General features: G+C 51.9%; 1 protein-coding gene across 1 annotated transcript; it reads left to right on the forward strand.

The window, feature by feature from the left end:
* The first annotated feature begins 48739 nt into the window (after positions 1-48739).
* CDH22 (cadherin 22) lies at positions 48740-120549 on the forward strand. Its single transcript, XM_081256218.1, has 11 exons — positions 48740-49077; positions 58783-59077; positions 72672-72791; positions 81916-82083; positions 86790-86983; positions 89558-89811; positions 98806-98942; positions 110423-110544; positions 110647-110764; positions 116438-116689; positions 119831-120549. Exons 1-11 carry the CDS (start codon positions 48826-48828, stop codon positions 120385-120387), a joined length of 2469 nt encoding a protein of 822 aa, XP_081112344.1. The 5' UTR covers positions 48740-48825; the 3' UTR covers positions 120388-120549.
* The last annotated feature ends 22660 nt before the right edge of the window (positions 120550-143209 follow it).

A 143209-nucleotide genomic window follows, 5' to 3' on the forward strand; every position in this document is an offset into this window, starting at 1 on the left:
GAGCTTGGACTGCATCCTGAGAGCCGTGGGGAACCACTGAGGGGTTTTCAGCAGGAGAGTGGCATGATGGGATTGCCTTGAGAAGCCTCACTTTGCTGCTGGATGGAGAACGGATTGCTGGGGAAGGTGGGGTCCTGAGCTGCCGGTGGCCAGGTCTGGGGAGGAGAGGAGGATGGTGAGGTTGGAGGAGTAGAATGGGCAGGGCTGGGAGATTTGGTAGATGTGGGGGACAGGAGGAGTCCTCGTTTCTGACTTGGGAAGCTATGTGGGTCTTCAAGAGGTGGAGACCAGCTGTGGACAGTGTGTATGTGAGCTGCTGGTGGGACATGCAGTGGAGATGCCTGATGGACAGTTGTGCAGAAAAGACTGGGCCACCCTGAGAGTTCTAGGCCAGAAATAGATCTTTGAAGCCACAAGGATGGATGAGATCCCCCAGAATAAGTCTGTAGAATGCAAAGAACCTTTCAAGGACAGGTACATCCCAGGAAGCCGCCTCTGATCCATCCAGGCACAGATGACTTCCATCTACACTGAGCCCCCTAGCAATTAGTTTAGGTTTTGTTTTGTTTTGTTTTGTTTTTCCTGTCTCCCTTGTATCATCGACTGGCTCCACAGTTCTTAACCAGGAGTGATTTTGCCCCCAGGGGACATTTGGCAATGTCTAGAGACTTTTCTGGTTGTCACAGCTGGCTAAGAAGCTGCTACTGGCATCTAGTGGGTCGAAGCCAGGGATGCTGCTGAACACCCTGTGATGCACAGGACAGGCCCCACAGCAAAGAATTATGCAGCCCCAAATGTTGATAGTACAGAGGTTGAAAAACCCGGCCATGGATGAGAAGATCCTGAAGGCAGGCTCTGGGTTTTTTCCATTTTGGTCTCCCCAGGGTCTAGCATGGCATATGACATATGGCTCACTACCCTCACTGAATCAAATTTGGGCTTGAGGAGGGGGCCTCAGTCCATGCAGCAGTGAAGCCTACAATGCTTAAGTCCCAACCCTACCCAGGGTTGCCTGGCCCATCTCCAGCATCCTGGATCAGCCCACGATACAGGATGGAGGGAAGGATGAGCCAATGGGGCAAACCTGCTGAAAAGCTGCCAAAGACCCCAGAGATTGAGGGCGTGTTGCTGTGTATATTTTGCCAGCCCATTTTTTCCTTGTCTTGTTAACTTCTGTCATTTCTTTATCTCCCAAGTGAATATATGTTATTTTTTTAACAGGCAAGTTACAGATAAACAATAGGAGAAACATGACAACCTACTGATTAAGAGCACAGGCTCTGGAGTCAGAGAAAGCCAAGTTTAAATCCTGGCTCTGCCATTTACTAACAGAGTGAGCCTCTGTTTTCTCCTCTGTAAAATGGTTTTAATGAACCTGCCTTGTAGGATTGTAGGGAAGAGTAAATGAGATAATATAGACAAAGGGTTTTGCCCAGCGCTGGGCTGGTAGGAAGTCTTCAATACAGAGTCACTACGTATGTGTATGTGTGCGTAAATTTATATGTATGTATATACATGTATGTGTCTTTTTGCATATGAAAGCATTTTTAATTAGCCATGATCCACCATTTGGCTAACATTTCAGTGCATATCCTTCTGCCATACATCGGTTTTTAAAAAATAGAAATGGCATCTCGCTTTATACATAGGCCTTTGTAACCTGCTTTTTTCACTCTATAATATATTGTGAATGTCTTGCCATTTCGATAAATACACATCCACATCATCATTTTTTAAGAGCTGCATGGTTCTCCATTGTGTGGCTGGACCGTAATTCATTCAGCCAGCCCCCACAGTTGGACGTTTGGGTTGTTTCCAGTCCTTCGCGATTACAAACAATTCTGCAATGAACATCCTTGTACAAACATCTTCACGCTCTTGTCCGATGATTTCCTCGGGGACCACTTGGACATATTTGGCAGGAGGCATGTGGCCCTGACCAGATTCCTCAAGTAGAAGCCCTTGGGCCCAGCAAGGAGGCGGCTGGGGGTCCCCGGGGAAGGGAGAGGATGCCCGATGGCAGAGAACTGTTTTGGCCCCTGGAAAGCAGGTTCTGATGTTAAGACTGGGCTTCTCTATGAGCGGAAACAGCCCCACCCTATCTCTCTGTTGTCACCGTGGTGCTTGCAGAGTGAGACACCGGGGGTGAGGAGGTGGGCTCTGTGTGTGCATGATGGGCAGAGTGACAGATACCAGGCAGGTGGGGACACAAGGTGGAGGGGCCGCGGGCAGGCTGATGGATGGGTAGCTGAGGCGGACGGATACAGGTCAGTGGGCAGACAAGATGATGGGCAGTGACAGGCTGGAAAGATTCAGGGGACCAGACACAGGACTGTGGCCTCCCAGTGGAGCCCACAGGAGCCAGAAGCTGAAATCCTGTATTCAGGGGCATGGGGGAGTTCCTGGGAGATGCAGCCAGGCCCCAAGGCCAAGAGACTCCCAGGGATTCTTCTATCATCCAAGCAGCTGTTTAGGATTAAGCTTGTCAGAGCTGGAAGGATCTTTAGTGTGCATGGGCCCGACCCTATTATGCAGATGAGGAACTGAAGCCCCGGGCGGGGGGGTGGGGGGTGGGGGGGTGGTGGTGGAGAAGGGAACTTGCCTAGGGTCCTACAGTGTCTCAGCAACAGACTTAGCCCTTTGCCTCTAATTCAGTCCATTTTCATTTCCATTTTTTTAAATGATCCTCTCACCTGGGCTTGAAAGGAAGGGGACCAGGTTGGCAGAGAGGCAGGTTATGGCCCAGCGGGGGAGGGGGCTGGGAGGTCAGAGTGAGCCTGGTCATGAATTTCTCCGTCTATCCTCCTCCCAAGGTTGTATTTCTGCTACCCTACTGTGTGCTGTTGAAAGCACAGACCCACCGTGGCTCTGCCACTTACTAGCTGAATGACCACAGATAAATTGCCCCACCCGTGCCTCAGTTTCCTTATCTGTACCTACCTCAGAGGTTTGTTGAAAGGATTACAGGAGTTAATAAAGTCCTTAGAACAATGCTGGGACCACACTAAGTGCTCCATGAGCCTTAATTACTAATATTCCACTATTTTGCCCTTATTTTTTTTCCTTTGAATTCTGTATGTGTCAGTGTGCACACTCACAGGCACCTCCACAAGCACGCTGTATCCCCTTGAAGGCAAAGAATGTGTCTTTCTCATCCTGTATCTCGTCTTCACCTCTCACCACCAGGGCCCTCTAGCCAGCTGGGCACGTACATAGTAGGTGCTCAATAAATGCGTCTTGAAGTGGCTTGTGGACTATATCTGGTTGAAGGGATTAGGAAAGGTTCATCAGAGGGTGGCGGCCGGCCGTGGAGCTGTGTGTTGGGGTCTAGGATGTCTTTGCGGCAGTAGAGGCGGCAGCGTGGGCATCCCAGGTGGGGGGACAGCATGAGCGAAGCGGGGAAGCTTCGTGAACGTCTGGTGACAGATCATTGCCTGCTGTGACCAGAGCACCGAGACCATAAAAGGGAGGAACGAGAGAGGCTGAGAAAGGGGGGATTCAGCAGAATTCAGAAGGGTGGGCCTCCAGGCCGGGGGATGCAGGCCATGGGGAGCTATTGACTAGAGCTTTAGGAAGATCATGCTGATGGCATTGTTTTAGGATCGACTTGAAGGAAAGAGAAAGGAAGCAGCAGGCAGGGGCAGCTGAAATCGTCCCGGAGACAAGTGAGGTTGGGGCTTGAATGAGGTTGTGGAGAACAGCTGCCAGAGGGAAAAGGCACCGAGGCAATAGGATCAACACGGCTGCTGGTCGTGGAAGATGAGGGAGACAGAGAAGTAAAAAATGATGGTCTCAAGCCTGGGTGTCTGGGAGAACTGGGCTGCCGTCAACCAGTTTCGGGGTCTATATGTGGGAGGTATGGGGAAAAGCTGAGATGCCAGCTAAGGTTATTCATCCATCCAGCCTCCCATATAAGCCATCCATCCACCCACCATCCAATCCATCTTCTTCCTGCCCACCCGCCTCCATTTAAACATCCATCTGCCCAGTCCACCCCTCCTTCCCCCTCCTCCACCCCTCTATCCATCCACCTGTCATCCACCACAGAAGTGCCACTGCCTTTCTTTCCATCTTCTGCTATCCATTTATCCACACTCATTCATCCATGATCCTCCAACTTATTCATCCATCCCAGTTACATTTCTTGTGAGCCTACAATGTGCCAGGCTCTGGTAAAATCTTATCACAAGACTTTAGAGATGCTTGATTGATAAGAAAGATAGTGATTAGAAAATCCAGTAGAAGGGACCAGAATTCTTTTACCTAGAAGAAAGAAATTTGAGAGGCCACTTTATGGCTCCAAAGTACGGAGGATGCCCCGAAAGAAGGTGGTCTGCAGATCAGCTGTGTTCTATTCTTGCAGCTGGAGGGACTGTGGTTAGCTTGGAGGGAGGACTGCCTTATTGATCATTACAGGTGTCTGAAGTACCTACCTGATCATGTGTTTGGCCTAAAGGGGGACACAAAATCTATAGGGGTGACTTAGAGGGGATGAGTACAGACTGGAACATTTATGGTGCAGGTAGTGGAGAAGGACTCAGGACTTGCCTTGAAGAAAGGGAAGGGGGTGCGGAGGAGCACGGTGAGGGGAGCTTCGGGGGAAGCAGACAAACCTGTGGCTGGGATGAGCCAGGACAGAATAGGGCACCTTAGGGCTTCCCTGGTGGCGCGGTGGTTGAGAGTCTGCCTGCCGATGCAGGGGACACGGGTTTGTGCCCCGGTCCGGGAAGATCCCACGTGCCGCGGAGCGGCTGGGCCCGTGAGCCATGGCCGCTGGGCCTGCGCGTCCGGAGCCTGTGCTCCGCAACGGGAGAGGCCACAACAGTGAGAGGCCCGCGGACCGCAAAAAAAAAAAGAAAAAAAAATAGGGCACCTTAATTCTCAAAGCAACCCTTAGAGGAAGGGCCCCTCCATTCTCCTCACTCAGCTTCCATCCCTTCACAAGCCAACATTTCTCTCTGAGCACCCCGCCTCTTCCACAGCCCTGACCCCTCCCAAAGCCTCTTCCCCTGCCTGGATTTAGCCCTGATCCCTTCATTGAGCCCCTGTTCTCTCTTCTGAGCCTTGTTTCCTCAAGACTCCCAGTCTCCTCACAAATCCCAGGCTCTCAGCGGAGCCCCTGGCCGGAATCCCCCACTCTCAGAGCCCTCACCTCTTCTCTGAGCCCTCGTCTCTTTGTGGAAGCCCTCTCGTCTCATGGCAGATGCCCCAGCAGAGCTCTCGCTCCCCTCTGCAAGAGCCCTAGCCCCCTGCAGAGCACACCCCCCTCCTGGAGCCGCAGATCCTCTCACAGGGCCCCATCCCCTCCTGGACACCCAGGTCCCTCGCAGAGTACCTACCACTTCACTTAGCTCCTGGCCACTTTCTGCATGTACTTCCCTTGTTCTCTAACAGAATATCTGTCCCTGTTCTGAACCCTCCTCTCCTCTCTGAGGCCCCATTCCCTCATGGAGCCCTCCTGCCCGCCCGCATCTCAGGGACCAGACCTTGCTCTCCAGCCTCTGTTGACCAGCAGGCAGTGGCTTCAACTCTACAGCCATCCCTGGGGCTCTGCATCAACCCAGTCAGCCCACAAGACCCTCCCTACAGCCTGTGCAGTACCCTGGGGGCCTTTGGGGATGGAGGGACTCATAGGTGCCCAAGTGGGCTGGACTGGGGGCAGAGACCAGCAGCTTTGGCAGCTCAGCTCGATTCATGGGCGGGGAGAAGCTGGAGACTACTGCTGCTTCTGGGTTAGGAAAACAGTCACAAATTAGAGAAAATGCTTTGGGAAATTGCTCTGCTGAGTGAGAGGAGGTCGCCTTGGGAGGGAGGGAAAGAGGCCCTAAGCCAGCAATGGTTCCCCGTGGCCTCGCCCATTGGCTCCAGACCATCTGCTTGGCGTTCGAGGCCCCAAGCATGGTCACCGGCCGAGTGCTGACACCCACCTGGTCCAGCTAAGCCCTTGCTCTAAGGTCCATTCTCACCTGCGGAACTTTGCTCACCTGGGCTGAACTCTTCCACCCATTTAGCATGAGCGCTTCCTTCCGGTCCTTCACGAACCATTGTTAGCTGTCTTGACTCTCTGACAGTCCCTCAAGGACAGGAGCCACGTCTTGTACTTCTACCAGACAGGCAGATGGATCCGGGCACCCGTTCTCATCTGATACGTATTGGCTGGGTGGCCTTGGGCAAGTCTCTTTGACTTTCTGAGCCTCCGTTTCCTCATCTGTAAAGAGGGACGAGTAAGACCTCCCTTGCTGAGTTGTTACTGGGAATGAATGAGGTAAGGAGCACACAGTGCCCTGCTCACTATAGGTATCAACTTAATGAAGATGACCCTCTGCCTCTTATGGCCAGATCAGAACAGTGGGCCATGGGAGGCTGCATTTATCTATGAACATGCACTTATCAGCAACATCCCCAGCTGCCTTCTTTGTACCTGTCTGTCCATCATTCCGCTATGGAGAAGATACAAAAAGAGGACACATGAGCTTCAGGACAAGCACTTGGGGGGTCCTGATATAAGAAGATGAGGCAATAGATGTTGAATTTTATGAGTCTTCTGGCCATCGGGCAAGACTCAAGCCAGACCATCCTCTGTCAGGAGGAATTGGGACGGTAGCCTAGATCTTGGCTTCTGGAGCCAGACTGCCTGGGTTTGAGTCTGCACCGTCCTAGCTGCCTGACCTTGAACAAATGACTTAACCACTTTCAGTTTCCCCATCTGTAAAATAAGAATGATAATCACAGTTCCTGCTTCATAGGGTGTGGTGAGGACTGAAAGAGCTAATATTTGTAAAGTGCTTAGAACGGTGTCTGATACCTGCTAAACTCTAGAAAAGGGTTTGTCAAATAAAATTGATGAAGGATTCAGGGACATAGGAGTGGACAGCAGGGAAGCTCAGGCAGGATAGGAAATGGGCTTTCAGAATTGGGTTTTTGCAGAGCTAGAGTCCAGCCAGTTGCCCGTCAAATTGGCCTCTTTCTAAATAAGGAGAGCACGGGATGTTCTCTAAGTAAAAGGGCTTTTTCTGGAGATCATTGGAGAGCTTCATTTGGAGAAGGATGGGCCCAGGCACATTGCACACAGAGGCTGCCACTGCAGAGGGCAGCAGGGAAAGGGATCCAGGGTTCTCAGTAGCACCTCTGAGCCCTGGGAGTGGAGGGTGTATCCTGGGATCCGCTGCTCACCGCAGCACTGGGAAAGTACAGTGGACCAGGCATGGTCCTTGCCCTTGAGGGAATTTGGGAGAAACAGATAATTCCCGGAGTCCCTCTTCTCCTTGGGCCTCAGTTTCCTCATTTGTTCTCTTCCTTTTTACAGAGCGGCCCCTCCACCTGCCCCTCTCTTTTTATCCTCCTCCCAAGGCTCCTCCCCAAGCAGAGGATGGGAGGGACCCCCAGGGAGGAGAGAGAGTTTGTACAAACTGGGGGCATGACTGGAACTTCTGATTGGCTGGTCGGGGCCATTCTTTTCCCTGGTTGCCATAGCAGCCATTTCCTGGGGTTGTCAGTGATGAAACTCATAACACTGTTTTCAAATAATCCGTGTAATTGAAATAACAATTGAGCTGTTAACTCGTCTCTCACACTCGGGCTGGGACAGAGCCTCCTTTCCTTACACCCTCCTGCCCACCCCAGGAACCTTACACCCTCCTGCCCACCCCAGGAAGCTCTGGTCCCTCTCCATCTCCTCTCTGAGGCTCCAGCCCCTTCCTTGGGTTGGAGGAAAAAAGAGGTAAATTTATTATAAAATCCTAGAAACTCAGGCCCCCAGAGTTGAACCAGAACTTAGAAACCAGAATCCACCCCGCCATCTTTTGCAACCAGAGGCACAGAAGAGGAAGGGGCTTAACCAGGGTCACACAGGAAGGAAACAGCTGAACTAAGAGATGCATGTCTGTTCGTCAGTGGAGGTTGGAGTTGATGTGTTGCATTGAGGGGTTGATAGAAGTCCACAGAACTGCCCTCTCTAGGGACTTGAGCTGGTATGAATCCTTACCTACTCCTACCCCCATTTTACAGGTGAATAACTGAGGACCTGAGAAGTTAAGCTTAATACACGTGTTTTTTATAACTTTTCAGAAGATACCTATTGAATGGGTGGATCTCGAAGAGCACAGACCACTTCTCTGTCTCTTCACTCCCCTCCCCACCAACAAGGAGCTAGGAGCTGGCTTCTTCAGTCAGAGGACTTCTTGGAAAAGGGGGTTGAGAGCGATGTGGGGACGTGTGGCTTAGAGGAAGAGGAGGATGGATTCCTGGAGGAGATAATAGGAGGAGGGAATTCCGCAGTACCGAACCGCGCCCCCGCCCACCATCCACCCCTAGTCAGAGGCTGCATATTCAGAAGCATAAACATGAGCAATGCAGATCCTTGCCCAATCCTCAGCCTGGGATGGATTGAAAAATGGAAGAAGCAAGGCCTCTTCTATTAGTAAATGTCTCCATGCACATGTGGGATTGCAGGTCTGCACAGACAGCTCCCTATTTTGGCAGCTTCACTGAGGATAAAAGCATTTAAAAAAAAAAAAAGGTCGGGGGGAGTGTCTGGTATCTGTCCAAGGTATTTGCTGGGTCCGCAGACTGTGGATGGCTGGGGCAGCAGGCACTTGCTGGGACTGGGGGTGGGGACAGTTCTCTGAATGTGAGACCGGGTAACAGCAAGAGGCTGGCTTCCTTCCCTGGATTCTAGAGTGCTGGAACCGCTAAGGGTCTTGGCAACCGTCTACTCCCTCCGTTCATTCATTCTTACTTATTCAACATTTATTGAGCACCTACTCTGTGCCAGGCACTGTGTGGGCCATGAGGATGTGAGAACTAGGGACACCCAGTCTCCGTCTTCAAGGGCTCTTTCAGTCTTTTGGGGAAGACACACACACACACACACACCCTTTGTGGGGGAAGTGACTTGGGCTCAGTGTTGAAGGATGAATAGGAGTTCTCCAGGTGGATAATGGAGCAACTAGCATTTCAAAGGGGCAGCATAAGAAAAGAAAGGGAAGTATTCATAGTTTAGAGAGCATTGAGAAGTTCTGTGTGGCTCAAGTTTTGGCTCAAATATTGGTTCTGGAGAAGGACAGTGACTTGTCCAAAGTGCCACCTTGAGTTGGGGCACAGCTAGGGCTAAAACATGATACCTTACTTTGTCAGAGAACCAGAACTTCAGAGCTAGTTGGGTCTTTGAAAGACTCTAGTCCAAACTGCCCATTTTTCAGATGGGAAAATAGAGGATCAGGGATGTTCAGTATTGTGCTTGGGATCGCACAGTAAGGATGTAGCAGAGCTGGGATTTGAAATCTGGTCTGTTTGGTATTAAAGCCTGAACTGTGTTCAGAGAACAGAAGCTGGGAGCAGGGTGAGTGCCACCTCAGCTCAGCTGGAGAGGGCTTGGGCAAGGTCAGGCTGCCCCAGCGGGACCTTTCCCTGGGGTGGGATGGGCAGCCTGGGCCAGCTCCTGTCCCATTGTTGGCACTCAACACTTGCACAGGAAGAGCACGACTCCAGCAGGAAAGCTCAGCAGCAAGCCTTCCTCTTGGCTGGAGTGAGCCTGGTCCTACTTGCAGTCCTGCCCCGACTCTCTGAGTGACCCTGGGCAAGACATTACCTCTCTCCAGGTCTTACTTTCCACAATCATCTATATCATAGGAGTATCCTCCTGGCCTTCTCTCCGGGGCAGTTGTTCTTAATGGCGAGGAAGGGGGCATGATTTGGACCCCTAGCGGACATTTGGCCGTGTCTGGAAACAGTTTGGTTGACGGGGTGCTACTGGCATCTAGTGGGTAGAGGCCAGGGATGCTGCTGAACAGCCTACCGTGTGCAGGACAGCCCCCTGCCACAGAGAATTATCCAGTCCAGGATGTCAACTGTGCCAAGGTGGAGAGGCCCTGCAGTCCGAGCCTTGTCTGCGAAGATCAAATGAGGCCACGAGGGTGGGCACCGAGGGCTGTGCAGAGGTGCATCCCAAGCTGTAACGTAGAGAAGCAGAAGTGACCTTGATGTTGGGCAGACCTGGCTGTGTTGAGAAGTCCTTAACCTCTCTGCGCCTTCGTTGCTTCATCAGTGAAACAGAGGCAGTAATAATAGCACGTATCTCAGGAGACCATTGAGAGGGTGTGATGAGATCACGTATGCAGATGGCAGAGGAAAATGGCAGCACGGGAAGTTGAGGGGGCCCCCACCCTGAACCCCTCTACTGCAGACGCAAATGTTGAGCCTTTAAGCTCAAACTGCAGAGCCAGCTCTGCCATGCAGAGCTAAGGGATCTTGGGCAACTTAACCACTCTATGCCTCAATTTCTCATCTGTAAAATGGGGAAGACAATAGTACTTACCATATAGGTTTGGTGGGAAGGTTAAAAATGAGTTAACAGACGTAAAGCACTTAGAATGGCACACAGTAAGTGCTATGCAAATGTTAGCTACTGTTGTTGTTATGTTGTTGTTGTCGTTGTTATTATTATTATTATATGGATTCTATCTGGAACAAGGCACTCACACAAGTTGCAGAAGGTGCCTCAGACATTAGCTTCTCCAGATGCCATCTCTCTACAACTTTCTGCCTGTCCCTCCCCCGCTACCCAAGCCTCCCATGGACCCAGCTTAGGGCCTCTGCAACCCTGCCAAGGCTGCTGGTCTCCCCCTCAACAGCTCCCACCCTGCTTGTCTATAGCTTCATGAATCCCATCTCCACCCTTACTCTCCTCCTTTCCTGTTGAGTCCACCAGAGCCAGAGATGGCTGTGAGAAGCTGAATCCATGGGGAGGGAGACATGGGCACCTGTGCCTCACTCTATAACTCAGTCCCCATTACACCAGCTCTCAGCCCTGAACACTCATGTCCTGACCGCTCTGGCCCACCTGGACTAGCCCCTGACTAACCCTTCAGAGAATGGATAAATTCTTTAGCACAGGGTTTCGCAACCTCAGCACTACTGACGTTTGGGGCTGGATAATTCTTTGTTGAGGAGGGCTTCTCTGTGCATCGTAGGATGTTTAAAGCATCCCTGGTCTCTACTAAGTAGAAACCAATAGCTCCCCTTCTCCAGATGCAACAACCAAAAATGAGCCCAGAGATTGCCAAATGTCCCCTGGGTGGCAAAATCATCTTCGGTGGAGAATCACTGTTCTAGAACTTTGTTATAAAATGTGAGTTTCTGTCTTATAGTATCCTGGCAGAGATGCTTTTAAAACCTAATGAATGTCCTCAGATTGGGCCCCTGATGCCACCCTCAACTTTATCCCATTTTACAACCAAAATTCTAATCCTTTGACCCACTGTCAAAACCAATTGGCCACAAGCATCAGGCCCAACTCCCAAACTCTAGGTCCTAACCCAAAACCCTGAATCTTAATCTTAAATTCAAAACTTCAACCTATTACCCAAATCCCACACCTTAATTCAAATTCTAATCCTAAACCCTCGACCTGTTCTAAAACTTCAGATTTCTTAACCTCAAACAGAATTCGAAATCCACAGGTTAAATGCATATATGTATATGTATAATATATATAAAACTGAATCACTTTGCTGTACACCAGAAACTAACACAACATTGTAAATCAACTATACTTTGATTTAAAAAGAAAGAGAAATCAATCCATCAATCTATCCACAGTTTAGCCCCAATAGGAAACCTACATCTCCAGATCCTTCCAGCACCAGCTCCTAATCCCGGTCCCTGTCCCTTCTGGCCTCTGGAGATTCTCTGTTCGAGCTTCTAGCCTCCTCCCCTCCAAGGTAGCCCCAGGTCCCCAGGGAGAGACAGGAAGGGCCAGAGTAAGAAGCTCCAGAAGGCAACTCTGTCTCATAACCCCTCCCTCACACTACCCCAGGCATCCCATCTGGAAGTTCTATTATTTATTCATTTGCTTATTCAAACATTTAATGAGCACCCACTCTCCAGGCTTTGTGTTGGATACTAGAAAAACAGCAGAGAATTGGATCCATTGCTGCCTACTCTCTACTGAGGAAGAGAAAGAAATAGACAAACAAGTAGACAGAGAGTTCAAAACAATGATTCCAGAGTCATTCGAGAAATGACCACCAAGCGCCTATTATATGCCAAGCACCATTCTAAGTGCTGGTGCTACAGCCCTGAGCACAAAAGACAAAGCTCCTACACAAGCTTCCATTAAAGGGCAAGGAGGCAGATAATAAATCAGTAAATGTATGCTATATCAGACAGTGCTGAGTTCTATGGGGGCAGGGCAGGGAGAAAGCAGGACAAGGGGATAGGGGGGTCCTGAGGATGGAGGAGCTGTTCTATCTCAGGGAAAGTCTCACATTTAAGCCGACATCCAAAGGAAGGGAAAGAGTAAACCATGCAAATATCAGGGGGCAAGGGTGTTCCAGGCCAGAGGAGCAGCAAGTGCAAAGGCCCTGAGGTGGGAATATGCCTGTTACATTCAGAGAACAGCTAGAAGGTCAGTGTGGCTGGAATGGGGAGGGAGTGGGGATGGTAAGAGGAGGTTGGGAAGTGACAAGCGGCCAGATCATGCTGGGTCTTACGAACCATTTTATCCAGAGTGAGAAGAGAAACCCAAGGAATTTGGAGAGGAGGAATGTTATGATCTGATTTATGTTTTGACACCATCACTGAGAACAGTCTGTAGGGGGCAAAGGCAGAAGCAGGGGGACCAGCGAGGAGGCAGTGACCCAGGTGAGAGATGGGGGTGGCTTGGACCGGGCTGTGAACAAAGAAGGTGGTGAGAATAGTCGGGTTCTGGATCTATTTTGAGGTAGCGCTGGCGGGATTTGCCGATGGATTAGATGGAGGGTGTGAGATAGAGTGAAGTCAACAAGGACTCCAAGGCTTTCGGTGGAAGCAGCTGGGATCACAGAGTTGCCAGTTACTGAAATGGGAAAGCTGGAAGAGGAGCAGCTTTAAATTGATTTTCTTTTACTATTATTTGGTGAGGGGTGGGGATAGAAGTCAGGAGTTCCGCTTTAGACACGATGAGTTTGAAGTGCATTTTAGACATCCAAGTGGAGATGTTGAACAGGCAAGTGGATTTCGGAGTTGGGGTTATGGGAGAAATCTGAGTTGGATGCAGACACTTGGGCATCATCAATATATCGATGGGGTTTCAAGTTGTGGGATTGCATGTGGTGACCTAGGGAGTAGGTGTAGACAGAAAAGACGAGCAGCCCAAGGACGAAGCTCTGGGCCCCACCAGCATACGGGGGAGATGAGGTAGAAACAGCAAAAGGGACGGTGAAATGGACAAGGTAGTGAGGTACAGGGTGCTGGGAGGGGCGTGTGATGCTGTCTTTGCTCCCGGTCCCTTTCTTTTGCAGTTGTTATCCTACCTTTTAATGAAGTCGTGAGTTAACACAGAGAAGTCGCTAACAGAGAAGGGAGTTGATACTGGGCAAAGGGAAAAGAGAAGAGAGACACCAAATCTAGAGCGGTCGGGGAAAGCTTCATGTATCGGAAGTCACACTGGAGCCTGGCTTTGAGCCATTAATAAAAAATCCCCCATCAGACAAGATTGGGGGAAAAGCATTGCAGGGAGAAGGAACAGCACATGCAAAGGTTCAGAGGCCTATGACCAACGGGATACACAAACCGAGCTCATGGTTCCTGACCCTCCAAACCTCTATGACTCACTCCGCCTCTGTTCCCCACATCACCACTGGGTCCTCCTTGGAATCCTCCCCGACAGGTCCCTCTCCCTTACCTCCCCGGAGCACTCCTGCTGTGTCCTGAGGATTCTGCCTCCTGCAGATCTCTAGAAACAGCTCTCTCCTCTCCACTCTCCCTTCCCCCACCTGGGACCGGCTCAGCGTTATCAATCCCGTGGACAACAGCTGCTTCTTCCATCTCCCCGTTGCTTTCTCAGCCACCCCGTGAGGGTCCCCGCAGGGTAAGGGGCGCCCATCTGCTTTACATGCATAGCAGCCTGGGTGTTTAAAAATGGGATAAGGTTGATGGCTATCCTCTGCTTCACGAGCTTTCAACAGCTTTCCATCACTATCAGGACAAAATTTAAAATTTAACAAGGCCCGCGAGGCCCTTCGTGGTGTGGCCCTCTGCCTGCTTTTCTAGCCTCGTTTCAGCCCTCCTTCCCCATCACTCCTGATGCACCAACCTCCTGCTGCCTTTCAGGTTTCTCAGCTCCGCAGTCCATCCAGCCTCAGGGCCTTTACGGGTGCTGTTCCCTCCCCCACCCCACCACTTCAGTTAACACCCTCTCATCCCTCCAGTCTGAGAAAATCGGACATCCTCAGGGAACCCTTCCCAGAGCCCCAGACTGGACCAGCTCCCCTGTTGGATGCTCTGCTTGCTCCCCCATAACTTTATTTAGTCATCATCATCGTTTTTGTTTTGTTTTTTTTGGACGCGACCAGGGATCAAACCTGTGCCCCCTGAAGTGGAAGCGCAGAGTCTCAACCACTGGACCACCAGGGAAGTCCCATCATCATTTGTTTTAATGCAGTCCTGAGTTAATAATGATAGTGCTAGCTAACAATTATTGAGTACTTCGTGCTCAATAATAAATGATAGTAGATTACATGTTTTCCCATATTTTTAGTCATTTAATTGCTCAAACAACCCAGTGAGGTAGCTACTATTCTTTTTTTTTTTTTTTTTGAGGTAGCTACTATTCTTATTCCCATTCTACAGACGAAGAAACTGAGGCCCAGAAGGGGTTATTTGGGCTGTAAGATCACACAGATATCTTTAAAAAAAGTGGATATATGTACATGTATAACTGATTCACTTTGCTGTACAGCAGAAACTAACACAACATTGTAAAGCAACTAGACTCCAGTAAAAATTAAAAAAAAAAAATCACACAGATAGTGAAGAGCCAACTGGCACATGGACCCAGGCAGCCTGGCTCCAGAGCCCGCAAACGTCTGTCTTTTCTGCTTGATGTTAAACCCCATGAGATGGGGGACCATGTCTATCTCGCTCACAGCTTTGTCCCCCGCATCCTTCAGAGGGTGCCGTAAATGTTGAATGAATGAATGAATGGAGTTTAAGCAGTACAAGGTTCGTGGTGTGGGAATGCCAGCAAGGAGGCTGGAGCGATGGACAGGACGAGACATGAAAGGCCCTGTATGGCAGCCAAAGGAGTCCAGACTTGGCTCTGGTTCATGGGAACCATGGAGCTTTCTTGAGCAGAGGAGGGTGGAGCTCAGATAAGTATGTTCGAGAGAGCCCGCTGCTGGCAGTTGTTTGAGGAGAGCCAGAGGTGGGGTCCTTTCCTGCCCAGTAGCCAGGCGAGACTGGCACCTGCCCCCTCCCACTTGGCCCTATTAGCATTCCGCGTGTGGCTTGGGCTCCACAATTAACACAAAGGTACAGTCATTCGTTCTGACTGGCGGAGGTACAGTCATTCATTCTGACTGGCAGACTCCGGGGATCAGCCAATCGGGGGCTGGCTGCACGGTGCTTCTGCTGGGAAGGCATGTCACAGCACAGCGGCCACCGAAATGAAAAGCTATTAATAATGATCCTGGAACTTCACTCCCATCAGCTGTTTGTTTAAAGGTGTTCCGTACTTGGAACTGCCTGATTTATGTGGGCAATAATGCGCCCTGGTCAGTCTGCACTTTTTAAAGAAGCGCTAATGGGGTGAGACCGAGACCCCGGCGTGGGGGGGGATGCTGGGGAATAAGGCTTGAAGGCCAGGCCTGGTCAGCCTCAAACCTCAACTCCCTGCCCAGCACCATCTTAAAAGGCCCTGGAGATTACAAAAAGGGAAGAGCTGAAAGAGCCAGGAGAGCTGGCTTCAAATCCCAGCCGCTACACTTGACCGACTTAAGCTGTCTCTTCCCAACGCAACCCCCTGCCCCAGCCTCAGCTTCCTCATCTGCACTTTGAGTAAAAGAACACCCAAATGGCAGAGTTGTTAGGAGCATCCGTGAGAAGCATACAATAAGGGCTCAATGACGTCTTCGTTTTCTCCCCCATCTCTTTTTTTCAATGGAAAACTTCCCCATCACCTGCCCAGTCCTCTCCAGGAAGGAGAAGCAGTCAATCCACTTCAATGTTTATCAAGGACCTACGGTTGCAATTTGATTTGAATTTCTGAAGGCCTCACAACAACAAGGAGAGACAGTATCATGCCCATTTTAGAGATGGGAAAGCTGAGGCTCAGAGGAGGAAGAGACAAGACTAAGGTGACCCAGCTCAGAGTCCACTACAGTGTGAGTTCCAAATGGGCAGAGATTGGATCTATTTTGTCCACTACTGAGTACCCAGCACTTTGCACAATGGCTGGCACAGAATAGAAGTACAATGATTGTTGAGTTGCAAACAAAAAGTGTCAGAACCCTGAATCTTTGACTTGGAGGCCTACTGCCCTTTCCATGTTGAATCCCAGGGATAGACACAGTCAGAAGAGCTGGGTGCTACCCCCGACCTCCTGGGTAAGTTACGTAATGGGGACATCGCATCAAATGACTCTAGGGAGGGGGTTCTCAGCTTTGGCACTATTGACACCTTGGGTTGGATAATCTCTGTTGTGTGTGTCGGGGGGACTGTCCTGTGCACTACAGGATGTTTCACAGTGTCCCTGGCCTTCCACCCACTAGACGCCAGTAGCACCCCTCCAGCTGTGACAAGCAAAAGTGTCTCCAGACATTGCAAATGTCCCTGGGGGTCAAAATCACCCCTGGTTGGGAACCACTGTTCTAAGAGCTTTCTCCAAACATCACACAACCTCTGCACAACAGAGGGTTATGTCGTGGAGGTCTGGTGGGGAGACGAGACTTGAACTCATGACCCAGTCATGACCCGAGAGGACATATCATACTGATATTTTCACAGAGTCACATTTTCCCACTTGGCCTGTTAGAGGGCAATTCTTCTGTTTGTCAGAGCCAATCGCCTGGCAGTTTCTGCTGATGATGCTAACCTGGTCCACACACAGAAGGTCACTTCCTTTTGTGTAAGGTGAATTTCCCAGAATGCATTGCAGCTAACACCGGGGACTGCTAGGTCCCTATTAGGGTCAGAGGTGAAGAAGAGATCTGAGGCCGTTGGGGATGAAGCCTAGGAATGACGTGGGCTGGTCTCCAGGGAGGCTCTGGAGGATCTGGAGACAAGAGAAAGCCATAGGCAGGTCAGGGGGCAGGTACAGCTTCAGCAAAGATGAGGAGGCAGGAGTGAGCAGTGGTAGGGAGTGAGGGAAAAAGTGGCCTGTACCCATTCCAGAAGGATAGACACGTGGACATCCTTCCTTCTCCAACGGGCCCCGCCCCTCACTTTCCCACCTGAGGAAGCCACCCCTTTTCCCCTGGGTACACAGTTCCTCCTAGCTCTAAGTCATTCCCTCCAAGCCTCCTTCCCACTGGGACTCATTACACAGAGGTGGCCTGGAGGGGCAGGAAAGGAGGATGCTTTGATGTGGGACACCGAGGGTTTCAAGCACAGATTGGAACTTACAGCCCTGTGGCCTTGGCCCAGCCATATGACGGAGGACGACTGACAGTCAAAATATTTAACAACTGGCACAGCACAGGCACTGACCAGTCAGAGCAGATGACACCTGGAAAAAAAAACCAAAACAAAACAGTAGTGCTGGCTGAATACCATCAGGCCTGCCTCTGCACCTCAACTCCACCTCCACAGAATGGTGACACGTCTGCGCTGTGGGGCTATGGGATGAAATAGAGGAAAAGTGCCCAGCACAGCAACTTGCATACAGCAGGCAATCAATAAATATGCCTTAGCTTCCCCAGAGGATCCAGAAAGTGCTGAGGTCCCTGCAGCGGACCCTGGATGCCAGCAAGACTTCTCTCTTTCCAGATGTTGAGGAAGCTTTCTAATGATTCAGCCCCGCCTCCCCCGCTGCCCCAACCCTCCAGGGCTCAGGAGCACAGAGGCTGGAAAGATGCATAGGGTCCAAATACATCAACTACAACCAGCGCGCTGAGGCTATGGGCCCTGGACCCTTACCCCCAGGGGTCTCCATCCTGCCCAGGGGCCCTGGAACACCAACTGTCACCTGTCCCAGGAGGACCCGGATCTGTCACTCCATCCTGGCCCAGCCAGCCCCCCTCTCGGTGTGTTTAGGCAGCTGGTCATCATGAAATCCATTTTCTTTTTCCTTACCGTATCTATTTTTCTAATTCTTACTTAACGAGCTCCCCTGAAAATAAGAAAATCGTTGGAACAATTTCCTTAAGTGTGAAAGATTAGTCTGAAATCGGCATTAAGGGGACTAATTACCTTCATTCTCCCACCTTTCCGACAGCCGTTTGTTAGTGGCAAGGTCTCATTCATCTGCTGCTCAGGGAAGGCCGTCAACATGTGGCTGCGATGGGATTCTCCGCTCCTGCTTTTACTCACAGGGTGCGTGCGTGTGTGTGTGCGTGTGTGTGTGAAAGAGAGAGAGAGACAAATGGGAAGTGGGCACAGACAAGAGCAGAATGTCCCATGGGGGTGGGGGGAGAGTGGGGTCCTGTTCAGGTTCAGGGGTGGGCGGGTACCTGGGGGCGGTGAAGACAGGATCCTGACACCCAAGCTCCTCCCCAGGGACCTCGATTCCCCACCGCTGACTCACTGGATGGCTTTGGGAAGTCGCTTTGTGTCTTTGGGCCCATCTTCTCATCGGTAAAACGAGAGTAGGGAATTCCCTAGCAGTCCCTTGGTTAGGACTCCGAGCTTTCACAGCGGAGGGCCGGGTTCGATCCCTGCACGGGGAATTAAGATCCCACAGGCTGCATGGTGTGGCCAAAAAAGAAAAAAAAAAAAGTAAAATGAGGGTGATTTCCCATAGCTACAGTAACAGCATTGTCGGGCTTTCATGGAGACCAGGCACTGCACAGGGGACCCGGTTAATCCTGGCTATAGCCTCAAGGGCATCCATTGTCATTAGCTCATTGTACAGAGGAGAGAGTGGATGACGATCAGAGACATTAGGGAACATGCCCCAGGTCACGCAGACAGCGAGTTCAGAGCTGCAGGTGGAACCTGGGTCTGTCTGATTCGGGAGCTCAGGCCCTGTCCACTACCTGGACTCCAGACCTCCATCTGCTCCCAGAATAGCACTCCCAGAGAACACAGAGTCTGAAGACCTGGGCTCCAACCCCAAATGGAGCTTATACCAATGGTGTGACCAGAAACACCTCCAGGCATCTCTCTGAGCCTCAGTTTTCTCCTCTGTGAAATGGGGATGGTTGTCATGCTTCCCACCATAGAAGGATGGGGCGAGGCCCACATGTTGGAACTGAAACGTGAGGTGGCCGAGTGAAGGATGGCAGCGGCGAAGCTCATTTGAGGGCGGAGGACTCAGGGAGGGGCAAAGACTGGCACAAAGGCATCCTCGGAGTCGGTGGAAGCTGGGGACGAGAGCCCAGGTGTCTGCACTCCCAGCTCCCCTACACCTGCTCAGCTGCTGCCTCTCCTGTCCCCAGTGTTGAGGGGCCTCGTTTTGGAACAAGGCTGTGACCAGCAGGAAGGCAGACTGACAAATGGCGACGCCCAGAGCGAGGCAGGGATTATGGGCTCAGCGTCCAGCCTGGTACCTGGTATGGGGGAGGGGTCATCACCCACCCCCTCTTCCGGGGAAAACTCATTGGGGGAGGCGGATAAGCTCTGAGATGATGGGAACATCTTCCATTTTCCATTTAACCACCTGATATTGAATTATAAATAATTCATACACCTGCCAAACATTTGATTAAAAGAACCCAATTCGCACTGCATTTGTCAAGGGGTAAGAATTGCATTTGGTGTTTTTATTTTAATCTGTCCTTTAACTCTTTTACGAATATTTATTTATACTTGGCTGTCAGGTTTTATTCTATTTGCCCTGATTTTATTCTGGCTGTAGCTGGCATTTTTTCCTTTCCCTTTTTATTTTGTCACCTCTGCCTAGTAGTCATGCCTTTGAGAGCCCAGAAGTAATAAATAAGGAAGCGGGACTCTGTCTCTGCTCTCTCCCTGCACTCCTGCCCCACCCCTGTCTACACCCACTGTTTATGGACCCCTCTCTCCCCCGATCTTCTCCCCACCCACCCAGGCTAACCTACTGTGGGTCTCACCTGCCAAGTCCAGGGTGTCTGGTCATGTCACACACATACACACACACCTCTGTCTCCGGACCTCAGCCCATGCCATTCCCTGCCATCCGCCTTCTTTGCTACCAAGCACAGAGGAAGCCCTCTAATAATTATTTTTTTGAATGAATAAATGAAGCAACATCATTAGCAGTGTCTTTGGAGACAAAAAGGAAAGTATTGGTAGTCATCAAGTCTGGTGATGAGGATAAGCTGTCACTGTGGACTAGACAAGCTCACAACCCCAGCCCTGCCACTTACCCTCTGTGTGAATGGGGGTAAAATACTTCAGTTCCCTAGGTCTGCACTCCCCCATCTGTAAAAGGCATACATTAAAATAGCACCCATGTCAGAGATTGATACAAGAATTAGTGCACGCTCCCAGCACATAGTAAGCATTCAAAAACTGGCAGCTACTATTTTTATTATAAACTTCAGTCTCTCTCTCTCTCTCTCTCTCTCTCTCAACGCTGCCCATATTCCTACCTGCCCTTCCTGTTTGTCCCTTGAGGCTGAGTTTCGGGCGTTTGTAATATTATCCTGAATGCCGGGTGTAGGTCAACAGATGTGTTTGTGACAAACAAGAAAAAGAAAAGCGGGCCCTTCCTTTTTTGCTGGCTACCTGCTTCCGCAATAATGTTCTGTGTTTGTCGGAGGGCTTACACCAGTCGGTTTGTGAGTTGACATAAAAACTTGTTTCTGCCAAGTGATTCACGTGAGCTGGGAATTTACTTGAGACCTTGTGGATGCTCTCTGAATACAAAGGGCCTGGGAGGCTGTATGCCCAAGAAAGCCTGTGATTTTGACAACAGAGCATTAGGGTGGGGATATGCAATTTTTTAAAAAGTTTATGAAACATATTCTCATATACATCATGTGTTTCATCTCTATCTCCTATAAAATTCTAGCATCTTTCAAAATCCATCCAGCCACCCAACGCTCCCCTGGCTTTCCCCAGTCCGCCAGGTATCTCACAGAATTAGATGGGACCTCGGGGCCCTATCTGTCACCTGAACTGTTCAGAGCCTCATCACGGGTCTCCCTGCCTCCGGGCTTGTCCCTTCCAAAGCCATACCCCACACTGAGCGTTCTTTCTGAGACCTAGCCAACCCCATCACTCTCTTGATTAAATCTTCAGTGCTTCCCGCTGCCCTCAAAGTAGAGTTGAAGTTGGCCCTTGATTGTGAGTGGGGTCTGCCACCCCAGTTAGATGGTGGAGACTTCTTCTTTTGTCATCAATAATTTAATCCTATGAGAAGCCAAGCCACAGCTTCCCTGCGTGCCTACTTTATGTCATGTACTGTGCCTGGCACAGGGTTCAGGGGTGAGTCAGGCCCCTGCTTAGTGTCAGGAAAGCGGTGGGAAAAGGGAAAAAGCAGGAACCAACATTCACGGAGCACTTCCTATGTACATTTTGCCCACTGCAACCTGCAAACTAGGTAACATCTTGCAGGGCAAGGAAGTGGCTTGTTCAAGATTGCAGGCTGGTAAGTGACAGACCTGGGATTCAAATCCAGGTCTCTCTGAGTCTGATATTCAAGGTCTATGTTAACACTACCTCCCAGAAACTAGTGGGTGAGGGTCTCAAGATAGAGGGCAGCCCCCATGTGGCCGAGGTCTTTGGGGCCAGCTCAGGTGGGGCTGTGGCACTTCTGGGCAGAGACTGCAGGTCCTCTTGAGAGGGGGCTCAGAGTCAGGACGCTGCCTCCACCATGATTATCCTAAGACACCAGTGGCCCGGAGACAGTTCAAAAGGCATTTTCACCCTAGAGCCTGAAGAAGTAGAAAGAGGGGCCCGTGACTTTCCTGGCAGTCCTGTGGTTAGACTCGGCGTTTCCACTGCAGGGAGCACGGTTTCCATCCCTGGTCAGGGAACTAAGATCCCACGTGCTGTGCGGCCTGGCCGGAAAAAAAAAAACCAAAAAACTGGGCCCAGGCTATGGAGCCAGACAGCCGCAGTCTGGAATCCCAGTTTTGTCCCCACATGACACACATGTGACCTGGGAAAAATCACTTCACCTCTCCGTGCCCTGGTTTCCCCCTCACTAGAACACAAATTATAATCCATCCCTCAAAGTCTCATTGAGAGGATGGAGTAAGGTCACATGGGTAAAAACATGCTCTCTCAGCTAGAAAATAAATTATACATTTTCTGTGCACATATAATTTTTTTTTTTTTTTTTTTGCGGTACGCGGGCCTCTCACTGTTGTGGCCTCTCCTGCTGCGGAGCACAGGCTCCGGACGCGCAGGCTCAGCGGCCATGGCTCACGGGCCCAGCCGCTCCGCGGCATGTGGGATCCTCCCAGATCGGGGCACGAACCCGCGTCCCCTGCATCGGCAGGCGGATTCGCAACCACTGCGCCACCAGAGAAGCCCTGTGCACATATAATTTGGTCCTCCAGACAATTTTGTGAAATAAGCAGGGCAGGAATTTTTTTAAGTTAATTTCTTTTAAAAACAATTTTATAAGAAATACATGAATCATTCTCTTAAAAACCAGGACACTGTTGATGAAACTAAAGTCCCCTTTATCGCCACTTCCAATCTGGTCTCTTCCCCACTTCCTTAGAAACCACTCCTGTGATGAGTTTGATTTGTATCACTGCATACCATTTTTATACTTGAGCATACATGACATGTACCTACAGAAAATAAGTAGCATTATTTTGTATTATTTTAATGTTAATGGATTCCTACTAGATATATCATCGCTCCGCGACTTGCTTTTTTCTCTCCTACGATGTGTTTGAAAGCTATCAATGTTGATAGATCTGGTTCATTCCATTTAAGTGGCTGTGTTCCGTGGTATGAAAATAGCCTATTTTATGTGTCCCCTCTTTTACCAAGAGACATGTAGAATGTTTTCTCTTTTTCCCTTATCACCATCAGTGCTTCTGTAACTATGTACGCGTCTCCTGGAGCATATGCTGGTGTTTCTCTAGCACAGATGTTGTAATAGATCATGGCGGGGCTTATTAATAATGATGATCGTTGTCCTATACTGAGCTTTTGCTGTGTTCTAGAAGTGTCACATGCATCATCTCATTTAACCCTCACCTAAAACCTCGAGTGAACGAAGATCTTGTCCAGTTTTCAGCTGAGAAGACTGAGGCCCAGAGACATGCAGAATTTATTCATAGCCACACAGCTGGGTTGGGGCAGAGTCTCCACCAGGCCCTGGTTTTCCTCAGCCCAGCACACACCCTGCCCCAGCAGTGGTGTCCCCCTCTGCTCATGGGGGTTAAGGGCAAGAATGTTTGGAAAAACCAACTGGGCTAGTCTGCACCCAGAACCCAGAATCCACAAGATTCCAAGTGGCAGGTGTCCTCTGGTGATAAGAAAGGTGTCCAGGCCATTTCTGGGACAGGAGGCTCAACTTGTCAGCTGGGAGGACCACCCTCCCCACTCCTGAGTTTTCCTTAACGGGGACATCAGAGGCTGAGGCAGCAGAGGCAGGGACTGGCAGGGACATTGAACCGTGAAGTTGTAGGATCCTGGAGCTGGGCCTTTGCGGAGAAACTGAGGCCCAGGGCAGGGGTAGGGAGGACTTGCTGACGGCCACACAGGCAGCCAGGGGTCGAGCAGGATCGGGAGGCTGCCGTGCCCCGTCCAATGGACCAAGCACCTGAGTCAAGGGGCCTGGAAGCCTGGGCCTGGATTAGCGGTACTTGAGATGCAAAGCCATGACTGTCCCCAGAAGGCCACAACCACGTGGGAAAGAGCAGGAGAGGTGGCCCCAGGGAGCAGAGGCCCCGCCCCTGCTCCCAGCTCCGCCCTTTCCCCTCCGGTTCCGGTTCCGTCGGAGGAGCCAGTCTCTCTCTTCCTGCGCTCCAGGCCCCGCTCTCCTGCTTCTGCCCTCCGTCTTCAGCGTGTCCGCCGCACGGGCCCTATCAGCACGAGCACACTCAGCTCTCTCTTAAAAGCCCCTCCCTCGCCCGCCACGTTCCTCTGCAGTTACTGCCCGCTCCCTCCTTCCCTTCCCAGCCCCACTGATCAAGTTGCCTCCGTTTCACTCCCTCCCACTCCTCAAGCCACTCCAATCTGGCGTCGGCCCCCCTCCCCGGTAAACTCTCCCAGGATCCCCATGGCCTCCTATACTGCGATGCTTCGGTTCCTCACCTCCGATCCCTGCGCCATCACCATCATCACCTTGGTCCTTTATCGACATTGGATGCCTGTGGCCACGGCATGCTCCGAAATCTCCCTCCTCTCACCTCCGAGACCCCTCTCTCTGCTGGTTTCTAACTGCCTCTCTGAGAGCTGCTTCTCCATCACCTTTGCCACCTCCTCTTCCCCCTGCTCCTCCATTTGTTTAAAAATACAAAAAAGTATACAGAGAAAAATGAACCAAAATGACTTGAAATCTCACCAGTTATTCCTCGTTGATGTTTTTTGAAATAGACGTGGCCTGTGAAGCACGTGTCCAGGAATATGCTGTGTCCAGAGGGCCCCTCCCCTGCCCTCCAGCCGCTCTCCAGAGGCAAACCCTGATCACCCTGTCTCATAATTCCTTCTAGAAAAATGTTTTGTTCATACTCCAGCACATACGTCTTTATATTATTTTTATTTACCCCAAAGGGATCATCCTAACACCCCATTCTGTGCTTCGGCTACCCTTTAAATCTTGGAGCTGACCTGGGCCTTTTCTCACTTCCTTTGCTCGAGCCAGGGTGGTGTCTTGGGGGGTGTGATGCCCAAATCACTTGTTGCCGGCTTTCATTTCTTCTCTGGCTTCCAGACCCACACATTCAACTGTACAGTTGGCATCTCCACTTGCGTGACACCTCACACTTTTTGTGGGTTTGGCATCTTCCTCCCCCACCCCCAGCCCTGCCACCCCCGTCTCCCCGAATGGCTCTACCACTCATCCAAGCCAGCAGCCTGGGGTCACCCCTGAAAGCCTAACGTCACCTCTGGTCTGTGTCTGAATCCTGGATGCACCACTTCGGTTGTGGAAACACCGTGTGTTTCAGGTTCCTGGTGTGTCCCGTGGATTAAGAGATAGGACCTGCCAGGTGCTCAGAGGCTTCCCTGGCACACAGTACCTGCCCAAGAAATGCTGGTTGTGGTTATGGATATTATCCATGTTCCCTCCCTTTTCCGATCACCCACATCCAATCCATCACCCGTGATTGTCCATTCTCCCAGCCAGACTGGCTTAAAGGCCCTTGTCTAGCTGCCCCGCAATCATCGTGGGCCCCTCCAATCTGCTCTGCTCTTAAGTGACCCCTCTGTAACCCTGATTACAGCCACTCCCCTATTTAAACCCTTCAGTGATCACCAACACGTGTAAACTCCACGGTCTCTCCCGTGGCTTAGGGCACAGCAGAGATTCAGCCGGCAGGTCCCAGCTGTGTATGACCAGTGTCTTTTCTGATTGGTTGGTGCCCTGCTGAACTGACCGTTACATATTTCCATGTGCCCCAGGTCCTGTGCGGTCCAGCCCCTGCCAACCTTGCCAACCCCCTCTCTCCCGCCACTCCCCTTTCAGTTCAGGTTTCAACTGGAATAAACATCTTATGTGTCTCCAAACAGGACACACTTCGTCTCTGACCTCTGGGCCTTCTCACATGCTGTTCCCTGGGCCTGAAACCCTCTTCCCTCCTCCCCACATGGCCAATTCCTACTTACCCAACGGGTCACTCTCCAGGAAGCCGCTCCCTCATCCTGCTCCCGTAACAGCCTTTTGTAAAGTTTATCACACTCGGGTGGTTTCTTGGTGATGGGACTCGGGGTTGCCTTCCATTACTGGTTTAAAATTTGTTTTTGCCTGTGGTCTCTCTACCACTGAAACGCAAGCCATTTAGGGGTGAGAGATTTTTTTACCCATTCACTGCTGTATGCTCAGCTCCTGACACAGAGAGGGCGTTTAGAAAATGTTTGTTGAATCACTTATTAATTCTTCCACTTAACAAATATTTGTTGAACTCCTTTTTGTGTCAGGTATTTTTCTATGGCCTAAGGGTACATCAGGGAGTCAAACCGACAGGAATTCCTATCCCAGCAAAGCAGATATGCTGGGGATGAGAGAGAAACAAGCAATAAGCATAATAAATAAGTAAATCATATATGAAAAGGTGATAAACACTCTGAAAAATCAGGAGGAGGAAAAGGGGGTTGGAGAGGGGCTGTAATTTCAGATGGAGTGATTGGGTTGCTTTCCACTGAAAAGATGATATTTGAGCAAAGATATTAAAATTGATAAGGGAGGGAGCCCTGCCGATATTTAGGGGAAGACTATTACAGGCAGAGGGAACAGCCAGTGCAAATGCTGTCAGGTGGGAACACGTCTGCGTGTTCAAGGAAAACCCAGAAGCCCAGCGGGCCTGGAGCAGAGGGAGGGAGGGACAGGGTGGGAGGGAGGATGAAATCAAAGAGGCCGTGGTCACAGACCAGGCAGGGCCTTGTAGAAGCTCTGACTTTTACGCTGAGAGAAATGAGAGCCTTTTTTTTTTTTTGACAGCTTTATTGAGGTATAATTTACATAGTATAATATTCATTCATTGTCAGCATACAATTTGATAATTTTTAGTAAATTACAGACTTGGGCAACCACTGTCACTATCAAGTTTTAGAACATTTGTTTTATCCCAGAAAGATCCTGCACTCAATCCCCATTCTCACCACCAGCCTCAGGCAACCACTAATCTGTTTTCTGTCTCTGTAGATTTGCCTTTTCTGGACATTTCACATCATCAAAACCAAACAGTATGTGTTTTTTGTTTTTTTGGGGTCCGGCCTCTTTGAGTGAGCGTGATATTTTTGAGATGCGTTCCACATGATAGTACATATCAGCGGTGTGTTCCTTTTTATTGCTTAATAGTATACCTTTGTGCTGCTGTACCATACTTTGTTTCTCCATTCACCAGTTGATAGATTTTGTGTTTGTTTGTTTGTTTGTTTTGGCCACACTGCACTGCATGTGGAATCTTAGTTCCCCCACCAGGCGTCAACCCCCCCCTCGCCCCCGCCGCAGTGAAAGCGTGGAGTCTGGACCACCAGGGAAGTCCCTTGATAGACTTTTGTATTGTTTCCACTTTTTGGCTATTTTGAATCATGCTGCTCTGAGCATTTGCTTACGATCTTCATGTGGACCTATGTTTTCACTGCTCTTGGGTAGATACCTAAGAGTGGAATTGCTGGATCATATGGTAAATGTATGTTTAACTTTTTTTTTTTTTTTTTTGTGGCTGTGTTGGGTCTTCGTTTCTGTGCGAGGGCTTTCTCTAGTTGCGGCGAGAGGGGGCCACTCTTCATCGTGGTGCGCGGGCCTCTCGCTATCGCAGTGTGTGTTGCAGAGCACAGGCTCCAGACGCGCAGGCTCAGTAGTTGTGGCTCACGGGCCCAGCTGCTCCGCGGCATGTGGGATCCTCCCAGACCAGGGCTCGAACCCACGTCCCCCGCACCGGCAGGCAGATTCTCAACCACTGTGCCACCAGGGAAGCCCTATGTTTAACTTTTTAAGACACTCCCAAACTGTTTCCCAAATGGGCTGCTATGTGGAGAATAGTCTACAGTGGATCAAGGGTGGAAGCTGAGAGACCAGTTGTTTAATGAACATAATTAATTAAATAAACCCACTGGATCTGAGGAGAAAGGAATTAGGACAGTCATCAGATTGGCACCAGAGACCCTCATGGAGGACCCAGGCCAGGAGACCCCGGGCTGCAAACCCAGCCTTCCCAGCTCCAGAAGGGTACAGGGAGGCCTGTCTCACACCCACCCCTTCCTCCACAGTACCCAATCCCCAGACAACTTCCATGCAGCCAAAGCGTGAAAATCCCCAGTATGGAAAAGAATCAGCATCAGGCATGACTGTTCAAAGCTATGGAGCCCTCTCCCCCCAGGGAGATGACATTTTCTTTGCAATTAAAATTCCTTTGAAACTGAGACCAAGGAAAATTCAGAGGAGAAAGCTTTTTAAACTAGGGGAAATACTCTTCTTAGCAATTACCATGTGTGCATTTCAACAAAAGCTGTTTCTCCTCCCTCCTCCTGCTGGCTGCAGGGAACTGTCTCTGCTGGCACTCTGGTTCCATATTCACATTGGGCCCAGAAGTCTCCCTTGGCCTTCAAAACTTTTCCCTGGCTGGTCCTTGCTTCTCTATCCACTGCCCACTCTTAGCTCCTGGATCCCTCGCACATTCCAGACTTCACTCCAGGATTTACTTACAGTGTCACTTCCTGTGAGTCCTCCTTCCCCAACCCAGTGGCTCATCTGCCAAGATGAACTTCCATCTTTGTGCTCCTTCTGGCTCTATCCTCAACCCACTGCTATTGTCCCTCCGCATCCCACAGGGATCTTCCTCGCTCTGAGCTCACAGCTCTACCTTTCTGCACAGCTCACTGCTCTGACCACAGCCCTCTGTTAGTATCTTGGCCTGGGAGTGTGATGTCCAACACATTAGAAAGAATGAGATGTTGGAGACCTGGGTTCACTGCATCCATTCAGTCAACACATATTCATTGAGTCATTACAACGTGCCGTGCATGTTGCCAAGCTCTAGGGATTAGCAATTTCTGTGTTTAGAAACAGGAGGCTAGGTTTTTTGGAACAACCCTTCAGCTGAAAAGAGCTAAGAATACTGGATAAAATAGGAAAGGCATCTTATTAAAGCATCAAAGAGCTGACAAGTAAGCTCTTTGTAAGGAATTACCAGGAATTATTAGGTCAAAACTGAAGGGAAAAGAGAAACCCAGAGAAGTTTGAGAGCACAGAATCTGTACTTGTCCTGAGGGCGTTTGCTGATCTCGGAAATTTTGAATTTGTTTTTGATGATCTCCCAACATAAAGGGAATTGAAATCAAAGTCCATGGCCCATACAAAGTGGGTAATCAAGTAGGAGACCCTCACCGAAATAAGCTGGGACTCTGGAGGGCTTCACCCTTGCAGTAAGGGTGAACCAAATGGAACCCAGCTTTGAATCATGGATTGGCAGCCTCATCCACACTATTTGGGCATTCCAGGGAACGTCATACCTTGAATTTTGTTTAAAGCAATCCCAGTATGGTAGCACCACAGCCAAATGCAAATCCTTTTTAGAAGCAAATACCTTTATTCTAGGCATGAAATTCTTCCTAAAAAAACAATAAAAGTCCAAGTATTAGGCTGGCCAAAAATTTCGTTCGGGTTTTCTGTCCCATCATACCAAAACCCGAACGAACTTTTTGGCCAAACAAAAAGTTGGTTGGCCATTGTATTTTGGCCAACCAAAATACAATGGCCAACACAGAGTCAAAAATAACCAGACATGCCAGTAAGCAATGCTAATGAGCTAAGTAAGCAGTAGCGGTACAGTGTGAGCAAACAAATGACACCCCTTGCCTCATAGGGCTTACAGTCCAGCAAGGAAGACAGATATCAACACTCTTATCAAGGCCACTAACAACCTCTGCATTGCCTAGTGGAGTCACTTCTTCATCCTCAGTTTACTTTGCCTCTCAGCAGCTTTCAACACGCTGACCTCTAGTTAATGCTCTTGGTTTCCATGACACCACAGTCTCTTGGATGGCCTCCAACCTCACTGGAAGCTTCTTCTCAGTCTTTCTGTTTCCTTCTCCTCCTCTGTTTCATCTCTGATGTTGGAGTGCCTCAGGGATCACTTCTGGGTCTGCTCTCTGTCTCTCCCCAAGTGATCTCATTCATTTCCTCAGCATTAGATACCACCTACATGCTCATGAATCTCAGATTTATATCCCTTCTCCTTGGAGTCCAGACTGTTCCACCCAACTGCCTGCTACTTATCTCCTCTTGCAGATCTCATCAATGTTTCAAACATAAGATACCTAAATAGGAACTCTTGCTTCCTCTCCCAACCCTTCCTTCCCTCATTTGCTCCATCACGGTAAGTGTCACACCATACAGTGTTAAGCCAGGAATCTAAGAATCATCTTGAATCCCCGGTTTGAATTAGGGTGGTAATAAAGATGATGCAAAGTGGTCAACTTAGAGAGTTATTTAGGAAGTAAAGTGAACCAGACTTAATAATTGCCCATGGGGGCTGCAGGGATGAGAGTTGTCAAGCATGACTTCCAGCCTTCTGGCTTGGACCACTTGACGTATAAGGATGCCATTCACTGAGATGGGGCACCCAGGAGAAGGACCAGCACGGAAGAAGAAGAATGTATGTTTGCTTTTTCACATGTTAGGTTTGAGGTCTCTCAGAGGCATCTAAGTGGAAGCATTGAGAAGCAATTGTATTTTTTATCTCTGGACTTCAGAAGGGAGGTTGAGACTAAGCTTGGGGGTCATCATAGTGTTGATGGTAATTGGAGCCATTGGCCTGGCTGAGATTGCCCAGGAAGAGATTGAGGAGTTTGAACATGGGATAGAGGCAGATATGCCTGCAAAGGAGATGCAGAAAGCATTGTTAGAGAGGTGGGAAGGAACCCAGTTGTTTAGTTTCATGTTTCAAATGCTGCTGAGAGGTCAAGTAAAATGAAGAGTGGAGAACATCCATTGGATTTAGCAAGATGGAGGTCATTGGTGACCTCTGTGAGCCGTCTTGATGTAGCGCTGGGGATGAAAGCCAGATGGCAGTGGGTTGAGAAGAGAGTGGGAGGTGAGTAAAGGAGTTCGTGAGAACACCCAGTTTGCAGAGAACTTCTGCTGTTAAGGGAAGGGGCTGAGAGGTGTCAAGAGGTGTGTGCCTATTTTTGTTTGCTTTAAGATGGAATCTTCCTGAGCACCTGTAAATGCCAGGAGCCCATCAGAGACAGGTGAAGATAAGGCAGGAGGAGGGAGAATTTGTAATGTAAGGTTTCTCAGATGCCAGGAAGGTGTGAGTGGGCTTCCAAACCCAGATGAGGGGCCGGTCGTCAGACAAGAGACATTTTCTCTGTTGAAAAGAGGAAGAGAGAGGAGAGAGGAGATGTGTTCTCTCATCTATAAATTGGGGATAATAATGGTGCCCACCTCTGGGACGGGTGGGGTGGGGATTCCACGAATAGATGCTTATAATGGGCTCAGCCTGGGGTAGTAATGCGGGTGGTTAAAGCTCTACAGATAGCAGCCACTATTATTATCTTTCACTCTCAAAGCTCTGATCCACTCTCGCTTGTGGTTAATAATCATCAAACCTCAGCTGGTTATAGCACTTAACTCTTTCCAGAGGATTACTTTGATATTCATCTATGTGAGCCTCACAACAAACCTGGGAGGATTTATTTCCCCTGTTCTACAGAAGAGAATGCTGAGGCTCAGAGAGGGGAAGTGACTTGCCTGACTGAGGTCCCACAGCTGGCAGTAGCAGAGTTGGGAGTCCAGTCCAGGTCCAACTCCCAAGCCTACTGCCCCCACGCCAGTTCCTGCCTTCTCCACAAAGAAAAACTCGTATTTAGGGTCTCGCCACTCCCCACATGCAGCCCCTACAGTATAGCCCTAAGTGTGAGCTCTGTTTTCTTCAACAGTTGCAGTGTCAGTGTCCCCTGGAGGAAGGGCTGGGGAATCCATGACTCAAATCTATAGCTTTAAACTCAGGAAGGAGAGGATTAAGGTTTGAAAAAGGTGCCGAGCTCGGCTTGCTTTCTTATTCCAGCCTGAGACAGGAGATTAGGGAAGAAAATACCCTATCTGCCAGCTCCATCGCTTGTCAGGAGAGAGAGGAAAGCGAAGCCTCCTTCAGGCCTGGCATCGGCGCTGCCTATCTGTCACCCCAGATGAGGCCCTGCTCAGAGTCTGGGGAGTGATTTGGCCAAACTGGCTTGCAGCTTTCAGCTCCAGCAGTCCCAGCACGGGTATGTAGGACCCGTGAGAAATATTCTCTCCCCGTTCCCTTCTCCCATCTGTTCCAGGCAAAGCTAGGTCATAATGAGTATTTCCACCTCTAAGTTAAGACCCAGCCCCTTGCCAAGGTGCTCAGCCTGGCCACACCTTACCTTTCTACCCTCTTCCCCACCTCCCAGTCCCACCCCCGCCCCGCACTCTGGATATTCCTTCCTCCAAGACATCACCCAAGTAGTTCCCTCTGCCTGGTTATCCCTTTCCTCTTTGTTCTACATGGTGGACTGCTACTTAACCTTCAAGGAGCAATTCAAATGTCACCTGCTACAGGGAGCCCCATGTGACTTCCTTAGAGAAGGAAAACGAGCCTTTATTGAGCACCTACTATGTTCTAGTCCCTGCGTTAGGCTCAGAGATGCGTCAGATCCTGGCCTAGCCTCCAGGGGTCCAGGATTGCAGTCCAGTAGGAAGAAGTGGCAAGGCTGGAAGTCCCTGGGGATTTGGTCGGGAAGCTGCCGAGAAGGTGGGAAGTGACATCCCCAAATGGGCAGACCCGGGGCTGGGGGAGTGCTGGCCCCAGGCCCGGTAATGCAAGTGACAGGTCAGTTTCCCTGACAAAGCAGCCACCTGTCCTTCTCCTTGGTATGTTGGCTCCTCTTGGCATCTTCTGTCTGCTCAACTGTTCACAAAAAAGCCAGGCGGAGGGCAGCAGTGGGAGCACCTGGTGAGGAGCTTGGCTCTGATGTCAGACCACCTGTGCGACCTTGGGGAAGTCACCTGACCTCTCTGTGCCTCATCCCATCCACAAAATGGCAATAGACATAGGGCCTCCCTCGTAGGGTTGTTCGAGAATTAAGTGGATTACACATGGGTGCTTAGGATGGTGGTATCAAGCACTCAGTGGATGTGAGCTATTTTATTACTATTTATTATTTTCACTGGCAGAAGATTTGGGCCCATTATCAGCTCCCCCTGTGCACTAGGGAAATCATCCTCTCTCTGAGCCTCTCTCCAACAGGAAAATGAGGAAAGTAGTGGATTTCCAGCTCTGATATTCCGGGATAGGAATGAAGGCGGGGTAGTCATTGTGAGGGGTTGGGAGAATAGAAAGACCCAGGGACAGAGCTGGGCCCTAAGCAGGGCGGAGACCAACACCCCCCCACCCACCCCCCCCACCGCAGGAAGCCTACTGTGTTGGTGAGCCACAAAAGGTAAGTTTCCAGAAGGGAGCTGCCACCTGGATCACAGAGAACCTTAAATGCCAAAACAATGCTTCTGAGTGGTGACAGGGCTTGATCAATGATTTGGAGACCGTGTCTAATCATTAGACATGGGTCCTTCAGAGAGGCAGGCATCTCCCCATCCCCAGAGGAATGCGAGCAGGGGCTGAGATCTAAGAGACGTCAGATGTCATATGGGCGGGTCAAGGTCTAAGAGGGCCTGAAACCCTCTAGGAGACTACAGCCCTCCAGGAACAGTGGTTGGGGGAAGAGGCGGTGGCCATAGTATTAAGTGCCACAGCCCTGCTGCTTTGGTTTGTGACCTTGGCAAGTTGACCCCATGCTCCCTGGCCCCAGTTTGCCCATCTCTAAAATGGGGGTGACGGTAGTGTCTTGCATCATGGTTAGTGTGAGGATTAGATGGAATAGCATCAATGTGCTCCTTTATTGCTGGGGTTACTGTTGTTTCTCCGCCTTGGCCTCTCATCTCTCCCATTCTAGGAGGAAGTGGCCACACTGGAGATTGGGGCTGACGAGTCTCCAGCCTGAGGCCTCCCTAAGGAGCTTGCCATGGCTACAAGCTGCCTGCAAGGAGAGGCCATAAATCCTGAGCCTGGGGTGGTAGGAGGGAAGGAAGCCATGTGCGGGGTGGGAACGGGGAGCAGCTAAGCGGAATTGAATCTTGTTTAAGGAGGAGGCCCACACCTCCCCGGGCCTGTAATTTACTGCGAGGTTGACAAGATGAAAGCGGAATTTTCAGTGGCATAATCACTGGGACCTCGGGAAGCCACGGGAGACGAGCCGTGAGGCAGGTGGTGGCAGCCAGGGTCTAAGCGAGATCTGGGGCGCTGATCCCGCTGTGATCACAGCGGGCAGCAGACTGGGGGCACAGGGCTCCAAGCGGGGCCGGCCCAGCTGGCTAAGCCCAGGGCTCAGGCCACGTCTTGTCTTCTGTCATCTCCAGAGCCAAGGTCAGGCCCCGAGTTTTCAGCCAATTTTATGTAGTGCAACGTACCGCCCAAGACAGCTGTGACAGTGGCTGCTGACAGCCCTCAGCTGAGCCCCTTCACCAGGATTGCCCTCAGCCAAAGGGAGGTGTCTAGCTCAAGGTCACACCCCCTGGAGAGGTGGACAACTCACGTCCAATATTTGGTAGATGCATGGATTCAAAGGCCGGGCCCCTTGCCTCAACTTGGAGCATCCCAGCTCCAGAGCGCCCCATGGAAGCAGCTGGGGCCTCTGTTGTGACACCCTCACAGTTCAAGTTCTCCCTCTGCACAGCCTTGCCCCTCTCACCCCGGCCACACTGTTCCCTTCCACTCTCCTCAATAAACCTCCCAGAAGCAAATCTCTACCCTGGAGCCTGTTTCCAGGGAAGCCGACCTAAGGCTTTCCATCACCAGGAGGCTTGTTGTAAAACAGCTTTTGTGTACAGTGTTGTAAGAGGATCACAGAGCCTTCTTTTCCAGATGGGGAGACTGAGGCCCAGAGAAGCAAGAAACTTACCCAAGAACCCTTGGTGTTAGGGGCAAAAACTGGGATGCCGGACTCCCAGCCCATTAGCCCAACTCCTCCATTTTACAGATGGGCAGACTGAGGACCAGAGAGTTGGGGGATGCAATTCAGCATCTATTACAAGGAACAGGGGAGAGTGGGGTCATGGAGGCAGTATGCTAGGGTGAAAGCTCACAGCCTTGGAGCTGGATCCTAGCCACATGGTGTCTTGAGCAAGCCACCTCTTCTTAAGTACTTCTATTTTTCATCAGTAATCGGAGAGACTAAAGCCCATCTCAGGAGGAGAGGATGAGGCTCGCTTAAAATAATAAGAGCTCGCACTGGTTGTTTATTGGATGAGCCCTTCACACACATCTTGATGAATCACTGTGAAAACATGTTGCTCATAGTAGGTACATGATGGTTGATCTTTGTTACACAACTTTCTGACCACCTGGTCCAGGGGCTCCCGGGTCAGCATCAGAACCTGCTAGGGAGCTGTCCCAGACCTAGGACAGGCTCTGGGGCCAGACTTTCCTAGTTCAAGTCCTGGATCCCCACTTCCTGGCTATGACTTTGGGCAAGTTACTTCACCTCTCTGTGCCCCAATGTCTTCATCTGTAAGATAATAATAATAAAACAGACTGTGGCACAGATTAAACAAGGGAATTCATGTAAAGTGCTTAACACAGCGGTTAACAAGCACAGCTTCTTATTTTTATTTCATGAGATACACAAGTCCTGGCACGTAGAAAGGACCCTATAAATGTTGCCTATTAATATTATTATCACTATTACTGAATCAGATGCCCCGGGGACCTGGGGATATGTGGGGTTTTTTTTTTTTTTTTTTTTTTTTTGCGGTACGCAGGCCTCTCACTGTTGTGGCCTCTCCCGTTGCGGAGCACAGGCTCCGGATGCGCAGGCTCAGCAGCCATGGCTCACAGGCCCAGCCGCTCTGTGGCATGTGGGATCTTCCCGGACCGGGGCACGAACCCGTGTCCCCTGAATCGGCAGGCGGACTCTCAACCACTGCGCCACCAGGGAAGCCCGGGGATGTGTGTTTTAAGAGTCACTCTTGTTATGCTTCCAACATGACCCTGCTCCCAGCAGGTCCTCTGATGAGCCCTGGGAACCACAGTTTGACCTTCCATTGTACAGAAGCCCAGAGAGGGCGGGGACTTGCCCAGGGTCACCCAGCATGATGGGATCACAGCCAAGCTCCCACCTAGTCTGCTTGCCTTCCAGCCTGGAGAGCTTCCTTCTGTGCTGCAAAGGGACAGATCCCTTAATGTCATCTGCTTGGGTTGCAATAAAAATTAACTACCCTGAATATGTGCATCATCAACGCAGCTCCAAGACAGATAAGGGACGGAAATGAGATGTGTCACACATGCTCCTGGGGTATCCAAGCAGTCTCTTCAATGACTCCCTGGAGGGCCCTCCACTCTATGAGGACCCCCACAAGCCAGCTGGTCTCCTCTGCTATGCCCTGGGTGAGACCCATTGCTAGGTCTGGGATGGGTGCCCCAAGGGGCCTTGAGTGAGCAGAGCTGAGGATGGGGCTTCACCTTTGGCCGGCCTGGTTCCAGTCCCCCCTCCCAACTCATCTGTGCATCTTACAGGTGCATCCTGATCGGGACCACCTCGGTTCTCACCCCAGCCCAGATGGTAGTGTTTTCCTGTCTGAGTGAGGGTGATGGGTGAGGACTTCTCCCCTACGGATGCTAGAATAGAAGTTGATGCACAGGGGCAAAGGACCCTGCTGTGGACTCCCAGTCTCTGTCCCTAGCGATCCTCTGCTACAGATAAACTTTAATAGACTCAGGTCTGGAGAAACCTCCCTGTGGCTGGAGCCACGTATTCCAGGAACTGGGTGGGGGAGGGAGAGACCCAGAGGGAACATCCAGGCCCCTGCTAGGATGGAGGAGCTGGGATCAGGTATGTGTGTGTGTGATATGAACAGATATAGCAGACAAAACAATGGGAGACAGACAAACAAGGAGGCAATACGGGGGAAGAAGAAGATAGAAGGGAAGGAAGAGACAGACTAGAAAGAAGAGCAGGAGAAAGGATGAAAGCAGAGGAAAAAGGAGAATGACTAGAATGGAGATATAAATCATGGTATACTCATGCGATGGAGTACTATACAGCAGTGAAAAGGGAACACGAAAGAACAAAGATGAATCTCAAAAACACAATGCAAACAAGATGCAAAAGAGTGTATACAGCATGATTCCATCTATCTCAAGTTTAAAAACAAACTAAACTAAGACTTTAGGAAGGCATAATTAGATGATAAAGCATATAAAAAGGCAACGGGCTGGTTATCGTAAAAGCCAGGGGGAAGGGAAGAAGTAGGTTAGGGTCAAAAAAGGGACACAGTTGGGGGGCTTCTGAAGGGGGTCAATTTTCAGTGTTTTGATCAAAGGGTGATCCATGGGTTCATTTTATAATTATTTGTTAAACTCTGCATTTATGTTTTGTGCACTTTTAGGTATGAATGTCGAATTTCACAATTTTAACTGATTACAAAAGTCGAGAAAGAGGAGGAGGAGAGAGAGGAGGGAGCAGCTCAGGCGTGAGAGGGAGAAGGACCTCCCGGGGCTCTGCTTGGCTGGCACCACAGCAGGGCCCTGCCCCCCATCCAGCTGCATTTGTAAAATGGAATAAATATTGACACGGCCAGGATGGTATTCAATTTGTCCTGATCACTGGGCTGCAGTGAGTTCTGACAGGGCGAGGTGTAAAACAGCAGCTTGGATGTAATTTCTACTGTCAACATGATGTACAGCAGGCTCTGCCTGCGGCACCAGCAGGCGGGCAGGGCGGGGGCAGGGCGGGGAGACAGGTGCAGGCCCCGGGCACCTGGGGTGGAGGGTCCAGGTGGCCACCCCAGGGCAGGTGAGCAGTGGCAGCTAAGGTGTGTGTGTGTGCATGTGTGTGTAGTTGTGAACGTGCATACACGTGTGTGTTCATAACTTTCATATAGGAGGTCATGCTTTAAGTAGACAGTCAGGCCTCAGGTAAGCAGTGTCAAGAGGTGTTTGGGGGGAGGGACATAGTCCATGCTTAGAGCCAGATGCAGGCCTTTCCTTCCTTCACAGCAGCCACTAAACACCTCTTTGCCCATCCTCATGCCCCTCCCTCTGCCACAACCCATTTGAATTCCACATCTACCAACTAGCTAGCTGTGTGATCTTGGGCAAGTCCCTCAACCTCTCTGAGCCACTGTCCTTTCTTCTGTAGTAGAAATTTTAAAGAGAGCTGTTGCAAGACTTCAATCAGATCCTTGATATAAAGTGTCCTGCATGGAATTTAGTGTTACCTCTTATTATTAGCTAATTGGATGGCACTGTGCCCGGCACACAGTAAAAGCTCTAAAAATGTTATCTATCATCATCCTCACTGACTCAGAATCAGCTCAGTATATGCAACCTGCCTCCCTTTCTTCCTTCTCTATTCCTTTGACCTGCCAAGGCTGTTCCCCCAAAGGAACAAAGCTTGGGACAAACCCCACTGGGTCCCATCAGCCCCTGCATTCTTATCAGAGTGAAATGAGACTGTGACGGGGGCTATTGTGAGGAATAAGCAAGGTGATACCCATAAAGTGCCAGAACAGTGCCTGGGTTTTAGTAGGTGATCAATAAATGTCACTTAAAACAAAAACCAGGGGTCATGCCCGACGTCGCTCTCCCTCATCCCCTACGTCAGACCCATCAGCAAGACTGGTCCACTTCCTAAGTATTTCATATCCGTCACCTTCTCTCCGTCCCACAACGGCCTCCCCGGTCTGAGCCACCACCAGCGTCTCTCCCCCAGGCACCGCCACCATCTCCTCTTGGGGCCCCTGCTTCTGGTCCTGCACATGCGCAGTTTGTCCTTTAAGCCTCAAACCCGTGATCTCCTTCAAAACACAAGTTTGCTCACATCTCCTCTGCTAAAAACCCTTCAATGCCCTCCCATTGCTCTGAGCTAAAAATCCAAACTTCTTAAGCCCATTTGTATGTTGCCTCTCCCCGGCCCCACCCATCCCTAATGAGCACATGCCGTGCTCTGGCCCCTGAATTTTCAGGCCCTCAAATGTGGCTTTGCACATTCTGTCACCTGGGCCCCAGTATGTCTCTCTCATCCTTTACGTTTCAGCTCAAAAAACCCCTTTCTCAAGGAACTGCCCCTCCCCACCCCACCCATCTCTAATGGGGTTGTACCCCTGTTAAATGTGGGAGTCCCCTGTACTTTCCCTCTGTGGAACCTGACCCCGTTGGTAATTGCACATTTACTTGTGAGATGATTGGATTGATGAATATCTCCTCCTTACACACACACACACACACACACACACACACACACACACACACGGAACAGAAGGCCATGGGGGCAGGGACTTTGATTTGTCCACTGCTACATCCTCAGCCTCCAGCACAGTGTCCGGCATAGAGTAGGTGCTCAATAAATATTTAATGAATCAATGAATGGAACAAACAGAAGGAAACGATGCCGTAGAAGGGCAGTCTCAGGGGAGATGGTGTGGCCGTAACCAGGCAACCCCACCACCTGGCCTTCCATCCATCCATCCATCCATCCGTGCATCCATCCAGCCATGCATTCTTTCAGCTGTTCATTCACACGTTCAGTAGCACCCACTCTGAGCATGGCACAGAGGTGTGAGCTGAAGGGCGGAGAGCAGTGAGGGAGGTGCCCACGGCCAGCTGGCAGGATGCCGAGACCGAGACGAGAGAGAGTGTGGTTCTGAGCCACCACTCAGACAAGTGAGCTCACTGGGGTCGGGGGTGGGTGAATTGGGGGAGGCAGAGAGGCTGCCTGGAGAAGAGGGCGTGGGCCCCGAGAGGTGGGTCAGTGTTGGGTGTGGGGCCACATGAGAGAAGGGTATTCCTGGCAGAGGGAACAGCAGGAGCAAAGGCCTAGAGGCACAAAAATAGCAAACAGTGGTTGTTGCCACCTGCCCAGAGAGATGAATACCTGAAAAGATGCAGTGACAGTAACGTAGAGGGGGGCGTCCAGATCTCACAGGGCCTTGAGTGGCTATGTGGGCAGGCTTTGGAGCCAACAGCCCAGAGTTCAGATCCCACCTCCACATCCTCCCGGTTGTATCTTGGGCAAGTTTCATGAACTCTTTGTGCCTCAGTGTCCTCATCTAAAAAATGAGGGCAAATAACAGTCCCCACCTCAAAGGACTCTGTGTGGAGTCACTGAAGAGGAAAAACTCTTTGTTACTCTGCATGGTAACTAACGAATGCCAGGCCCAAGTCTGGACTTTATCTTGAAGGTGAAAGGGAGCTGGGGAAATTTTTGAAAAGAACCTTCCAGACTGAGCTGGGCTTCATGAAGGTGCGTCTGGCAGCATGCCCAGCATAGACTGGGGGCGAGACTGGGGGCCCTTGGACCAGCCTTTGCAGATGGGGTGACCCTGTATATGGGGTACATATGGCCCCAGCTCTGCTCATCCCTCTCCCCTGACCTCCCACCTTTGCCACCCTGGATAATGGTCCAGCTACCAAGCCCAGAAGCTTTGGCATATCCTGACCTCCCACAAAAACACCCAGAGAGGCAGTCGCTACCCCACCAAGCAAAATAACGCTGAGATTATAGGACACGTGCATCACCCCCAAGACCCCAGGGACAGCCCACGGACTCGGCCCACACAGAACAGGCCCCCATCCAGTCACTCGCTCCACACTTACTGAGCGCCTACCACATGCAGGAAGTTGCTCTAGGTGCTGGGATACAGTGCACACGCATGCTTCCCCTGCACACATCATTACTGATGCAAACGCACACACGTGCTCAGGCGCACACATGCTCATGGATGTCAAGGCAGGCCAAGGCCGTAACTGGTCTGCTCTCTTGTTTATGGTTTCACCGTGCCTTCCTTGGAGCAGGGGGCGGGGGAGCAATGAGAGGTGAGCAGAGACAGGTGACCCTGCCCAGCATCCCTCCACACCTCAACAGCTCCTGCATTACTCTGGGATGCATTCTGGCCTGGAGGGAGAGTACTGAGCTGGTAGAGATAATTTCCCCCCAGGGAGAAGGCAGCAGCCAAGCACAGAGAGATCTGGGCTCAGGATCCAGCCGGCATGGTGCCCTTGGGACTCGGGCAGGGCAGGCAGGAGCCAGGCTGCCAGACACAGTTCCCACTGGCAGACCGGGGAGCCAGGTGGGCACGGAGAAAGGACATACACATGCCACACCAGTGTGCAGAATGGAGGGAGGGAATGAATGAATGAGCAAATGAATGAGCTGCCCCTTCCTGCATCCCCCAGGCACCAGCCTAGCCCTGGAGCCAGAGGAACTACCCTGACCCGGTACAAGTCTTCACTCTTCTTGGAACAAGGTGCACTCGTGGGCTCATAGCAGTTGTTAAATATTTATTTATTTGTTTATTTTTTGGCCACACCGTGTGGCACGTGGGATCTTAGGTCCCTGACCAGGGATCAAACCCGAGCTCCCTGTATTGGAAGCGCGGAATCTTAACCACTGGACCACCAGGGAGATCCACAGTTGTTACATAAATGCATGAGTGAATAAATGAATGGCTGAGTGGGCAGATAATTATGAACCCCTTTTACCTGGTCAGGATACTTTGTACATAATAGGGGTCCAGTAGTATTTTTCAAGTGACCAGAAATAATAATAGTAACTAGCCATCATCGGTACACTAGCTAACATGTATTGCTGAGCACCGTGGATCCCTTCACATGCATCATCTCATTTATTCCTCACACTAGGTCTAGAAGGTAAGCACTGTTATCCCCATTTTTCCGATAAGAAAACTGAGACTCAGAGAAATGGAGAAAATTCCCAAGATCATACGTAAAGTAAAACAATGGAATTGGGACTCAAACCCTGGTCTGACTTTGGACCTCATGGCTTTAGGTCCCCTGAGTGTTAAATTCTGCCCCAGAGATAGAGGCTAGGAAGATTATCAGGAATCTGGGGGAGGAGGCAGGGGGGAGGAGCCCCAGGCTGAATGAAGTCTCCCCTGCTTTGTCCTGCCTGTGGGGTCACTGAGCCCAGCCCCTCCTCTTGGTCTTGGCAGAGTGAAGGTCTGGGAAAGAAATGTGGGATGGGTAGGATAAGAATTCCTTCCTCTGTCCCCAGGGAGACAGCCAGATGACAGAGGAAGGCCTGGCGCCACTGAGCTTGCAGTGATACAGCCTTGGCAGCGATGGTACTAGGGCACTGAGAAATCAAGAAAGGACATGCTGGTCACCCAGCCCAGATTCTGAAAGTGTACAATGTAGGCAGTGGCAGTGATGCCCACAGCAAATCAGCAAGTCTAGCAACTCCTCAGTGAGAAGGAAAGGCATGTTGCCCAAGCAGCTCCCCAAATCTATCTGAGGCAAAATTCTCCTTAGTCCCTCCCAGACCCGCGCTCCCTGTTTGGCTCTGCCAGGTGTGTGTGGGAAGGAGCAGGGAGGGATGGAAGAAGGAATAGGCATGATCGCTGTCCTCCAGAAGCTTGCCGTCACTGCTGACACCAAACCCCAGAGGAAGACCCAGCCATAGAGGTCTGAGGGGGTTCAGGCGAGAGAGAGAATGAGAGTCTGGAGGAAGTGGGGCTGGAACTGGATCATCCAAGCCCAGGATGGATAACTTCGGTGGTTCAACAATATCATCAACGACACAGATTGTTCCATCATTTCTTAGTAGGTCCCTTTGGCCTCTTGGAGTAGCTCCCCTCATTGTCCCCAAATGGCTGCTATTGTTCTGGCCATCACCTTCTCACACATGCAGAAAATAAAAAATTTCTCCTCAAGGCATCTCTTTTTAAAGAGTAAAAAATAGGGCTTCCCTGGTGGCGCAGTGGTTGAGAGTCCGCCTGCCGATGCAAGGGACACGGGTTCGTGCCCCGGTCTGGGAAGATCCCACATGCCGCGGAGCGGCTGGGCCCATGAGCCATGGCTGCTGAGCCTGCGTCTGGAGCCTGTGCTCCGCAACGGGAGAGGCCACAGCAGTGAGAGGCCCGCGTACCGCAAAAAAAAAAAAAAAAAAAAAGAGTAAAAGATATATATCCAGACGCTCTTCAGGAGTTATATTTCACTGGCCAGAATTATGTCACATGATACTTTCTAGACCAATCACTGGTGGGGATGGGGGAATGGCTCTTATTGGCTTAGACTAATCACTGTTCAGAGGGGAGGGGCTGTACACATGGCCAAGCTGTGGGAAAGTGGCTATCAAAAGAAAATTGAAACAAGAAAGAAGGATGGGGGAATGAATTAGCCTTTAGCAGCCAGCCCATCTTTTATATTTCCCATCGCTCTCTTTACACACCATAAAACCCAGCCAGACTGCTGAGGTAGGGGCCGGAGCTGGGGGAGCTGGCAAAACGAACCTTCAAAAATCCCTAGAGGGCCTGTGGCCCACTCACACATGTGTCTCCACCTATTCTCTTCCCAGTCTCTCCTGAATCCACTCCAGTCATGCCTGCACACCCACCACTCAACCAAAATAGCTTTTATCGGGGCCACTAATGACCTCCGTGTTGCTAAATCCAGTGGTCAATTCGAAGTCCGCATCTGACTTGACCTATCGGTAGGATGACCATATAATTTATCATCCAATCTGAGTGTAAAAGAGGGTATGACACTATTCATAGTTATGCCAGGGCAACAGATGTAAAGTGGAACTGACACAGGCAAAGGTGGACAGACAGTCACCAGTTAATGCCTCCTTCTTCCTTTCTTCTATGGGCTTCCAAGGTGCCTCCTCTCTCCTCCCCTCCCCTCCCCCTCTCTCCCCTCTTTCTCAGCCTCCTTCGCTATTTTCTCCTCATCTCCCCGACCTCTGTGTGCTGAGGTGTAGGACCTCTTCCCTATCTACGCTCACTCCTTCGTAAGCTCACTCAGTCTCAGCTCTAAATATCATCCAAATCCCCTCATCTGTATCTGCAGCCAGGACCTCGCCCCTGAGCTTCTGACTGTAAGTACAGTTGCCTGCTCAACGTCTCTGCTGGATGTCTAATAGGCATTGGATGTAGCACGTCCAAGACTTGATTGTAATATGTCCAAATGAGTCCCTGATTGTCTTCCAAATCTGCTCTGCCCATGCTTGTCTGCAGCTCCGTGAAAGGACACCCCATCATTTCCGTCGCCTAGGCTCCAGATGTGGTCATGCTCGGTTCCTCTCTTTCCCTCACACCCCATTTCTGACCCATCAACATATCTTGTGATACAGCCTTATTCTCAGCACCCCCACCGCTCCCACTTGGTCCAAGCCACCTTTACTCCTCATCTGGATTACTGAAATAGATCCCTTGCCCCCTCCCAGCCCCAGCTTCTATTTTGAATACAGTAGCCAAACAACCAGAGTGATCTTTTAAAACATAAATCAGATCATGTCATTCCTCTGCTCAAACCCTCCTACTGGGTCCCATCTCACTCAGAAAAACCCAAAGGAGACCCTGCAGAGTCTGATGCCCCGCTCCACATCTCTCTGGCTTCATCTCCTGCTGCCCCCCGCGCCCCCGCACTCACTCCATTTCAGCAACACTGGGCTCCTTGCTTTTCTCCTGCACACCAAATATGCACTGACCTCAGGACCTTTGCACTTGCTGTTCCCTCAGCCTGGAATGCTCTTCTTCCAACTGTGTGCACAGCTCTCTCCTTCCCTCACTTCAGATCTCTGTTCAAATGTCATTTTCACTGCTGGGCCTTCCCTGACCACCTTGTATAAATTATCATTTATAATACATGATTGAGAGAGAAAGAGGGAGAAAGAAAATCCCCATCCAGCCCTTCCTGTGCCCCTTACCCTGCTTTGTTTTTCTCCATAGCACTTACCATCATCTGACATGCTATTTGTTTATCGTCTGAACCCACTAGACGTGCAAGGGCAAGGACTCTGTTTCTTTTCATTGTGCTGAGAACAGAACAGAGTGGAAACTCACAAATATCTGTGGAATGAAGGAATGGGCACCAGATACACACATGCGCTGGCATCCACGATTGCAGACCTGTGCCCGCACGCACGTAGGAACCACACACACTTACGTGGGCCCGAGGGCACATGGGTTATAGGAGGTGAGGCTGAAGAGTAGACAGGGCAAAGCCAACATTTATTGAGCAAGGTTGGGCCTCGGCTTTTCATCCCATTTGGGATTAAACAACTGTGCAGTAGGCTGAGACGTGTGGCCCAGAGAAGGCCACCAACATGCCCAAGATCTCACAGGGAGGCCCAGCAGAGCCAGATGCAGCTCCAAGGTGCCACAGCTTCTCCCCTGAAGGACTTGGAATGCCAAGACAGGGTCCTGTAGTTGACACCCACTTGGGAAAAGCAGCTGGAGCAGGAGAGAAAGGAAGGGAGGGAGGGATGGGGCTGTGAGGGCCTCGTCCCTCAAATGACAGCACAGGATGTGCCCTGTACAAGGGGGTAGGTGGGGACTGAGATGTAGCCACCCTTGTCTTGCCAAGCGTGCCTCCTGGCACTGGGCTGCATCCACTCAGAGGGGCGTCTTTTCCCATCCCCTCAAAGGTGCCCTCCCCCAAGGGGAATCCAAGTCCTGGGTTTGAGGCCCTGCTCCATCACCAAGTATCCTATGCAACTTTGGACAACACTCTTGGACTCTGCCCCGTTCTAAAGTGGGATTTGACCTCAGACCTTTGTAGCCCTTCCACAGAGCACTCCCCCTCCTCCCCAACACCCCAAATTCCACATATCCAAATCCCTCCTGTGCTTTAACTCCAAGTGCCACCTCCTCTGTGATGCTGTCCTTACTCTGCAACCCACTATGCCTAGCCCTCCAAAGTTGAAGGACTCACATTATGAAATTCGTGATGACAGCCATGTGCCATTTCAGTCTCCCACGGTTTTTATTGTATAACGTCCCTCCTAAGATTTCTCTGCACGCTCAGAATAAAATGGACACTGCCTCCCTTCCTCCAGCCTGCCCTGTACCCGCCCTCTCCTGATGCACCTTCGACCACCCCCTTGCTCTGTACCAGCTACAGTGGCCTCCTTACTGTTCCTCAGCTTGTTCCAGCCTCTGGACCTTGGTACATGCTGTTCCCTCTGCATCGAACCTTGCTGTACCCTGCTCCTTCTCATTCTTCCAGATCGGCCAAATGTCCCTTCCTCTGAGAGATCCTCCCTGATACCCTGTCTCTAATAACACACACCCCAGTCCTTCCATCATCCTCTTCCTCCCTCTTTCCTGCTTTATATTCCTTCTTATCAATCCCCGAAACTATATTGTAGGTTTCATTCCTCTGTTACCAGAAGGTCAGCTCCATGAGAGCCGGGACTTTTTTATTGCTTTGTCTCCAGTGCACAGGGGCTGGCATCAGGGAGGCACGGGTAAATATTTGCAGAAAGAGTAAATGAATAACCAGAAGAAATGCATCTCTCTCCTGCTGTATAGCTGAGCAGCTGATAGCATCTTGCTGTCTTACACAGAGAAACTGTTTTTCAAGTGTGTTGAATGAATAAATGAAATGCATCTCTGTCTCCCTGGTTACAGTAGATGCTAATGTATGATGAACGAATGAATGATTGAACCTTAGTATGTCCCCCTCTTGTAAAAGGTGTTATAAAGAAAGAAATCAAGGGAAGGAGGGAGAGAGGGAGGGAGAAAGAGCCACAACACGGTGCCTGCAAACATTGGGGGATCTCCCCTTGTTCCCACTTCCTGCGCCAGGCCTCCCCAGAGATGGCCCCAGCCTCCCCCAAACCCTCCCTCCCACCAGCCCCTCCCCTCTGTGTCTCTGCAAGGTTGTGATGGGCCCTGAAACTGCCTGATGGAGCCTGGGGACCAGTTCCTGCAGTGCGCATGGAAGTCATAAGCTCCAGGAAATGAAGGCTTCGGAGCGGTGCCTCCTTCTCACCCATGACTCCAGCCTCGTTACAACCAGCCCAGGCCATAACGTGGGGAATCAACACTGGACCCCCAGAGGCGGCAGCACAGCTCAGGGATTGCGGAGAGGGGGCCACTTGGGAGGGGGAAGGTCCACCAACATCCCTAGGCGGTGCCTTCATCCCATGGAGTGGGCAAGGAGGGGGTGGGACAGGGGAGCTGCGGATGCTCACAGCAGGGTCGTGGGCCTTCTTGATGTCCATTAATTCAGGGTGGGTCCTACAGGGAAAGAGGGCTGGCTCAGGACTCCTCCCCTCTGCTCTTCCCCTATGGACCGTTGATATTTTCTTATTCTCATTGCCCTGAAATGCAGTTATAACGCCCTCACCGTCACCCGCACCTCCCAACAGATGACTCCCTACCCTGGAACCCCTTCCATAAAGAAATTCTGGAGCTGACAGTGGAAAGAGCACTGGGGAGTTGAGCATCTGCAAAATGGGTATAAGACACCAACGTTCACAGTTGTTGTGACTCATGTGAGTTACTGAGTCAAAGGTAGAATTACCTGCTGTGGTCCTGGCTCACAGGAAGTAATCAACATGTCTTCTGCCCCAAAGAGTCCAGCCACTTCCTTTGTCCACAGGAGGACCTGGCTGGGGCCAGGTCAGACCCTCACAGATTCTCTGCTTAGCCACACACCTCATGTTTCCAACCTGGTTCTCCAAACTAGCCAGATCACCCTTAGCCTGGCTGCATACTCCTCTGTCAAAATGCCCATCCCTTTCTTCCCACCGATCAGATGCCCCCTCCTCCAAGAAAAGCAGCCCTGATGCCCTCCCACCCACCTGCCACTTCCAGACAGCTGTGCCCACTCCCTTCCCTGAGGCCCACAGGTGTCAGGTTGCACATCCTTTTACAGCTCTGATCACAAACAACCTGGCATTTAGGTCCTGCGTTACTGGGGGTCTTGTCTCTCACCCCACTAAACTGTGAGCTTATTTAATCTTTATCTTAGCATCCAGCCCAAACCTGGCACAGAGTCGAAGCTCAGCGGAATGGAGTTGTTGAACTGAACTGAGCTTGGGGAGAGGAAAAGTGGGGACTGAGCCCCTCACCTCCGCTAATGCTTCTCAGTGCCTGAAACTCCTCCATGAAAGCAGCATTGCTGTCCCCTGTAAACACCCACATTAAGCCATTATTCATCATTATGGCTTGAGTAGGAGTTAGCCCCTCAGATCCTTTCTTGCTGAAAGCAGAATCTGATGGAGGGAGGGAATGAGAGATGGACTGATCTGGGGAGGCAGTGCTGGTCCAGGAAGGGGAAGTGTCTTTCAGACTTTGGGAAAGGAAGGTTTTTCTGGGGAGTGTGGAGACCCCAAAGGCGAGCTCAGAGGGGATGTGACCCTGCCCAAAGCCACACAGGGAGCCTCCAAGCAAGGCCCTCTGGGACTCAGGTGCCCCACCCGTGAAAGGGAGTGTGGAAGGACTCACATGAGGTCAGCGGGCCTTCTCTGGGCCCCTGGTTTGGATGGAATGACCTCACTGTGCTGCTGTGGGGAGGCAGGAGTGGTGGGTGGTGGGCTGCGTGCTGGACTCTGTGACCCCAGGAGGCCTGGGTCCTGGGAGCTCTTTTTTTTTTTTTTTTAATTAGTTTCTGCTTTATAACAAAGTGAATCAGTTATACGTATACATCTGTTCCCATATCCCTTCCCTCTTGCGTCTCCCTCCCTCCCACCCTGGGAGCTCTTGAAGACCCCTTCTGGAAGGGGCAGCTTCCTCTCTAGGATGGGGGTTTTCTATCGGGTGGGCTGGGCTGGAGAGATTGTCAGCCAGGGGGCAGAGAAAGCAGCTCATAAGGTCCCTGCCCCTGTGGGCACCCGGGCTGGCCCAGAACCACCAAGAAAGGGCTGGATGCGGGGGCTGTGAGGAAAGGGGGCGTGCTGGGAGAGCGGGGGAGAGGAGAGGTGTGCGATGGGAGTGGAAAGGAAGCATCCAGGGCTGGGGGAGGGGGAGGGGGAGGGGCAGGGCTACTAAGCCGTGGGCCAAGAAGGCAGGAACCACTGTCTTGTTTGCCCCACGCTGCACAGTGCCAGGCACATGGTAGGTGTTTAATTAGTACCTAAAGGACAAAAAGGTAGACCCAACCTGCCCTGTCCCCGCAGAGAGCCTCCTCTGATGTTTTCCTGTTTTTCTCGCAGGCTCCTGGCCCGGACGGCCTCTCGTCCCCGAAGGACCCCTGCGCTCAGGGACCATGGCGCACCCCAGACTCCGGAGCTGCCAAGGCGCTGCCTGGTGATCCGGCCGCGGCGGCGCCAGGGGGGCGCGGGCGGGGATCCCGGGGGGCCGTCCATGCCCCGGATGCGGCCGCGCCCCCTCCCCCTCCAGCCGGGCGCCTCCACGGCTGGGCGGCGTTCAGGGCCGCAGGCCTGTCCGGGTGCCCCGTCGGGGGCGGCGCCCCGGCGGCCGCGCCAAGGCCACCATGTGACGCGGCGCCGCTCCGTCCTGCCACCAAGCGGCGACGCCCTGGTACCTCCCGTCCATGCTCCTGGGCCCGGGCCCCTCGCAGGCCAAGCATGAGACCGCGGCCCGACGGTCGGGGCCTCCGGGTGGGAGCGGCGCTGTCGCCCGCGATGCTGCTGCTGCTGCTGCTGATGCCGCCGCCGCCGCCGGGACCCCTGTGGGCGGCGGGCACGCCTGCGCCCTCTGCGTCCGGGGCTGCGCAGAACGGCGCGCCGGGCGCGGGCCGCGTCAAGCGCGGCTGGGTCTGGAACCAGTTCTTCGTGGTGGAAGAGTACACGGGCACCGAGCCACTGTACGTGGGCAAGGTAAAGTGGGACCCCGCACCCGCTGTCCCGCGCCCGGGACCCCGGAGACGCCCGCTGGTAGACGCAAGGGACCCCAGTTCCCCTCCCCCCCTAAATCCCAGTCCCTGCCGCCTCCTCCCAGCTGCGCCTGGTCAGGAGCAGACAATAGGGTCATCACTCTGCTCCCATGCCTACTCCGCATCCTTCTCTAGTCCCTCTTCCTTTTGCATCTTAGAGCAGAGAGTACTAGTAGGGAGGGAAACCCAGTCCATCTTGTAGCCAGATGCATCTAGAATGGAGAAACGAGTTTGCAAATCTGATCATGTCACACACAAACTGTCCCCACTGTGTTTAAAATTCTTCAGTAGCTTCCCATGCACTTGAGGTCAAATCCAGATTCCCTCCCGCTGCTTTGCCAAGATCCGACTCCTCCTCCAGCCTCATCTGCTGCCACGCTCGCTCTGAGTTTTCGACCACAACACCCTTCTGATGCCCTTCTGATGGCCCCTCCGATGCTCCCACAGGCTCCTGCCAGCCCCGTCCCCCCTTATCTAAATTGTTTGCCTCCCTCAACTGCTCGGTCGTGCTTCGTTCTACTACTTCTGCTGCTTACTTTATCTCACACTCAGGCTTCTGCTCAAATGCCACTTCCTCAAAGAAGCTGCCCCTGACCACACTAGGCTGGGACAGACCCCTTTGCATGTGGCCATCCCTCCCTGTTATGCGCCCTCCTAGGTCCTGGTATCTTTCCTTCATAACACTTAACTATGTGTGTGTTTGTTTGATTATGCAATTAATGCATGTCTTTCCTATTAGATAGTGTGTTTTGCTCACCATAAAATCCCTAGTGCCTAGCACAGACATTGCTCACAAACTGTTCGTTGAATGAATGAATGAATGAATGAATGAAAGCTGCTTTCTCAAACTCTCTGAGTAAATGTTGCTTAACGTGGCGGAAGATCTGTGCCCTAAGCGTATAAGGAGCTGAGAAGGACTTTTGTTCATCCATTTAATCCCTGAGCCCCTCATGGGTGCAATGCTGGAGAGGCAGAGACAAGTGAGATCCAGCCTTTGCCATTTGGGGGCTCCCCAGAGTGGCAAAGACACCCTGGTACATAAAAAGCTTCACAGGTCAGCACCTGGCACTGAGTAGGCATTTAATAAGTGGTTATGTGTTGGCTGGCTTCATGGAAGTGTTTTCTAAATGCCTGAGCTGGGTTTTGATGTATGAGTAGGAGTTTGGGCTGATGGGGAAGAGGGCATAGCCTATCAAAAGACATGGAAGCCTGACGGAACCTGGCTTTTTCAGAGACTTGTCCGCAGTTGAGATGTTGAGGTGGAGGGTGTTTATAGGGCAGGAAAAGCAGCGCAGTGCCCAGGGACAGTTCTCTGGCTTCTGCCGAGGCCAGTCAGCTTTCCAGGAAGTTTTGGTCAGCAGAGGTGAGGGGGGACCAACTGCGGAATTTCCTGTGTGCTTAAATGAGTCTGAGAATTGGGAGGCTGACCAAGCTGCTCAGTTCAAGGCTCATGGCTCAGGACCCTCGACAAGGAGGAGAGGAGAGTTTGATGTAAACCTTGTGGGTTTATCTTGCAGGAAGCCCAGATTCTCACTGGTCTAGATACAGTCACCCCTGGTCCTTAGCTATTCTCCCCTCCATACATGTGGCTGATGTTGATCCCCACAACAGAGCAAAGTGCAGATTTGACAGAGCACAGAGAGGTTCATGTCTCTGCTCAAGGTCACCCAGCAAACTAGTGGCAGAGCCTAGGACTCCTGACTCCCAGTCAGGGCGGTGAGATGGTGAGGCTAGTAGAATGGGGTGAGGGGAGGGGGAAGGAGGAACCAGTGCCAGCTGGGCAATAGCTAATGGTGAGGTAGCTAGGGATGCAGACTTTGGAGCCAGACACGCCTGAGCTCGAGGCCCGGTTCTGCCAACGAACCCATGAACCGTGTTACCTGAAACAAGTTACTTCACCTCTCTGGACCTCAGTCTCTTTGTCTGTAAAAGTGGGGCTAGGGGAGCCCACTTCCAAGGGTTGTTGAAAGGATTACAGAAGAAAACTGAGCGCAGAAAGTGTTTGGCCTGTGGCCTGGTTGTTTGTTTATTGTTGTTTTCTCATTATTCCCACGTGAAGCACTTAACCCTTAAACTGCAAGGTAGAAATCGTTCCCTTTTGTGGGCAAGGAACTCGAGGCGCAGAGAGGGCAGGCAGACAGTGGGCAAGTGGCTTAGCCAGGATTGGAAGCTGTGTTCTGATTCTCCAAACATCTCCAAGACCTCCAGGCCTGGGAGAGAGATTTTGGTCCAGGAAACCCCAGAAAGTCAGGGAAGGACTCTGACACATCTCCCTGAATGTCAGCTGTGGTGGTCTCAGGCACCTCAGCCCGCTTGTCTACCCGGAAGCTGGGGCTCTGAGAAGGCTTCCTCAGCCGCTCACCTCCTGAAAAGATGAGAGAAACCAGCCGCTGATTCACCACTTCCAACCTGCATCCACCTAGCCATTATCATCATGAGTCAAACGCCACCCCTATTGCCTTGAACCACAGTCTGTCGGCAATGGGGGGACCCTAGTAAGTCCCTGCCTTAGAAGATGGGGAAGCTGAGGCTAGAGGCAGAGAACATCATGCCAAGGCCAGTTAGCTTTCCAGAGAGTTTTGATTAACAGAGATGGGGTGAGACCAGCACAGTGGTAGAACCAACCCCAAGGGACAAGGCTCTCCTGACACCGGGTCTGGGCCCAGTGCAATTTTTTTTTAAAATTTTTATTGGAGTATAGTTGATTTACAATGTTGTACAGCTATACAGCAAAGTGAGTCAGTTATACATATACATATATCTACTCTTTTTTAGATTCTTTTCCCATATAGATCATTACAGATTATTGAGTAGAGTTTCCTGTGCTGTACAGTACCATCCTATATTAAGCATCTTCTATGAGCCAAGCACTGTGCCCAGCCCTGGGGGTCTTCTCCTCACAGCGGCCTCGCGCAGCATCCCCACTGCTGTCATGACTACGTTATCTTCCCCCTCCATCATCTTCACCCAGAGCCCCTCCTTGCTTGCTCTCAAGGCCACCTCCAGAAAAGCACTCCATGCAGGAAGGAGAGAGAAGTTTCCATCTCTTTGCAAACATGTGCCCAAAGCACCCTTTCTTGTGAAAGATGGTATGGTGTGTGGTTCAGGGGGGCCAACCGGAGCCAGACTGCCAGGGCTCAAATCCCAGCTCTGCTGCTGATTCCCTCTCTGACCTTGGCACATTATTTAACCTCTCTGTGCCTTAGTTTCTTTATCTGCTGAGTGAGGCTATACCTGACACCTCCTCAAAGAGTTGCAGTGAGGATTCAATGGGTTAGCATATGTCAGGAACCTGGAGAGCACCTGGTATGGGCTCAGTAAGTATTAGCTTTTATTATGATGGGTCTCACCTGTTATTTCCACCACCTAGAGTATGCATAGATATTATGAACCCCTGCCCCCAATTCCGAAAGCCTTCTGGGCAACCTGATGTCCTAGTTTCTCACCACAAAGTAGGGGGACGTGGTTGCCAGCCCACCCCTCGCTCTAGGAACATGAGCTCGGCCTTTTAAAAAACCACCTGTCCCCTTTCCAGCCAAGTCCCACATTTGTTCAAGTGGTCGTGTGCATGCATGCACACACACACTCATACCATGCTCTCTCTCGCTCTTCAGGGAAAAAGGACTTCTCCACGGTTTCAGTTAATTCACTGCTTCCCGGTCCCCCGCCCCAGGGAGCCATAGGGAGCATCTGTCCTTGCCCAATTCCAAAGGTAGCTTAGCAACAGCACCATCAGCCGAGTGAACCCCGGGCACCCAACGGTAACCTATTTTACATCTGCCTCCTCCATCACTCACCGCCAGGCTCCTGTCGGCACCTGCAGGAACCACTGGCCCCCGTGGTTGTCACCAGGGCCGCACACCAACAGCTCCCTCTGCTGTCCTGCCCCCCCCCTACTCCCCACCCCCGGCAGCCTGGCTCACCTCTTCCCCTCACCTTCTTACAACACCCACCCTCAAAGCAACCTACCAACATTTCCATACAATCTGGGTACTTGGACTAATCCCTTTTCCGAACTGTAATTTCCCCTGAGGCTTCTGTCAGCTGGATGTGGATTTTGTAGGATTTTTAATTTCTTTTTTTTTTTTTTAAAGAGAGAATTATGGGGTCAGCACTTATGACCAACTCCTGTGGGCGGTGAGATCTATTTTAGATATACGGCAGGATTAAGGTGAGGAGGAGAGCAGATTTAATTAAGTTGCTAATATTTAAAGGAAATTGATGAACTCCTGGTTTAGGAGTAGCACAGGCGTGAACAAACCCCTCGTTCCAGGGGAGGCTTTTTATTTCACTTGCTTTCCGTTTAAATCCTGGACTCGTTTTATTTGTGTAGCCGCACTGTCCGTTTAATTGTCTTTAATAAGGAAAAGGTACCTCTGCTCGCCTTTAATTTTGATTTAATTAGGAGGAAGTAATTAATGGCCTCGTAAATCCCATTTTCAGCCCCCCAGGATGAGAAGCCATCACTCTGATGTTTTTCATGTTGTTTATGATCCAGGGCTGGGGCTTAGGGAGGGGGAATTCCCTCAGGGGCTGTCTACACTCGATGCAGATAAAAGAACCCAAGATGTGGAGCCAGACAGGCCTCCGGCTGCCTCTTGTTAGCTGTGTGGCTTTAAGTATGATATGGGCCCTCTCTGAGCCTCAGCTTGCCAATCTGTACAATAGGGAGAGGATAATCTCTGAGTCACAAGATCATTATGAGCTATCAAGGAGGTAACAGTAGGGGGTCTAGAAGTGTGCCCAGTGACAGACCTTCCTAGTCTAGCTCATGTGCACCTGGGATTTAACAGAGTGACTGGATCCTCAGAAATCCCAGCAGACAGTTGGAGAATTCTAATGACAGTTGTATATTTCATTATTCACGTATTCAATGTTTGGTGCTCTGGCCTATCCTGGGGACCAGGGAGCAATGAACAGCCATATGCTTGATCCTCAGGGAGCTCACCGTCTCTCACACACACACACACACACACACACACACACACACACTCTCTCTCACACTCATCTGTCCCACTCCCCCTGTATTTTCTCTGCATGCATTGTCAGGACAGCTAGGGTGTGCCAGGCGTGGGGAGTTCAGACAAAGACAAATCAAAGTTAGTCCCTGCCCCTGAGCCCCATGACAACTGAGGAGACAGATTGCAACACGAGGGTGTTACAGGGGAGTGTGGAGCGGAGGAGAGTGTGCATGGGACAGGGGTACAGAGCAGCGGGAGGGCAAATGGGAAGGCCTCTGGGAGGGCTGCCTGAAGGAGGAAACAAGTTGAGTTTAAAGGACAAGAAGATATTGCATGATGGCCCCTGTGTCTCCAGTGGGTCAGGATTTGAGCCTATGGTTCTTGTGTCAGAAGATGGGGGAATGAACTAGGTGACCCTCAATCTCTTCTGAGACCAGGTGCCAGGAAAGGAGAGAAAACTCATCTTCACTGAGCACTTACTATGTGCCAGGAGCTCCCACATATTATCTGATGAATCTTTGGACTCTATGGGGAAGCATTATCAGTTTCATTTATAGATGAGAAAACTGAGGCTCAGAGGAGGGTAGCCTCTTGCTCAGGGCCAGGCAACAAGTGGGTGACAAAGCTGACACTGGCACCCGGCCATTCCTGAATACAAGGCCCATCACCTCTCCTGATTTGTGTCGTGAAGGCCTTTTCCAAATGATGAAATAGAGGCTCAGATTGAAAAGGCCGCCAATAACCATGGCCTGAGGGTACAGGGTGGTACAGGCCTCTCCCCCAGCCGTGAAGCTCAGTGAATGCCCTGTAGCCTACTCCATCTTCCTTTCTCCTGCTTCTTTAGCCAGAAACGTTGTAAGTGGACTAACCAGGTTCCAAAGGCTGCAGAAGGACTAACCTGCGCTTTGGAATCAAACAAAACTAAGCCCATCTCGGTCTGCTCACCTGGAAAATGGGGAGATATTTACGTATGCCACAAAATTAAATTAGATTTCTGCAGAGGCCTGCAATCCGGCACATAGTAGGCGTTCGGTAAATAAGAGCACCGTCCTCCAGCCTCAGAGCTGAGATTCTTGAGAAATACCCTCCTGGAGTAGAACCACAGGCACTTCTTCTCCACTCCAGAGCCAGGACCCAGGCAGGTGGGGCGAGCAGCCCCAACCCAGCCCAAAGCCGCAGCTCTGAGCTCTTAGCTTCTCCGCAGGCCGACCAGCCCTGTTCGTACTCTGCAGTCCCCAGAGAGTAGCCACTGCACCCCACCGTGAGCTCTGTGTCATGCTTCACAGAAGAACATCAGTGACATGACTACTGGGTTCCACTCCCTCCTCCCCCATTCTCAATGGTAGGTGATCCCTGGCCAGGGTCTGAGATAAAATGTCAAGGGCAGCAGGGACATGATAGAGACAGAAAGGGAAGGAGACAGCCACTTACAGAGTGTGTAGGTCATTACCAACACGCTCACTTTTCATCTTCACCACACCTGTGCGAGGTAGGACTTGATCTGATTTCTCAGGTGGAAAAACAGACCCAGAGGGGTAAAATTAACAAGCCATGCAGGTTGATCACAACATTAGCGAGCCATGGGATCGGGAGATTGGCTTCCTGCACTTAGCTGGGTGACAAAGCAAATGACCTCCCCTCCCTGTGCCTCAGTTTCCTCATCTGAGAAATGGGAATAATAATAATGTTTCATAGGGCGGTGATGAAGACTAATAAAATTACAGGGGTTAAGCATTCCCCCAAATGGTATCTATTGTACCACACTCCTTGGGAATGTTTACTGATTAAATAAAAGCCCACAACAGGTCTGATTGGGAAGTGGGTGGAGGCACCCTAAAAGGGAACACGTTTGCCCTCTCCTGTCCCCAGCTCCCCTGGGCAAAGGTGGAGGAAGAGCATAAACAGCAAACAGGAGAGACAGGTCTCCTCATCCCCAGCACTGACGATGATTCAGGGCTGATGTCTTGAGATAATTTTATTGGGGGTATTAAACTGAGTTATGAGGTTTTTACAATCCAGCCACTTATGAGAAATCTATTAACAGTAACTGGACAGGAAGAAGGCTTCACAGTGGAGCCCAGGATGGGCATTAATTGGGGCAATCTATAACAGGACAGGGACCCGGAAAGATTCCACCCAACGCCTCCATTTACTCCCTGCAATTTCTGCTGAGAATCAGCAGACTCGCCAAAAAGAGAGAGATGCCCATTAATCGACTAATGAAATATGAAAATGTTTATGGGCCATTCAATCTTCCAAATGGCACTTCTATAATCCACCTTTCAGACACAAAGTTCCACCAGCAGAATTTATACTCAGCTCCTCCTGCATGGCAGGGGGTGGGCTTTCATCCCTCTTCATGGTGACTTCATTGGCACCTGTTATCCTGCTGAGTGGGCTGGGGTACATGCCGTCCTGGCCCGAAAAGAGCCTTAGGGATTTTTTTGTTCACGCCCCATCTTTGTGGAAGCTTAGAGAGGAGCAGGGACCTGCCCAAGGTCACCAGCTTCATTGGATGCATTTTCCTCTGCTCAGAGCTGCCTCAGAGATTTGGACGTTGAAGGGTAAGGACTTGGGTGTTTCTATTTGGGAGAACAGTCCTTCTGCTGGTTCCTTGCCCAGGAGATCTCAGTGCAGTGAAAACAGCCTGGGTTCTGCAGCTGAACAGTGCCTGGATTAAATCCCAGTTATATATAGCTAACATTTAGTAATAACATAATAATAACGATAGCTACCATTTATGGGACACTTATTATGTCACAGGCAGGGCTGATTTTCAGCTAGTACAAACTGGTATAGTTGTGCCGGTTGTGCCGGTTGTTAAAATAGTGAAAAAGCTCCCTACCTACCTGTGGTAAATAGTCTTGTTTCCTCTCCCTTGCCTCAGCTTCCTCAGCCCCTCTGACCTCTCTGTGATCCAGCATCCAAAGGGTTCCCATCTGAACCAGCAGGGGCCCTGCTGCAGTACCACTCCATGGGCAGTGCCTCTGCCGGGCTGGCCGTTACATATTGTGTCACCTGGTGCCAGGCAGGTGCTAAGGGGCTTTATGTGGACTTTATACTCAATTAGCCCTCCAGTACCTCTAGAAGGAGGTGCTATTATGACCCACACGTTAGAGAGGAGGCAGCTGAGGCCCAGAGAGGTACAGTGACTTGTGCAAGGACTCAGGGAGGTGATGCTGGAGCTGAGGCTGGACCAGGCTGCCTCTTCTGCCGCCCTGGGCTCCTCCCAGGAGGCTTGAGGGTGGAGTGAGAAAGCCCAGGCTGTGGACCAGGCCGGTTCCTCCAGCAGTCTGACCTTGAGCAAATCATCCTATTTCTCTAATCCTCAGTGGGAAAGTGAAAAAAAAAAAAATCTGCAAAGTGAAGATAGCAAAACCTACTCTAGTAGGGACTTTTTAAAAAATATTTATTTTATTTGTTTTTATTTATTTAATTTTTTAGTCCGCGTCGGGTCTTAGTTGCAGTATGCGGGATCTTTCGTTGCGGCACGTGGGCTCTTCGTTGCAGCGTGCGGGCTTCTCTCTAGCTGTGGCACGCGGGTTCCAGAGTGCGTGGGCTCTGTAGTTAGCGGCCCGCGGGCTCTCTCGTTGAGGCGCGCAAGCTCAGTAGTTGTGGCGCGGGCTTAACTGCCCCGCAGCATGTGGGAACCTAGTTCCCCCACCAGGGATCCAACCCTCATCCCTTGCATTGGAAGGCAGATTCTTTACCACTGGACCACCAGGGAAGTCCCCTAGTAGGGATTTTTATTTTTTTAAAGAACTCTGAACCAGATAAGTATGTAAATTGCTTAGTACACTGCCTGGCACATAGTAGGTGCTCCTCCAATTTGCATCCCCTTTCCCCCTCTGTCCCTGCACTCCCTGTCCCCAGCATGTGCCAAGCCCTGAGGCGGGCTCCCCAGGTATCAGATGAGTAAGAAAATACCTCTGGGGGCTCAGAGACTAGGGATCCTGGACCTATAACTCAGAGTGAGGTCATGGACAGCAGCTTGGAAATTTGTTAGGAATGAAAATTCTGAGGCCCCACCCCAGACCTCCTGGGTCAGAATCTGCTTTTTACCAGGATCTTCGGGTGATTTGCATGCACATTAAGATTTGAGAAGCATGGCTACAGCAATCCTACAGGCTGAACATGATAATGATGACTTGCTGTATTGCAAAGATCCTGGAGGGGAATGGTGGGGCTGGAGGTAGGGGCAGGGAGGGAATCCATAAACGCTTTTGGGAAGAGGTGGCGTCTGAACTGAGCCTCGCAGGATGAGTAGACTTTCAGTAGACAGAGAAATAAGGACAGGGCGCTCGAAGAAGCAGCAGAGAGCTGTGGAGGTGGTTCTGATTTCTTTGTAAGGGCGATAGGGAGCCATGGAAGAGTTGCAGGCGGGGGAGGATGTGTTCAGATCTGCCCCTGAGGCTGACAGCTCTGTCTGCAGAGGGGAAGGTAGATTACAGGGGCAGGGCTGGAGCAGGAAAAGCCATGGCGGGCTAGTGAAACACTCCAGACCAGACAGGGAGGCCTGGGACTGGGATGACGAGTGACTTCCCCAGCCTCAGTGTCTTCACTGAAGAATGGGTATGTCAAAGAAGAGATGTGCTTAGGCACAGGCCCCCAGTGAGACTTGGGCAGGGGGAGTGCCAAGAGGAGCTCCCACCCCAGCCTCCACCCTGCCTTCCTCCCTGCCTCCCCAGATCCACTCGGACTCAGATGAGGGTGACGGGGCCATCAAGTACACCATCTCAGGCGAGGGCGCTGGCACCATCTTCCTGATCGATGAGCTGACGGGCGACATCCACGCCATGGAGCGCCTGGACCGGGAGCAGAAAACCTTCTACACGCTGCGGGCTCAAGCTCGGGACCGTGCCACCAACCGCCTGCTGGAGCCTGAGTCGGAGTTCATCATCAAGGTGCAGGACATCAACGACAGCGAGCCCCGCTTCCTGCACGGCCCCTACATTGGCAGCGTGGCCGAGCTCTCACCCACAGGTGGGTTGCCGGCTCTGAGGGGCGCGGGGAGCCGGGGAACGGGGGAAGGAGAGCTGCCGGGTTGTGAGGAGGAGCCTGCTGCGGGGAGGGGCAGGGGAGACGGGGTATAGGTGTGAGCCCAGGTGCCCACACGGACTCAGGCACAGTCCCGGGCAGTCGCAGCTGCACTTCTGCACAGAGACACACACGTGATCTCAGGCACATACACGGGCACAGTCCGTATGTGGACATGGACCTACGTGCAGACACAGAGACGTACTTGGGCATGCTTATACACCCACTCAGAATCACACAGGCCAAGACCCACTTACAAGCTCGGCTGTCCACCTGTACACAGCCCGGCTCAGGCACGGACGGCCCCATGCATGGGCAGCATCGGGACAGTCACACACACAGGCATGGCTGTCCACCTGGACACAGCCCTTCCCCAGACTTCAACTCACCCAGACACAGCACAGCCCTTGGCCACAACTCCCACACAAATGCAGGCACAACCGAACATGGGCACACCTACAACCTAAATCAACCAGAGTGGGCATAGCTGAAACAAGACCCCACCACACAACCAGACATGCCCTCACACTAGACACAGCTACATGCAACGTCACCCAGGAAACAGCCCCTCACATGGATGCAGCTTATGCACAGACACCTACCTAGACACAGGCAAAAGCCACAGCCAGACATTTTTACCGTCCTGGGGTCGGGCTTCACCAGAGCGTAGCTGCAGACAGGCATGGGCACAGCCAGACGTGACAACCTCCAGACAGCTTCCTCCACGGCCCACAGGACGCCCCAGTACACCAAGACCCAGCCACCTGGGGACACAGGCTCACAGAGGTGGCCGAGCCCCCGGACACAGATTCAGCCGCCTCTACCCAGGTGTGGCTGCAAACACCAGGGGCACTGCACACACACAGTTGTAATAGAAAAGGCAGGACACACACCGAAACACACATCTGCAAGAAGCCTTCAGACCCAGCCATCCTCAGAAACACATCTGCACAGCAGCGGGACACTGAAAGGAAAGGTTGGACGAATCTGCCTTCTCCCACCGTAGGGCCCACAGGTAGTGGAATGACCATCAAGGCCCCACCTAGCCGAAGGCTCCTGGTAGAAGCTGGAGTCATGGTGTGAGGGGCAAGCCAGTAGCTGCCACCTTCCCCACCGCGTTAGGCTAAGTCACCTGCAAGCCAGACTGGACAGGGAGCAGTGGCCCTAGGTCCTAGACCATGTCCTGTCGCTGACATACTGTGGCCAAGGGCCTGGCACTGCCTCTCACTTGGCCTTCCAGCTCTGCAGCTACATGTCAGAGGCTGGGGGAATTTGGGTTTTTAGGGAAGAGTGCAGTCAGCCCTGGCTTCCCCAGATTGGACCAGATCTGGCAGATTGGTGGGTAGTGAGCGGGCAGCCGGTGACGGAAGAGAAGGGAGTGGACCGGAGAAAATGGTGAGCACCAAGGAATGGTGACAGAACAGGGAATGGCGAGGGTGTGAATGTGGGTGTGGGCTGGCATTCACACATGCACAGTGCACGCGTGCCTGGTGCGCATATGCATCTCACACGTGCACAGGTATGCCCCTGCACGGCCATTAAGGCCCGTGTGTGCATGTGACGGGCTATGTGTCTGTTGAACGGATTCATTCATTCATTGAACAAATACGCACAGGCACTGGGGACACAGTGAGGAGAAGGTAAACCAGCCTCCCTGCTCTCTCACAGAGGGGACATTCTGGCCGAGGAAGACAGGCAGGAAACAGGTTAACAGATCATGGGTCTGGGAAGATGACACTGAAGCAAAGACTTGAAAGAAGTGAGGGCATGGGCCCTAGGGAACAGCATTCCAGGCAGTGGGAACAGTACACGCAAAGTCCCAAGGTTGAATTCCCTCTGAGGGGAAGCAGAAAAGTGACCAGATCATGCAGCCACGTGGTCATGGTCAGGGTTTTGCCTTTTAAGCTCAGCAAGCTGGGAAGTCAGTGGAGGGGCTTGTTCAGAGGAGTGACATGATGTGACTTAATTTTAACAGGATCCTGTGGCTGTTCCATGAAGATTAGATGGGAAGGTGGGGTAAGGGCAGAAGCAGATCGCCCATTGAGAAGGATATTGCAGTTACCTAGGCAGGAAGTGATGGTGGCTTGGAACAAGGTGGTACCAGTAAGGGTAGTGAAAAGAGGTCAACTTCTGGATATATTTCAAAAGTAGAGCTGAGGGCTTCCCTGGTGGCGCAGTGGTTGAGAGTCCACCTGCCGAGGCAGAGGACACGGGTTCGTGCCCTGGTCCAGGAAGATCCCACATGCCACAGAGCGGCTGGGCCCGTGAGCCATGGCCACTGAGCCTGTGCGTCCGGAGCCTGTGCTCCACAACGGGAGAGGCCACGACAGTGAGAGGCCCGCGTACCGCAAAAAAAAAAAAAAAAAGTAGAGCTGAAAGCATTTGCTAATAGATTGGATGTGGGGTGTGAGAGAAAGAAAATTCAAGGATGACTATCGAGATTTTGACCTGGGCAATTAAATAGCTGGAATCTCCATTTACTGAGATGGGAGAAACAGTGGGAGGAACAGATTTTGGGGGGACGGAGGGCAATCAGGAGTTTGGTTTCAGACCTGTAAGTTGGAAGTATTTATTAGAAAGCCAAGGAGAGACCTTGGAAAAGGCAGTTCAGTATACAGGTTCAGCAGCAAGGTCTGAGCTAGAGAGATAAATTTGGAGGTTGTCCATGGCAAAGACCCAGGGAGTACTTAGAACTCAATTTTGCAAGTGGGGAAACTGAGGCTCAGAGCAGGAGTGATGGGTCCAAGGTCACACAGCAAGTGAGAAGTAGCTTATAAACCCCTGACTTCCCAGGTCCAGCAGCCCTCACTCCTGGACTCAAACTCTGGCCGAAGGAGACGTGGCCGTCTCTCTCTTCACCCAAAACTGAACTGCATGTTTCTGCATGGAAAAGGCCAGAAAGATGACGAGAGAGATAAGGCTGGAGAAGGAAGCTGGAATCATATGCGAAGGGCTTGAGGGAAGCACATAGCCTGGGAAAGGCTTAAGCAAAGAAGTAACGTGGGCAGACTTGCATTTTAGAAATCCCCCTCTGCTGTGGGGTGGAGAGTGGATGGGGATGAGGGGTCCAGAAGGAGGTGCAGCCCCATATGCGCCATGTCGGCTTGCCCATCACCACTTCACTCTCACTTCAACTCTGAGTGGTGGCAGGACTGATGTCAACATCCCCATTGAACAGATGGGAACACCAAGGCTCAGAGAGAGGAGAAGATGTACCCACAGTCACATAGCAAGTCAATGACTGAGCAAGTTGGGCTTGGCTCCCAGGCTGTTGGAGCAGCAAGGTTCTTGTGTCACTCGTGGGGAAAGTGAGATCGAGAAAAGGGCAAGGACTCCTTCAAGGTCACCCAGAGAGTGGGAGGCAGCGCCAGCCCCCAGCTTCATGAGCACGGCCCCAAGGAGCCCCAGCCCTGCCTTACCTTCCTCTCCGGGTCCACTGACTCTGACATTCCGCTCAGGAAAAAGTGGGGACTTAACTAGGACAAGCCAGGGGAACCCAGAAGGGGGAAAGAGGAAGCAGAAATTAAATTAGTTTGTTTCGTTTGAGTAACTTTTTGAAGGGGAAGCAAATCCAACACCGGGGTGCTTACAGAGACTCCAGGCGGCTCTGAAAATCAGTCACAATTACTGAGCCTCCTGATCTGGGCTGAGCGGGGCGGGGCCGACAAGCATCACCAGGGTCTGGGCGGCTTCGGAGATCAGAAGGAGCAGGGACACAGCCTGGAACATGAAAGGCAGCAGCGCTCACCAATTAAACCACTCACAGCTTAAAAGGGAAGGGAGGTGTGCGGGGGGCCTCCAAGGAGCCATGCTTCTGAGGAGGGGCACGCCAGCCATGCTGAGCCTAATGCGGTGAAGCGGGTCCTGCATCTGACCACCGGGAGGCCTGGCTCCCTGCGTGACCTTGGGAAAGTCCCTGGCCCTCTCTGGGCCCCAGATTCCCTTTTGAGCACGGAGGGGGCTCATTCATGCCCAGATATTTACTGAGTGCCTACTCTGTGCCAGGCACTGTTCCAGGCATTGGGGATTCTTAGAAAGCCTACATCTAGAGCAAGGGGAGAGACAGGAAAGAAATAAACAAGTCAACATATAAATGCACCCGGTGGTGTATGTGCTGTGAAGAATAAGGGAATTGGGAGTTATATTGGGGGAGTGCTATTTTAGAGGGGTCAGGGAAAGCCTTTCTTTTTTATAAGAGAACACTTAAACAAAGATCTGAAGGAACCAAGGGAATGGACAAAGGAGCTATGTGAAACAGTGGTTTTCAAAGTTTATTGTGCATCCAAGTTATTGGAGGACTTGTTAAAACACAGATGGCTCCCCTCTCCGCCCCAGGGTTTCTGATTCAGTAGGTCTGGGCTATTAGAAATGTTTGCTTTTTTTTTTTGCGGTACGCGGGCCTCTCACTGTTGTGGCCTCTCCCGTTGCGGAGCGCAGGCTCCGGACGCGCAGGCTCAGCAGCCATGGCTCACGGGCCCAGCCGCTCCGCGGCATATGGGATCTTCCCGGAGCAGGGCACGAACCGTGTCCCCTGCATCGGCAGGCGGACTCTCAACCGCTGTGCCATCAGGGAAGCCCTAGAAATGTTTGCATTTTTAACAAAGGTACTGTCAAAGGTGATGCTGATGTTACTGGTTCAGGGACCACACTTGGAGAACCACTAAGCTCGAGGAAGAATGTTCCAGGCAGAGGGAACAGCGAGTGCAAAGGTCCTGAGGAATAATGTGTTTGGTCATGTTTGAGGAATAGCAAGGAAGTCAGTGTGGCTGAAGAGAAGAGTAAATGAGGGGGAGAGGATCCAAGGAGGTCAGAAGAGCTACCGGAAGCTGGACCACATAGGACTTTGTAGCCATTGAAAGCTTTGGTTGTACTGTGAGTGAGATAGGGAGCAGAGAAGTTATATGATCCACCGTAGATTTTTAAAAGATGATTTGCTGGCTGCCATGTTGAAAATAGACTGTAGGGGTCAAGGATAGAAGAGGGAGATCAACGAGGAGACAACTGCAGTCTTGGGGGCAAGAGGTGATGGTGACTTGGATTCTGGATGTATGCTGAAGGTAGAACCAACAGGGTTTGTGAGGGATTGGATGTGGGAAGTGAGAGAGAGAGAAGACAAGGATGATGCTGAAGTTTTTGACCTGAGCACCTAGATGGATGGAGCTGCTATTGCTGAGATGGGGAATGATCCAGGAAGAGCAAGTTTGCGGCACAAAATTAAGAATTCATTACTGGACACGTTACGATTGAGATGTCTGCTAGAAATCCACATGGAGTTCTCAAGGCGACAGTTGGATCTCTGAGTCTGGAGGTCAGGAGCAAGTTCAGGACTGGAGTTACAGCTCTGGAAGTCATCAGCAGAGAGAATTTAAAGCTTGAGGCTGGGTGAAATCAACAAGGGAGTGAGTTTTGGTGGAGAAGAGTTAGACTAGATAATCTCTTGATGTTAGGGGGTTAGACCCCTTCCCTAGGCTGTCACAACCCGACCAGTGGACCACAAGAGAATTTTTTTTTTTTTTTGCTGTACGCGGGCCTCTCACTGTTGTGGCCTCTCCCGCCGCGGAGCACAGGTTCCGGACGCACAGGCTCAGCGGCCATGGCTCACGGGCCTAGCCGCTCCACAGCCTGTGGGATCTTCCTGGACCGGGGCATGAACCCGTGTCCCCTACATCGGCAGGCAGACTCTCAACCACTGCGCCACCAGGGAAGCCCCACAAGAGAATTTCACAGAGCTGCTGTGCCCGGTTCAACTCCACCTACTTATTAATGCCAACTATGTATAAGACAAAATACTTGGCCCTGTTGAGGATACAAAAATGAGAAGTTCAATCCAACACACATCTGTTAGCCACTGCTTTATTCTGGGCACTGCAGGGGATATAAAGATAAGTAATTGAACTAAATCCACAAATGTTTATTAGCACCCATTATATTACAAGGCCTCCAGTGTACTTGTCTCTGGAGGGGTTGCAAAAATGAGTCACCCAACTAAGCAAACATTTATTAGCACCTATATATATAGCCCCAAGGGGATAGAAAAATAAGCAGTTGGTTTAATTCAGTAAATACGTAATAGTTCCTACTGTGTACATGTCACTTCTTTTTTCTTTTTTTTCTGTACGTGTCACTTTGCTAGGTATGTGGGGATACAAAGATAAGCAAGATACTGCCACTGACCTCAAAGTGGTAGCAGATCAGTTTCATCTGTGGTGCCAACTCGGATCGACTGGTAGTGACTGTAGGGCTGTGTTGAGGAGTCTGAGGTCTCATTTGGGCTCAGCAGAAAAGAATGCCACAGTCGATTAGTGATGTCTGCTGGGAGCAAAGGAAGGAGAATGTGGTGAAGGAGAACGTATAGGTGGTGGCACATATACCATAGGATGGGCATTACTGGACCATGGGATTGGGGCTCAACAGACTGTCGAAATGGGCAGGGGCCCTACCACAGCTGCTTTCCCATGTATTCCAATCCCTTCTGTGAGCAGCATCTTTAATAGATGGAAAAAGACTTTCGTAGTACAGTCTGCACTTCTTGGGACATTCACTAAATAATAGCTATTGGCCAACACTGCTTTCACAAAGCTATTTCTCTTTATTCTCACAGTCCTGGGGAGTAAGCAGGGCAGGTATTTCTATCCTCATTTTACCAATGAGGAGATAAATGCAGAGAGAGATAAAGTAACTTGCCTGAGGTTCCATACTAAGAGCTGAAGCCGGAACCAGACCCAGAACCTGGAATCAGAACCTAAACTACTTGGCTCTGTGTACATGGGAGACAGTCACAACCATCGCTTTAATGTGCACAGGACTTTACAGCTTGCAAAACACTTTCACCTCCCTAATCTCATTTCATCCTCCCAGGAACTCTCTTGGGTTAAGTGTTGACACCCCCATTTTACAGCTGAGGAAACTGGGGCTCAAGAGAGGAGGGGAAATAAAAGCGGGAGGGCACACTGTCTGATTCCCAGGTCCCATGCTTGGAGGATGGTGGCAGAGAGGAAAGGAGGAAGGCAGGAGGCAGTGTGCTCCCCAGGGGTCTCATTTGGGGAGGGCAGTGGCTGGCTGGGAGCCTCCGATTGTCCCATCTGCAGCTGGAGAGCGTGTGGCTCAACAGCCCTCAGGCCCAAGCCAGGAATCAATCGCTGGCCTCTGCAGAGACAACTTCTAAAGATGTTTTTAATTAAAGTCCAGGAAGATCTATATGTGCAATATCTCCTTGCCTAGCAACGGCACTGGCTCTCACCACCCAGGATGGGGAGAAATGGGACAGGAGGTTTCTGGCGGAGAGAGGTGTCAGAGAAGAACAGAGGCCCTGGCCCTCAGGAGGCGGCCCCATATCTTTCTTTGTCTTTTCCATCAACAAATCACTTAGCAAACATGAGCACCCTCGCTATGCTAGGCCCTGTGCCCACGTGGCAGTGGGTACAAGGGTGACAAATCTACCATCCTGCCCTCAAGGGTCTAGCCCATAGTAGGTGCTCTGTAGATATTGGGTGACTGAATGGAACTGAATTATAAGCCAAAACTGTTTGCTTTCTGCAACTGGCAGAGGAATGCTACTGCAGAAACTTGGAATGTTGCTGTCCCGAACAAACAAGGTGACCGGACTCCTCCACAGAGGGTCCCGTTTAAATGTGGAGAGGATAGAAGAGCCTATGGGACTGCATTAGGGATAGTAGGGGAGTCCCTTCTCTCAGGGGGGCGGATGAGACCCACACACACACTCAAGTGTTGCCTGCCTGGGTGAGTCCGTGGCTACCTCTTTCTGTCCCATTCTATCTCTCTCTCTTTGTCTCTCTATATATCTCTGCCTCTCTTACCCTGATCTCTCTGTCTCTGTCCTAGTTTCTCCCTACGGGTCTGGGTACCTCTGTTTTTCTCACCTTCTCTCTGTCCATCTCTCTGCATCTCTGTCCCTCCGTCCCTTGTTTCTCTGTCTCTGACCCATTTTCTTGCTCCATCTCTCTATGCCTCCTTCTCTGTCACTTGTCTCTGGACCTGCCTCCTCCCCCTCTATCCTCCGACCTCCCCTTCCCGTGCAGCCACTTTCCTGAATCTCCTGTGTATCATTCATCCACATTAGGCTGCCTTGGGTGGGCGGCCGGAAGTGCGGTTGAGGCCAGTCCAGGAAGCTGGCATCGTAAGTGATGAGCAAAGAGGGAGTTGGGAGGGGCGTGGTGAGGGGGGAGTTTGAGAAGGGGCTTGTTTCCTGTGGTTTTTAATTTTTAATAGAAAGCATTCCATGCAGTTCCGGCAACAGCAGGGGGTGGGACTCATGTTTCATAAATGTTTGAGAAGCTAGATGGGAGTCAAGGGTTTCCCCAGGCCCAGCAGGGCGGCAAGGGGAGGTAGGGAAGAGGCAGGATGATAATAATTACCAACATCTTCATAATGATGACGCTTGGTCACCTCAGTTGAGGACTCTGTTCTTTTCCAGAGCGTTTCATCTCCTTCATCTTATTAAGGGGTATCCCTCACCCAGGAGACAGCAAGGGTAAAGTGTTGTCTCCATTTTACGGAAGGGGAACTGAGGCCCAGTCAGGCCGAGTAGTTTTCCCACCGCCACACACAGAGCCAAGGAGAGGGCTGGAAGGAGAACTTGTCTTCAATCCCTGACACCCACTCCACATGACACCATCTTCTCCCTGAGCAGCTGGAGGTCCTGGGGCACAATTTTGAGCTTCCGTTGGATTTCACAGACAGCAAGGGTTAAAGGGACAAGAAGGGAAAGAATTCTGGCCTGGGAACCAGAGCATGCATTCCAGTTCTGGCCCCATGAAAAACCATGTCAGAAACCAGATAAACTAGAAATGAGGAGTGGGCAAGCCCCCTGCTTCCTGATACTGGTACCCACGGGTCTCCTGTGCAAGGCCAAGGACACAGACCCAGAGATCTTCTGACCATACAGAGAGAGGAGAGAGGAATGAACTCTTATTAGCACCTACCACATGCCTGGCTTCACCAGACACTTAAATCCATCATCTCTAATTCCCATAGCACCTCTGAGAGGCAGAGTGGCCTCCTCTAAATTACCAGTGAGGAAACAGGTCAAACAGGGGGAAAGACTTGATTGAGGGCACAGAGTGGGGAAGTGACGGGATTTGAACCCAGGACTCTCTGATGCCAAAGTCCACCCAGTCTTCATGAAGTTGTGAGGGTCATCTCTTTGTAGGCGTGTCCAACATCTCATGCTGATTTGGCAGCTTGTGTCATCCTTGCTGCTTCCTTCTGGGTGCCAGTCTCAGTACAGGCACAGTGAGTCCAGGAGGGTGACATGCTGGCTACAGTGTTGTGGGTTTGAATCTTTTCCTACCATTTACTAATAACCTAATCTTGGGAAAGTCACTGAGCCTCTCTGTGACTCAGTTTGCTCACCAGTTCAATCAAAGGCTGGGTCTAGGGCTTCCCTGGTGGCGCAGTGGTTGAGAGTCTGCCTGCCGATGCAGGGGACGTGGGTTCGTGCCCCGGTCCGGGAAGATCCCACATTCCGCGGAGCAGCTAGACCCGTGAGCCATGGCCGCTGAGCCTGCGCGTCCGGAGCCTGTGCTCCGCAACAGGAGAGGCCACAACAGTGAGAGGCCCGCGTACCACAAAAAAAAAAAAAAAAGGCTGTGTCTAGGGCATCAGTTCTCAGTCTGGAATGCACTTTAGAATCACTGCAGGAGCTTTTAAAATCCCCTTGCCTCTGCTCCACCCCAAGAGAGCTCTATTAAATTGGTCTGGGATGGGGGCTCAGCATCAGTTTTACTTTAAAGGTCCTAAGAGATTCTAATGTGCAGCCAAGTTGAGAACCACTGGTTTCTGTGCTCTCCAAGGATCAGCCTTTTCATAGCCAACATTCCACATGGAGCCCTGGGCTCTGAGATACTGTTTACCCGAGAATCCTTTGGGCAACCCTTCCTATGCCAGCCTGGAATTAGGCCCTTGATCCTGCATAGCAGGACTGGGTGGCAGCACCATGGACAGCAAATGGCTCATTCTAGCTGATCCCATCCCTGCTTCTGGAAGTCTGGGCTTGAACCAGCTGCCAGAGAGCGAGAATCCTGAGCGCAGTTGCTTGCTGTTCCTCTGCTCTTCCCTCCCTCTCCTTTCTTTGACTCTTCTCTCATTTGCCTATCTACTTCTCCTACTGATCCCCTCTCCTACGACCTTATAAGGCAAGATACATGTGTGTTTTGACATCAGATTGACCTGGGTTTGAATCCTGCCTCTCCTATTTCCTTGCCAGATGAATTTAGCCAGGGGCTCTCCTTGCTGCTGAACAAGGAAATCTATTCTCACAGCGATCCTGAGAGCTTGGTAGTAATATTACCCCCATTTCACAAATGATGAAATTGAGGCAAAAGGAGTTCATTACTAAACTTCACTCAGCCTCCATTTCCTCGTCTGCAAAGTGGAAATCTTAATAGAGCTTACTTCAAGGCTGTATTATATGAATTCCATGAGATACTATACATAAAGGGTTTATTATAGTATGTAGCACAAAGAAGTTATTTAATAAACCTAATCTATCATTATCATTGAATAAGGGTATATAATAATGGGTTTCATTATTAATTTACATTGTCACCCTTCACTGTGCGTAGCAGTTTCCTCATCTGTAAAATGGAATTGATGCAGGATTGCTCTGGAGTCGGCTCATATCAGCTCATGAGAGCCAAATATTGATTTTCAGGAGTTTTATGAACCACTTGATACCACATTCATAGCTTGAAATTGGCCATGGTAAGAGTATTTACACCGTAGAAATCAGCAAACACTACAAAGCAGGGAATTCCTCCCTACCCCTCCATCCCCCAGAGCCAATGGTTAAACATTTGCCAGCATGCCACTGCATCTACATCAGAGAATTGGTGTGAGGACTGAAGGAGAGAATGGCCGTGATGGCACATTGCAAAATGCAAACTGCTGAACTTAGGGGGATGGCACAAGGTGGTCCTACAGCAGCCACAAGCCTGGCACCCTTTTGTCTGCGGATTCTGGGGAGCTGCTGACTTGTGAAGAAGGTGGGGGGGCGTGTGGGGCCTTGGGGAATCAGTGGTGAATCACTAACTCTTTGCCATCCCCACGTGTCGGCATTAACTGTAATGGCTGCAATAAAGAATCCCAGATGGGGGAAATGATTCCATCATCCCCGCGGGAGTCCCAGGGATGCAGCCAGGGATAGAGAGAGAGAGAGAGAGAGAGAGAGCGCGCTCATCCTTGTCCCTGGGGAGTCACTCAGCCCGGCACTGTGCCTTGCCCAGGGGGTGAGGGGAACATGCAGAGGACCGTGACAGGGAGACCCTCTCTCATAACTGTTACAACAGCTACTATTTATTGAGCACCCACCATGAGCCTGATGCTTTATGTATCTCTCATTTCAGTTTGTCTGTGAGGGAGGCTTGATTGTGCCACTGTATACAGGCATGCAGCATCTGCTGAGAGGACAACAACCTGTTTATTGAGTTCTTAGTATGGGATAGGCACTGTCCTCGGTGCTGAATACAGAAACCTATTTGAATTCTGAAACCAATCCCAGGAGTTTGGTGGTACTCTCACCCTCATTTCACAAATGAGGAAATTGAGGCCAAAATGGGGTGCATGACAGGCCCAAGGCCAAACTGCTAATAAGCGGCAGAGTCACTGATTGTGATTCAGTACACCAGGCCACCATCCAGAGTCACTGTGTGTGTGTGTGCTGACTCTGGCTCCCAGAGGACTTTGGCCTTAGAGAGTCCTGGGTTCAAATCCCACCACTTCCTCAGTCTGTGCCCTCAGTCGAGTCTTTTCCCCTGTTTGACCTCTTTCCTCACCTGTAATTTAGAGGGGCCCACTCTGCCTCTCAGAGATGCTATGAGAATTAGAGGTGATGGATTTAAGTGGCTGGTGAAGCTAGGCATGTAGTGAGTGCTCAGTAGGGTTTATTTCTTTCTCCTCTCTCTGTTTAAGAGGAGGCGCCTAGGATCATGCCCTTGCCCTGAATAGGAGACCCCTGAGTACCAAGCATCAGGAAGGAGGGGGCTTGCCCAAACCTCTTCCCCAGCTTCTCCAGGCAACTCTGACATGGTTGATGGGGAGCTGGAGCCGCCAAAGAGAGAGGCGCATTGCAGGGCCGGTTTAGGAGGCTGCGGGGGTGGGGTGGGGGGGACATGGAGAGGGAAATGAGAAATGCAAAAGAGTGAAAAATAAATACATGTGTCTGTCTGGAGTGATCGAGGGCTGGAGGTGGGAGAGGTGGGTGGCCGGCTGGGCTTAGCAGAATTGCTGCAGTAGCACTTCCAGAGCCTTACTCATTAGCCAGGCAGTGAACTGGTGTCACCCCTGAGCATGCCGCCCCGCTGGCCCAGAGAGCCCAACCCACCAAGAGGGCCCTACCCAGAACCTCAGGAGGCCTGGGCCCCATCGCCTCACCATCAGGGCACCCAGAAGAGGGCATCTCCTTGAGGTGAGGTCTGAGTCTCATCCCCCTTGGGTCCTATCCTGAGCCCCCAAGACTCCCTCTTGGGTCTTGCATCTCACACCCTCCTATCTGGAAAGGTTTGGATGGACCACACAGCTTTGCCCATCCTTCCATTCAACCCCTCCCCCACCCCTTCCATCACCCCCACCCTGTGCAGCCTCACATCCCAAGCCCTGCTTTTGTCAAATTGAACATGATGTCAAATTAGAGCCATCTCTGGGACAGGCCGAGAGGAGCTCCCAGTTTAATGAGGCAGTGTCGAAAATCAATAACTTAATTGCCGCTGTTTGATGGACTTTTATCCAATTTATGCTCTCCCCAGCAGCCTACGTGCAGAGCATGAGGAGAAGTGTGTGTGTCGGGGCTGGGAACTGTCTGGGCACCCGGGAGGAGGGGCGAGGAGGGCCCCAGGACCCACAGCCAGCTACTTCCAAAGGGAAAGCTGCCTGCTGCTCTTCTGCCTGGGGCCCAAGAGACACTGGCCCCTGAGCCCCAGTGAACTTGGCTGTCCTTCTGGGATGCCCACACATCCCCATGGCGGGATGGCGGCGGGGGGGATTAGGATGTGGGAGGAAGGAGGCAGAATTCCCTTGAGAAATCAGGAGGAGCTGGGATGAGTAGAAGGACCCCTGCATTGGGAGTAAAGTGCCTTGTTTCCAGTGTTAGCTCTAACTCTGTGATGACCTTAATTGGTGAAAATAACCATTTCCACCACCCACTGAGATACTGCTCTGAGTTCTGCATTGGGAGTTTAAAATGTGTTCCCTCATGAACCAAGGACTAGGACTGTCCCCATTTTGCTGGTGAGGAAACTGAGATGCAGAGAGGCTGTCTTCCCTTGCCAGAGTTTTACAGCTGGGAACCACCAAAGGGAGATTTGAATCCAGATCTGACTCCATGGTCATGCTCGTGCCACTGGGAAGGCCCCAGGTCTGGAAGCGGGTTGGGGCTTAATGTGGGGATGAGGACTGTGAGGGGATTGGCTTCAGTGACCTCCGGCCTAGGTCTCCTTTCCCAGCTTCTCTGGGAGTGGGGAGCGATGGGGGGAACAAGCACAGCGGCCCCAGCTGACCCCTGTCTCGCTTGGTCCCCCGGGCCCAGGCACGTCGGTGATGCAGGTGATGGCCTCGGATGCGGATGACCCCACGTACGGCAGCAGCGCTCGACTGGTGTACAGCGTGCTGGATGGCGAGCGCCACTTCACCGTGGACCCCAAGACCGGTGAGGGGAGGGGCGTGGCCGGGCCGAAGGGGCGGAGCCGGGGCGGAACCAGAGGCGCGGCGCAAGGGGCGGGGCCGGAGGGGGCGGGCGGAAGTCTCTCAGCGTTCCGACCAACAGTGCTGAGGTTAGGACAGAGGACACCGAGGCATCTTTCTGGCTCCAGGAGACCCCAGGGTCGCGGAGAGGGAGGGCGGCCAGGTAGGAAGAGAGAAGGACCGAGGAGCAGAAAAAAAAAATAGAGTGGGGGGCGCCTGCAAGACTGGTGCGGAAACAAAAAGGCAGGAGGCTATCACTATGGGCCCCCTGAAAGGGCTTCGGAGGTCTGAACTCAGTGGTCCCTCTTGCCATTGGAGCTAAACTGAAGCAGGCGTGTCCGCAGCCCAGACGCGGTCGGTCATGGTCATAAGTGTCGCTGGGGGCCGGGGGTAAGGGGGGACGGCCGTCGGCCCGTGAAAGGCACCATTTCGGCAGTTATGAAGGCTGTTCAGGTGGCAGTTGTTAAGGATCTGGTGGGAAGACCGAGGCTGAGACCATTAGGGAAGGATGGCTTCTTGACTTCCTTGCCCTCCCCCCCAGCACCAAGCAATGGTGCAGCGCTCCCACGCACCGTCCCCCACGTCACTCACTCTGAGGCTAGAACCTGAGTACATCTCTGAGGGGCCTCGTGAGAGTGGCAGGGAGAACAGAGGCAGGAGGCTGAGGCTCAGAGAGATGAAGTGGTTCACTCAAGGTCCCACAGCTGGGAGCGGCTGCCGATGACAAGGGCATCTCTCACTGTCCCAGGGACTGGAGAAGGCAGGGGATGAGACATCAGACACCACAGAATGTTCATCAAATGCCTTCATGGGGCTCACAGCCCAGGGGGTCAGGGGTACAGGCATCTGTGTGGGCAATTAGGATGCAAGTTTCTTGGAGGAGGGAGCAGCAATCTCTAAAGGATAAAGTGTTGGCCAGACCGAGATTCAGAGAAGGGCATTCCAGGCAGAGGGCATGGTGCAGGCAAAACTGGGAGGAGGAGAACAGCCTGAGGCATGAGGGGAATTGTAAGCAACTCAGGACTGGAGAAGAGGCTTGTTGAGAGGTAATGCAGTGAGGCTGGCAGGGGCCTGACTGCCCCGTGTAAGGCGGGCTGAAGCACTTGGATTTTATTCTAAGGGTAGTGGGGTGGGAGGGTGTTTGATGGATTTGGGTTTGGGGTTTTTGTGTGTGTTTGTTTTGTTTAGGGGGAGGGGTTGAGGATTCCAGTCTATAATTGCATTCTCTTACACATAATATCCGCATTATTTTTTTTCTCCTTGTGAAACTAATACGTTTTAGAAAACATTCAAACATTAAAGAAATGTTTTTTAAAAGAGACGAAGGAAGGAAGGAAAAAAGGGCTTCCCACCCTCATCCCCAGTAATTGCAACCCCAAAGGTAGCCACTTGGTATATATATCCTATGAGACCTTGAACTCATTCACTTGAAAAATATTGAGGTTTTTTTTTTTTTGCGGTACACGGGTCTCTCACTGCTGTGACCTCTCCTGTTGTGGAGCACAAGGCTCCGGACGTGCAGGCTCAGAGGCCGTGGCTCACGGGCCCAGCCGCTCCGCGGCACGCGGGATCCCCCCGGACCGGGGGCACGAACCCGCGTCCCCCGCATCGGCAGGTGGACTCCCAACCACTGCGCCACCAGGGGAGCCCCCGAGTTTTTTCTTTTTTTTTAATAATACATTTCAAGGTTCAAAATTCAAAAAGTCCAAATTTGTATTTAGTGGAAATTCTCCACCCCCTCTAGTCCCCCAGCCACCCAATCTGTATCCCCAAGGCAACCAATGTAATTATCTTGTGTATCTTTCCAGAGCTATTCTGTGCAGGTACAAGAAAATAGGTACATGTATTTTCTTTTTTTTACACAAATGGTAGCTATAAACACACACTATACACACTGCTTGCCTTTTTCGCTTAACGATACATCTTGCAGATTATTCCGTATCAGTACATAAAGAGCTTCATCATTCTTTTATTTAACAGCTGTTGTGGATACACTAAAATTTTTTCGCCAGTCCCCTACTGATGGACACTTACGCTGTTCCCAATCTTTTTCTACCATGAACAGTGTTACAGTGCATAACCTCATACATAGATCATTTTGTGCTTGTGTGAATGTATCTGCAGGATAATTTTCAGGAAGTGGAGAAGCTGGGTCAAAGAGCATAGTGTGTTTGGAATCTGGATAGATAATGAGGAAATGTACCAGATTACACTCCTGAAGACCCGATTAGGAGAGAGCCTGTTTTCCTTCCCCCTCACCAACACTGTGGACTCATTGATGACTTTTAAGCAGGGAAGTGACATGCTCAGGTTTTCATTTTAACAAGATCCCTCGGGCTGCCACTGTACAGCATGGCTCAGAGGCAGGAACTGAATTCGGGGAGACCCAGGAGCCTGGAGTGCCCAGCAGAGAGCCCCGAAAGACAAAAGCCAAAGCCTGCGCCCTTTCTCAGCACCCACCCAGACTCCGTAACCTGCTTCATCTAGTTAGGGAGCCAGAGGTGATACGGGATTGGTAGAGAGGGTTAGTTGAGACACTGAGGAGGGAGAGTGAGGGATGACAGTGAGATTCTGCAAAGGGCAAACCTTGGAGGCCTGGGTGAATGTACAGGACTATATTCAGGGAGGAATCTGGGGGTTCCTAACTTTGGAACCTAGGATGGGAAGGGGCACCACCTACAGAAACAGAAGGAGGAACGTGGATTAAGAAAACTGTCTAGGGACAGAGGAATTACTGAATGTGTTCCAGGATCTGATACAGAGCTAATTAATTCCATTTTAACTATATTGGCTTTAAGATGAGAGAAGAGGAGGAAAGAAACATCTAGAATGGGCCATCTGAAATATGGGCCTAAAGCTCCAAGAATGGTTGAGGCTCTTTAAGCTTTGGTTTCCCCACGTACACAACAGAGATAATAATACTCATCTCACATGATTGTTGTGAGGATCCAATGGGAGAGTTCATTCGTTCATTCAGCAACTCTTTATTGAGTCCTGTACATGCCCAACTCTGCTGTAGGCTCTAGGAAGGCAGCAGCAGGGAAACCCAACACCCTACCCTCATGGAGCTTTTATTTAAGTAGGAAATACAGAAAATAAGCACATAAACATACAGCATAATGTGGAGTAGCAATGAGTGCTAGGAAAACACATAAACAGGGTAAGAGAGTAGACTTAGATGAAGAAATCAGGACAGGCCTTTCTGGGGAGGTGATGTTGGGACTGAGTCCTGAATGAAGTGAGGGTGTGAGCCACTTCGTATCTAGGAGAGATACTGACATGCTCAGTGCAATACGTGGTACATAAACGTAAACCAGGGGGATGATGAGGATGATGATGATGGCGATGATGATGACGATGATGATGATGAAGCCTTCGTCCATTCAACCTGAGGAGGTGAGGTACTTAGAGTTGATCAGCTTTAAGGTGGGGAGGAAAAGACAGAACACAGAAATAAGGGAAGGGCCAGGACTGAGTCTGGGAGGTGACAGGGGTGGGCAGATGAAGCGTCAGACTCCGGAGTGAGGAGGATGGCCAAGTTCTCAGAAAGAACATCCCCCACTGCAGAGAGTCGGGAGGAGGGTGGCCAGCGGGAGGCCATGGAGCCTGGGAGGGCAGAAACAGTTCTCAAGAAGCCAGAAAGTGGGCACCAGGCAAGGTAAGTGAAGAAACACAAACAGGGTCCTTGTTTCTAGGGTCCTTCAACTTTCTCTGTTTGGAAGGGTCTTTGTAGACATTGCCCAGGAAGGACCCGATTTTTCCTCCCCTTTCCTTCGGCCCCATGGTAGGAGCCACCCTGGTGCCATTTCCAGCCCCAGCTTCATTTCCCCAGCCAGGAATATTCCGCTCATGCGGGTCTATATTTAGCAGCTGCTGCGAGGTACAGTCTGTTCTCGCTGTGCAGATAGCAGGGAGCAGAACCGGAACCGGGCCTGTGAGGAAGGTGTGAGGGAGGGGGAAGGCAGGGCGCCACGAGGCTCGTGCCAGAGGAAGAATTAACTTCTGTGCTTTAAAAGCCAGGCCTGCCCGTAGACCCCCAACAGGGAAAACAGGGATGGCATTTGCGGGCTCATGAGGCGTCACTTGGGCTCCAGGACCCCTTCTGCAGCATTTGGAGGGGACGGCGGGGGCGGGGAGGACAACAGCTAGAACTGGGGCGACCGGTGAGGACAAGGCTGTGGGTTGCCGGGGCCAGGTTCTCATGACCAGCCCCCGCTCACCACCACCCCAGCAAGAATAGAAAGCCTCTCTCTCTCTCTCAGAGACTTCAAGATATCTGCTGAAAATTCTCAATTGAGCCAGAGATGTTTGCTTTTCCTGGGAGGGAATGAAACTAACCTTTGTAAGTGCCAGATCCTGATCAGGATGATGTACTAGATCTGGTTTCTGCCTTCGTGGTGCTTTTGTTCCAACAGAGAAGCCAAATACACAGAGGCAACTACACCCAGGCTGCAAGAGGCGGGCAGAGGGTCTGTGGTTGTAGGTCAGTAAGTCAAAATGTTTATTGAACACCTACCATATGCCGGACCCTATAGATAAGATGATGGATGGACAAGACCAGCATGCATCTCAGCCCTTGTGGAACTGATTTATGAGGTCCTCAACCCAGGACTTGAGGAGGGGGAATCATCAAGGTATCTCCAAAATGTGGTACCTGCTGCTGGAAGCTTTGTCTCATTTAACCCTCTTAACAGCCCTTCCAGCTGGATTTCCCCATTTGACAGAATAGGAAACTGAGGCTCAGAGAGTTAAGAACTTGTCCGAGGTCAGATAACATATAAATGGTGGAACGAAGGCTTGAATCCATACCTGTCTGACTCCAAAGTCCTTCAAAATCCCAAAGTGCCTCTTATCTGACTCTGTGTAGCCCTGGCACATAGTAGGCCCTCAGTAAGGGTCTAATAAATGGGTCAGTGAATGAATTTTCAGAGCCAGATGGTTTAAGAACAACTTCATCAGCTGATTTGGGAATTTTCCCCCAGGCCCCCCAGGAGGGCACCAGCCTCCAATATGCTTCTCCCAGCGTCAGGAGTGGGAAGTGGAACAGAGTAGATAGCAAACTATGCCATCAGTTCCTGCCATCCCTGAACTGGCCTCTTAGTAAAGTGACTGTGCTGGGGAGAGGAGGGGTCTATGTCCCTGCCCTTTGAATCTGGGCCGCCTTATGACTTGCTTTGGGCCAAAGCATGTAGCAGAAGTGATGTTCTGCAAATTCCCAGATTAGGCCTTAAGAGACCTTGCAGCTTTCACTCCTCTCTCCTGGAACATGGGCCTGAGACTACCATATAAGGAAGCCAGCCCAGCTCAATGGAGGATGAGAGAGGTCTGGCCAATAGCCAGGGTCAACTGCCAGGCAGGTACATGAGGCTCTCTTGGACCTTCCAGCCAGATGACCCTGCAGTGAAACGCAGCTGTGTGAGTGACCCCCAAAGAGGGACGATTTCTCTGTTAACCTATCTACCGCTATATGACAAACTGTCCCCAAACATGGTGGCTTAAACAGCACCGATTTATTATGTGTCCCAAGTCTGTGGGTTGGATGGGCAATTCTTCTGCTGGGGTCACTCCCATGGCAACACTCAGCTGGCAGGTCAGCTAGGACAGCTGGCATGGCTGGGCCTGCCACGTGGCCTTTCATCCTGGCCTTCTTCACAGCACAGTGGTCTCAGGGTTCCAAGAAGACAAACCCCAATGCACAAGGGCTTATCAAGCCTCGGCTTTTGTCACACTTGCTAATGTCCCATTAGCCAAAGCAATTCGCTCGTATGGCCAAGGCCAGCGTCAGTGTGGGAGGGGATGACCCAAGGATGTGGATCCCAGCAGGCATAGTTCATCAGGAGCTATCACCATAGCAACCTGTCACTGGGTGTGACCCCAGGAACAGGGTCCAGAGGCAGCATGGCCTCAGGGTACCAACCTCCTAGTTGCCCAGAGATGGCATCTAATCACACACTCAATACGGCTTCATGACCTGTTTCCAGGTAAGAAGACTTCAGTGTCCCCAGTTCCCCTGGAGCTGGAAGTGACAGGGCAGCCAGGAGGCCGGCCACATAAGCATGGCTTCTCACCCACAGGGGTACACCTCAGCCAGACCCCTGCTCCGAGCCCTACTCAGAGTGAGGGTCGCTGAGCTTTTGGTCCACAGGCTCATAGATGTACAGCGGCCCCGATCCCATCACCAGCCTCCGCATCAGTGAGATCCTAGGTGTAAATGACACGCACAAAGCTTAGCACGTAGTAAGTGTCCAACTGGCCCGCACCCCTCCTGCCTTTCTGCCTGGCTCACACCGGGAGCCCTCTAGTCTCTGGCCCGGTGATCACTCCCCCCGTCAGTCCATCTGCCTGCCCTCTCCTTCCTCCCTCCCGCCCTCTTTCCCCACCCCTTGCTGTCCGTCTGCCTCTCTGGTGTCCCTGAGAAGCTCTGTTCACGCTGCCCTTGCTGTTCTTCGTCTTGCTTTCTCGCCCTCTTTCTCTCTTTGTTTCTCTCCAGGTCTCTGTCTCTCTGTGGATCTCTGTCTTACTGCCTCCTCCTGCGTGTGTGTATTTCTCTCTGGCTGTACTGCTCCCCTCTTTCTTTCTCTCCTTCTCTGTCTCTGTGGGCCTCCCTTTCCCTCTCCTCCCCTCCTTTCCCTTCCTCTTCGCCTCTGAGTGCGTGGCTCTCTGTCTCTTTCCCCTCTAACGCTCACTAGATTGCCCTCTGTCTGTCTCTTGCTTCTCTCTCTCTTCTTCCCTCTCTGCCACCTTCATCCTTCTTCCTCTCCTCTCTTTTCCCTTTCTGCTCTTCCTCTCCTTCCAGCCCCCCAGGGGAGAGGACATGACAGGCCCGCATTCCCAGTACAGCCCCTGCTGTGCAGGACTGCAAACACTCAACTAAGAGACCAGCCAAGGCCTTGGGCCCCACCCTCATCCCTAGAAGGGCAACCCTCTGACAATCCCAGTGTTGTGGTGCAGCACCAGGGGGACAGGACAAGGGGCCTGCTGCGTGATTGGAAGCATGTCTTGCCTGATGAGGACTGAGACGAGCACGGGGGCTATCTCATGAGCCGAGACAGGACCACATAAACAGCATTGCCCTGTCAGAGGCCTGGGCTCTCCCCTTGTACCTGGTGGTGGTGCGGGGGGGATACCAAGCAGGCTGGGCAGGGACCCTCCGTCCTTACAGTGGTCCAGCAGAGCAGTCCACAGCATGGATTCTGGCCCCAGAGTGCCTGCTGGAATCCTGACTGCGCTTTCTACATGTGTGCCCTTGGGCCAGTACTTAACCTCTCTGTGCCTCCATCTCCTCATCTGTAAACTGGGTATAATCACAGCACCTTCCTCCTAGGGGTGTTGAGAAGATCAAATGAGGCAGTTCACTCAGATGCACGTCAGTGTCAGGTATTGTTGTTATTGTCACATGCACTCCTCATGAGATGAAACTCTGAACCAGTGGTTCTCAACTGATTTTGTCCCCAGGGACCATTGGACAGTGTCTGGAACTAAGGTTGGGCAGGGAGGGTGCTGCTACCAGCATCTAGTGGATGGAATTATCCTGCCCAAAATGTCCATGGTACCAAGTTGGAGAATCTTGTTCTTTAGGGAGGTATTGTGATTGTCCCATTTTACAGATAAGGAAACTGAGGTTCAGAGAGCGGAAGGGATTTGCTCAAGATCACATGGTCAACAAACGGCAGATCTGGGGTTTATCCCAAGTTCATCTGCTTCCAAGTCTCCCCTGCCCTTGGAAAGACCAGTCCCGGCTGAGGAGGGGTCAAGAGGGAGCTTACTGAGGAGTCTTGAGGGCTTCTGATAGAGAGAGAGAGACACACACACACTCCAGCCTCTCCTCCCATTCCGTTGCCTTTATTGGCATCTAGAGGCTGTCTGGGGACATCAGGAGTGAGAGGCTGGGCATTATGGGGCGCATCATGGGGCTGCTGGTGCGTGACTCCACCTGGCGCTCAGGCCCTGGGCACCACCTGTCACCACCTGGTGCTCGCAGGTTGGAGCGGGTCGGGGGGTGGGGGGTGGGAGGGGGAGGCTCTGAATGGCTCATCCACTTCCCCCTCCCCCCTGGTCTCCCACTGGCAGGGAGGCAAGAAGCCCAGCCTTCCCCTGCACAGAATCAAGCTTGTGGCCACCCCGACTCCTGCCGCCCCTCCCCCTGCTTCCGTTAACAGCTTGAAGGATTGTCTGATCAGCGATTAGCTGGTGCCTGGACAGAGAATCTAGGGCCAGGCCTGAGAGGAAGGGGCTGGGGCCCCCAGGGCAGGGGGATGATTTAATCATGGAGGGGTGTGCGGGGGGGAATAAGTGTGTGCAGTAGCTATGCGTGTGCGTGTGACCTCGTGTGTTACGTATGTAGTACATAAGTGTGTGAGACATATCAGTGTTTGTGTGCACGTAAGTGTGACTCCATAGTGAGTGTGTCTGAGGGTGGGTGTGAGTCCAGTTCATTTTGTTAAACACTCACCAAGCTGCCACTCCGGGCCTGGCTCTGGGCTGAGCGCCACTGACCCAGAGACAAATCAGACATGGGCCAGGCTCATGCAGAGAATTATTGCAGGTTCCTCCTCTCATGGGGAAACCGAAGCCCCAGAAGTGGGATCGGTAGCCCAGGGGGGTCACACAGTGCCTGGTTCTAGTCCCTATGCCTCTTTTTAGTAAACCAAGTAGTCTATATTCTATTGCTTTTGTGTTGCGTGTGAGTGTGTGTTTGAGAGTGTGTGTTAGTATATGTGTATATAAATATGTGTATGTGTACGAGTATGTGGGAGGGTGTGTTTTAAAGTGTGTATGTATGAATCTGATAGTTGTGTGTACGTGTATGTGTGAAAGAGTAGTGTGTGTGTGAGTGCGTGTGTGTAGCATAGAATCTGTGTGAGTCATCTGTGAGCATATCTATAGAAGCACGTGTGTGTGTGTGCGTGTGTGTGTGTATGTGGTGGCTGCTGGGCCCCACACCTGCACAGCGGCCATATCTGTGTCTTCTGCATCAGCCGCTCCCCTCCTGAACTTGAACGAGCCCGGCCTCTGCCTGGGGAGGGGTCTCAATATCAGCTGGCAGCTGGCAGGGGGGCATCCCTGGCCTCACCCTCCCTCATCCACAGGCGTGATCCGGACGGCCGTGCCTGACCTTGATCGCGAGAGCCAGGAGCGCTACGAGGTGGTGATCCAGGCCACAGACATGGCGGGCCAGCTGGGCGGCCTCTCTGGCTCCACAACTGTCACCATCGTGGTCACCGACGTCAACGACAACCCGCCCCGGTTCCCGCAGAGTGAGTGAGGCCTTCCCAGAGGGAGGAGGCAGATCCGTGTGTCTGTCTGATCATCCCTCCAAGCCACCCATGGACCCCAAGCTGCCCTGTAGGCTTCCCGCCATAGAGGGACTCCCCCATCTGTCTGTGTCCGTCCATCCGAGTCACCCACTTACCCCCTCCCCCTCCAACCACGCTTCTTGCACGGGCCTCAAAGTTGTCTGATTTTCCATACATCGAAGTAACGCGGTTACCTTCCCACCCCTCACCTTGCTTCCTGCCAAGAGTGAGCCCCTGTGTGTCCACCCACCCCGACTGGCCCTTGCGCACACCCCTATCCTGCTTATTGTGTGTGTGATCTGCTACTGACCCAAGCTTGCAAAGGGACATTGGAGGTGGGAGGACAGATACAAGGATATCTTAGGGAAACAGACAGAGGCTGCAGCCATGCCCAAGCCGAGTGACACCTATAATTGTGCATGGAGATGCCAAGGTCTAGAGTGACAGGTCTTACCCCTTTCCTCTGAGCCTGGAGGGCAGGATTCCGTGCTCCTGAACTAGGAGGGCTTTCCACTCTCTGCCTCCCCAGGCACAACAGGGTGGAGGCGGCTTCTCTGACTCAGCCCCCTACCTCCCCATCAACCCAGCCAGCCCCTCTGTCCCAGGTTCAGGCTGAGCCGCGTGAGAAGCCACCGAAGCTGGCAGAGACTAAATGCCGTGGGGAGCTGGGCTGATTCCTATCGGGCAAGTCATTACTTGAGGTCTGCTGCTCTCACATTAGGCCCCGCCACAGGGGACTGACCCCCGAGAGATAAGGGAATCCAATCCCTTAGCTGAGAGCACATCGCAGCCTAAGCGCCTCAGTCCAGACGCACAGCGGGGTGGGCAGAGCCGGCCAGCCAGCTCCACGTCGTTGCCAGGGAGCCTGGTAGGGCAGCCGCCCCCAGCCACTCCTCCAGCACAGCCCCACTCACCGATGGGAAGCTTCAAAGCACCGTGTGGAGGGGCGGGGACCACCCAGTCTTCTGCCCAGTTGTGTGATGCTCTGTGCCAGCCCTGAGCCGGAAGGGGTGGGGCACAGCAGAGGGGCCAGGGTCCCCCAGAAGACTCCTGTTCATTCATTCATGTACTCCTTCCTTCTTTCTTTATTGTGAAATACACACACAAACAGAAGTGCGTAAAAGAGAAATGTCCAGTTCGACAAATAATGACAAAGCAAACAATCCTGTAACCACCAGCCAGGACCCCAGAAGCCCCCAAAAGCCCTCTTTTTTTTTCCCATCCAGCTATTCCTTTATTTTATTTATTTTATTTTTTTAACATCTGTGTTGGAGTATAATTGCTTTACAATGGTGTGTTAGTTTCTGCTGTATCACAAAGTGAATCAGCTATACGTATACATGTATCCCCATATCCCCTCCCTCTTGTGTTTCCCTCTCACCTTCCCTAACCCACCCCCCTAGGTGGTCGCAAAGCACCGAGCTGATCTCCCTGTGCTATGCGGCTGCTTCCCACTAGCTATTTTACATTTGGTAGTGTGTATATGTCCATGCCACTCTCAAGCCCTTTCTTGATCATAACTTCTCCCCCCAAACCCTCCTCCGGAGTTAACTTCCATCTGCTTTTGTGATCATCTCCTTGCTTTTCTTTTGTCTTTTCTTTTTTCTTGAAGTATAGTTGATGTATAATATTATATAAATCATAGGTGCACAATATGGTGATTTGCAAGTTTTAAAGGTTATACTCCATTTATAGTTATTACAAATTATTTGCTACGTTCCCTGTGTTGTACAATATATCCGTGTAGCTTATTTTAAACCTAATAATTTGTACCTCTTAATCCCCTCCTCCTATCTTGCCCCTTCCTCCTTCCCTCTCCCCCTTGGTAACCACTGGTTTGTTCTCTATATCTGTGAGTCTGCTTCTTTTTTGTTATATTCACTAGTTCGTTATATTTTTAAATTTTTTATTTATTTATTTATTTTTGGCTGTATTGGGTCTTCGTTTCTGTGCGAGGGCTTTCTCTAGTTGCAGCGAGCGGGGGCCTCTCTTCATTGCAGCGCGCGGGCCTCTCACTATCGCGGCCTCTCTTGTTGCGGAGCACAAGCTCCAGATGCGCAGGCTCAGTAGTTGTGGCTCCTGGGCCTAGTTGCTCTGCGGCATGTGGGATCTTCCCAGACCAGGGCTCGAACCCATGTCCCCTGCATTGGCAGGCAGATTCTCAACCACTGCGCCACCAGGGAAGCCCTGTTATATTTTTTTAGATTCCACATATAAGCGATATCATACAGTATTTTTCTTTTTCTGTCTGACTTATTTCACTTAGCATAATGCACTGTAAGTCCATCCATGTTGCTGCAAATGGCAAAATTTCATTCTTTTTTATGGCTGAGTAGTATTTCATTGTGTATATATATACCACATCTCCTTTATCCATTCCTTTAGGGTTGATTCACCCATGTAGGCATCACCTAACATAGTTTAATTTCATGTCTTTTAACCTTATCTAAATGGAGCCACACAATACAAATGATTTGTGTCTTGCTTTTTTGTCTCTCAAAATTATGTTTGTGAAATCACACGTTGTTGCTTGTAGCTATAATTTATTCATTTTCACTGCTGTATAGTATTCCATGATTTATCTATTCTCCTGTCAGTGGACATTTGGGTTGTTTCCAGTTTGAGGCTATTATAGAGGATCCTGCTTTGAACATTGTTGCATGTGTCCTAGTGCCATTTTGCATACATTTCTCTAGTGTACAGAGGAGCAGAATAAACTCATCTTCAGTTTTACTAAGTAAAGCCAAATTGTTTTCCCCCATGAAGAAATGCATGTGTCCATCGTACCATATCCTCACCGACAGTTGGTCCTGTCAGATTCCTTCATCTGTGTTAATCTGGTGAGTGTATACTAGTATCTATGCTGCTTTTCATTCATTCACTCACTAGTCACTCACACATTTCATTTATGTGACAGCCTGGTGTTCTGCCAGGCACCGTGAATGCCTGATGAATAAGGGATGTGGTCCCTGCCTTGCCGGAGCTCACACCCCTGAGGTAGGGAGGGGGAGAGAGAGAGAGGGAGAGAGAATAAACAGAAAATGATAGGGAAATGCAGTAATCCTTACAATGGGATGAGCTTGGGGGCCCTAGACACACAGGAACAGAGCCTGGAGGTCTGGAAGCTTCCCTGTTGGAGGTAATATTCAGTGAGATTAAAAAAGAGTAGGAACAGGGGAAGTGAAGGCAGAGAGGAGAATAAAGAGAGGGAATGTCTAGAGGTAGGACAGAGCAAGTCATCCTTAAGGAATTACAAGGACTTCAGCCAGACTGAAGCTTAAGTGAGGGTGGACGGTTGGGGGCATGAGGCTACAAAAGTCAGCAGGGGCCAGGCAGCAAGCACCTTGCAGGGCAGGCCAAGGGGCTTGTACAACTCCATCCCAAGGGCAGCGGTGAGCTATGGCAAGGATTAACGCAGGGGAGCGGCGAGGCCAGCTTGTGTTAAAGCCCCCCCAACCCCGGCTGTTTATGTGACAGTGAATCAGAGGCAGCCACTCCACACAAGGGTATCCAGACCAGAGGGGGTCCCAAGAGACACATCCCCATCTCCACAACCCCTGCTGGCCCATCATTTAGCAAATCACCCTCTCCTTCATCTCGGCTCTGGGAGGAGAGCAGGGAGCTGTTTGCGTCCCACCTGACCCTCATTCCTTCCGGTTTCCCCCTGCTTCCCCACCTTCTCTGGCCGCAATGGTCATCTTGCCATTCTTCAAACATGCCAGGCGTTGCACCCACCTCAGGGCCTTTGCACCTGCTGTTCCCTCTGTCTAGAATGCTCCTTCTGAAATATCTGCTTGACTCACTCCCTCACCTCCCTCAGACTTTTGCAGAAATGTCATGTTTTCCTCAATTGCCCTATGTAAAACTCCACACACACCTTCGTCATCACTCCCATTTCCCTTCCCAGCTTTATTTTTCTCCGAAGTACCATTTGACCTACTGTTTTACTGATGTGATTGTTTAGTGTCTTTCTCCTTCCATTAAGAGGAAAGCACTGTGAGCCCTGGGTTTTGGGTCTGTTTTGCTTGTTGCTGGAACCTCAGTGCGTAGAGCTGCATCTGGGACATCATAGATACTCAATAAATACGTGGAAATGAAGGAACCAATATCATTAACATCAACAGCAACAAAAAATCAGCATGAAGCCCCACTGTTCTAATGCAATTTGTTCCATTTATTGGGTAGCTACCAGGTGCTAGGCCCTATGCTAAGCAATTGACATGCATCATCATGTGAGTTAATGGCAGGATGAACAGTGCTGTTAGGAAGGCACTGTTGTTATTCCCATTCTACAGATGAGGAAAACCAAAGCTTGGGATTACACAGCTGGGACTGACTCTAGAGCCTTAGCCTTGATCACTGTGTTCGTCTGTCCCTTCACTGGGCAGATGGGGACACTGAGTCCCAAAGAACTGCAGGCACTTTCCCAAATCAATCAGAGAATAAAGCCAGGGTGAGAATTAAAACTCTCCTCTTTGCACTGCATCCCACATTTCTGCAGAGGACGCACCTCTCCCAGCATCAGTCCTGGCCAAGCAGGGAGCGCCTTTAAGACACTGCCCTCCAAGGAGCCCATCTGAGACACGCCCCCTCCTCTCCCCTAGCACTGGTGGGAGCTGGGGGAGGGGCTGCCACTCCATCCCTGCTCACAGCTGTATCCCCTACAGAGATGTACCAGTTCAGCATTCAGGAGTCGGCCCCCATCGGCACAGCTGTGGGACGCGTGAAGGCCGAGGACTCAGACGTGGGCGAAAACACAGACATGACTTACCACCTCAGGGAGGAGAGCGGCAGCGGCGGCCATGTGTTCAAGGTCACCACAGACAGCGACACTCAGGAGGCCATCATCGTAGTGCAGAAGGTGCGGGGCTGCCCCAGGAGGGATGGGGGAGGCAGGCCCCAGGGCAGCAGGGTCAGGGGGGCCGTTGAGTGGCCAAATATCCCCACCCCACTCCACTCCAGGGATCGAGTCTCTCCGGAAACTCTGGACCAACCTGGGAAGACGCTGATGGTGTCATTCCCATTTTACAAATGGGAAAATGAAGCACAGAGAGGTTAAGTGACTTGTCCAAGGTTGCACAGCTAGTTGTCAAGAGCCAGGATTCAATCCAGATTTGAATCTGTGCTCTTCAACACTATGCTGAGCCAGTTCAAGTTCATACCAGGCCCTTCACACTCATTGTTTCCTTTAATCCTCATGTTTCCCTCTGAAGGAAATACATTATGCCCATTTTTACAAGTGAGAAAACAGAGGCTCAGAGAGGTAAAAGGGCTTGCCCAAGAGCACACCTGTAAAGGGTAGAGTGGGATTTGAACCCAGGTCTGGTGAGCCCAAAGTGCTTTCCGTCCTGAGTCTAACAGCCTCCTCACCCACTGGCCAGCCTGGGAACCAGAAGCTAAAACAGCAAAGTCAGCAACCCCTAGGGAAAGCGGACGGAGGGCAAATAAAAAAGCAAAAATCCATCTTCTGGGACTTGGTCACGGGCTTGGCAACTCAGGGCTGCGCAGGCCTTTGAGCCTGTCCGCTCCAACCCTGCTGTCCCATGGGAGGTCTAAATCCCCTGCCCTGGCCCACAAATGGTCATAGGCCTTTGTACATGCCCGGGGATGGGATGCTCACTCCCTACCATTGCCCAGCTCTTCCCCCTCCCATTCAGCCAGAATCCGTCTCCTTAAATCTGCTCCTATCAGCCCAGGTTCTGCCCTCTGGGACCCACAGAAACATCTGCCCCCCGACGGCCCTTCATTCACTCAATAAGCAAACTCTCTACCTGGCCTTGAGGGCTTGAGGACAGAGAAAACTCCCAGTTTCTTCAACAAGGATAATAATATAATACGAATACTTATAATGAGCGTTTACAGTGTGCCAGGAGTCCTTCCACTGCTTTCCATGTAGTAACTCATTTAATCCCTACAATGACCCTCTGAAGTACTATTATTGCCCGTTTTATAGATGTGAAACTGAGGCCCTGAGAACTTCAGACATTTGCATCCAAGGTCATGCATCTTACAGAGCAGTTGTAGGGCTATGGGTCCGGGCAGTCTGGCTCCAGCATCCACCCTTTTAAGCATTAAGTGGTTTTCAGTCTTCTGACCTCCATTTGTCCTCACTGTAAGATGAGCCCATTTCACAGATGGGGAACTGGAGGCCCAGAGAAGCCCAGCATCACACAGCAACAGAATCAGGCCCCAAGCCCAGCCTGGGGACCCCAGCACAGCATTTGCTCTCATCCACAGTGCTGCCTCTATCCTGCCCCCCTCTCCTCCCTGGCTCTTGGGCCCCCCTCCCGCCTGCTCCAGCAGTGGCGCCCGAGGTGCCCCTGTGGTGTCAGTGCTGGCTCAGGGATCAGAACCCCCGCCTGATTGATGACCTGGCTCCAGAGCCCATCGCTCACTCCCAGACCAGGCCCGCGCCTGCCTCCCTGCATCCTGATTTCCCAGGCAACAGGATGGAGGAAGGAGGTAGGAGGTAGCCCTTCTTTTTTTCTTTTTTTTTTTTTTTTGCTGCTGGAGAAGGGGGCGGGGGATGGGAGGTTCTGACGGGAAAGGAGGGTCCTACACACAGGGCAGGTCCCCAGGAAGGTGGCCCTTGCTGCTCAGATAGCTCCCCCACCATGTAACGGAGGTGCCTGTGGTTCCACCAGTGCAATTTCTCTTTGCTCTAAGGCATTGCCCTTAGGAGGCCAGCACCCATACAGCCATGGAGCTTGTCCATCAGAGGGTCACCCACCAGCACTCTCTGATGAGAAGCAGGGCTCAGCATGGCTTTAGCCAGATCTCTGAGGAAAGCTCTAAGGCAGCCAGGCTTATCAGGCTCAACTCACATTAGCAGCTGCCACCGGTATATACCAGGAACGTGTCATTTAACCCTCCCACCTGAGGCCCAGAGAGGCCAAACAGATTGCCCGCAGACACAGAGCCTGTCAGCAGCAGATCCAGTGCCTTTCCTCTCACGGGCCTGGGACTTGGGAGCCGACCTTGGGCAACTTACAGAGCCTTCTGGGCCTCGATTTCCTTATGTGTAAAATGTGATGATAATAATAATACAAGCCTCTTTGGGATGTTGTAAAATAGATGAGCCACTATGTTTAGAACACTGGCACATAGTGCTTTGTAAATTAATAAATTAATGCCCCAACCTACTGTGCTCTGTAGCAGGAAGTCTGGGTATCAGTACTTGACCCTGTGTCCCTGGACAAGACTGTCCCCAGCAGGGCCTTTCTTTCTCCACTTGTAACCAGAGAGGGTTGGTCTGGGTCTTGGACAGCCGGTTCCGTGGCGCAGCCTGATACTCCGGAGGCCCTGCTGAGTCAACTGTCACCTTGGGCCAGCTCCGCCCTCGCGGGGCCCATCCCCCCTGACTTGGGCTCTGTCCGCCTGGAGGTGTAGAGCAGACCCCAACCCACTCACCGGCCGTCTGCTTCCTCCCCACCAGCGCCTGGACTTCGAGTCCCAGCCCGTGCACACCGTGGTCCTGGAGGCGCTCAACAAGTTCGTGGACCCCCGCTTCGCTGACCTGGGCACGTTCCGCGACCAGGCGATCGTGCGCGTGGCCGTGACCGACGTGGACGAGCCCCCCGAGTTCCAGCAGCCCTCCGGCCTCCTGGAGGTACAGGAGGACGCGCAGGTGGGCTCCCTGGTCGGCGTGGTGACGGCGCGGGACCCCGACGCCGCCAACCGGCCCGTCCGGTGAGACCCCCGCCCGGGGCCGACGCCTGCTGCCTGCTACCCCGCCAGCGCCCTCGGACAGACGGCGGGCAGAGGGGGAGGGGGCAGGGCGGGGAGGGGAGGGGGAAACGATGGTGTGGGGGGAGGGGAGAGAGAGAGATGGACACAGAGATGAAGAGAAACAGGCCGGGAGCCAAGGAGACAAAGGAAACAGGTTAGAGAACAGTCGCAGAGAGACAAGGGACCCAGGATAAGGAGAGAGAACCAGGTGTGACAGGCACAGCACAGTGACCTGGGCTCAACCTCAGTCCTCCACCAAAAAAAAAAAGATAATTTCATCCTTTCAGCTTTTCAGGTCAAAAACGTTGAAAACCATCCTCGAGTTCTGTCTTTCTCTCACATCTCCCTCCAGTCCATCAGCAACCCCTGTCATCTCTGCTTTAAAAACGTCAGCAGAATCGGACCGTTTCTCACCTCCTCCGCTGCCGCCACCCTGGTCCAAGCCACCTCTTTCTCCTGCCTGGATTACTACCTCCTCACTGGACTCCCTGCTGGTGTCCTCACACCTCTTCAGTCTAGAATGGGCACAGGAGCTAGACTGATCCCGTCCAAATGTAAATCAGAGCGTGGCCCTCCTCTGCTCAAAGCCCTCCAAAGGCACCTCTCGGGCCCAGGATAAAAGCTCAGACCCTCACAATGCCCCCCAGACCCTATACGGTGTGGCCTCACTGTAACCTCTCAGACATCACCTCCCACTACCCTCCTTCCCTGGTTCACTCTGCTCAGCCACACTGGCCTCCGCCCAGCTCCACAGATACACCCAGCCCGCCTCTACCCCAGGGCCTTTGCAGCTCCTGATTGCCTGGAATGTTCTCCCCCTTAATATCCCCATGGTTGGTCCTCTCACTTCCTCCAGGACTTTCCTCAAGCATCACCTTCTCAGTGCAACCTTCCCCAGCCACTCTTTCTAAAATGTCAACCCCACCCCAACCTGTCCCCCCACTTCGTATCCATTTTCCTTTGTCCTTCATCACCAGCTAACCTGCTACCCATTTTCCTGATGACTTCGTTTGTACCCCCCCTAAAAGATAAACACCAGGAGGGTAGGGATACATGTCTGTGTTCACGGCTATATCCCCAGCACCTCACCCACTGCCTAGCGCTCGGTGGACACTCCCTGACGCATGGTGAATGAATGACATGTAAAATCAGAGAAAGACTGAGAAAAGAGAGAGACTCATGGAGGGGTAGCGAGACCAACAATGAGAGGAAGTGACCAGAGAAGGAGGAGAGCCGGTGGAAAGAGGGCAGGAGTAACTAAAGGACAGAGGGACCCACCTGGCACTGTAGGAACAGAGAGAGGAGACTTGGAGAGAAAGCCAGCAAGGGGAAGAACTAGAATCAGACACAGAGGGAGAGGCACAGCAGGGAGCGGGGCAGGTGGCTGGAGGGGAGGGGATGCTGCGGCACTGTCAGTGTCCCAGGAAGGGTTTGAGAGCTGCAGCGGTTAGGGAGTCCCTGACCGTGGCCTGGGTCGGAAGAGTGTCAGATAGAAAGTGATCCAGAGGAGAAGGTCGGGGTGGGGCGGATGGCCATTGTTGGATGGATGGGAAAAAGAGCCTGGAGCTTCCTGCTTATTCCCTAAAACCCCTGTTACATAGTCAGTGAATGATCCCTCAGGCAACTGTGTGCCTAGCTCTGTGCTGAGCATTGGAGAAAGAGGGAAAGGAAGTTACTTTGAGGATCTCTGCATCACATAACTCCAGATGCGTAACATTCCCACCATCAGCCGTGTGAATGGCTCCGATTTGTACAGTGCACAGGCTGTGCAACCTTACATGGCAACCCGAGGTGAGGACACAAAGATGCCATCCTGCTTAACTACCCATGCACCTCCAGACTAGGAGCTACCCTCAGGGGTTTAGAAAGACTTCTTGGAGGAGGCAAGAATTGAACTAAGCTGGGTACCTGAGCCTGGTCAGGTATAACTATGAAGAGAAGGCCATTCCCGGGTGCAGGCGTCTGGAGACAGGGGAGTGGTAGGTGTGCCTGGAAAAGAGTAGACTGTGATCGCTACAGGAGGCGGAGGGAGATGAGCTAGTGAGAGAAGTCTGACGGGCCTCAAAGGTAGGCCAAGGGGCTCAGACTGGTCCGGAGGTCCAGAATGCCTCCTGGGCTGCCTCCACCCTTCTCAAGGCCAAAACTGCCCTCCACTGCCTCTGAACTCCTCCACCACCCTTCCATCCCTGCTATTGGTAGGTACAGTCTTTAAACATCCCCATCAGCCTTTGGCTCAGCCCAGACCTCTCCCAGGAGGGCATTATCACCCATGTTTGGCAGGAAACTCAGGCCCAGGGAGGGGAGGAGTTAAGAACCAGCAGTAGGAGCCTCATCCTTGCCTCCCAGGTCCCTGCTTCAGTCCGCCTGGCCCCCTCCTCTCCAGTACCGCGCTCCACACCCCCTCTCAGTCCTCTCCCTCCCGCCCTCCGTTGACTTCCCTTCCCCCCCTGCTTTTATCTGCACTGAAAGGGCCAACTTGGAAACCTGCTCTCACCTCTTTTCATCTCTCTTTGCTGCCTCTTCCCTGGGGCCCCTCAGATGTGGAGGCGGTGAGAAGCTTGAGACAGGTCCAATTTCATACGACAAACATTTACCCAACTCCTCCTCCATGCCCAGCCCTGAGCCAGGCCTGAGATGACTCAGCCAAGGGCAGAGCTGGAGCGGAGTGCCCAGTCCACAGGGGACAGGCATGGAAATGGGAAGCCAGAGAAGGGGTCCTCACAGGCCACATGTGCGGCCCAGAGCCCAGCTTATATTCCAGCTCCCCCAGTTCCAAAGGTCCTAGACTCAGTCAGCACCTACGCATTGAGTCATGTCACGTCAGCCACTGATCCAGGAAATGGGGAAACGGTGATAAGACCCAGTTCCTCCCCTCATGGAGTTTGCCGGCCATTGTGGGGGGGCAGAGAGTCAACAAGTAGCTGTTGAGACACATCAACAAATGGTGGAAAGGGATCATTGCTGATAAGAGCTATGAAGAAAATAAACTATGTAATGGGATAAGGAGGATTGGGGCCACAGGGGGCTACTTTGGCTTAAGTTGTCAAGGAGCTGGCAAATGAGTTCACATCAGAATGATCAAGAGAGAGCCAACCAAACAAAGATGTGTGGAAGCGCTTTCTGGGTAGAAGGAACAGCAAGTGCAAAGGTCCAGAGGCAGGAACAAGCTTAGTGCGTTCTGGAAATGAAGTGGTAACCCGGGAGATTTTGCCTAGCATAGTAGGCACCTGGGAAATACAGAAATACAGATGTACAGAGTGATTTTTCTGAGTCGCTGCACTGGAGAGAGTGGAAGATGCCTCATACTGTGGCGTTTGGCCCTCAGAATGTAGTTAACTCATTCTACAGATGAAGAAGCTGAGGGTCTGAGAGGAGAAGTGACTCTCCCAGTGTCACTCGGCCTGAAAGGGGAAGGAATGAGATTTAACCCATGATTGTCTGCTTCTTGAGTCCAGCCTCCTGCCATTTCACTCCTGCTTCTGACTCTCTTTTTAGTTAGAACTATTTCCAACCTTACACCGTGCCCTTCCCTGTGCGTGAGGCCCAGAGAGTCAGATGGGGGCGATGGGAAGGCTGGGGCCCCGTGTGAGTGAATCTAGTGACAGATCTAAGCCTGAGTGGGCTGAGGCAGGGGCTAAGGACTAAGGAGCTCCAAGCAGGGGCAAGGACTCTGGGCACCAAGGAGGGATGGCCCCCGAGCAAGGATGAAGAGGACGAGGTTGGAATGGGAGGACAGCACTCCAGGGTGGAGTGATAGTGAGGGCCTGGCGGCAGGAACAGAATCATGGAGCCAGAAGGTTAAGTTCAGGGGCAGGGAGGTCAGCTGGATGAGCTCACGTGAGGGGGGTGGGCTGGAGATGAGGTCAGCGGGGCACTTGGGGACAAGCTGTGAAGGGCCTTGAATGTCAGATGAAGGTGTGGCACTTTATCCCTAGACAGTGGGAAGTCTTGGAAGGCTTTTGAGAGGAGGAGGAGAGGGCTCAGATGGGCCCATGTCTGGATTAGGCAGCCTTGCAGATAGACTGGCTGTTTAACAGCCCAGCCCCAGCCCTACCAGCCCCAGCCCCCTCGTGAGTCTTCCTTGAATGCCAAAAACAGGAAAGCCCACACCGGACCAGAGAGAGAGTGAACACTTCATTTCCTCCCAGCAGTCCACAGTGGGGTGCAGCAGAAAGTACATGTGCTTTAGAATCATGAATCCTAGCTCAGTTGTAGAATTGTGGGAAAATCACTGCACCCACTCCAAGCCTCAGTTTTCCCATCTCTAAAATGGGTGTCATGGTAGTTCTTGCCTCATTCACTTATTCAAAAAATAGGTACTAAACGTCTATCATGGACCAGGTTCTACGCTCGGTGGTCCCGGGATTGGAGGGAGGATTAAGTGTTTGGTACATAATAGGTCCTCAGGAAATGAACATTACCATTTTTCTCGGTGCTCTGGACACCTGTTTCTCCCCTTCATTCTGCAACCAGAACTAACCACACACAAATTTCTAGGTGTCATGTGCAGGCTTTGAGTGTGTGCTTTAAAAGGGTTAGGGGGAGGGGAAAGAGTCGAAGACAGAATGGGGTGAGCAGAGAAGAATCCCCGGGTCAGGGGAGCAGCCCCTTTTGCATCTGCAGAGTTTCCCCCACTAGTAGCGCAGGTGGGGGCCGCATCATTCAGCCTGCTGCATGTACACGTGTATGTACACGAGCCTGGACACAGGAGCACCGGGCAGCCTGGACACACATGAATCTGCAGACTTGCATATTTATCATGCCTATGTGAGCTAGGTATGCACATATTTATGTGGAGAAAACCCACATGCGCACTCAAGGCTGGAAGATGTACCCTCCCCACTTCTCTCACCCTGACCTTGACAACAGCAGTGTTTTGTGCTGTTCCCAGGGTGTGGGAGCACCCACAGGTATACCTGGCTGGTCCTGAGGAGGGTGCTCTTAGTTAGATCTGGGAATCTGGACAGACAGACGTGGCTTGACCCAGGGCAAGGCACCTGGCATCTCTGAGCCTCAGTTTCCTCATGTGTAAAATGGCAGCAGCAGTGATGACTGTTATCTGCAAGGACTGGAGGAGCTCGTGCGTGTGAAGCCCTTACACAGGCCTGTCACAAAGTCTTGCTGAGCAAATAAAAATAAGAGCTAATCTGGGCTTCCCTGGTGGCGCAGTGGTTGAGAGTCCGCCTGCCGATGCAGGGGACACGGGTTCATGCCCCGGTCCAGGAAGATCCCACATGCCGCGGAGCAGCTGGGCCCGTGAGCCATAGCTGCTGAGCCTGCACGTCCGGAGCCTGTGCTCCGCAACGGGAGAGGCCGCAACAGTGAGAGGCCTGTGTACCGCAAAAAAAAAAAAAAAAAAAAAAAAAAAAAAGCTAATCCATACGTCATGTGATAGGTGCCCAGCGCTGTTAAAAGTGTTTTATTGGTGTTTTATTGGTAGTACTTGTCTAATCCTCACAACCACCCTGTGAGGTAGGTATTATTATTAGCGCCATTTCTAAGAGGGAACCAAAGACCAGAGAGGTTAAGTGACTTGCTCAGGGTCACACAGCTAGGTTTCAAACCTAGCCAGATGGCCACCAGATCCACACTCCTGACCGTCATTCCCAGGCTTTCTTTGCACGTGTGCACACGCACACACACACTAGCAGACACATACCCACACTCTATCACTGCACTCTTCCACCCGCACCTGCTGCTGTTCCCCTACCTGCCCTTCAGATCCTGGCTGACCAAATGAGAAGTAGGACAGTGAGAACTGAGCAGAACCTTCTAGACCACAGATGCCTCCTGTCCTTCTCAGACCACTGGCAATGCTGCCATGTCCATGCATGGTGCCTCCCACCCCCAGGCACACAGACCACACACTGGGTTGAAGGGTCACCTGTGTCCCCTTACCAGACATTTCGGAATGCTCATTAGAATAACAATAGTTCTCGCTCAGGAAGTCATTTTCCTGGAACCCAACTAGGCACCTATCCCCTAGCTAGGCACTTAAGCCTCCCAACCACTTGCAAGGTGGGAGTAAAATCGGTTCCATTTTGCTGAAAATTAAGGCTCAAAGATGCAGTGACTTGTCCGGGGACATCGTGGATCCAGACCCAGGGCTGAGCAGCTGCCTCTTGTACCTTCCAACTGCAACACAGCGTCACACACCAGTTTCCATCCACAACACAGACACACAACTCGTGCACCTACACGTGAGGGGTACACGAGCGTCCCCCGCTGCCCCCCACGTCTGCCAGGCCACACTCCCTGCCACACACCCCGCCCTCCACCCCTCCCTCCCATTCACTCACTGGCTCCCTGAGCTGGAACAAAGCCACCTGGGCTCAGCAGCCACACTGACCTGCAGCCCCAAGTCTTTAGCTGGTTAATGGAGGCTCCCCGCGGCTCCCGCCCCACGGCCTTGAGAACAGCTGCCTCCACTTAGATTCCAGCCCCCCCTTCCCCTCCAGGAGGGAACAAAAAAGAATAACTGGGAGGAGGAGGACAAGGAGGAGGGAGAAGAGAGCAAACAGGTCTGAGCCGAGAGGGGAGGAGAAACAAGAAGGCGGTGGGCATCCTCCCACCAGCCCAGCCTCACGCCCAGCCCTGACCAGGTGACCAGGAGCCCCAGGCTATGTCATGCCCCTGGCTCTCTCCTGGACTCACTTCTCCCACCTGTAAAATCAGGAGGAGGTCTCCACGTTCCTTCCAGCTGAGCTGACACTACTCAGAGTCTGGTTCTACCTCCTTTGGACCCAAACATCCGACAGGCCAGGCTTGGGGCAAAGGCAACCTGAGACTCCATGCATTGCCACTTTGGATGGTTCAGTGCGCTAGAAAGAACTCTTTCTAGCCCATAGAAAGTGAAAAGGCCCATATTGGGGTACAGATTCCAATTCTGTGACAGTCCCTGTGCACCCTTGCGCAGGGTTATCACTAGCCCGTATGGCACCTTTCGTAAATAAGAAAAAAGTCGCCTTTTGAGAAGATGCTCCCTGGGCTAGGACACATGGCTGGGCAAGCAGAACACTGGCTGGACTTCACCCCCACTTCCCCTCTTCAGGCTGGTAACTCTGTGCAGGACACAACCTGCACAACCATACTTGGCAGCCCTAAGCTTGGCAAGTTTCCTCTCTGAGCCTCAGTGTCTCCATCTGCAAAATGGGGTGAGATCACATGAGCCTCAAGATGCCAGGCAGGGAAGGACGTCGCCTGTCTTGTTTGCCATTTTATCCCCAGGGCTTCGCACGTAGCAGCACAGAGAAGGCACTCAGTTAATGTTTAGGCATAAAGGAACGAAGGGAGGGATGGCTGGAGGAAAAGTAAGCTACAAACTGCTAAGTGCTATACCGGTGAGAGGAATTGTCGTCTTGGATCTGAACCTCCCCACACACTTTGACCCAGGTCAGGAGGACCCAGGCTGATCAGGGCCAAGGAGAATATAGGCTTAGCAGCTTAGGGACAGGAAGGGGCAATAAACTAGGGACTCAGGAGATGGGCTGGAATGCCCACTACACCCACATGCCCAGGCCTTTTCAGTTTGACACGAGCCTCCGCTTCCACTACAACAGTGAATATGAAAAGAATAAGGGCTGTCACCTCTGCCCAGTTCCATGAATTACCTCCTCTAACCCACACCAGTGTGAGGTGAGTATGAATCACCCTATTTTCCAGACAACCAAACAGAGGCCAAAGAGGTCCAGTGACTTGTCCAAGGTCACACAGGTGGAATAAGAAGCAGAGGATTCAAAGCCAGCTCCAGCTGCTCCCAGATCTGTGCAGTCCCACTGGACATCATTATCCCCATTCAACAGATGAGGAAACTGAGGCCCAGAGAGGTTTGGTAATGCAGCCAAGGCCCCACTGAAGGGTCATCTCAGGGCTTCGGGTTCCCACCGAGGGTGTTTCTGGTATCCTCAGTTTCCCCGCTCTGGAAGATGGGGGAAGGGCCCCTTTCCTTCTGCTGGTGGAAGGGGGGAGGGGCGCCCCGCCGGGGCGGAGCCCCCGCCCCCCCCCCCCCCCGCGCTCCTTTGTCCCCGCTTCACAAAGAGCCCTTGCTAGGCATTAGGGGCCTTCGTCGGCCGCGCAGCCTGGCGGCGCCCCCTCTAGCGTTATCAACGCCGGGAAGCGGCGGAGTGAGCTGGCGGGGCCTCTCTGGGCCGCCGCCGCCCGAGGCATGTGTTGGACACGGGCCTTTCAGGCCTGGAGCAGCCGCACAAAGGCCGGGGAAGAAGGCGGAACAAAGGGCTTTTTCACGAGGCAACGAAAAAGCCGCAGATTAGCACGGGCGTGCTCAACTGGCGGGGAGGGGCCGGCGGCCGTCCTCCCAGATCCCTTCCCGCCGCCTCCGCTCAGCCCGTGTGCCCTGTCTGGGGCCTCCGGAGAGCCTCAGAGCCGACCCACTTTCTCCTGCTCAAAATCCCCCTTGGCGCCCCAGGACACTCAGCCCCCTGAATTCTGCACTCTGCCTGTTCTGATGCCTCCTCCTCCCCACTCCCATTTCTGGTCGTTTTTGCACCATTTGCCATTCCCTAAGTAATTCTCACCCGTACAGCTCTCACCCGCCTGCAGCTTCTGTTCCCCCTGCCTGGAATGCCGTCCTGTCCCTTTCTCAAGCCCAGCTCTAGGGTCACCTCTTACGGAAAGATAAGAATCAAATATCCCGTGAGCGCTAACTCTATGCTGGGCCCTTTGCCTTCTTCCAGCCCTCACAACGACCGTGGGACGCAAACCATTAGCCCCATCACCCAGCTGAGGAAACTGAGGCTCAGAAAGCTCGAGGGTTGCCCATGGTCACATGGCAGGTACCCAGTGCAGCTGAGCTGCAAACTCAGCTCCATTTCCACTCCTCTGCTTCTTGTGTCTCCCAGGCAGGTGGTTCCTCTTTGGGGGTAGGGTGGAGGGACATGGGCACAGGCTCCACTGGCGCCAGGGCACCTTCAATCAGCCCCGCCCTGCCTCCCTCAGGTACGCCATTGACCGCGACTCCGATTTGGACCAGATTTTTGATATCGATGCGGACACGGGCGCCATCGTAACCGGCAAGGGGCTGGACCGAGAGACTGCCGGCTGGCACAACATCACTGTGCTGGCCATGGAGGCGGGTGAGCCAGGGGGCGGGGCGAATATGGGAGGGAGGGGCGATGGCTGAGGGGTGGAGCTGGGGCGGGGCAAAGGCCAGGGAGGAGGGACCAAAGGCTGGGGGCGGGGCAAAGAGTAAGAAACTGGGCGAAGCTGGGGTGGGGGAGTGGTCAGCAAAAGCTGACCCGCAGGAACAAAGATCTGGGAAGGCTCCCAAGCCAAAAACTCAGGGCCAGTCTTGGGTCTGGCTTTCTTACCTCAGCATTTATTGAGCACCTAGTACACACCAATCCCTTTTTTAGAGGCTGGGGATACAGCCCTGAACAAGATAGAAGAACTCCTTTCTCCATGGGGTAGAGCTAGACCATCAACAAACTGAGAGAAAGGGTGTACGCATGTCAGCTGATGCTGAGTGCTAACAAGAAACTGGGAAAGAAGAAAGCAGAGGAAGGGGATCGGGAGGGGATTGTTTCTCTTAGGGGAAGGCCTCTCTGAAAAGGAGACACTTCAACAGAGAGCTCAGTAAAGTGAGGGAGTCATGCCGCCGTCAGAGGAAAGAGTGTTCCAAGGAGAGGGAACAGCCAGTGCAAAGGGCCTGAGGTGGTAGTTTGCCTAGCGTTGGAGGAACAGCAAGGAGGACAGTGTGGTTGGTGAGGGGCAAAGTGGTCACAGCCGTTGCAGGGTTTTTGGACTTGACTCCAAATGAGGTGGGAGTCACTGGGGGGTGTTGAGTAGAGGAGGGAGGTTGCCTGACATGATACTTCTGGCTGCTGCATTGCGAATAGACTGGGAGCTCCGAGGCGGGGACGGGGGCGTGGCGGGGGAACAGGGGCTCAGCCAGAAGTTACATGCGACAGTGCCCAGAAGATGAGACAGTGGCCTGGCCCAGGATGATTAGTCATGTTAATGGTGAGACGTGGTCAGCTTTGGGAGACAGGCTGAAGACAGAGCCCTCAGGACCTGCTGATGGGATGGTACAGAGGAGAGATAGAGAGGGGTCAAGGATGACTCCAAGGTGCTGGGCCTGAGTTTCTGGAAGTGTGTGTGTGTGTGTGTGTGTGTGTGTGTGTGTGAGAGAGAGAGAGAGAGAGAGACATGCAATTTGGCACAGCTGGGGAGGAGTGTGTGCTGAGAGAGAAAGAGGGGGCCCTGGGACATGGGGGCCAGACAAGTCAGGCCGTGGAGGAGGAGCTAAGAGCGTGGAGGGTCACGGCCTCCCAGGAGTGGGGAGAGGGCAGTTCTAGGCCTCCTCCACAACCACAGCAACGCTGCCGCTGCCGCTGCCTGGACCTGCTCTGCAAGCTCCCCGGCCCTGTCAGCTCACCAGGTCTCAGGAGCCAGCAAAGCCTCCAGGAAGCAGTGGTGACAACAGGAATACTCAGAGTCTCTGAGCCTTGGATGGGGTGGGCGCCGTTCAAACTCCCCTCTGCATACCTCGGCCCCAGGCCCTTTGAGGCCTCCTGGTGGCCTTCCTCCTCCGCCGCCGCCGCCGCCTGCTGGTGCCTCCCACTTCGCAGGCCCCACCAGCCCATTCCAGGCAAGGAAGTCCCTAGGCTGAAGTTCCCTTCGTCTCTTTCAACTTCGGTTTAAAAGAAAATACAAAGCTGGCTCAAATCTCAGTGCCTGCTGCCCCGAGCCTTTGAATCCACTTCTCCACCGCATGAAAGGGAGATAATAAAGGTGGCTGGAGAGGAAGTGGTGGCTGGACTGGAAGGAAGACAGCTCTCCCTCCTTAGCTCCCCGAACCTGCCCCTTGGGCAACCATGGGGATTGGCCCAGCTGCTGGGCAGAGATGCCTCCTCTCCCTACCCACAGATACATCTCCTCTACCAGCTGTCACACCGCCCAAAGGCCCACCACTAGCAAGGCCATTCTGGGGTTAAGCATTGTGCTTCTACCCAGTGAGTCTCTTTCAGAAAGCAGCTAGAGCCACATCGAAGTCTACAGTGCTGCTGTTTCACAGGGGAGAGCGTGTCTGGGGGACTCTCCCCCACAAACAGTTTACAATGTTTACCTAATAGCTACTGAGCTGCATGCTTTCTAGCACGTACTTTATTGATCATGATCTGTTACAGAGCCACACCCATTTTACTGATGGGAAAATGGAGGCTCAGATGATTAGGAGATTTGTCCAAGGACGTGCGGTGGCAGAACTGGGATTGGGACCAAGTGTTCCTGGTTTCCTCCGCAGCTTTGCTACATGGCCTCCCTTTTCCTGGTGGTCTGCTCTCGGGACCCCACCCCAACCCCCAACCCTCCCCAGCAACTGAGCTGGGGAAGGAGATGAGTCTCTGTGAGGAAGGGACTGGTCGCTGGGCTAGAGATCACTCCCCTCTGAGCTGCAACTCACAACCCCTGCCCAACCCTCACCGAGGATATTATTAATCTAATGGGAAAATGAATGGTTCCCACTTCACAGTGCTGGTGGGAGGATTAACTAGGGTAATACATGGAAAGAACTTAGCCTAGTACTTGGCTCTCAGTTAGTGGTGTCTATTGATCTTGACTCTGTGCACTTGGCTTAAGCACCAGCTCTGTGCCAGGCACTTTACAATGCTGTGCTCATTGAATCTTCCCACCTATCAGGTGTTGATTCTGCTGTTATCCCCAGTGTGTGGATGAGGAAACTAAGAGAGGTGAAGTCATTTGTCCAAATTCCCAGTGCAAGCCTGTCTGACTGCACAGCCCGCTGTCACCCAGATGCCCCTCAAGTCATATGTCTTTGGTGCCGGGCACGAAGCCAGGAGCGTCGCAAATAATCCACCCACTCTGGCTTCTTGCCATCTCTGTGAGACAAGGACAAATTATTATCCCCACTTTACAGCCAAGGAAATAGAGGCTCAGGAAGGAACAGCGATGGCCCCCAAGTCACAGAGCAAGTCCACGCAGGGCCAGGGCTCCCAGCAGCCAGCCGGGACCCCAAGTGCAACACCCGTGCCTTCCTGCTGAAGCATCCATTTGGCTTCCTCAGAAACAGGGGATGGCGGTGGGGTCACGGTGCCCCACCTGCTCCGGGTGTAACAAACATGAGGTGACAAGAATCAGAGGGGAAATATTTATACACAGCAGCTGAGCTTTGCCAGCACCTCGGAGAATGCAGCACTCAGCTGGGAGCCGCCACCTGTCACACCGGATTACCTCAAAGACTCCCGAACCACTTAGTATGCCCGGTCCCCCTCCCCAAACTTCTGAGTCATCCATTCTGCCCTTGCAGACGCGCCTTCCACTGACATTATCTTTAACGTTTTGTAATCATGAAATATTAATGACCGTTATTGAATTTAAAGTACAATTTGTGTCTGAATCCTTCAGTGGAAAGGGCAGTTGTAAAGGGACAGTCTTCAAAGAGATGGCGGGGTGGAGGGGGAGACTTGGAAAGCCAGTGCTGGAGTGGGCGGTGCCAGGGGGCTGCATCCGGCCCCCTCTTCCAGGCCCTAAGCTGGTCTGGAGGGGTGGTCTCTAGCCGCCCCGGACAGCAAAGAGTTAACCAGATTAGCTAGAGCTTCCCCATCTGGGTTACCCCAGGCCAAGTCACGGTTTTACAGCCCCCTGATTTTTTTCTTCATACCGCAAAGCACACTTTATGATTTATATATGCATTTGTGTGCGTGCTTAGTTAATCTCTCTTCCCCAGGAAACAATACCTTCCATGAGGGCAGGGTCTCATGTGTATCTGTAGCATTCACACCAGGCCTGGCACTTAGTAGGTGTGTATAAACATTTCCTGAACGGATAGATAAATGGGCTTGCCCACCCAGTTAGGAAGGCAGGGCGACATGATGGAGAAAAACTGGTTCTAGTGGCATGGCTCCCAGCTGTGAGTTTGGGCAGTCATTTCCCCTCTTCTTGACTTAGTTTGATCATCTATTAAATGGTACCGTATTGGATAGCTATAAGGATAATAACTGTATTGTTAACTATTAATAACAGTGGCTTCTATTTATTTGAAGCTCACAGTATACCAGATATTGTGCTGAATGCTTTATATAAAGTGTCTGCTGAGGGCCTCTTGTCACCCACCTCCTCTGGGCACTGGGATCTGGTGAGAAAACGTCTTGGCCACTGACCTCAGGAGTTCACAGGTGGACAGAGAGAGTCACATCAACTGTCAGTGGCAACGCCGAGTGCAAGGAAGGGGGAGGTGGGCATTCAGGAGGTGTAGCCAGGGACTCGGCCCCTTAGAGGAGAAGGCAAGAGACTTTCCCAGAGGAGGGGGCATCTGAGTTGGGTCTCAAAGGCTAAGGAAAGGGGATTGGGGAGCTCCCAGCAGAAAGAGCCCCACATGCTCAGGCCTGGAGGCTAGGCCGGCAGAAAGACCCCTGTCCATTCTGAGAATGGAGAGACTGGGCGTGGCTAGAGGCTGGAGCCAGAGAATGGCTGGAGTAGGGGGGGTGAGGTGAGCGTGCAGAAGCTCACTGGGCCTCCACAGGAAGGACCTCGGATGTCCTGTGAGCAGCCGGACATCTCCTGGAGACGACAGGGAGCCAGTGCAGGTTTTAGAGCAGAAGAGGAAGATGGTCAGATGTGCAGTCCGCAGCATTCACTTGGGTTGGTGGGGGAGGGTGGACGGGAGGGGGGCAGCCTGGAGCAGGCAACAGAGGGGAGGCTGTCAGGAAGACTCGGGCTTGGACATGTGCTGAGGGTACAGGGCAGGGTGGAGACGGGCAGGAGGAAGTGCCAGGGAGGCTGACTGTGGTGCCATCTGGGGAAGAGACCTGGCAGGTTTCTCAGACCAGGGGTTGCTTCATAAGGCAGTGAGCTCCCCATCACCAGAGGTATGTAAATGAGGCCTGGGTTCCTCTTGGATTGGGTAACTCCCGGGATCCTGTGCCACCTATGTACCTAACAGATGCCACCAGGAACAAAGATTTTTGTGATGTCCATGGAGTCTCATAAGACAGCCCAGAGTATCAGGACCAGCCTAGCCCTAGGGAAGAAAACTTTCTCCCACCCCCCAATTCCAGGGCCCCTGTTTTACCCAGAAGTCCTCCCACACCCTACGGAGGACCAAACATCCCCACCCCAACAAGGTCAAACCTCCAATCTCCACGTGGACACCAAACAGATAATCAAAGAAACAGAGAAGGGCACCCTGACCTCATGCTCCCACTGGAGGTGAGTGGGGACGGGGCAGGGAGTGCAAGGCGACCGCCCTGGCAGCCCTGACACCCCCCACACCCCTCCCCGCACACTCCCGCCTGCTCACCCAGCCCCCCTCGCCGTCCTGCCTGCTTGTCTTGGCCAGCTCGTAATTGGGATGATAAATCTTCCTGCCCAGCTGGCCAGCGCTAATCAGAGCCTGGTGTTTGGATGCAATTTAATTCCCTCGAGAGGAGGGAGGCGCTGAGGGGACGGTGGAGAAGAGGGTCCAGACTCTGCTCTTCCCACCCTTGCACCACGGCAAGGAGGTACCTTCCAGCTGCCCCCCACCTCTCTGCCCCCCTTCCTCGCCCCTCTCCCCACTTCTCAATCTCCTTCCCACTCCTGCTCTTGCGACCCCCCTTCTCTCTTTCTCTGTGGGCTTCTCTCTTTCTCTGTGACAGCCAAGGAGAACTTCAGAGTCCAGCTCCATTTGTTTTACGAATGAGAAAAGCTTGGTCCAGAGAGAGAGGCAGGAAGAGGCTCACACAGCTTGACTGCTCCCTAGATGGTGGGATCTGGGCGGGGGGCGGGAGCGTGAAACCCTCACAGAATTAGTCCATCCAGAGGTCTCAGTCTCTCCCTGTCACCTCCACAGCATCCCAGCATAGTCAGGGGTGCCACAGACAGTGAAATCCATTCATTCGCTAAATCTTTATTAAGCACCTACTGTGTGCCATGCACAGAGGGGCTGTGGATACAGCAGCAAACACAAGAGACCAAAATTCTGCTTACTTTCTGGTGAGGGAGATAGATGATGGGCAAGTTAAGTGAGTAAAAATATAGCAGGTGTTGGATTAGGTGCTGTGGAGAAAAGTAGAGCAGGGAAGTGGGTAGCTGGTGGGATGACAAGGAACAAATTTAAATAAGGTCGTCAGGGGAGGTCTCTCTGGGAAAACATCTGGGCAAAGATCTGAAGGAGGGAAAGGAGGAAACCTGGAGCAGAGAGAAGGGGAGAGCCAGGTGAGGGACGAGGCCAGGGAGGAAGATCACAAGGGCCTTATGGGCATGTAGGTCTTGGGCTTATAGTCTGATTGCCCAGGACTAGGGCAGCCAAGGAAAGCTTCCTGGAGCAGGCAGAGACATTCATTTGGGGCCTTGAGGCAAGTCGGATTCTGGCAGCTGAAGATGGTCAGAAAGGCAGTACCATTCGATGGTTAAAACTCCCCTTTTGGACCCAGAACCAGGTTCCATTGATGGTTCCCTGTGAGACTTCAGGCAAGTTCTTTACCGTCTCTGAGCCAGTTTCCTCATCAGCAAAACAGCAATAATTCAAATCCCTACCTCCCACGATGGTTGACAGGATGACATGAGGCAGCACAGACCCTGGCCCATGGCAGGTGCTCGATATGTGTTTGCTGGTGTCCTTCTGGCAGGAGCATATCCCTAGGAGTTCCCTAACAGGGTCGCCAGGCCAGGCCCCATCCCCCCTACACTTCCTACTGGCCTCTAGCCCTCCAAGTCCAGTTTGGTCCAGACACCAGGTTAGGAACTGCTTGGGGGTGGGGATCTTCCTTAGAAGGAATCCAGAATCTTACTATCTACAGCCTCCCCTCCCACCCCAGGACCTTTGCACATGCTGTTCCTACTGCCTGGAGCACACTTTCCTTCCCATCTCCTTCATCTGATTACTTTCTAGTTGGATCTCAGCCTAAAGGTCACCTACGCCAGGGCAAATATCCCTGCACCCCATCAGGGTAGGCACCCCTGCCTCATACTCTCACGGTCCTGGACTTTTTTCGCTCTACTTTTATCACAGTCTAGAGTGATTTCTGTCCCTGCCGCTAGACCAAGAGGCCGTGTTGGTCTTGTTCAATGTTGTGTTCTTGGTACAAAGGAGACGCTCAAACTGTAATAGTCAGCAAAACCCAGAAGTCTCAGTTTCAAATTGCCTGGTCCAATCCCCCGTCCATTATACATAAGGGACGCTGAGGCCCAAAGAAGGTAAGGGACCTGCCTACACAGCACAGCAGCTCTCCCGCCCAAGCCTGCTCTCTTCCCAAGGCACCCAAGGAATTGCCCACCCTCCTCTGCTCCTCGGCCCCCAAGGGCTATACCTGCCACCTCCCCGGATTAACGGTGAGCCAGCTCAGAGAGGAAGCACCGGGCTGAAGCACGTTTAATTTTAATTTAGGAATCGGTTAAGACTGCAGGCCTGCTCAGCTCTGGGTTGTCAATCAGCCTTCCTCAAGGCTGCATCAATTAGTTTAAAAATATTGAATGTAATTTTGCCTGACACAACATATTGCAGCTACTGCAAAATATAATTTATTTTAGAAGAAGAAATAATTAAACTAATTTGCATGTCAGTCAGCTGAACTGAAATGCCAAGGGAGGGGCATGGGACCCATGGGGGATCCAGCCCCCGGAGACAGCATCTGCCACTGGGCATTGGGTGAGGTCAGCCTGGGCCTCGGTCCGAGCAGTAGCTGCATCTGGATGGACAAATATTCAGGCAGCAGGAGGGCCCACTGGCACTGCATCTAGACCACGCACTGGACTTAGAGTCGGGAGACCTAGGACCCAACCTCAGTTCTGCCACTGACTTGCCTGTGGCTTTAGACAAAGTATTGCCCCTTTCTGGGCCTCAGTTTCTCCATCTACAAAATGGGTTTAGGGAATTCCCTGGCAGTCCAGTGGTTAGGACTCTGTGCTTTCACTGCCGGGGCCCGGGTTCGATCCCTGGTCGGGGAACTAAGATCCTGCAAGCTGTGTAGCATGGCCAAAAATCAAATTTAAAAAAATGGGTCTAACAAGACCTCCTTTATGGATTGTTTTGAGGATCCAATGATGTCATAGATAAGAAAGTTTGTTATAAATTGGAAAGTCCTGCACAAAGAGGAAGGTTAATTAATTGATGGATTTCTTATTTTATACCAGAAACATTTAAGTTGGTAAAAATTATGCATTATTATCAATTATTACAAATGATGCTAACTGTGATCGGGAGGGGTTTGGAGGAAGCCAATCAGAGGCGCGATGCCAGGTTGGACCTCCCCCAGCACCTGCCAGTCACCCCCAGGCAGTAGTTTGCACCACTCGCTATTGATACACATTAGATTCACCTGGAGCTGTTAAAAAAACCATCAATTGGCTTCCCTGGTGGCGCAGTGGTTGAGAGTCCGCCTGCCGATGCAGGGGACGCGGGCTCGTGCCCCAGTCCGGAAAGATCCCACATGCCGCGGAGCGGCTGGGCCTGTGAGCCATGGCCGCTGAGCCTGCGCGTCCGGAACCTGTGCTCCGCAGCGGGAGAGGCCACAGCAGTGAGAGGCCCGCGAACCGCAAAAAAAAAAAATCAATGACCAAGCCTTGGGCTTAGAACCTTTTAAAGGCTTCCCAGGTGATTCTAATAGCCAAGCTGAAGACTGCCACGATGTCAAGAGCACAGGATGCTGACTTAGGGCTGGACCACAAGCTCTGAGGGGTCCAGACCAGCCCCCAATTCAGGGGTCTCTGGGATAAGCTCTGTAGGTGGCAACTTTGGCGACGTAGAGGCACACCTCTCGGCTGCCCTACCTCTCAGATCTGCCAAATCCTCATGCCAGAAAGGATTCAGGGCCTTCCCAAGAGGTGACCCATGACATTTGAGAGGAGGAGATGGGACAACAGGACGGTAAGGTAAGGATGTTCTAACCAATCTTATTGTGACAAACATTGCAATATCTACATTTATTTTACACCTTAAACTTACACAGTGTTATATGTCAGTTACATCTCAAAAAAGCTGGGGGAAAAAAGAGGTAGGAGTGGCCCAGCAGAACCCAGAGGAATGGTGCAATAATGGGGGTCTCACCAGCAGTGGACCCAACCCTCCAGCAGGGTGTCTGCCCACCGAGGATCTTATCCTACTCTGAGGTCCCCCTTCTGCATGGCCCCATAGGACCCTGTTTCTCCCTCCAGCCCTGTACACCCCACCCACTGCAGGGGAGGGGGTCCTTGCCACCCCCTACCCTCCTTCTGCCTCAGTGGGGAAAGAGGTGCCTTATCCTGGCAGCGGACCTCAACTGCCCCTCCTCCCCTCCTCCCCTCCTAAGCACCCACCGGCTGGCTGTTTAAGTTCTCTGGCAAAACACTCTTAAAAATAACAGCTCACCCGACATTCCCAGTCACGACTCCCATCTCCCGCCCCCAGAAAAGCCCCCTCTAATCGCTGAAGCAGCAGATCTGGGTGAGCTGAGAAGATAAGGCGCCCCTGCCTAAGGGGAGCTCCAGAGAGGAGTCAGGGTCTGAGTTAATTAAGGACTCCCCCCCTCCCCCTGCTTCCTTTCCCTGACTGCCCCCAGGAGGTGGCTGCACCTGCCTCCCAATCTCCATTTCTCTTTTTATCAACACAGGAGCAGCTGCAGTCGGCATCCAGTGGGGCCCTGAGTTCAGAGAAGGAAGCAGCCGACCAGCCCCAACTTGCCCCCAAAACTCATGGGGTTCCTGGCTGCCTGAAAGCTTCCAGGCTGTCCCCAAAATAGCTCCCTGTTAGCAGGGTCAGAGACCCAGCCATCAAGTCACTGCTTGGAAGGGGGTCGTTTCCTCTCCCAGGGGATGTCCTTGATTTCACTGGCGGGTAGAACATGTCACTAATGAACTCATGGCTAAGATAGCCAAGGACAGGGCACCAATGGGCACTCAGGGGTCTGGGTGGGGGGCTATAAAGGGCCAACATTCAGGGTGCTTCTCAGAGAGGACAGGCTCGGATGAGGTATCCCAACAGTCTAGAGTCACTGAATGTCATTGCTAAAAGGATCCTTCAAGGATATCTGTTGATTTAACAAATCCTTATGTAACACTTATGTGCTATGTACACAGTTTTAAGTGCTTTGCACCTATTAACTCAATTGTCCTCTTAACCAACCGGTTACTAGTAGCCCCATTTTGTAGGTAAGAAAACGGAGGCACAGAGAGGTCAAGTGACCTGGCATGGATCACACGGCTACTAAGTGACGGAGTTGAGATTGGAACCACTTGGCTCCCAAGTCCTTGTTCTTAATCACTATGCTCTGTTCATTCTCCAGGCATGGAAACTGATACCAGAGCGGGAAAAGTTTTACCCAAGGTCAAGCACTATGTCAGAGACAGAGCCATGCCTGAAATTCAAGACTCTTTCGGTCTAAATGTTTCCAGCCTTCATTCATTCATTCAACAAACCTATTAGAACCAACTCTATGCCACATCCCACAATGCTGGGGACCCAGGGATTAATACAACAGAGGCCTTGACCTCAAAGACATTGCAGTTGGAGGAGTGGGGACTTTGTGGCTTTGCTGAGGACCTTGGCAAAGACCCACCTCCAGTGGACTTGTCTTGCCCTCTCATGATCGAGTCTTAAAAGTGCCGAGACAACTTCAGTTGTCAGCTGACCAATTCTTTAAACTTTCACGTTTTAGTTTCCCTTATGCAATATGGGGATAGAAATTGTACCAAACCATAGGATTTCTGCAAGGATACCTGAAATAATGGATATGGATACTCCAGGAGAAATCTGTGCACTCCACAGTGATGGAATGGAGATGGCAATGTTGATTGTAGTGTTGTTGGAGGTGGGAGTGGGGGGTGGTGACGTGATAATGATGTGGGTGATGATGGCGGGGCTCATGGTAGTATTGGTGGGGCTGGTAATGGAAGTTGTGGCGGAGATGGTGGGGATAGTGAATGATTGGTGATGATGGTGGTGGTAATGTTGATGATGGTGGCCACAGGGGGGTGATGGTTGTGGTAAGGGTGGTGAGAGTGATGGCCTTAGTGTTTGTGATGATGGTAGAGATGAGGAAGGTGGTATTAGTCAATGCAGTGGTGGTGGCGGCAGCGATAATTCTAATGGTGATGGTGTTGGTAATCTAATGGTGATGGTAACAAAGGAGTGGTGATGGCATTGGTGATGGTGATAGTGGTGAGGATGGTGATGGTGGTACTGATAGTTATGTTGGTAGAGGTGGCAATAATAATGCTAATGGTGGTGATGGGTTAATGGTGGTAGTGGTACTAGTAATGGTGATGGTGATGGTGAAGGTAGTAATGGTGGAGATGATGGTGGTGTTGGTGATGGGGTGGTACTGGTGATTATGGTGATGGAGGTTGTGGTGATGATGCCAGTGGTACCAGTGCTAATGGCAGTGGTGGTGGTGGCAATAGTGACAGTAATGGCGATGGTTACAGTGGTGATCTAATGGTGGTGATGATGATAGCAATGGTGGTGGTGGTGATGACCCAGTTAGCCAAACATCCTTGGTCCTGGTCCTAATATGAGCTTGATCAACCCACAGATCTCTCAGTGTGACCTCACTGCCTACTCTTGTCCTAGCAGTAGATGGGGGGGGGGTTGTCTAAATCTCACACTGATGCCTCCCACCCTACGGCTGTGCTCTTGTTACAGACAATCATGCCCAGCTATCCCGGGCATCCCTAAGGATCCGAATCCTGGACGTGAACGACAATCCCCCAGAGCTGGCCACACCCTACGAGGCAGCCGTGTGTGAGGATGCCGAGCCAGGCCAGGTAGCACTGAAGGGTCGGGGACTGGGGGTCGCTGCCAGGACTGGCCAGGACCAGAGTGGGCTTGGCCTCACATCAGCTCCCTGCCCCCTCCTCACCTTTCAGCTCATCCAGACCATCAGTGTGGTAGACAGAGACGAGCCCCAGAGTGGGCACCGCTTCTACTTCCGCCTGGTGCCTGAAGCTCCCAGCAACCCTCATTTCTCTCTGCTCAACATCCAAGGTGAGTTATCTCAGAACAACCAAATCCTAGGATCCATGGAGGGAGGGGCTTAGCCTCCCCAACCCCTTCCCATATTATAGAGGCGCCCAGAGGGCCAGTGGTGGGTCCAAGATCACACAGAAAGTCTGAGCCAAGCTGGAGATGTTACCCAGCCTGCTAGCCAGACCCTGAAGAACAAGCAGGAGGTGGGTTGGCTGAGTGGAGGAGGGCTGCCCAAGGATAGAGAATGGCAGATAGAAAGATATAGAGAGGGAATACATGAGGAGTGGGGCGGTGGCCCAGCATCCAGGGTGGAAAGAGCCCCTGATCTAAGTGAAGATTGGAATGAGCCACACGCACACACTCCCACCCCTCCGTTTAACAAGTGCTTCATCCCACTCGCATTTCTCTTTGCATCCTCATGGTCACCTCGGGAGGTGGTTTTCTTACCCCTCCCCCCATTTTACAGGTGATGAGACTCTAAGAGGATAAGGAACCTACCCAGGGTCATATAGGGAGTCAGTGGTGAGGCTGGGACTCAAACCCACACCTATCTCAGTTCCAATGTACTTCCTGCTCGCTACCTTGAAAGCAAACTGCCCCTCCCATCCTGAGCTGATCCCATTGTGAGACCCACCCCTGCAAGTTCCCCTTCAGTGAGAAGCTGAAGTCTGAACCTTTGAGGAGTAGACTGGGGGACGGGGTGGTCAATGGACTGGGAGTGAGGGACCTGGGTCCCAGTCCAGGCTCAGTTGAAGGCTTTCTATGCAACCCTAATGCCTGCCTCAGTTTCATCATCTGTAAAATGGGGCTGAAGATGCCGGCCAGGCAGCTAGGTGGTCCCAGTGAGATGTGGGTTACCAAGGTATATTGTCAGTACCTAGAACATGGCATTTCCTTCATTCAGCAATTATTTGTTGACCATTTATTGAAATACAGTCCCTACATGTCAGGCACTGTTCTAGGTCCTGAAAATGCAGCGGCATGCAAGACAAAATCCCTGCCTTCGTGGAGTTTATATTCTAGAGAGGGGAAACAGAAATTAAACAAATGAATATTATGATGGGGTTGATAAGTGGCTGGCAGGGAGGAATAATGCAATCTTCACGGGTCTGGACTTCGTTCTATTCAGTGCTGGACCCTGGGTGCCTGGCACATAGTAGGTATTCAAAAATATGTTAGGGAATTCCCTGGTAGTCCAGTGGTTAGGACTCCAAGCTTCCACTGCAGGGGGCACGGGTTTGATCCCTGATCGGGGAACTAAGATCCCGCAAGCCACGCGGCGTGGCCAGAGAAAAACATAAAAACAAAAACATGTGTTAGACAAAACAGGAGGAAATAAAGCAAGGCAAGAGTAGAAGCTATTTTAAATAAGGTGATCTAGGAAGGCCTCTCTGAAGGAATCAATAGTGAGTAGGGATCTAAAGGAAGTGAGGGGGTGAGCCATGCAGATAACTGGACAAGGAATGATCCAAGTGCAAGAAACAGCAAGTGCAAAGACCCTGAGGTGGGAACAGGCTTGGGATGTTCAAGACCTGCATCGTTGGGGTGAGTGAGTGACAGGACTGGAGGAGATGTAGTCAGAGAGGTACTACTAGGGGCCAGATCATGTGGGTTCCTTCTGATCCTGTTCCAGGTCTGGTATCACCCCCAAGACCTTGACACCCCTTCCCTCAGTGGCTTCTGAAGCCAGACCCATCTGTATTTCCAGGAGTAATATAAAAAATATTTAACAACCAGTGCAGCTCAGGTAATCAATCAGAAAGGACCCTGATCATAAGTAATCTGGAGTAGGACCATGGAGCCTCTGCTGAGCCAGGCTTTAACCCCTTAGTGACTTGATCGTGTTAAAGTTGGGGGTGTGCTTGAGGGAGAGGCTGAGGCAGCAGGGAAGGACTTGGGGGACCCAGACTCATGGCTATTTAAACCTTTTTGGAAGTAGTTCAATATTTTAACAACTTTAACGACTAGCGCTGCCATGATTGCTCATTATGGCAGTGGTACCCCGAGCTGAGCGCAGGAGACACAAATAGCCCTGGATTGACCTCACCAGGTTCACAATCTTTCCAACCCAAGGGGCCTGAGGTTCTGCCCGAACTGCCTCTCTTTGACGGGGGGGTGGGGGCTGGGGGCTGGGTTGGCCACCAGGGCTCCCATGCAGTGTGACCACCTGCGTACGAGCCCTGGGAGCAAGGCTGGCAGCAGCGTGCTGAGGCCGGCACAGCCAGGAAAGGGCTCCTCCTCCAGTCCCCCGGCCCCTTCCCACGGTGTGCCAAGCCCCCTCCTCCTCACCATATAAATATCCCAGTTGACAAACGGCTACCTCAACCCATCTGTTTCTTTGTACAAATTTGTAGCCAGTTTGGAAACGTGATTTATAAATATTGCTTTTGCAGCCAGGATTGACACTGATGTATGTCAGGCCAGATGGATGAATGCAGTGCTGGGTGCAGATCCTGCCTAGAAGTGTGGGGTAGGGGCCTGGGGTGGCCACTGGCTTCCCCAGATGAAGCCAGCTGCTGCCCAGGAGGGCAGCTGAGAGGTAAAGGGATGATGCTCAGGGATTTCCTCTTATGGGGTGAAAGAGTAGCAGGGACCAGAGCTCTCCAAACATATGGTTCCATGACCAAAGAGAGCAACCCTGAGAAACAAACATGTCCTCTCCTCTCCTCTCCTCTGTTCTTGCTTGGGAATTAGAGGCTGAGTCAGAGCCAGCCACTCATTTTTCAAATCTGTCCACTTCTCTGTGCCTCCACTACCACTATTATTTCACATCTAGAACACACAATAGCTTCCTAACTGGTCTTCCACATCCACTGTTGTATTTTAGATTAGAGGCTCCCTTGCTTAGAAGGTAGGCTTAGCAAAGGCAAGGACCATGTCTGTCTTGTTCATTTAATTAGTATTTGCTATTGAATAGATGGATGATATGTCACTAGGTCGCTTCTTTGCCCATCAATCGATGGCCTCCTATTGCCTTTAAGAAAATAACCCAATTCCTTACCACGGCCTCTAAGACTTTCTATTATGAGCCCCTGCCTCCCCCTCCAGCCTCTTCTTGACTCACTCTAGTCATCACCCTCATCCCTCCAGCCGCAAAGGACCGCTCTCAGTTCCCTGAGTTCCTATGCCTCTTCTAACCTCAGGACCTTTGCATGGACTATTCCCTCTCCTAGAATTCATTGTTCAGGGCTCACAATAATATCATTTCTTCCACAAAGTTCTCCCTGATCTCCCAGACTGGTCAGATCCTCTGTTAGATGCTCTTCCTATAATATTCCTTCTTAGCATTCACCATCGTTTGCAACTGTAGACTAAATTGTGAGTTTATTTGATTAACCTTTGTCTCTCGCATCAGAATATAAGGCCAGATCCAGGACTATGGTTGATTTAGCTCCCCATTGGTCCCCACCCCCCCATGACTAGCATGGTGCCAAGCACAGAGTAGTTACTCAATAAGGATTTCTTGGATGGATGGATGATTCGATGGATGGTTGGAAAAGGTAGCTATGCCACCAATTCACAGGATAAATTCAGACAAGTCCCTTCTCTCTGAGCCTCAACTTCCACCTATATAAAATGGGAATAACATTACAACTCTTGGTGGTTGTGAGGATTAAACATTTCTATGTATTTAAAGTATCTACCCAGTCCTTGATACATAAGAAGTATGCAGCCAATGCAAAGGAGTCCCACACCATTCCTTCTTTTCCTCATCTTGCTCTTGAGCCTTTCTTTCCCAGGGGAAGGAGGATGTTGTCACAGCTGGGGTTGACTCACCCTTTGGCAGGAGGGCTAGAGTTCAAGCCAGAGCTGGAGGAGCTGACCCAGGACCACCAGTTACCCTAAAAGATGTGGTTCATTCAAGCATCATTCTTCAAGGCTGGCTCAGTGCCAGGGAAGAGACAGGCACACGCTACCTTAACACAGCATGACAAGTGCTGTAACAGAAGTGTGCGTGGCGCCTGCACAGTCAGAGCAGGGAGGGGGAAGCCATAAATCCTTCCTTCCCAGGGAAGCGTAGAAAGGAGGCCACAGAAAAGAGGTGACATTTAGCTGGAGCATGACGGATGAGGAATTTGCCAGGCAAGAAAGTGGAGAGGGTGTTCCAGCTAGCAGGAACTTAGTGAATAAAGGCAGGGCAGCCTAGACAGAGAGGGGGCGTGGGGTGTAGCACGTGGGGGTGGGGCATGAAAAAATTAACAACCAGCATTCATGGAGCATTTCTACGTGTTAGGAACTGTTCTAAGGGTTATGTGCTAATTACATTGTTTAGTCCTCACACCTACGTGATGCTATTTTCCTCCGTTTCGGATGAGGAAACTGAGATCCAGGGAAGCTAAATGAGTTTCCCAAGCTAGTAAATGACCAACTCAGCATTAGTTATTAACATCTGAACGGAAATTTTCAAAGATGTATAAAAGTAGATAAAATAACACAATGAACTCATATGTGCCCATCACATGAGCTTTAACGCATGACCAGTCTTGTTTCAGCTGGACCTCCAGTCCACTTCACAGGTGTGCCCAAGGTCACAAGTCGGCCCTTCCAAGGGCTCTTTTTCCTGCATTGTGTTCATGATGGGGAAGGCCAGGCAGGCGCACTGAATTGGGGGCTGCGGGGAAGAGGCTGAGTTAACTGGGACTGCAAAGCTGGGGAAGGGGTCCGGGCTGTCAAAGTCTGAGGTCAGGGAGACCGGCCTGAAGCCTGCGAGGGCAGAGAGAAGGACTCAGGAGGGAGGCCTGGGCCCCCAGCAGGAAGCAGGACCCCTTTTGTGGAGCTCGCTGTCCAGGATGGGAGCAGCAGGCAGCTGGGCTCTGAGTACTTCTCGACTACCACATTGGCAGCCACCAGAATGACAGAGGGTCAGTGATGGCCTGGCCCATGCAGGAGAGCTGTGGAGGAGTCACGAGGGCGGGGGGAGTGGGCTCGCCTACACCTCAGCCCGTGCTCTACACCCACCCCCCGAGTCCTGACTGGCACTCCCAGCACGAGGCCGAAGCAGTGCGATGAGTATGACTCATGTGAGTTCACTGTCCCCTCTGGCCATTATGCATCAAAAGGAAAGAGACCGGTGAGGTGACCTTGGTACCCCGGGGCGTCCTCATCAGGCCCCAAGGGGCATGCCCCCGGCCCTCCAGGCTCAGCTCTTAAAGAGACTCCTGACAGAAAGACGCCTCAGCCAAAGGCAGGTGCCAGCCCGTGTTCCCAGTCTTCTCTGATGACCCAGAACTTGTCGGTGCCCAGGAAGCCACAACCCAAGGACCACAGGACCCCAGGATCAGGATGCATTGGACAGCTGGGGTTGAATCTGAAAGAAAAAAAGGCTGTTGAGACAAAAGGCAAAAAAACACAAAATTTTGATATAGCCAGGGACAGGACCTTGGCACCACCGGGGACAAAATCTTGGAATAGCTGAAAACAGAATTTTGAGACAGCTGGGAATAGAAGCTTAGGACAGCTACGGACAGAATTGAGGGCTCTATGGCTGGGGACAGGACCTTCAGGCAGCTGGGGGCAGAATTGGGGGAGAGCCGGTAACAGAATTTTAGGAGATCAGGGAATAGACCCATGGGTCAGCTGGGAGACAGTAGCTGGGGGCAAAGTGAGGCAAATCCCGAGGTGGAATTGGGAGGTGGCTGGGACGGGGGAGGCCGAACCCAAATCACACACCACTCCGTTTCTTCGAAGCAGACAATACAGCCGCGGTGCACACGCAGCACGTGGGCTTCAACCGGCAGGAGCAGGACGTGTTCTTCCTGCCCATCCTGGTGGTGGACAGTGGGCCGCCCACGCTGAGCAGCACGGGGACGCTCACCATCCGCATCTGTGGCTGCGACAGCTCCGGCGCCATCCAGTCCTGCAACACCACGGCCTTTGTCGTGGCCACTTCCCTCAGCCCCGGAGCCCTCATCGCCCTCTTGGTCTGTGTCCTCATCCTGGTCGGTAAGTCCACCAAGAGCCAACCCCCCTGCCCGACTGGCCCCCATCCTTGGGCCCTGGATTTCCTTCCTGAGATGCCCCCATGGGGGTCTCACTTTCCCTCCCCATCCTAGGAAGGGCTGGCTTGATTGATGTCCAGGTTCTAACCTGCAGCTCCTATGAGAAGTCTCCTAAGTACAGAGCAGCCCTACCACCAACTCCAGAAGGTGTCAGCCCCCAGCTGAGACTAAGTTCATGCTGGCCAACCCTCTACATGGCCCAAAGGCTCCCTAATTTTTAAAAACCAAGCCTATTTTTTAAAATTCTCTCATGTCTATTGTCCTATGTTAGTCTTTATGTAGTACTTTCAGTAAAAAAAAAAAGGGCTCTTGTGAACCTCACAACCCCTCAGCCAGATGTATCATCCCCATTTTTGAGATGACAAAACTGAGGCTCAGAGTCGTTAAGTGGCTTGCAAAAGGGGACCCAGTTAATCTTCTGACTTGAAATCAGGTCTTTTCACCCTGTGTTCCCTGCTCCTTTAACTACCCTACCTGCTAGGAATCTAAACCGGGGGCAAAACTTTGGGGCAGCTGGAGTAAAATCTTAAGACACTTGGGGAGGGGGCAAAATCTACTCGGGTATCAGTTCCACCAGCAGCCAGTTGAACGCCCCCAGAGTGTCCCCAGGAAAGAGGGCAGTTTTCAGGAGCTAAACTGGATTCAGGTGGCCACAATGCCACCTCTCCCTGTTAAAGCAGAGAGGCCTCACCTCAGTCCTGACTACTGGACTTCACGGAACAGCCAGAGCTGGAGGAACTCAAGGAAGGGCCAGATGGCAGATCCCAGGTTTGCTCAGTTCCCTGGGAGATTCAGCTGCCTCCCATGCCTCACCACCCACCCCTGGGACCTGCAGAGGTCCTGGGCAGGCCCCTCCTAGCTGGGAGGCAGCCCCTCCTCTCCGCTCCCCAGCCCATGGCTCAGAAACCCTTTTTCCAGAGGATGCACTTTACAGCGGTTTCATTTTCCAAGGCAGTGCAAACAAATTTCTGCCTAATTGCCCACAAACGAAGAAAGTGCACATCAGTGCTCTAAAGGTGACGGGCGGAATCACTGATCAGGCCTGGCACATCTGTCTCCTGCCGCCCGCGCTCCCCACCATCTGCTCTCACGGGCATCCCCCTCCGCAGCTCCTGGCCTCCAGCTTCAGAAGCTGTCCATCCATCTTTCCCACTTCTCTCCTGACACCTTTCCTCCCTCCCAACCTGTCCCTAGATCCCACCTCCTTCCCTGTCATGATCCACCTTGTTAGGTCGTGAGCCAGCACCCTGCCCCATGGCCCTCACAGCTGGTCCTGGCCACTGGCCTGGCCTGAGCTGTTTGGAGCTGCAAGAAGAATCCAGTGCCTGATAGGATACCTAACGCATGTCTGTCCATCCATCCACCCACCTATCCATTTAATTCTCTCATTTGCTCATCGGTTCCTAATTTATCCATCCAGTGAGTACCCCCACCCATGTGCTAAATTATTCTAGGCACTGGGATTCATCAGTGAATGAAAGAGACAAAAAGCCCTGAGTAACTGGAAAGTTGGGGTTGCCATTGCTGAGACTGGGAGACTGAGGGTGGAAAGGGGGAAAGATTATTCTTTCAAATTTGGACACATTAAGTTTGCGATTCTCCTGGTCAACCCCGAGGACTTGCTGGAGAGGAAACTGGATGTACAATCTAGACTTCAGGGGAGAAGTCCAGGCTGGAGGCTGCAATATGGGAGTCGGCAGCCTCTAAATGGAATTTAAAGCCACGAGACAAGGAAAGCAACAAGAGAGGGGGTGTGGAAAAAAGACCAAGGACTGAGTCCTGGGACATCTGATGTTAAGAAGTCAGAGAGGAGAGGAGAAGAGAAGCTTGCTTATAAGGTCGAGAAGGAGTTATCAGTGAGGTGGGAGGAGGAAGAGTTGCAGAGTCCTAGAAGGCAAGTGAAGAAAACCAAAAAAATCTGCTCATCCTTGCATCACCCAGGTCTCCATCCAATTCTTCATTCAGTCTTTCATTCAACAAGCATGGTTCTCTTGCTTACTGCATGCCAGGCACCACTCTAGGGGAACGTTCCCCAGGTCCTGGAGGGCAGTTCACAGTGTGTATTTTTTTTTTTGCGGTACGCGGGCCTCTCACTGTTGTGACCTCTCCCGTTGCGGAGCACAGGCTCCGGACGCGCAGGCCCAGCAGCCATGGCTCACGGGCCCAGCCGCTCCGCTGCATGTGGGATCTTCCTGGACCGGGGCACAAACCCGTGTCCCCTGCATCGGCAGGTGGACTCTCAACCACTGCGCCACCAGGGAAGCCCACAGTGTGTATTTTGAGGTGGGGTGAGACTGACATGTTAACATGGCAGGGTCTGTGCTATGAATGAGCAGTGACTTTCAAACCTGAGCTGCCTGGGCATTACCTGCAGGCCTTATTGAAACAGACTGCTGGGCCCCACCCAGTAGATCTAGGACAGGACCTGAGAATTTGCATTTCTAACAAGTTCCCAGGAGATGCTGATGCTGGTCCAGGGTCCGAACCAGGGTGATAGAGAGGAACCCCTCATCAGGGGAGCTTGGAGGTGATATCCTGAACCAGGCCTTGAGCTCTCAGGGAAGGGCTCCTGCAGGAGATATCTGGACCACAGACCCAAAGGGCGAATAGGGTGATCAGGGCTTCTGGAGTGGACAGAGGAGGGCAAGGGTGAAAGAGAGGTCAGGGTCAAGGACATTTCACTCCCCCCAGACCTCAGCTGCCCCATTCCCATCGCCCACCCCCCACCCCAGCACCCAGAGACCTCAGGGGCATGTATCTTTTCATAGAGTTAAGGATGGAGACCTCAGAGTTTGGGTCCAGCCCTCAACACCCATGAACCCTCTTAACACTGCTCTCTGTCCCCACCCCACCCCCAGTGGTGGCATAGGCTTGATTTGCACACCTCCCAAGATGGGCAGCTCACTACCTATCCAGATAGCCAGCTACGGTCTGACTGTGAGAAAGGTATTGTTGCACAGAAATCTAGGAAATTTGCATGAGCATTTAGGCTGAGCCAGCTCTGCTGGGGAGGAGGGGAAGGGTGGTCCCCGACTGCCCTGGGTGGGGCTCTGCCCTCACGCGCCCCCTTCTATCTCCTGCGCAGTGCTGGTGTTGCTGATCCTCACCCTCAGGCGCCACCACAAGAGCCACCTGAGCTCGGACGAGGACGAGGACATGCGGGACAACGTCATCAAATACAACGACGAGGGGGGCGGCGAGCAGGACACCGAAGCCTACGACATGTCGGCGCTGCGAAGCCTCTACGACTTCGGCGAGCTCAAGGGCGGCGGCGACGGCAGCGGCGGAGTGGGCCCGGGCGGGGGCGCGGGGAGCCCCCCGCAGGCCTGCCTGCCTTCGGAGCGCCACTCGCTGCCGCAGGGGCCGCCGAGCCCCGAGCCGGACTTCTCGGTGTTCAGGGACTTCATCAGCCGCAAGGTGGCGCTGGCGGACGGGGACCTGTCGGTGCCGCCCTACGACGCCTTCCAGACCTACGCCTTCGAGGGCGCGGACTCGCCCGCCGCCTCGCTCAGCTCGCTGCACAGCGGCTCATCGGGCTCCGAGCAGGACTTTGCCTATCTCAGCAGCTGGGGTCCCCGCTTCCGGCCCCTGGCCGCCCTCTACGCCGGCCACCGCCCAGAAGGCGAGGCCCCGGCCTCCTAGCCCGCCCTCCCTGCAGCCCAGGACCCAGCTGGACCCCAGGACAAAGCACGTCCCCTGCTCACCCCCTTCCCCCAACCCTCCCAGGGCGGCCGGACGGGAGGGGGACCTTGTTCGGGCAGCGGACTCCCCGACGGCATCCCTCCCCTGGGGGGCGGGGGTGGGTTGAGCAGCTTTTGCCCAGAAGTGCGGGAATTATGACCAACATCATTAAAACTGCAGCGAGAACGGGCACTGCGTGGCTCTGGGGTTAGACAGGGCGAGAGGGTGGTGTGGATCCCTCCTGGCTTAGGGGAGAAGCTGGGGGGAGGATGCTGCAGAAGTGCTCCCCCCGGAATACCCCATCAGAGTTAAGAAGAAAGAAGGGCTGTTCATTTACTAAGCGCCTACTGTGTGCTGGGCCTGTACAAAGACCATCTTAGTCATCACACAAACCTCGAGGTGGGGCCCTGCAGGTAACAGTTGGAGAAAGCCACCCAGAGAAGTGGCTGGGACCTGTCCAAGGACACCTTGCCAGTGTACCGTGGAGCCACAGCACTTACCGGCTACCTGGCCTTGGGCAAGTTACCTCTCTTCTCTGGGCCTCAGTTTCCTCCTGTGTCAAACGAGGCAAATAGCAGAACCTACCTCGAAGAGTCTTGAGGATAAAAAGGCTTCATATGTGTCAAGTGGTTAGGACAGTGCCTGGCACATAGTAGGTGTTCAGTAAATGTTAGCCTTTGATACTGTTATTATCTTTGTTGTTATTAGAAGCCCAGCGTGTCTGCCTCCCAGATCTGGGTTCTCTCCCCCTTTTCCCAACATCTCCAAGGAAGTGTTGCTCCTGCTCTGAGTCGGGGATAGGGACGTTCCCAGAAATTGAAGAGCCTTCCAGTGTCTCAGGCGACACTGGAATAGGACACCTGCATACCAAGAGAGGACAAGGTGGGCAGCTCCAGGACTTGGATGAAGTGAGAGGGTTGATGGGAGATGGAAGGGTCAGAAGCCACTGAGTGTGGTGGGGACCTTATCTGTTTGTTCTGGGAACGCAGCAGTTTCCCCATCCATGGACCCAAGTTAAGAACCCCAGGGCTAAGTCACCTCTAAGAGCCTCCGGCTCTGAAACCATTTGATTATAAGATATAGGTCGTTTGTCCTCCTACCCCACACCCAAGTGATTAATTCATTCTACATTGATTGGCTGTGAATTCCAGCTCCTGCTAGGTGAGCATCCTTCATCAAGGTTCTCAACTGCTGAAGCCTCAGTTTCCTCATCTGTAAAATGGGGCTAATGATAGCCCCTACCTTAAAAGATGTTAAGAGGCTTAAAGGAGATAAAGAATGTTAAGCTCCGATCCCAGTGCCTTCCTGCCACATTGAAAGTGCTCAATAAATAAATGCTCATTTGCCTTATTCTTTTACCCTCCCAGGGAGCATTCATTCATTCCCTCCACATTTGCCAAGGTCCAGTGTGACAGATCCGGAGATAGTCATTATGTCCTGAGTGCCTTGCCTGTATTATCTCACCTAAGTTAGATACTGTCAGCCCCAGTTCACAGGTGAGGAAACTGAGGTTCAGAGAGTAGTAACCCGTGCAAGGTTACACAGAGCATGAGTAGTTCCTGGCTTCCAGTAACTTCCAACCTGGGTGGGGGCAGGAGGCAGGGGGCCAGAAGCAGCCAATAACAATGCATTGGGTAAGAGTTGTAGCAGAATTAACAGAAAAAGATCCTGGAAACACCGAAGAAAGATTGAATACTTTCCAGAGGAGGTGACTCCAACTGGATCTTGAAGAATGAGTATGAGATATATACGAGATGGCCAAGCAAGCAAGACATTCCAGGCAGAAAGAAGAGCATCCTCAAAGGCTGGGGGCAGGGGGGCCGCAGGAAGCATGTGGCAGCTTCAGGAGTGGTGTGTGGTCCCCAGAGCTGGACCACTGGGAGGAGGAATAGTGAGATGGGAGCAGGGAAGGCTGGTTGGAGGTGGGTTGCGCAAAGACCTTTAAGGCCAGGCTAAGAAAGGATGCTTTGTTCAACTTGACCATGTCTCCTAAAGTCCACTGAGGGATAGGGGGTTAGTGTGGTTAGCCCAAGTGGGGACATATCAGGACCCTCATCCATATAGGAGCCTTAACCCACGGTTCCTGTAGCTCATGATATGAATGGGTATTGTAATGTGGGGCCCACTGGGGTGATGTGTGATCCCCTCTCTCACCCATGTGTGCCCAGCTCTCATGTACAGAATTCCAACTATTCTCAGGTTGGTTATTGCCATCTCCACTGTAGAGAGAGAAACTGAGACCCAGACCCAGAGGAGTAAAGTGACGGGCTCAAGATCACCCAGCTGGTAGGGGACAGAGGTGGGATAACACAGGACCTCTGGTTCCAAGTCTCTGTTCCTTCCACATATGCCCGTTGCCTTGACAGACTCTGACCCTGCCGAGAAGGAGATTACAGGCAGGTTATGTGTCCAGAGGGACGAACAAATACAGAGTCACAAAAACCCCTGAACATCTTGTCCAAACCCCATACATGGGGAATGACTTTCTCAAGGTCACACAGGGTTAAAGAGCTTACAGAAATAAAAAACATTATTCATCCAGAGTCACCTTCTGAGCCTCTGGCTCTTCCGTTTTCCAGCTGTGTGACTTCGGACAAGTGTGTTACCCTCTCGGTGCCTCTGTTTTCTTATCCAAAAAGTGCACCCACTACAACACCTACTCCATAGGGTTGCAGTGAGGATAAAATGCAGAAATAACCACTGACGCTTACCGAGCATTTCCCACACGCCAGGCACTGCTCTAAGCACTTCACGTGAATTAACTCTTTTAATCCCTCACCAGCCCAGTGAGGTAGCCCTCATTTTATAGGTCAGAAAGTGAGGCACAGAGAGGTTAAGTAACTTGCCAAGATCAAACAGCTAATAAGTGGAGATGCCAAGATTTAATGGGAGCGCTCTGGCCCCCAGAACCTACACTGTCTGCAGCACTCACAGTGCCTGGCACACAGGAAGCATTGGACATGTGGCCTGGGAGTATCTGGTGTCCCCGTCTGTGCCCTGGGAGAACTTCACTCACCGACACGTTCTACAGCCTGTGGGAGTCCTCAAGCCTCCCCGAGATTTCTGCTAATACTGGGGTGGGGATGGAGGGATTGATCACGTTCCCTTAATCCCCTCTGCTTCCAGCTCCTGCACCTGCATTTGCTTCCTCCACTGGGCCCTGAGCCAACCCAGGAGTGAAATACATGAGTCCGGCCCCTTCTCTGGGTTCCACAAGGTGTCCACTAATGCCAAGCATTTCGTGAGCTTTGTACACTTTTCTGATGGTTTGGGGTCACAGACAAGGGCCTGGTTGTGGCGTACACAGACTTTAACCATCGCCTTCATTGGTTGCCACCAATTTCCCCCACGAGCTCCATTTCCTCTCCCTGTGTTACACAGAGAGCACAGCCACCCCAGCTCTAGGCCCTAATTGGGCACACCCGACTCTATCATGGAGCTCAGAAAACAAAGAGCCTTCCCTTTCCCTTTCCCGTGTCTGCCCCCCTTTCAAGGCATCTGAGAAAATGAAAAGAAAATAATTTCCCTTTTATTGTCATCATCTCCATCACTGTTGTCAGCACGGGATAAAAGAGCAGTCAGGGTCATGAGCAAGAATTGATATATAATTGGCCAAGAGGTTTTTTTTTTTTTTTTTTTGCGGTACGCGGGCCTCTCACTGTCGTGGCCTCTCCCGTTGCGGAGCACAGGCTCCGGACGCGCAGGCTCAGCGGCCATGGCTCACGGGCCCAGCCACTCCACGGCATGTGGGATCTTCCCGGATCGGGGCACGAACCCGTGTCCCCTGCATCAGCAGGCGGACTCCCAACCACTGCGCCACCAGGGAAGCCCTGGCCAAGAGTTTTAGAACCAGGGATATTAATGACAATGACAATGATGATAGTAAGGATGATGACAGCACCCATACATGGCGCTTGCCGCATGCCAGGCACTGTTCTAAGCCCTGTATGTAAGTATTACTAATACAGGTAAAACCCATGCAGGGTGGACTCTTTGTTTACTGTGTTTAGCGCTTTATTTAAGTGGCCTTGTTTAATTTTAAACAGGTGCATCATTAGCCCCGTTTTATAGATGAGGAACCCAGGGCTCACAACTGGGGAGGGGCTAGCTCTGGGATACAGAGCTTATAAGGGCCGGGACCATTTCACACGCACCCCACCACAATTCTGAGCGGAACCGGGGCAGCTCGGATTCTGAGTGGAGTTTCTGGGAGAGTGTGGGGAGGGGAGGGGCGAGAAGCAGGTGGTGAGAAGGGGAGGCACTGGAGACAGATGGCAGGGCTGGGCAGCAAGGTGGAGTCCAAGCCCGGGTCTGCGTCTCTGGTATGTCCCAACATGTGTGTGTCTGCACGTGGCTGTGGGCACGCACCGGAGAAGTGGGAAGGCAGCGCCGAGCACACAGGTCAAGCACTAACCTCCCACCTCCTGCTTCAGGCGGCTCAGAGAGCTGGCTGCTGTCACGGGGCGGCCAAGCGCTGCATCTGTCAGCCAGCCGTCAGGACTGCCCGCCCCCCGGGTCACAAATCAGCAGCTCCACTTACCTCCTGCCAGCCAGCGCTCTCAGGCCAGCTCTGTCACTGGCCGCTGAGCCTTTGGAAAATGTAACCCTGTCAGCCCTCACTCGGAGGCAAGAGGGTTCACGCTTCAGTGCGTGCACAAGGGGGTATGAGCACGCCCACATACTCACGCCAGCACACAACGCAGGCACGTGTGTACCTTCAGACATGTTGCTAGTTGGGTGCGCGTTGCAGACACACGCATGCTCGCAGCCATGCACAAAGAGCATACCCCTGCAGGTCTGCAAATGTGGTCACGTGCCCGCACTCTATGCACATACTAGAGGCACACTCTCACGTAGGCACTGACACTTGTACACAAAATTTGTACACAGCCTTCCATAGCTGTGTTCTCTTACATGCATGTACGTGTGTGTCCACTGTTACCCTTCCAGGAGCCAACACATTTCCTCATTCAGGCATGCACATATACACATTCATGAACATATGTGTATCTCCAGACACTCCCAGGCAGGTACAAGGTACCCATATGCGTATCCCCTCACATGTGCCTGGTCACATGAACTCATAGCTCCATGCGTGCATTCATAATGCAAATGCACATTTGTATGCATGCACGGGAAAACATGCGTACATAGCCTCGGGAACTGTTGGTTACAATCTAAATTCAACTGCATGATGCCCAGAGATGTGTATGCACATGTGAGCACATAGGTCTGTGTGTACGTAAGATACACAATCACTCACAAGCATCTAAACACACAGGCATCCTCCAGCAAGTGCTTGGATCTACACCAAGGACACACACACACATGCAACAGTATATACCCCCGCACGTCTGCCTGCCTACGTGTGTGTACCTCCACTTTCACACCACCTGTGCTCCGGTACCTAACCACCTCTGTTCACATGCGCCTTCAGGCTGGCCCACCATGGTTCACCCAAGGCCATGCCACGTGTGTCTAACTCCACACCCAAGCATGCACACAGACGGACACGTGCCTCCGAAGCCCGTCCCCCACACGTGTGTGGGGTCAGCGCCCTGGCACGTGGGAGCACACACACCCTCTCTGGGAAGCAGCATGTCCCAGCCCCAGATTGTCAGGTGCGCTGGGGACAGCAGGAATGGTGCCCACTCACAGAGATCGCCACTCACGCAGAACTGCATCTGCCGCAAACTTCTCATCTGCTGCGCAAACGATGATTAAATGTTATTGTGCGAGGGAAAACGGCAAGGAGGGATTCATTAGCTTTATTGTCAGAAAGGACTCCATGGGCTCCAGCTCCCGTCTCCAAGGCTGGCTTAACCCCCTGTGTGCTGGGGACATTGCGGTCCGACGTGGGCTTGTGGAAAATGAAGGCCCCGGAGACAGGGATCCCGGCGTTGGGCCCACATGAGCCAGCTGGGTGCAGAGAGCACTGGGAGGGGGTCATGAGTCCAGGTGGCCGCTGCAAACTTGCCCCTCATTTGCTAGGTAGCCTTGGTCTTATCTTTTTTTTTTGGTTTAGCATCATGTGCCCACATCTTTTTTTTTTTTTTTTTTTTTTTTTTTTTTGCGGTACGCGGGCCCCTCACTGTTGTGGCCTCTCCCATTGCGGAGCACAGGCTCCGGACACGCAGGCTCAGCGGCCATGGCTCACGGGCCCAGCCGTTCTGCGGCACGTGGGATCTTCCTGGACCGGGGCACGAACCCGTGTCCCCTGCATCGGCAGGTGGACTCTCAACCACTGCGCCACCAGGGAAGCCCCTTGTCATTTCATTTATCAAATAATTTCTCCCTCCTACCACGTCCCAGGAATGCAGAGATACAGAGGCCATGGTCCCTCCTGGATGCATGAGGCTTCTCAGATAGAGAAGGGCATTCCAGGCTGATGAAACAACTTAAGCAAAGACTTGAAGGCTGGGAGACGTGGTAGTAGTGCCAGGCCTATCCAGGAAACACTGGGCCTGGACAGGTCAGTTGGAGGACAGATTGTAAAGGGCCCAGTAAACCCTTCCAAAGGGCTTGGGCCTTTTCCCAAGATCAATGGAGAACCATGGAAGGTGTATGGAAAGGGTTGACAGATAAACTACAGGGTGCCCAGTGGTATTTGAATTTCAGATAAATAACAAATAGTTGTCTTAGTATCAGTATGTCCTAAATATTACACAGGCCATACTTATAATAAAACATGTATCATTGTTTATCTGAAATTCACATTTAACTGAGAATCCTGTCTTTTTATTTGCCAAATCTGTCAACACTGTGTATGGATTTGCATTTTAGGAGGATCGCCCTAGCTTGCTCTGTCCAGGGTAGAGTAGAGGGTGAGAGAAGAGAACGAGACCAGGGAAGAGATGAGGAGCTCACATTCTCACCTTCTTCTTTTTTTTTTTTTTTTTTTTTTTTTTTGCGGTACGCGGGCCTCTCACTGCTGTGGCCTCTCCCGTTGTGGAGCACAGGCTCCGGACACGCAGGCTCAGCGGCCATGGCTCACGGGCCCAGCCGCTCCGCGGCATGTGGGATCTTCCCGGACCGGGGCACGAACCCGTGTCCCCTGCATCGGCAGGCGGACTCTCAACCAGTGCGCCACCAGGGAAGCCCCTCACCTTCTTCTTTAACCAGAAAACCCCCAGTTTTCGGCTGGGCACATGGCCCTCTATCACAAGGACCGCATTTCCCCGTCTCCCTCACAACTATGTACTGCATGGACTGAGTCATAGTCAACACAATCTAAGCAGAATTGTTCAGTGGCAGCTTCTGGCAACACCTCCTCAAAAGACTGTTGACTCATGCCTTTAGCCTCTTTTTCCTGCTCCTTTCTCCTTTCTGCTAGCTGAACATAGCTGAGATGGCTAGCACTCAAGCAGCCACCTTGGGCCGTGAAGACACACTGACCCTATGGATGCCAAAGAGTGAACTAGAAGGAGACCTGGTTCCTTTTAACCTCATGGAGCCACTGTACCAGCCCTGAACTGCCCACATCCACACTTGGTTTGTTTACATGAGAGAAAAAAAACTTCCAACTTGCTGAAGTTACTGTTATTTTAGTTTTCTGTCCCAAGCAGCCAAGCTTGATTCTAAGCTGATACAAGAAGCTAATACAGGAATCTCAGAGAGAGAAGTTGAGGCTTAAACTGGGTCAGCAACAGTGGATTTGAGAAGCATTTAAGAGGAAGACCCAGCGGGAGTCGGCGTTTGACTGGATGTAGGGATGGAGGGTAGAGCGGGTCAAAGGCTTCAGGCTTGAGTGACAAGGACAGAGAAGCTAGTAATGGACCAGGGAACCCAGGAGATGCCTTGGATCAGGGATCACGGAAAGTCAGTTTGGCTTGGGACATGTTGAGTTTGAGGGGCCTGCAGGCCATGTGCTCAAGATGTGGAAATTCAGGACTGGAGCTTGGGCAAGAGGAGGGGCTCACAAGAGCTCTGCTGTCATCCTCATCCACAGAACCGCTCAAGTCGTAAGAGCAGGAGAGGGTAGAGTGATCAGAGGGTCAAGGGTGAACTCTGAGGAAACATCAGAGGCAGGTGGAGGGAGAGGAGTCACTTGGATGTCAGTTTCTCCAGCTGTAAAATGGGAGCAGGTGAGAGGGATGACCTAACTGGTTCCAAAGTCCCTTCCTGATCTAACATTCAAGAACTAAGGTGTCGGGACTTCCCCAGTGGCGCAGTGGTTAGGAGTCTGCCTGCCAATGCGGGAGACACGGGTTTAAGCCCTGGCCCGGGAGGATCCCACATGCTGCGGAGCAGCTAAGCCCCTGTGCCACAACTGCTGAGCAGCCCCCCGCTCGCCACAACTAGAGAAAGCCCGCACACAGCAACGAGGACCCAATGCAGCCAAAAATAAATAAATTAAAAAAAAATTAAGGTGTCGTCTTAGACCACTTATTTCTCCTCCCTTTGATTCAGTTTCCCCTTTGGAAAATGGGGCTAAAAATAGTACCTACCTCATGGGGTTGTTTGGAGGACCAAGTGACCCAGACCAGCGCCTAGCTCAGCCCTGGTAAGAGCAGGACACAGACGCGGGGACTTGGCTTGGGTGAAGGAGCGGTGGGGATGAGTCCTCTTTCCCACTCCAAGCTGAGAAAGAGGCTGAAACCCTGGGGCCCCTCACTGAGACCTTTAGTGGGCACCTGCTGTATGCAGAGCACAGAGTCACGTGGGGAGAGGGGGAAAATGGGGAGAAAAAGATGTGCTTTGCTCTCGGAAAGGTGACAAAGTCCAGCCTTGCCAGGAGAGTTTGGATGAAGCTGAGATCTGGGAACAAGGGAGGGATTGGGAAAGGGACAGAAGTGAGGTTATCTAGCCCAGAGGAGGGGCTGACGACCTGAGGCCTTGAGGGCAGTGTGCTTAACACCAGAGGGAGCCTAGTGGATTCCACCGGGCAGAGCGAAGATGTGGGGTAGCCTGCTGATTACAGCACGGGCGCCTGTGAAATGGAAACAGAAGAGCTAGGAGAAGCGCTTTTTAAAAAAGATACATTTATTTATTTATTTGGTTGTGCCAGGTCTTAGTTGTGGCACGCGGGATCTTTGGTGCCGTGTGTGGGATCTTCCCTGCGGCATGTGGGATCTTTAGTTGTGGCATGCGATCTCTTAGTTGGCATGTGGGATATAGTCCCCTGACCAGGGATCGAACCGGGGGCCCCCCTGAGTTGGGAGCACAAACTCTTAGCCACTGGACCACCAGGGACGTCCCAGGAGAAGCGCTTTTAACGCTTCATATCCCCAGATCTGTTTGCTAGGGCTGCTGTAACAAAGCGCTAGAAGCTGGGTGGTTTAAACAACGGAAATTTATTATCTCACAGTGCTGGAGGATGGATGTCAGAAATGCAGGTGCCAACAGGGTTGATTCCTAGCATGTGGGTATGTGGGCCTAGGTGAGGCCCATGTATGTGAGGCTATGTGAGGGAAGGATCCGTGAGAGGGAGACCTCTCTCCTTGGCTCGTAGATGGCTGTCTTCTCCCCTCTATGCATGTCTGTCTCCCTGTCCAAATTTCCCCTTTTTATAAGGATACTAATCATATTGGATTAGGGGTCCACCCGACTCCAGGATGACCTCCTCTTAGCTAATCACATCTGCAATCACCCTATTTCCAAATAAGGACACATTCTGAAGTACTGCGGTTTAGGACTTCAACATATGAATTTTAGGGGACACAATTCATCCCCCATGCCAGGCTCAGCACCAGCCATCACCAGAGACACGAGGCTCACTGGGCTCTTTAACTGGGGCTATGTGGGACTTCCACCCTTTGGTGGAAGCTTGTACAGACTGAGGGAGGAGGCCTTGGGACCCTGACCACAAGCTGGAATGGGGCATACTTTTCTCCCTTCTTCTTCTTTCTTACTGGTCTATTCACTCAGAACTTCACATTTAACCACACACACACACAAACATACACATATATACACATACTCACAGACTCTCTACTCAGAGAAAACCCCTGAGACCCTCCCACACACGTGAAGGCACACACACAGAGACAGTCAGGCAGAACCCTCACACACAAAGAATCACACGCGTATATACTCATGTTCACAGCCACGGGGACACACAGAAACCACGACTCACGCACATCTTCCAGATGCGTGCTGGCAGACCCACACAGGGACAGTGACCGCCACATCGATGGACGCACAGAGACATATCTATGGCCTCCCAATCCTACACGATGCAGACCTGCTTGTGCATTCCTACAGGCCATTATAGCCACACACAGACACAAAACATACGGACAAAGGCTTTCCCGTGCACACACCCACACAAGGGCTGTCTGCACACACAGGACTGTTTAATCCTACTGTGGTTGGCAGAGCCTGGCACGCACACACCATCCCTCTGGCCTCACAGCTCACCACCCACTCCCTGGTAATTGGAAGCAATTTAATCCCCCTCCTGCCCAGCCAATCGCAGTCTCCACAGAGCAGGCAGCGATCAAAATGCCCCACCATGGAGGCAGCGAGGCAGAGAGTCCCCTCCCCACTCTGGTTTCCCCATCCACCTTTGTAGTTGAGATGGGATTTACTAACCTAGACGCACGCGCGCACATGCACACACACACACACACACACACACACACACACATGCATGCTGAAGTCTTGAGACTGTATACACCACACACACAATCACGTATACACAGAAACACACAATTGCATACACACACACAACCACACATAGAAGCATAGGAGGATAGATTACACAACAGATATTAAGCCACGGTGAGATAGATGGTGTCTGTATCTACAAAGACACACGGTCTCCTGATCGGTGGTGTGAATGTGTGTACATCGTTGCAAAAGTTCTACTAATGCGTGTGAACATATAGACATAGGGTGATACCTTGAGTTGGAGGACATGTATACACAGCCATACACAGATCTCCATGGGTGCTCAGCGAACACCCTCCTGGGGTCTGAGCATGTGCACACCAAAACACAGTGACAGTAAGAAGGTACACAACACAGGGACTTCCCTGGCAGTCCAGTAGTTAAGACTCCACACTTCCATTGCAGGGGACACGGGTTCGGTCCCTGGTGGGGGAACTAAGATCCCACATGCCATGCGGTGTGGCCAAAAAAAAAAAAAAATGAAGGTACACAGCACGGAAACACAGGAGTAGGTGTACACATGCGTGCACACACAAAAAAAACACACAAAGCCCTCACTGGCCCACAGCGTGTCCCTCTGATTTCCCATGAAAGGGGGAGCGAAGCCCCCACCTGTCAACCGCTGTTTCTCACTCCATCATGACCGGTGAGCTGACATTCAAAGCCCGGCACTGTGATGATCGCATCTAGCTGTAATGTACTACAGATTGCACTGACATTTGGAAAATATTCCACCTCGGGACCCATTCAACTTCAAACTTTTTTCCTGGAAGAGGAGAGAAATGGCAGAGACGGGGCAGCAAGGGCCTGCCGTGTTCCGCCAAGGAGCTGCTTTCCAGCCCAGACCCCAGGAGCTGACTCCTGGCCCCTCCTCCCAGAGACCCCAGGTCACTGGCTGCCCCATCTGCATCTACCTGGGGACAGGGGGATGGGAGGAGGAATGGAGGTTCCCAAGGCAGAGACGAGGTTCCAGACCATCCAGCACATCTTCACAGAGGGTCTGCCGGGAATCCCCCCATCAAGTGTGACCTGGCGATAGCTACCTGTCATCAGTAGAGCACCTACTAAGCACCAGGCTGTGTTCTAAGCACGTTACATACATGACCTCATTTGCAACCGTAACAACCTTGTGAGGTAGGAACTGTCATCATCCCATTTGAATGATGATGGACCCGAAGCTCAGAGAGGTGAAGTGACTTGCCCGAAGTCACACAGCCAGGAAAGGCTGGAGCTGAGATTTGAACCCCAGTCTGTCTGGCTCCAGAACTTGCCCTTTTCCCACCTGCGCGTGGTGAACTTATGTGTCATGGAGTCAGGCAGATGCTGAATCCTCCCCAGCCCCTCTCACTGCCTTTCCCTGTCTCTTCTTTCCCTTCTCCTCCCCTTCCTCTCTCTGCTTTCTTTCTCTCCTCTTGCATCCCTTCTCTGCCTCTCTAAGCAGAATGAGTGTTCCCAGAAGGATGGCACAGTCTGGGACAGCTTCCTGGAAGGGAGGAACAGGTCTGAGCTGCACCTAGAGACTCAGAGGACTGGATGGGTGGGATTGACATCTGCAGAATCAATGAGCAAGCCTCGCAGAAAAGCCTCTGGAAGCCACTGCCTTTGGGTGGATGGAAGGTTTGAGTCCTTCCTATGTGACAGCTACATTGAGCCAGGACTTGGATGATTGGATGGGGGAGACTGGCCTGGGGTGGTCCAGCCTTCTCTGAGGTTTTGCTCAGACTGGGCTCGGGGCAACAAGTCTATCTGAGTAAACTAACGGCAGCCAGCCATGTGCCTACCTGTACCCTAAAGAGGAGCCAGCAGAGGCCCCTGCTTAAGCGACCTGGGCAGTTGTGGTAAAAATACAGGCGGGGTGGTGGACAACAGATATTTTGAAGGCAGGGTAAAAATGACATGGTCCCAGCTAGTCCAAGAAAAGATAGAAGAAGTAGGGAGACTGTCTGGTTCTCTGATGAGCTGATTAATCTCCTTAGATAACTTGCAGTCCAACTTCCCAAAAGGCAAAGGAAAGTTAAGCTAATCTACTCTAAATGACCCCCGAGCTTCTCAGGGGTGGTAATCAATACACACACACTCTCTCTCTCTCTTCATAAGTAATTCTCAGTAATTGCAAGAAAGAGGGGGTTTTGGTGGGAAATGACATTCTAACCACAGAGAGAATCCCTGGCAAGGGGATCAATAGGCCACTAACTGGGGGGCTGGCTCCGCAGCTGGGGGGAGGCCATGAGCAGGCCACCATCACATCACACTGCAAGCTGCAGGGTCATCCTGGGCTCTGTCTGCCGGCAGGAACTTTAATTAATTGGGGAAAAGGAGACTGAATGAGATCCCAGGAGAAGCAAAGACTGGGTCCTCCCCATGCCATCACTGATGTCACTGAGAGAATGACTAGTGCTCAGCAACAGTGCCCACCCCAGATGCCAAAGGAGTACCATCAATGCCCATTACCAGTATCCTTGGGAGTACATCAGTGCTTAGCATCAACACCCAGAGGATACCATCAGTGCTCACCAGTGATGACTCTGGGGCGCCGTTGATGTTCATCACCAGGGCCCTTGCAGGTCCATCACCTATATTCTCAGGAGTCCCCATCAGTATCCATCCCCAAAGCCTTTGGCTGGCATCCTCATTGATGCACAGGGATTGTATCCTTTTTGGTCATCACCGTATCTCCACTAGCCACAGTGCCAGGCACATAGTAGGAACTCAATAAACATCCTTTGAAGAGAGGAATAAGTGGGTGAATGTTCTTAGGAAGGACAGGAGCTTCTTTATCCTGTTCACCCCCCTACCGCCCTATCCTCAGGACCTTACCCCACTGCCTAGCCAAGGAGAGTGCTCCAAAACTATCTGTTGCATGGATGACTAGGTGGGTAGATGAAAGGATAGATGAGTGGGTGGATGGTTGGATGGATGGATGGACGGATGGGTGGATAGCGGATGGATGGTGGATGCATGCATGGAAGAAAGAAAGGATGACCTTGGCAGCACTGTCAGTGCCGTCTGTAATTCCAGGCAATCAGCCTCCAAGACCAGAGATCAGCACAAAGTAATCCCGAGAGAGAAGACAAGCCTGCCTGCTGCCCCACCCCTAGTGGTTCTGGGCCCCCCATGGTGGCTTCACCTGATTCCCTCCTTTGCTATGGGGCTGGGGGCAGGGATGCAGATGGACAGAGGTAGGAAGAACCTCTCACCTCCTGGCCTTCCTCTCCCCCTCCCACTCTCCAACCTGAATACAATTTTCTGGAATGTCCCCAGGTCCTGGAGGGAAAGCTCATTACCTGCAATCTGCCCATAAAAACATCCGTAGCTGCCTGCCGGCTGGGGAGCCAGTTACTCTCAGCTCAGCCTGGCAGCGGGTGGGCAGGGAGGCCGAGGTGTGCAGGCTGTGGGACCAGCTCAGCCTCTCTGGAGATGCCAGTTTTGTGTAGAAACAGCCACGACCTCTGGCAGAGCTGGCCGCCCGGTACCTCCCAGAGGGCCATTCCAGGATGGGGAATGCTCAGTCTGCCTGCCGTATATTCCACGCGCATTCATTCCAAGCCCTCAACATGCTGCCTGTTATTATTATGAAAAATAACGCTGGCAACCCAGGTTGGGGCCCCCTTGGTTCCAGGTACCTCCTGGCCCACCTCCCACCATGCAGCCCCGCCCACTGTCGGGCAGGGCTTTCCCACAGCACATCTGCTACACAAATCACTGCCATTGATTTCTTGGAAAGCAGCTTGAGGGATTTTGTGATTTTTTTTTTTTTTTTAGTTTGATTTTAAATCCTGGTTTATTCTCAGCACCTTCAAAGAGGAAGTGGAGATTTGAAGGCAGGCTGGATCCTTCCTGCCACTTGGTTTTCCTGCTTTTTCACCCTACTTCACCCCCAAACCCAGCCCACCTCTTTTACACAACTTGTCTCTTCCCCCAAAGGGGGTGGCACCGGGACCTCTGCCCTGCCCTGAGATGGGAGGAGGGGATGGAGTGAAAGATAGTGACTTGGAGCCCAGGCACTGTCCCCTGTCCTCCCGGTGATTCCCCCCACCCAAGCCCTAGTCAGGATTTCCCCTTCCTACCCCCGGCCTTGGACTCAGGGCACTGTCCCAGGAGCCCCCTAAACTCTGCCACTTCCAGCTCTGTGGCCTTGGGCACACCATTAAAACTCTCAAGTTCTCTGTTTCTTCCTGCAAAATGGGTATAGAGGTGCCATCTCCCCGAACTGTGGAAGGACCCACGGAGATAACCAAGGCAGTGGAGGCTTTGTGAGTGCTCTGAGTCATGAGGGGCTCTCAGGGATCATCAGCTCGCTGGGAGAGGGTTTGGCTGCCTCACAGGGGCCACTGGCTACAGGTGGAGTCAGAGAGGCCTTCCCAGCTGAGTGTTTCAAGCTCAGGCTCTGGAAATGTTGCAGCTGCCACTCTGCTACGACCCAGCTGGGACCCAATGACAGCATCTTAATTTCAGCCCAAGCTTTTCTCCAGACGGACTGCTAATTAGGGCTAATGGGCAGCTCTCCCTGCTGGCTCCCGCTGCCTTGTCCTCCTTTATAAAAGGGAGCCACTGAGCAGGGTCGCTGGGCTGATGCCCCAGGGCCCCATTGGTGAGTCAGTCCTCTGGGTTAAACACTGCTTCCAAAGTCTCTTGGCCAGGGTGAGCTTTTCTGTTGCTTTTTTACCTGACAAATGGGAGGTGGAGGAAGGGGCAATATTCATCCAGGCAGGCAGGCAGTTCAGTGACCATGTACCCACTTCCTACTTTATGCCAGGCCTGTGGGAGGCACTGAGGCCATACAGATAAGCTGAACCCGAAGCCAGACATTCCTGAATTCAAAACTTAGTTTAAGCTTGTTCTGGCTGTGTGACCTTGGGCAAGTTACTTAACCTCTCTGAACCCAAGCTCCACATTTGGAAGACAGTCCCTACTTCACAGGTGTGTTGTAAGGATGAGATTAGATGCAGGAAGCTGAACACAGTGAACAGCACCACGGCCATGAGGCTGTCAGGAGTCTAAGGGATTATAAAAGGCCTTGAACACCATCTTGAGAAGCTAGAACTTCAAGCCCAGAGAGCAATGAACAAGAACTATTATTCTTACCACGTCTGTCTCTGTTCAATGCTTATTAAGCACCTCCAAAGTGCTGAGAATATGATAATAGCTACACTTACACAGCACTCACTATATGCCAGTCACTGTTCTAAGTCACTCATTTAATCCCCACAACAACCCTGTAAGATGAGGGTGATTATTATCTCCATTTTACAGATATAGAAACTGAGACACAGAAAGGTCTTGCCCATGACCACCTAGTCAGTATTTAGTTATCTATTGCTGTGTAACAAATTAGCCCAAAACTTAACAGCTTAAACCAATAAACATTTATTACCTCACAGTTTCTGTAGGTCGGGACTCCACAGGCACAGTTTACCTGGGTGCCCCAGGTCCTCACTGCTACTGACTGGAGATATTAGTTCCTTGCCATGTGAGTCTCTCCATAGACCATAGGGCAATTCATAACATGGCAGCTGTCTTCCCTCATAGAGAGTGAGCAAGATAGGGTGCCCAAGATGGAAGCCTTCTTCCTTTTATAACCTACTCTCAGAGGTGACATTCCATCACTTCTGCTATATTGTATCTATTAGAAGCAAGTGACTAGGCCCAGCCCACACTCAACAGGAAGGTACTCCACAAAGGCATAAATACCAGATGCTACAAGCCCATCAGAGGCCATCTTAGTGGGTATCCAGTGCAGCCAGTAAATCGAGGAGCTGGGGTATGAATCTAGGAAGGCTGGGTCCAGAATCCTTGTTCTAAATCCAGAATCTGGTTAATATCCCAGCTCCACAGTTGTTGCCTGAAAGATGAGACACCATCCCTGCCCTCCTGAAGCTGTCCATCTAGAGAGAGAAGCAGAAAAGTAAGAGGGTGAGATGAAAGGTACAGCAGCAGAGGAGGGTAGAGCAGATTAAGCAGGAAGCTTTCCTGAAGGAGGTGATCCCTGATCTGAGAAGCAAAAGACAAGATGGAGGGCTTCCCTGGTGGCACAGTGGTTAAGAATCCGCCTGCCAATGCAGGGGACACGGGTTTGAGCCCTGGTCTGGGAAGATCCCACATGCCCCAGAGCAACTGAGCCCACGCGCCACGACTACTGAACCTGCGCTCTAGAACCCGCGAGCCACAACTACTGAAACCTGCACGCTTAGAGCCCATGCTCCACAACAAGAGAAGCCACTGCAATTAGAAGCCCACACACCACAAAAAAGAGCAGCCCCCTCTCACCTCAACTAGAGAAAGCCCACGCGCAGCAACGAAGACCCAACGCAGCCATAAATTAATTGATTAATTAATTTAAAAAAAAGACAAGATGGAGCTGGCTAAGCAAAGAGGGGTATGGAAAAGAATCTGGCAGCTGGAACAATCTGTGCCAAGGCTTACGTGGAAGACTGGCGCTTTGCGTGAAAGTCAGTGCATGTATGGGAAGAAGAGGAGAGGGCTGGGCTGGGAAAGCAGGAGCTGGAGAGGTAAACAGAGACCAGGGTGTAAAGGGGCAGGTAACGGAGCTTGGATATTATTCTAAAGAACTAGGGAGCCATGGAAGGCTGTCCACGATAAGATTTTTTTTTAATTTTTTCAGGGCTACTGATTTTTTTTAAATTTTATTTATTTATTTATTTTTGGCTGTGTTGGGTCTTCATTGCCGCACGAGGGCTTTTCTCTAGTTGCGGCAAGCGAGGGCTACTCTTCGCTGCGCGGGCTTCTTGTTGTGGAGCACAGGTTCTAGGTGCATGGGCTTCAGTAGTATGGCACACGGGCTCAGTAGTTGTGGCGCATGGACTTAGTTGCTCTGCAGCATGTGGGATCCTCCCAAACCAGGGCTCGAACCTGTGTCCCCTGCATTTGCAGGTGGATTCTTAACCACTGCACCACCAGGGAAACCCTAAGATTTTTGTTTTAAAAAGACTATCTTGAGTGGTGTGGAGAATGGAAGAGGATGGCTGGGGGCAAGGAGAGGAGTGAGGAGGTTCTTCCTTGCTTTATTCATTCATTCAGGTCATGAATATTTAGCAAGGGCCAAGTATATGTATGGTTCTAGGCACTGGAGATACAGCCATCAATAACACAAGGCTATTCTCTCTTGGAAGTCACATTCTACTGGGAGAATATAATAAACTTACAAAACTAATAAATAAAAATGAAAATTACTAAGGTGATAGGTGCTACGAATAATAATCATAAAGCAAAGTAGCATAAAAGCAAAAGTGATCACATAAGCCACATTGACCTTAAACCTGAATGACAAGAAAGAGCTGGCCATGGGAACACAGCATTCCAGGCAGAGAAAGAGCTAGTGCAAAGGTCCTGAGGTGGAGTGGGTTTGGTTGGAGGCCAGTACGGCTGAAGCATACTAGCCAAGAGGGAAAAGGACAAGAAATGAGGCTGAAGAAGTAGACAGAAGCCAAAACAAGAGAGCCTGCACCTGACCCCCAGCCCTGGTAGCAGGGAAGAAAGGAAGAAATGCCGAGGGGTGATATGAAGAAGGCGCAATCCACTGGCCTTGTGCAAGCAAATCGGAGTAATGATGCTGGGCCCAGTGGACCAGGGAAGCCACGGCCAATGAGGGAGAGAAGAGAGGCTGGCCTAGCCCTGGCTCACTTTCCGAATGGGCCTCCTCCCCACGGGTCCAGCCGCAAATTAAGTCATCCCCACGGCAGACCCAGGCAAAGGCAGCAGATAGGCAGTATTTGCATATTTGTTTAATAAAAAGTTATGGATGTACAAAGATGGATAATTAATTACCCAGCATATTTTCCCTCTGTTCCCCCACCCCTCCTCCACATTACCACCTTGGCCCCAATCACTTTCCTCTCCTTCTGGCTGAGTCAGCAGAATCTTTGCCTCTGCTTGTGGGGAGCAGGGAAGCCAGGCCCAATAAATATGTACTCATGAAGTGTGTATTGTGGCCCATCAGGCTTTCACAAGCAGCAGCCCCAGACTGTTCTGCCTGAAATATTTATGCCAGTACCTAGGGCCACTTTATCTATTTATTTTTGCAAATAAATTAAATTAGATAGTTTGATAGCTTTCAGTGTAATTATAAAAGAAATTTACACGAGATGGTTATGAGGAGGAGGGGGATCATTAAACACCCAAACCCCAAGGATATCCATTAGTTGGGACCCCCTCCCTGATTTCCTCCCCAGCTACCGCAAGAAGGTGGGGAGGTGTCCCTCCCAGGGAAAGCCGGGGTGGGGGGATTCAAATTGCTGGAACATGAGCCCCAGGAAGGTGGGAGCACCTGTCTGTTTCAGCCATGGGCGTGGAGCATGGTAAGTGCCCAGCGAATGCTCAGAGTGAGTGGATGCCAGCTCCCCCAGGCGAAGGGGTTTCTTATTTCTGAGCCTCAGTTTCCCCATCTGTAATGACGCCTCCCTCACCAAGTTGTTCTGAGAATTCAATGAGATAATGCAAGGAAAATGCTCCCTAACCACAGCTGCCATTTATTGAGCACTCATAATATTTCAGGAACTGTTCCAGGTACCATATTGAATCCTCTCAACAATCATTTTTCCCCGGTGGTCTAGTGGTTAGGATTTGGGGCTCTCTCTCTAACAATCATTTAAATCAGATGTCAGTACTTTAAGTTTATCCCCATTTAACGATGGGAAAAGTGAGAGTTGAGCAGGTTAAATGAGTTATCCCAGCAGATCAGGGCAGGGCCCGGTTTTAAACTAGGCAGCTGGGCAGAGCCCAAACCTCTGGTCAGGAGCTATGCAACCATCAAAGCTTTCTTTGAACTGGGCGGGTCTTGTATTTCAGAGTTAAAGACCTACTGCCTTCACCTACACCTGAGTGTAGCCAGGGAAACCCGGACCTGGGAAGGAAGAGAGAGCATTGTACCAGCAACCCACTGAGTAAGCCGGGGCTGGAACCCTCCTAGCACCACTGTGCTCACCTCCCCATGGGCTGAGTCATTATCTGGGTCTGATTAGCACTGATTTCGGGGGGCGGCCTGCGGGGCAGAGGAGGGAGCCCCACCCGGGGCTGGGCCTGGGGGGTGGGAGAGTAAGGGCGCCGAGGTGCTGGGGATTCCTCTCAACCACATGGTCACCTGCTTGCCAGGCCAGGGGGCTATGATCTGAGCCCTGGGGGGACGCCCCCTGAAACCCAGGGCTGGGGAAACACACTTTACTCCAAAACTGGGGAACTGAGGCTGGTTGAGGAAGCTAGGGGGGGGCCCAAAATGCCTGAATTCTAATTCTGCCTCTGCCACTTAAACTAGCTGTGTGGCAAGTTAACCTCTCTGAACCTTGGTTTCTTCATCCACAAAATGCAAAGATAATAATAGTCCCTTCCTCCTTGAGTTTCATAAGGACAAAAGAAGGTCTGAAAGGAAGTAAGCACTCAAGAAACATACCATTATTATTATTATTATTATTATTATTATTATTATTATTATTATTTCCCAAATCCCTGAAAGTGGGAAAAGCAATGATTTTTTTTTTAATTTATTTTTGGCTGCATTGGGTCTTTGTTGCTGTGCGCAGCTTTCTCTAGTTGTGGCAAGCAGGGGCCATTCTTTGTTGTGGTGGCTGGGCTTCTCATTGTGGTGGCTTCTCTTGTTGTGGAGCACGGGCGCTAGGCACGTGGGCTTCAGTAGTTGTGGCATGTGGGCTCAGTTGCTCCGTGGCACGTGGGCTGATGTATTAGGTGTTCTTTTTTTTTTTTTTTTTTTGCAGTACGCAGGCCTCTCGCTGTTGTGGCCTCCCCCACTGTGGAGCACAGGCTCAGCGGCCATGGCTCACGGGCCCAGTCGCTCCGCGGCATGTAGGATCTTCCCAGACCAGTGCTCGAACCCGTGTCCCCTGCACTGGCAGGCAGATTCTTAACCACTGCGCCACCAGGGAAGTCCTGAACTGTCTTTTTAACCAGCGGCTGCAGGGCTGATGGAGCCAGGAGAACGCTCTGCCCTTGGGGCTTAGAGGCAGGGTGGGGTGGCCCTTCTTCGGCCCTGTGAAAGCCCCCACCCCACGGCCGCCCATCTTGGAGGTGGGCTGAAGAAGGAAACACCATGTGTTGATGGTCTCTGTGTGCCAGGTAAAGTCATCCAGGTGAGTCTCATTCCCAGATGAGGACACAGGTGCAGCCTGCAAGTCCTTTGCACAGGTCACCCATCAGGGGGGCGGAGCCAAAATTAGAACCTGGGTCACTCTGACCCCAAAGCCTCTGGGGCATCCAGGGCACCAGCTTGAAGCCTTCTTTGTGGCATGGGAAGTCACCTGGGCCCTGGGTGGCTCTGCCTGTCCCAGGCCCTGCCCAGGGCAGAAACTCAGCTAAAAGGAGTGAGTACAGAGGATTTACTGGAGGGGGCTAATCAGGGAATCCTAGCGAGGACGCCAGACAAGATCTAATTAAAATGCCGGCCACCATGAGTTCCCCATTTTAATTTACCACAAATTAGCTTAAAAGGGGGGATGGAAATGAAGATATTAGGGGTTTTTTTAAGAGCCAAGAGGGAAAATCCTTTGAGGAGTTTATTACTTGTTTCTGTTTTAAAAAAAGCCACTCTCAGCTGAGAAATTTGGGTTCCATCTCTATCCCCCTCGGAGGCAATTTCAGGGCCAGCCCATTAGAGTGCTGGCATGGTAACCCCTTTATAATATAAAACACCACTTCCTGAATGAGCACTTAGCACGTGTACATTCCAACCCTCACCACCCCGCAGATCAGCATCATTGCACCTGTTTAACTGAGGCTCAGAGAGGTGAAATGATTTGCTCCAGGTCACCCAGCTGGGAAGTGGTACAGCCTGGTTCCAACAGCCATGTGCTCCCCACTGCAGCCTGGCTCTTGTTCAGCGCCAGATCCTGGTCCAAGCCTCAGACCCACTCTGGATTCTGCTTTAGGAACCAGCAGAGTTGAGGAGGGGACACAGGTGGGTTCCAGCCTGTCCTCTGCATCCTGCAGGGCCTGCCAGAGGTCATTAGTATTCCAGAGGCGCCATGGACTTCCTGACCTTCACTCAAGGTGGGGTAGTCCCAGGGGGGCAGTGATTTCTGACCCCCGGCACACACACACACACACACACACACACACAGGAACTGGGTCTCTGCCCTTCAGCACCTCGCAGCGGGGACCCAACCCATTCATCACTGTCTCCTGGCAAAGGCCAGCTCCTGCCACCACCACCCCACAGTGACTGGCCCTGGCAACCAGTGCCCTTGATCTCACTGCAGTGTCTTCCACTCTGTGTTCCCCCCCATCCTCCTGTCTACTGGAAATAATTTGTTTTGCCAATGTGGAAACAATACAAACTTAGGCTCAGCAGCAACAGCAATCCCCCCACCATGTCTTCTACATAGGCAACAGCACCCCACCCCAAATTCCCCAAAGACTGAGGTCACTCCCAAGCTCTCTTACAAGTTCTGGGGCAGGACCTTGGCAGAGACAGAGTTCCCACACTTCAGGGCTGTGTATCTTTGGACAAGTGACTTAACTTCTCTGTGCCTCTGTATCTTCATCAGCAGAATGGGCATAATAAAAATCTAGTTCACTGCGCTCTAGAGCCTGCGAGCCACAACTACTGAAGCCTGCGCGCCTAGAGCCCGTGCTCCGCAACAAGAGAAGCCACCACAATGGGAAGCCCGCGCACCACAAGGGAGAGTAGCCCCCGCTCGCCGCGACTAGAGAAAGCCCGTGCGCAGCGACGGAGACCCAACGCAGCCAAAAAAAAAAAAAAAAATTCTACCTCAAAAGGTTATGGTGAGTGTTCCATGAGACCACAGTCATGCCAGGCCCTGGTACACAGAAGATGCTTAATAAATGTTACCCTCTTCCCTCCAAAAACTGGGAGGTGAAAGGCCCAGCTAGGATGGGGATTCTAGATGGAAGAGGAGGCAGGAGAGGGCTGAAAACACTTCCCTTAATGGCGTCCCGAGTCCACTGAAAGGGAGATAAATGAGGCATCAGGGGCTGAGTGACAGACGAAAATAGCTCGGCTGCCTCCCTGGCCAGTAGAAAGGGCCAGGGCAGACCTGAAACTTCCCAGGTCATTGCTTCCTAAGTCATTGCCAGTGAAACAGTGCCCTGGGTGGGCACTGGGAGAGCCAGAGCCTAAGGTGACCTCAAGGTTTGGTGTGAGCTAGTTTGGGGGTGACGCCTGAATCTGAGGGTGATCCCTTGGATT

Source organism: Mesoplodon bidens, assembly GCF_964165515.1.
Source record: "Mesoplodon bidens genome assembly, chromosome: 15".
Taxonomy (NCBI): Eukaryota; Metazoa; Chordata; class Mammalia; order Artiodactyla; family Ziphiidae; genus Mesoplodon; species Mesoplodon bidens.

What these genes read in the sequence shown, in the direction of transcription:
- CDH22 (XM_081256218.1), top strand. Translation starts at nt 48,826, where the DNA reads ATGAGACCGCGGCCCGACGGTCGGGGCCTCCGGGTGGGAGCGGCGCTG. An exon ending in CCATCATCGTAGTGCAGAAG is followed by an intron (nt 86,984 to 89,557) that starts GTGCGGGGCTGC and finishes CCTCCCCACCAG; the next exon opens with CGCCTGGACTTCGAGTCCCA. An exon ending in CTCTCTGCTCAACATCCAAG is followed by an intron (nt 110,765 to 116,437) that starts GTGAGTTATCTC and finishes TCTTCGAAGCAG; the next exon opens with ACAATACAGCCGCGGTGCAC.